Source organism: Tripterygium wilfordii, chromosome 8 (assembly GCF_013401445.1).
Source record: "Tripterygium wilfordii isolate XIE 37 chromosome 8, ASM1340144v1, whole genome shotgun sequence".
NCBI lineage: Eukaryota > Viridiplantae > Streptophyta > Magnoliopsida > Celastrales > Celastraceae > Tripterygium > Tripterygium wilfordii.
Genome location: NC_052239.1, coordinates 11,440,049 through 11,567,066, shown reverse-complemented (window position 1 = coordinate 11,567,066; position 127,018 = coordinate 11,440,049). Strand labels below are relative to the sequence as shown.

Sequence of the window (127,018 nt, the reverse complement as noted above, 5' to 3'; positions counted from 1 at the left end):
TGACTTTACATTATTTTAATCAAAAAAAAAATTAAAGATTCGAAATCAACAAAAGAAAAAGTAAGTGAACCTAACCCATTGAATTATTATTATATCCACTATCCTGATATTAAAATTCGATATAAAATTCGATATAGATGAAATCGGAACAGTGGGTCTCTCTTTTCATTTTCATATTTCTTTGGGCTCTGCGGAAATCCGTCGATATTTCCGATTAAATCTTTTTACTCCTAGATGCTCTATAGGAATAAATAACTATTCCTTTCTTTCCCATAAAAAAAGTTTCATAACATAAGAGACATAGCAAAGACCTTTTCTATATCCTTCTTTGATTCCAGAACACAGGATAGCTTTTTTTTATATCTCCATTTCTCCTTATTTCTTTATCTTTTTTTTTTTTAGATTATATATTTCGAATTTAGATACTATAGAGAATCAATATAGAATATTAGGTAGAATTAGATAGAATAAGATTTCTAGATATCTATTAGATCATGGCTTCATGTATCAAAAATTTCCCTATTGTACAGACGAGATTTGTGTTATAATATTCATTACAATGCAACGTGAAGAATACTTCTTATTATTTTTTTTTATAATTGTAGCTTAAAATTAAACAATCAAATACGTAAGCAAACACACCTATCATCCGAGTGACTATATTGGAAAGATGTCAAACATTCATTAGATTAACAAGTTTGAATATTATTCCTCCGTCATAAGTGAGGATTTTAATAAAATCTTGAGGTACCTTCCTCTTTATCAAAAAAAAAAAAAAGGGCCAAATCTTGCATTTATTATAAAATTTTATTAACCCCCACTCAAATAAAAAAAAAAATTTGTTAAAAGTTCATGGGGTTGGGCAAAGTTGACTGGGCTTAAGCCTGACGTTGGTCTAAGTTATTCTATTATGTGTTTTGACTAATCCCATATTATTTGTCGCGGATTCTTTCTTGAACAAAAGGGAAGAGACTATTCCACACGAAAACGACACCGTCAAAGGGACAACATGACGAGCGCCATGACACATGTTGTAGAACTGTCGAAGAACGTTCAGGGTATAAGTAGTAGACACCACAATGGATCTGTTCATTCATTCCACAACTCCCAATTAAGAGTACGTTTGATCATCTTCCTGTCGCTTTGCATTTGCAAGTTCTGAAACAATGGCGGACCAGGTGATTCTGCTAGACGAAAATGTTAGTATGTTCGGGAGTAGGGTTAGGATAGCCTTGGCCGAGAAGGGGATCAAGTACGAGTACAAGGAGCAAGATTTGGTCAATAAAAGCCCTCTTCTTCTTCAGATGAACCCTGTTCACAAGAAGATCCCTGTTCTCATCCACAATGGCAAGCCAATCTGCGAGTCTCTCGTCATTGTTGAGTACATCGATGAGGTCTGGAACAACGACAAGTCGCCTCTGCTTCCCTCCGATGCTTATGAGAGAGCTCATGCTAGGTTTTGGGCCAATTATGTCGACCAGAAGGTAACTATTTCCATTTCATTTAATTGGATAGCTCACTTGGTATAAGCTTAAGATATTTTTTATAACATGGAATCCACTTAGTTGCTCACCGAATAATTGGTTGGTAAACCCTGAGTCACCTGAAAGACCACACAATCCCCATTATAAATTGTGATAATGGAAATACTAATGAGATTTGAATTCATGACCTCCAGTTTGCGTTAAGAGTTACCATGGTCAAATTCACCATCTCAGCCAACAACCCGTTGTTTCTAGAAGTGGGTAACCATTCATTGATTTCAAATTACCGTGTAAACACAATTGCCATTCCTAGAGCAAATACAGTCTGTTGTAATGATTTATTAAATGCAGATATATGATGCTATAGTGAAGATATTGACCACAAAAGGAGAAGAGCTGGAGGCAGCCAAGGAGGTGTTCATAGGAATCCTGAAGGTCTTGGAGGATGAGCTTGGTGATAAGCCCTACTTTGGAGGCGAAAAATTTAGCTTTGCTGATATTGCTTTGGTTTGCTTCTCTACCTGGTTTTACGCCGTTGAGAACTTCGGCGATTTCAGTATAGAGAGTAGGTTGCCCAAGCTTGTTTCATGGGCCAAGAGGTGCATGCAGAAGGAGACTGTGTCCAAGTCCCTTTCCGATGAGAAGGCTGTCTACGACTTTGTTGTTACGTATAGGAAGGAGTTGGGAATTGAGTAGGGTGTTTGATTTTGATGTACTCTTGCTTGGAATTTGTATTGTCACTGCTCTTGGAGTTTGCCTTTTATTGTGTTCTTTCTTATGTGTGGAATAAACGACACTTGATAAAAATTTATTATTCTTTCTGTGACGTAATTACAAATACTCATATATTTCAGTGACCTATTTGAACTTAACCTATTAAAAGTTTATTTATTTATAATCGTCCACATCAAACCATGCGTTGAACGTTCATCCAATTCGTTGAACCTTTACGCTTCAAGCACGATACAGAATTGTGTGGGGAGCATGTTGCCAATGCCGAAAAGGCAAATTGAGGTACACAATCGATCTCCTCATAACTTGGCTTCCTTCTTACCGGGGTTGGCCTAACAATGTTACAACCATATAAAGAAATGCAGAGGGATTTCATTGTTCATGCTTTACAGTCTTATTGTAGTATCGAAACGGAGATGGAGGTGAAGCTTCAATCTTTAGTTAGTAATTCACACTCCTTTCTAGCGGGAATCAAAGATTCTGTCTTTTCTTATTTTCACTCTATTCTGCTTTTATATTGAACCACATGCATAGTTGATGAACAAGTAAAAAAAGTTGTATTTAATCAATAAGCAACACAACCCAAGATAAACATTGAGTAAAGTCTTATTTTGGTCACTGAAAGATGATGATCTTTTCAACGCAATCATTGCTAGAGCTTCTGTGAGATTTCTCTCTGAAACCATGAAAACGCCTCCGTTTTGGATGGTGGGGATTATTTGTACTTCCTATTTTCCCATTCACACCCCAAAACTAAGAAACCCCATTAAAATATGTTTTAATCTGAACACACCTCATTTTGATGTTTTTTCAAAAAAAAACCGAACACACCCCATATAGGTTTCTTGTCAAAAAACATAGTGTTATTAGCATCAGAGCGAGAGAGTTGTTAGCATGATTAGATCTTGAAGTTTTTGTGGCTGAAATCACTAACCAGATGATAATCTACAAAGTAAGAAGTAGTAAGAACCTAAGCTCCCATGGAATTGAAAATTAGCCAGTCACAAACCATAATATCAGTTATAACAAATTATGGAAAAGAACAAAAATAAACCTAAGGAATGGAAGTGCAGCAGCAAGATCAACCACAAAATTTGACTTGAGATACCGCTTGGAGATCTCTCTTGAATCCATAACCAGCTCTCCGCTCCCAAACACCCAAGAACTCAACGCAACAAATGTTGTCTTGATCGATGTGGTAATTGTCGTCGCCCATCAACGTCAACAAAACATAGAGGTAGAGGTGAGAGAGACAAAACAGAGAGAGAGTGAAGAAAAGAGGAAGGAGAGAATGAGTCTCAATTTGGCGCGTTGGGGTGTTTACAGCCTATGGTTTTTTGTGGATTTTGGGATGTGAATGAGAAAATTGGGAGTGCAAATAGTCCCACCGTTTTGGATTCTGAGTTGATACGGCATCTTTTAGGTTTTTTATGTTTTTCTTCATTAATGACATCGTTTTGTGACCATTACTCTTGTATTATTTTATTGTTTCTTTTTGAATCTAGATGACCGTTGCAGTCATCCCTGTTATAAGGTGCCTGTTACTGTTTTCTCTGTAACTTGCTTTTTAATGAATCAATAGATTTGCTTCTGCTTCTTGCGATCTATTCGAATTTGAATTTCTTTAAACTATTTTATGGAATCGAAGCCAAGTTATCAAAACCAATTCATGACTCACGGCAAGTTCAATGCATCTATTCCTTCTTCATCTAGAAACCCTATTTCAGAGCAACAAAATCAATTTGAAATTTTTTATTTAAAAGATTATTAGCCTAAAGGCTCATACTCCTATTTAAACAAAAAAAAGAAAGGAAATGTTAATAAAATTAAAAATATTTAAAATCCTAATAATTCTATACAAAATGGACTTCTAATGAGAAAAGAAAATAATTAAGCTTACTCTCCTAATTATGAAAGGAAATTAGGAATTCTACACTTGAAAAATAACTCGTTCTAGAGTTACGATATGACTGAAAAAAATTGTCTTCACATGATACCCACAAAAAAACTAGTACTTTAAAATCCCCGCATCTATGGATTGAATTTGTACTCTTTCCATTCAAAGAAACAAATATTTCAAATAGTGGCGGTTATTCAACACACTTATGAACTCAACGAAAAAACTAAAAAAAATAAATAAATTGATGAATATAGGAATCTGGTACCAACCACAAAAAAAAAAAAAAAATTGACACTAAAAAAGGTGGCGGAATCTCAAAATATTTGGCTAGATTTAAAATTTTTGGTAACATTTTTATGACATTTCCGTACTTTCCATCTATAGATATATATATTGCTTAATAAGGAAATTATTGACCAACGCAATGACAATGTTTTAGAAGGACCTTTTAGGTTTAAGTACACACCACACTGGAGCTGTTCATTTCGCCAACTCCCAAGTAAAAGGCGATTCGTCTTCCTCTCCCTCTGCATTTCCAAGTTCTGAAACAATGGCAGACCAGGTGATTCTGCTAGACAAAAATATCAGTATGTTCGGGATGAGGGTTAGGATAGCCTTGGCGGAGAAGGGGATCAAGTACGAGTACAAGGAGCAGGACTTGGTCAACAAAAGTCCTCTTCTTCTTCAGATGAACCCGATTCACAAGAAGATCCCTGTTCTCATCCACAACGGCAAGCCAATATGCGAGTCTCTCCTCATTGTTCAGTACATCGATGAGGTCTGGAACGACAAGTCTCCTCTGCTTCCCTCCGATCCTTACGAGAGAGCTCAAGCTAGGTTTTGGGCCGATTATATCGACAACAAGGTAACTATTTATCAGTAGATGCTTTAATTCCAGATAATTGCTAATTCCGGATATCTTTTAAAATGGTTACATTTGACGCGGTGCGGAAGAAATGATTGATTGACTCGTTCACAACTAAACCAAGATAACTTGGAATCCACCAAGGAAGTTTGGAATCCACCAAGAACGTTAAGAGAAATCTCAAAATTATTATGGTACGGGTATCCCACATCAGAAGGATGTGATTGACTGATGCGCTTTATAAGCGTGGGCAAACCTAACATTGATAAGTCGGTTTTTCAGTGCTGAGTTAGGCCCATTCCATATTATTCATTTATCAATCATCTCTTCTTTTGTCGAAACGGTACCACCCTATATATACTAAAACCATAAAACCCTAATAAAATTTAAAATACTAATTTGATTAAAATTCATATTAACTACTAAAACTCCTAATAACCTAATAATGAAATAGACTTCTAACAAGGAAAAGAAATAACTAAAATAACTCTCCTAATTACTAAATGGTTTACTTCATAAATGGGTTAATTCATATTTTTTGTTAAAAAAATTTAGACACTAACGAGTGAAAGAAAATATTTTGAAAATTTTAAATTTAAATATAACAAATATATTTGTGACATGCCAACGCTTATTAACTGTTTTACGGTGATCTCAAATGCGTCGTAAATGTTTAACTTACCAATGTCTACTTTAAAATGTCGCGATATTTTTATCGACATATGTATTGACGACGCTTGTTCAGCATTTCAAAAGTACTGTAAAATACCTTTTACGACGTTTTTTTGTTATTAACTAAAGCGTCGTTAAAGACTCCACTGTTTGTAGTGGTGATTATGAATCAAACTTTTTGGCATCTACTGTGGGTAGCCATTTATTGATTTCAAACTACCTTGTCAACATGATTGCCATTCCTAGAGCGAATGTAATCTCTTGTAGTGACTAGACTTCTAAAAATTTACGTATTGATTTATGAAATGGCAGATGATTGATGTTGTGAGGAAGATATTGACCACAAAAGGAGAAGAGCTGGAGGCAGCCAAGGAGGAGTTCATAGGAATCCTGAAGGTCTTGGAGGATGAGCTTGGTGATAAGCCATACTTTGGAGGCAACAAATTTGGGTTTGTTGATATTGCTTTGGTCTCCTTCCATGGTTTTACACCTATGAGACCTTTGGCAATTTCAGTATAGAGAGTAGGTTGCCCAAGCTTGGTTCATGGGCCAAGAGGTGCATGCAGAAGGAGACTGTGTCCAAGTCCCTTTGCAATGAGAAGGATGTCTACGACTTTGCTGTTATGTTTAGGATGAAGATGGGCATTGAGTAGGATGTTCGATTTCGATGTACTCTGGCTTGGGAATTGTATTGAGTGTTCTTGGCGTTTGCATGCCTTTTATTGTGTCTTCTTTCTAATGTATGAATTAATAACACTCGGGTGTGTCTCGAATATGTAGGATATATGTTTTTAAGAAAAAGTGTTTTTCCCCGTATTAAGAAAAGATGTCATGATGTTGGTTGTATGGTTATTGCTAGCGAGGAGAGAGTGTTTTTTTTGGGGATTACTACTGAAATGGCCATTCGAAAAGGGGTTAAACAAGCCCCTTTATTTTGTTTGAGGCTAAACAAACCCATGTACTATGAAGTTTGGTCTATGATAGTCTTTCATCCAAACTCACGTTAAATTAAGCTGATGTGTACTCTAATATGTGACATGACTTTGATTTGGAAAAAAAAAGAGAAGAAAATTAAGTGTAAAATTCTTACATTAACCCACCAACCTGAAATAAACATGTGGCACTGTTGTGATGAACAAAATATCACCTCATGCAGACATATCTCGAGAAGACTCACCTCTGTTTAACTTTGCATGTAACAAATATAAACCAAGGCTTACCTAGGACTTGGGAAGCCTATTTCAATACCGAGAAGTCTGTCTTGCATTCAGGCAGTGACTATCCCATTAATAATGAGGGACTTCTACAAGAAGACTTGATGCAGTCCACATGGCCCACGCATTCATGGAGAGATATGACAGGCGCATGAATTAAGGATGGGATCAGCTATTCCTTCAATTCAGCAGACTAAAAGGCTATTACTGCAATCATGGGATCAAGAATATTTACATCACGTCTCTTCCGTTAATTCAGCATTTTATTATTCCTTTATTATTGGCCATTATTAGCTCGTTATTATATTGTTTCCAAAAAGGTTGTTTAAACCTCATATGCTCGAGTATTTATGCATGTAGCCTCCAGAAGGCAGAGGCAGTTTTTGAATGAATTAATAAGACTTGATATACAAGTTTTCTTTTCAATTCTTGGACATTCATAGAATTCAACGAGAATTGAGGGCTTGATTTCGGTATTCATTGGATCAACGAAATTGAGTGGGTTTGACTTGGTATTCGCTTGCGGATCAACAGGTTTGAAATCACCATCACGCTATAATTGCATCAAGACTTCTACTCCAATTCAAAGAACAAAGATGAATGTCTCCTAAATCACATAGAAGACAAGACTCCGACTCTACCACGTATTAGAATTAGTGTATCACTATATAAAGACAGCCCCGGTCATGTAAATTGACGCATTTACAATTTTCTGCACTTTGAGCTTTGGTCTTTCGAGTTCTTAGCCTTTATTCTCCTACTTTTCTAAAGTAAGCATCAAAGTGTCTTTCCCAAGAAAGACACCTTGGGGAGACTCAATAGATTCCCAGTCCAGGTTCTTCATCAGCAACACTACAACCAACCTAGTTTGAATCCACTCGAGACGCCTACAAGATGAGCAAGATTTGCACGTCATCACATGTACCTTGAATCAAAGCCAAAATACATATTAAACACAGACATAATTTTGGCATCACTTTGGGATGGACCATTGACCTTTATTGGTTGATGTTGGTGATGTTAATTCACGTTTGGATATGTTGTAAACACACACCCCCATACACACCAATAATATTATCGTTTTGGGTTGTCCGATTTCCGTGGATGCATCGAGCCCGCACAGTTTTGTTTCTCCTTAGACCCAAGCAAAGCAAATGGGTTAGGTCCAACTCACTCAAGCTTAGGAAAAGACATTCTTAATGTTTGAAGGTGGGCTTGGCCTTATAAATAAGACATTAGTGCCCACAGCTTTCGATGTGGGACTTTAACAGGATATGCTACTAAGAGTTTGGAATAAAATCTGAGGATTGGGGCTTGCTAGTTTGGGTCCTCCTGTGTTCTTGCAGCTTGTTTTTCTGGGGTTTTGCAGGGTACTCATCAAATCTGTTTTTTTGGAAGACAAAATTAACATTGCCTTTTTACTCTCGGCGCTGCTCAAACCAGCACTGTTCGCTCTCACCTCTCTTTAACACACATTATTGAAAAACAAAATTAAGTGCCGTGCCTTGCCGGCCGTGTGTATCACAAAGAGAAAGAAATCCAAAGACAATTCAAACACGGTCTTTATATCAATATAAACTTTCAAGACGATTTTGTTGTAAGTTTTCCTTTACTTGGCCCCATTTGTCATTTCCTATTTTGTTCATGGCATTGCATGCATGCAGACATGAAAAACGTTTTTCATGTTATACATGGTGGGTGGTCGGGAGAACCTGATTGATCTAATCAAAGACGAGCTGTCAGATCACAACGTGTAAAATTATCTTGCCATAAGGTTGGCTTTGGTCATTTTTCGGTAGGTCCATTTTAGCCTTGCCTGCAATTTAGCATGGAATCGATAGAGCATGTACGTACCGGTTATTTGTTCTGTACAAGAAGTCGACAATCATTTTGGTCTTGTGAGCTGCATACTGCTACATCGGTGCGGAAGTATAAATCGATTGATTAGTTCACGGCTAAGTCAACATAATTTAGAATCCATCAAGAGAATTGAGAGAAATCTCAAAAATTTTATTTATGCATCAATCATCTCTATTTTGCCAAAACGGCTACATCCCTATAAATACTAAAACATAAAACCTTAATAGACATAAAAAATACTAATTTGACAAAATTCCTATTAATTACTAAAACTTGTAAAAATTATATTATATATACAATTCTAATAAGAAAAATAAATAATTAACTAACACTCCAATTATTAAAGAAAATCATAAATCTTTTCCTAAGTCATCTGTTTCGAAGAGAAGCAGTACCAGCTTGAGGTGGTGAAATTGGGCATCTTCATAGAGAAGCATATTGTTGGAATATTGTTTTGCTTTTTCTAAATTTCTGGTTTTTCTTTTTTTATTTGTTTTTATATTCCATGTAGTATTTTAATTTCTTTTAATATTCCATGAGGCATTTTTATTTTAATTTCAATATTCCACTATTGCAAATTTATGACACGTCACCAATTTTCGATAAGAAATTCACTTGAATTGGACCAGAGCGACTTAATTGTTGAAATTTAGAACATTCAATGACGTAATTTGAAACCTTTTTCCTTTCGTGACCCAATTGTAAATACCCTATCTTTTAGTGACCTATTAGTACTTAACCCCTAAAAAAGTTGTGGTGCAGTGAGAAGGGGAGTTACAATTTAGTATTTTACATGTCAATAATATTCATTGCAATGTAACGTAAAGAATACTTCTTATTTTTTTTGATTGTATCTTAAAAATTAAACAATCAAATACGGGTTAATAACACTTTTGGTCACTGAATAATTTGACCCACTTCAACTTGACCATTCATTTTTCAAACGTTTCAAATTGAGTATTGAAATTTTAAAGTTGTTTCACGCTCATCACATGGCAGATTTCTGCGTTTTCGATCAATAAAATCATTGATGTGGCAAAAATAATAATAAATTTATATTTCTAATTTATGTGGCCTGACATGTGCTTACTTGACTTTTAGGGTTTATGCCACATAAAAAAACATATAGAAAAAATAAAAAAAATAAAAACACAAAAAATAAACGAAAGGGAAAAAATCAAAACCTAAAAAATTGAAATCCTCTTCAACGGACACAACTAAATATCAAAAACCTCTGTTGTCCATTTTTCCCTCACAATAGACTGAACCTAGCTCGGAAAATCCACGGCCCCACCGTACACGCACCAGGGTCCACCGGTCGACTTCGGCGCATGGCCGTTCGATCTTGGGGCAAAGGCCGTGGAGAAGGAAGAAGACGAAGAGGAATTTATATTTTTTAGGGTTTTGATTTTTTTTGTGTTATCATATTTTTGTTTATTTTTCCTTGAGAACTGCTATACATTTGTACGGTGAAGACTTCCATCCTCAAGGAAATCAAAAATTAAAAAAATTGAATATTCAATTCCATGTCAGCAACCTTGAGGCCATGCATGCATAATTTGATTGATGTTGACTTTATTTCATCAAATAGGAAAGTTGACTATCTGAAAAGACATAAATATATCCGTGTGATGAGTTTGAAACAAATTTAAAAATTCAATACTTAATTTTAATTTGAAAAATGGATTATCAAGTTGGAGTGAGTCAAATTATTTAGTGATCAAAAATATTATTAACCCATCAAATACATAAGCAAACACCAGCTACCAGCTATCCTAATAATTGTATGGGAACAATTTCAAACATTATATTATATATATTTATTCTCCAAATGACAGGAAATTAGCGAACTAAAACACCCAGGATAATAATATATTTATTCTCGCGGATTCTTTCTCGGAAAATGCAGAAAGGGACAACATGTAGAACTGTAGAAGAACCTTTTAGGGTATAAGTAGGCACCTCTAATGGGACCTATTCATTCCCCAACTCCCAAGAAAGAGTCGTTTTGGTCATCTTCCTCTCGCTCTGCATTTGCAAGTTCTGAAACAATGGCGGACCAGGTGATTCTGCTAGACGAAAATGCTAGTATGTTCGGGATGAGGGTTAGGATATCCTTGGCCGAGAAGGGGATCAAATACGAGTACAAGGAGCAGGACTTGTTCAACAAAAGTCCTCTTCTTCTTCAGATGAACCCGGTTCACAAGAAGATCCCTGTTCTAATCCACAACGGCAAGCCAATCTGTGAGTCTCTCGTCATTGTTCAGTACATCGATGAGGTCTGGAACGACAGGTCCTCTCTGCTTCCCTCCGATGCTTATGAGAGAGCTCAAGCTAGGTTTTGGGCCGATTATGTCGACAAGAAGGTAACTATTTCTATTTCCTTTAAGGCTTTCTACATATGTATCGTCCACAAAACGATTTTTATCAGCTGTAGTAGAGAAAGAGACTTCATAGAAGCCGAAATAGGAAGAAATAAGATGCCTAGATACTTTTTCATTCTATGGATAAAGGATCTAATTGATAGAAGAAGCGCCGTAAAGAAAAATTAGCGAACGTTTTGGCCGATACAATAATAACTGCTTACTTATGTCATAATAGAAGATAAAAACTAGGAATCAATTTCTGTAATAGAGTCGATCCCCTACGGTATTGAGCAGCGGTGTAGCATCAGATCCCAAAGAGAGTAAGTCTTTCTTTCGAATCCAACTGAATAGTTCACTTCCTACAAGCTTTTGTGTTTGTTTTTGCTGTACATCTGTCGATTACGACCTAAAAATTAATATATATTTGTGGGTTTTTTTTTATGGCTCACTCAAGTATACATTTACTTTTTTTTATAACGTCGAACTCACTCAGCTACTGTCTACTGGATAACTGGCTAGTAAATCCCGAGTCACATGGAAGTCCCTGCAACCCTTATGGACCAGTTGAGAATTGGGCCAAGGCGCAATACAGGAGATAATACAGGTGACATTAACACACGTTGAGCTGAGGAATGACACATCTCGCAAATTGCGATACTGCAATCATCAATGAGACTTGAACTCACTACCTCCAGCTTGCACTAAGAGTTACCACAATCAAGTACACAATCTATGTCAACGCCCCGTTTTCTAGAATACATATAAATACGGGTGCGCGCGTGCGCACACACACATATATATGAAAATTTTAGTGTGGGTTGTTAGGAACATATTGTCCCACATCGGTTGGGACACCACTAATTGAGTAGTATATATAGGTAAAACTCACTCCCTAGATGCAACAAGACATTTTCCCAAGCTTAGAGAGTTGGGTTTTGTCCCATTAGTAGCTAGGCTTTGACCCAATGAGTTTGTGACTTCGGCCTTTAGTAGCCGGGTTTGGAAGAAATAAAATCGTGCGGGCTCGATGTATCTATGAAAACAAAACCCAAAGCAGACAATATTGTTGACATGAATGGGGGTGAGGATTTCTAATATGGTACGTATCGAAGCAGTTACTCGATTCTTACGACCTCCACAGGTGACCCAAACGCCATCGGGTGGAGGTTCTAAGAATCGAGCAATTGCTCTGATACCATGTTAAAAATTCACACTCGGGGATGTATCTACGGGAATCGGATAACCTAAAATGGACATTATTGTTGACATGTATGAGAGTGTAGATTTTTGATATGGTATCCATTGATTGATTTCAAATTACCGTGTAAACATGATTGTCATTCCTAGAGCGAATGTAATCTGTTGTAGTGATATGATTTATGAGATGCAGTTGTATGATGCTGCGAGGAAGATATTCACCACAAAAGGAGAAGACCTAGAGGCAGCCAAGGAGGAATTCACAGGAATCCTGAAGGTCTTGGAGGATGAGCTTGGTGATAAGCCCTACTTTGGAGGCGACAAATTTGGGTTTGTTGATATTGCTTTGGTCGGCTTCTATAGCTGGTTTTACGCCTTTGAGACCTTTGGCAATTTCAGTATAGAGAGTAGATTGCCCAAGATTGTTTCATGGGCCAAGAGGTGCATGCAGAAGGAGACTGTGTCCAAGTCCCTTTGCGATGAGAAGGTTGTCTACGACTTTGCTATGATGGTTAGGAATAAGTTTGGCATTGAGTAGGGTGATCGATGTATTCTTGCTTGGGATTTTTATTCAGTGCTCTTGGCGTTTGCCTTTTATTGTGTCTTCTTTGTTGTGTATGAATAAGTGACACGGTCACACGGGTGTGTCTCTCAACCGTCCACGTAAAACCCCCAAACCCCGATCCGCAATTTAGGTGTTTTTGAGTCTGAAAAAATATATGTTTTTTAAAAAAATATGTGAAAGTGTGTTCATTATCACACATGACATATTGTGATAATCCTTAACCATTAATACTTTTAGAGATTCGTTGTGAAGACCTATATTAAATAATCAATTTCATTGCTAATACACAGAGCACCCTGTGTATAAAGACATGTTGAAGGGTAAAAAAATTTAAAATTAAAGTGTTTCAAACAAGACTTCAAACCATCATCGGTTGCACCAAATAAACTATGAACTAATAATAATCACGATTTTATTGTATGAGAATACTAAGCAACCCGCGAATCTGGTGATGATGTTTTTCTTTAACGATAAAGAAATGGTTGTAAAAGATCATGGCTTGATCCTTGCACCTCATGTTTCAAAGTGAAGAACCCTATACTATCAAGTTATCTAATTGGAACAAATTTGAACTTCAGGTTACTGACTTGAAATATGTTGAAATTGTGTGACTGAGTTAGAACATAGCTCATCTTTCAGTGATGACAAATTTATTTAACCTTGATGCATTGCGAAAGTACGAATCGATTGACTAGTTCACGACTAAGCCAACATCACTTAGAATCCATCAAGAAAATTAAGAAATGCCTCAAAAATACTAATTTGACTAGAATTCCTATTAACAACTAAAATTAAAACTCTTAATAACACAATAATAAAAATTCCTAATAATTAAGTAAATAATATGAAATGTGTCATACATCAATCCCCTTGACTTGAAAAATAATTCGCCCTCGAGTTACGAATTGGATGAAAAGAAATGTCTCGAAAGCGAAACTCAAGCAGAATCCAACCTTGGAAGTCTTCAAGCCCATAGATTGAATTTGTACTCTTCCATTCCAAAGAAATAAATATTTTGAATAATGTCATTTGTTCAACATACTCATGAACTCAGTGAATTCCATGAAATTTGGATGAGCCAAATTCATAGTTCTCAACATCAACTCGTTGACAATATTCAATATTAAGAAACTAATGCTGAAATTAGAATCCTCAATCCCAATAAAATGAACATATTGTATCTCACACTCTGTTGACAAAATTACAGAATTTTTAGATTGGTCAACAATATGATCTTCAATAGAATCTGCATCTTCAATCATAACAATTTTGTCATTATGGTTTATAAGATCTTTTCTAACTTCTTCTTCAACTAGAACATGACTTGTGAATTCTTCTTTACTCTCCACAACCTCAACTTGCGATACATTCTTTGAATAATTTTCCAACTCTTTCTCTATGAAATCACTAGAACATGTATGCTTCTCGAGCTCTAGTGAGATTTGATCAGTCTCAATTCCTTCGGCTACTTGAAAATTTTCTGAATTTTCTTGACACAATCTGTCACCTTGATCAACCATTGCACTATACATAGGCAGCTCATTATAATATTCAAAGTCAGAACTTTGAACATATAAATCCATTCGTTGATCTAATTCCCACAAAATATCTTGCCTTGTCAATGATAAGGAAAAAATTCAATTAAGGGATGGGTGCTTTACATGGATAGCACAGTCTAGTTTAAGAGTTGTTGAAAAGGAAGCTTAGCTTAGGCCGGCCGATTGGGTCTGTTTCAGAATGTGTTGTATTTTGACCTACTGTAGTGAGGCGGGTTCTAAAATTGTGGTGAAGTGAGTTACAAAAAGTGTTTGACGGGTCACTAAAAAAACTATGATGCGATGAGGAGGTGAGTTACTTACAATTTAGCGTTTTACATGTCAATAATATTCATTGCAATAATGCAATGTAACGTAAAGAATACTTATGTTTTTCTGATTGTATCTTGAAAATTAAACAATCAAATATATAAGCAAACACCAGCTATTCGAGTTTCTATATTGGAACGATTTCTAACATTGTTGTAAATCCACACCCCCGTACACATCAACAATATTGTCCGTTTTGGGTTGTCCGGTTCCTGTAGATACATCGGGCCCGCATGGCTTTGTTTCTTCTTAGGCCCAAGCAAGTGAGCTAGGCCCAACTCACATGAGCCTTGGAAAAGACCTTGTTAAGTGGTTAAGGGTGGGCTTGGTCCTTATAAATAATGATATTCCACACATCTTTAACGATGTGGGATTAAAACTCCCAGCATTTGTGGGTTGGGTTATGTCAGACCCAACAAGTGAAGTAGATGTCATATCCAACTGGACCGAATTGTTCCAATATCATGTTGTAAATCCTAGGGGTGTACACCGGGTCATGAAACCCGGTCCGACCCGGACCTTATCGGGTCAGCCCGATAAGGTATTTATCGGACCCGGCCAAACCCGGCCCGGACCTTAGTTAACAGGTCCGGGTGCCGGGTTTGTATTTTGTGAGATATCGGGTTATCGGGTGACCGGATAACCAATTAAAACAGAGTTTTATTTTAAAATAAAGAATAAAAAGAAAAAAAACGTTATTTCATTAAAACGAAATTGTTCTTTAGGGTTCTTTGACGCTAAATGAAATTCTTCTACGTGACGACTGCCTCACTCTGTCTCATCATCGGGACCTCACTCTGTCCTCACCTCCGGCCTCTCCCCCTCTACGCCAGCCTTAGTCGTGGGTCTTCTACTCTGTTTGAAGAGTGTACCCCCCTGCGCCAGCCTCACTTCCTCGTCTCCGCCAGTTGAAGAAGGTGTTTTTCAGTTCAAATCTGAAATCTCAAGTAAGGTTAGTAATTATGTTCGTGTTATTCGTTCTCATTTGATTAAGGACTTTTGGTTCTTATGTTCCGATTGTTTTCTAAATTTAGTGTGCTTTCTGGGTTTTTTGAGCAAAGCCCTTCAAATGAAGCAAATATCATTCTGTACAATAATCGCATTGAAATCACCTTGTTTTATCCTGTACTAGGAGTTGGATGTGTTTTAGTAAAATTGTGTATGATTATTGATTAGAAATTTGGATGGGTTGGGTTACTTTGTTGTGCTTCTGATATGGAGTTTGATTGTATTTAGGTGCTTGCTGGGTGACGAAGAGATGATTCTGGATGACGAAGAAGCTCAAGAAGTGGAGAGGGCTGCTGAAGAAGATACACATACCATTGATTCCTTTGAATTTCTTAAGTTAATGTATCTTATAAGCTTTAGATTGTTTGTTCTTAACCAAATCTTCTGAATATTGAACCTTGTTTTAGAATTGGATGGTGGAGCTGGACAGGATGGAGGGCCTGGACCTATTGTTGTACGGAAAACTTAATTGAAGACATGGTTTATTGGTATGTGAGAATTAGAGAATTACAAATATTATGGTGTATTATGTATAGTAGTTTTTGATTGCCTGGACATGGTATATTACATGGACTTAACTGTTTTATGATTTTTCATTTATATTGAATATTGTATAGTTGCATCATGGAAAGTTGGAACACATGGATCATAAAGAAGCAAGGATGAAGAATGTTGGTGCCAAAGCTTTGTATTAAGGAAGTTTATGTTTTTTTTTTTGTTGAATGGCTGAATGTGTTAAACTTTTAATGGATTTTTTTTTGTTTTAATGGCTGAATGTTTTAAACTCCTAAGTTTTAATGGTTTGCTGCATATTGAATCATTGATATTGATATTGTACTGATGTATTCTTGAATCATCAACATGCATTCTCAGATTGGCTTGCTGCTTTGGTTTAAAACATTCAGTCCTACAGCTTTGTTGAACACTTGAATGGATTGGGATTTGAATATTTGATGTTTATTACAGATTTGCTTACATTCAGTCCTACAACTTTGTTTTGTTATCTCTCTAAATGCCTATATTAATCTCTTGAGAGGAAATACGCGAGCAATGAAGTTTTCTATATTTTTTTTCTTTTCTTTTACTCAGGATTTATAGTGCTATATAATTTTTGATGGGGTTTTGAGAAATTGTTGTATGAGCATTGGCTTGAACAACCTTTTGTGTTTTGTTATTGTTGGGGTGAGGTGCCCTTACACTTAGGTTGCATTTAATCATTTTCTTGGTGTGGAAGGATGACACAGATGGACTTGTGGTACCACTGTTAGTATTTGGCTATTTGCAATTACCATTTGGGGCTATGTGTAATTGTGTATGGAATAATTGTGATGAACTGATGAGGCTTTGAATAGATTTGAATATTTGATGCTCACTACCTTTTTATAATTATGCATTTATGAATTATATGTATGGTTGTTTACTGTCCAGGTTATTTCTATTGGCAATACTGCAGATTTGCTTTAGTGTTTGTTTCTTTGATAGCTTAAGCATTAATCAATACATCATAATATGTGTTGGGCTGGGCCTACCTCTTAAATCAATCTGGGTCACCGGGTGACCCGGTAACCCGACCCGATAACCCTGTAACCCGATGATCCGGAACCCGATAACCCGATTATTTTTAACAGGATTATCGGACCGGGTTCCTCCCCTCCAAAAAATATCGGGTCGGGTCAGACCCGGTCCGATAACCCGAAACCCGGCCCGATATTCACCTTTAGTAAATCCACACCCTCATACACACCAATAATATTATATTGTTCGTTTTGAGTTATCCGATTTCTGTGGATACATTTGGTCCGCACGATTTTGTTTCTCCTTAGGCCCAATTCACATGAGCCTAGAAAAATGTCTTTTTAGTAGTTAAGGGTGAACTTTATCCTTATATATAAGGATATTCTAAACATCTTTACCGATGTGGGATTAACAAACATTTAGTAATTAGTTGACAAGTTTGAATTTTCAGTGACCCATTTCAAACGGGTCAAATCTTGCGGTTATTAAAAATTCTACTAACCCCACTTGAATAAAAAAACAATTGTTAAAAGTTTATTGGGATAGGCAGAGTAGACTCGCAAGGAATCTAAAGCACATTCGTCTATTCTATCATGCGGTTTTTGACTAACAAATTAAAAACAGCTTGTAAGAAAGTCTTCACATTAGACTAATCTCATATTATAACTCTAAATGACAGGAAATTAGCGAATTAAAACACCCAGGATAGTATATTTATTCTCGCGGATTCTTTCTCGGAAAATTCATAAAGGGGCAACATGACGAACGCAATGACCAATGTAGAACAGTAGAAGAACCTTTTAGGGTATAAGTAGACACCTCTAGTGGGACCTATTCATTCCCCAACTGCCAAGTAAGAGTCGTTTTGATCATCTTCCTCTCCATCTGCATTTGCAAGTTCTGAAACAATGGCGGACCAGGTGATTCTGCTAGACGAAAATGTCAGTATGTTCGGGATGCGGGTTAGGATAGCCTTGGCGGATGTAGAAAATAAAGATGTAGAGACAGAAAACTTTTCTTTCTTATTATTCATGAACTCGTATTGCTTACATATATAAGCACTAGAATTATGCCATAGAATCAGTCGAAATTATTGACATAGAATCAGCTAATCTAATCAGCTGAAATTATTGACACATCAACCGAAATTATTGACATAGAATCAGCTAATCTAATCACACAATATCCTCCAATACTCCCCCTCAAGCTGGATCGAGTAGGTTGATCGAGCCAAGCTTGGAAAGTATTCGAGTAAACTGAGCCGAAGGTAGAGCCTTTGTGAATATGTCCGCAAGTTGATCTTGAGTCCGAGTGTATCTAGTAGCAATGGCTTGAACTTGAACTTATTCCCGAATGTAATGACAATCAACCTCGATATGTTTAGTTCGTTCATGAAAAACTGGATTAGAGGCTATGTGCATAGCCGCTTGATTATCACAACAAAGAGTCATAGGTTGAGAGGTAGAGATACCAAGGTCAATAAGCAACGCCTTTAACCACATAAGTTCAGAGGCACCAGAAGCCAAGCGGCATGAATCCTAGCTTGATTGCTTCCGCACTTGAATGCGCAACAACAGCCTGTTTTTTACTTTTCCATGAAACCAGGTTCCCCCCGATAAACACACAATATCCAGTTGTGGATTTCCGATCAAGAGTATTACCTGCCCAATCAGCATCGGTATATCCAAGAATTTGAGAGTGACCGTTATTCTGCACCAGGATGCCGCGACCAACAGATCCCTTTAGGTAGCGAAGAATCCTTTTGACCATGATCATATGATCAATGGTAGGAGAATGCATAAACTGACTTACGAGGCTGACTGCATGACTAATATCCGGCCATGTGATGGTAAGGTAGATAAGTTTGCCAACTAACTGTTGATAAGGTCGAGCAGAATCAAGAGGCTCACCATGCATAGAGAGCTGAAGCTTACTGTTCAGCGGTGTCTTGGCTGATTTGCAATCAACCATATTTGCTTCACGAAGTAAATCTAACACATATTTCCGTTGATTCAAGAAAAGCCCTTTTTGCGATGTGGCCATTTCTATTCCCAGGAAATATTTAAGAGCACCGAGATCCTTAATAGCAAATCTTTGATGAAGGATCTTTTTAAGGTTGTGAATAGTTGTATCATGAGTACCAGTAATAACGAGATCATCAACATAAATTAGAACAACCAACCTTTCATTGGATTTGGTGCAAACAAATAAAGAATGGTCTGCATTACTCCTTTTGAAACCAATTTCCTCAAGCACGGCACTCAACTTTGCATACCATGCACGAGGAGATTGCTTCAATCCGTAGATTGATTTATGCAACCTGCACACAAGACTAGAATTATTGCTTTGAGGATGTCCCGGTGGCAATTTCATATACACCTCTTCCTTGAGATCACCATGCAAAAATTCATTTTTAACGTCCATTTGAGACAAGGACCATCCATGATTCACAGCCACCGAAAGCAATGTACGAACTGTAGTCATCTTTGCAACGGGTGCGAAGGTCTCCTTATAATCTACTCCATAAGTTTGAGTGAAGCCTTGCGCAACTAAGCGAGCCTTATGCCTCTCAATTGATCCATCAGACTTGAATTTTATCTTGTATACCCATCGACTGTCAACTGCCTGTTTATCTGGTGGTAATGGAACAATACTCCAGGTGTGGTTTTCTTCTAGAGCCATAAGCTCTTCTTGCATTGCATGCTGCCACACTTCTTGTTTATTTGCCTCATGAAAACTTTGAGGTTCCATGTTGCTAGAAATACTGCTAAGATAGGCTGCATGTGAAGTCGACAGTTTTTTATATCCAAGAACATTAGTGATTGGGTGTCTTACCGAGTAAACCATGTAGTCTTGTAGTTTGGATGGTGGATGTCGTGTACGAATGGAGTGACGTTGTTTAGGAAGAGCCACACTATCACCCAAAATTGATGCTGGTGGTGTCACTACTTCACTTGCAGTATCTTGTTGAGCTATGTCACCATTACTTGATTCACTAGACAAAGGTACTGAATCTGGAGTAGGAGCACCCTGATCATGTACTGACAATTCAGGTGTTGTGATAGGCAAAGGAAATTGATCTAGCTCTCCCTGATTGAATATATGCTTAGTTTGAAGGAAGAAAGAAGCATTTTCCTCAAACCTGACATCCCTAGTAACAAGGAGCCGTCTAGTAGTAGGATTGTAGCATTTATACCCCTTCTTGGTTGGTGAATAGCCTAGAAAGACACACTTGATAGCTCGGGGTTCTAACTTGTCACGCTGGGAAGCTTGAATGTGTACATAGCAAGAACATCCGAACACTTTAAGATGCTCTAAAGCTGGTTTTTGACCTGTCAACAACTCATAAGGAGAGTTAAAGTGCAAAATGCGACTTGGTAGTCGATTAATGAGATAAGCTGCCGTGGACACCCCTTGAGACCAAAAAACTTTGGGAACACTCATTTGAAACATTAATGCTCGAGTTTTCTCTAATAAGTCACGGTTTTTTCTCTCGGCTATTCCATTTTGTTGTGGAGTACCAACACAACTAGTTTGATGAATAATGCCATGCATGCTCAAGTATTGTGACATAATGTGTGTCATAAATTCAGTGCCATTATCTGATCGTAGGACTTTGATTTTGGTTGAGAATTGAGTGAGAACAAGCTGATGAAAATCTTGAAATACATTGGCAACATCACTTTTTGATTTTAAAAGATACAGCCAAGTAAATCGAGAGTAGTCGTCAACAAAAGTAACAAAATATTTGTAGCCATCAAAAGATTCAAGAGTTGGACCCCAAACATCGGAATGCACTAAATCAAATATTTTATTGGAATGAGAATCAGAAGACGGAAATGATAGTCTAGTAGATTTTGACAGGTGACATACATCACAACTTATTGAAGATTTATGCAGATTTGGAAAAATTTTGGATAGAATGGGCTCCGAAGGATGAGCTAAGCGTTGATGCCACAACGATTGATTTGAAGATGAAGTAGCGTTTACATGAAAACCCCAAGACGTGGGAACATCATTGGAAAGGTAATAAAGCCCTTGATAGAAAAACCCTTCACCAATCGTCTTCTTGGTGATAAGATCCTGAAAAACAACTTTGTGAGGAGAAAAAATAGCACAACAATTTAAGGCAGTTACAAGCTTTCCAACTGAAAGAAGTTGAAAGGGAAAAGAAGGGACGTAAAGAGCTGATGATGCCACATTTTTATAGAGCAATTTTACCTTTCCTCGTCCAACCACAGTTGCATCGTTACCATTGGCTACAGATATTAGAGATGGAGGAAATAATGTTTCAAAGTCAAATAGATTGTTTGGACTATTAGTCACATGATCAGTAGCACCTGAATCTATAACCCAACAATTATGTACTTTACTAACAGTTAGAGCATTGGAAAAGGCATTCAAAATACCTGATATGTCTTTGGTAGAGACAGACTTATTCTCTGCCAAAAAACCCGCAAACTTTCCGAGCAAGGCATACGATTGTGAATTTTCAGGTTCATTCTTCTCTTGAGCACCTTGTTTAGCCTGAAGGTAAGATGCAAATTCATTTATAAGAGTAACAGGGCTAGATGTAAACCTTGACAGTTCATCTGAAGTAGACGTAGTCACATGATTGGCCTTGTATCCTGATGATTGTGAACGCCTTGGAGTACCCTTATTATCTTTTGAAAATCTTGGTTTCAATTCAGGATGTAGAACCCAACATCTATCTTTTGTGTGGCCTAAGTTGTTGCAATGAGTACACTTCAAGTCTGGTCGTCTTCCTTTGTACCCCTTCTCTTCAATTTGCCTAACATGAGCGACATATGCCCGAGTTTCAGACAAATCAGATTTGATGTTGACATTCATAACTTTTCTACGAACTTCTTCCCGCTGAATGGTAGAACACACACTTGCGAGAGATGGTAACTCATGATTCATTAGAATACGACTGCGAAGATCTTCATATTCTGGTGCTAGACTGGCCAATAATTGAAAAATCTTATCCTCCTCAGCCCTTTTCAGCAAGGTTGCTGAATCTGTAGTATGTGGTCTGTACACTGCTAGTTCATTCCACATGTTTTTTAGATTACCAAGAAATTGAACAAAAGATTTACCTTCTTGGTGAAGACAAGCTATGTCTCTTTGAAGTTGGAACACACGGGCAGCATTATTTTGGTTGCCATACATCTCTTTGATGGCTTCCCACATGTCTGCAGCAGAGTCGACATAGCTGAAGATTTCAGCTAAATGTATTTCCATCGAATTCAATAGCCAAGATCGCACCATCTGATCTGTGGCAAGCCAAGTTTCATACTCGGGTGATTTATCATTCGGAACAACAGTATCCTTATTGATAAATCCAAGCTTGGATCTCCCTCCAAGGGCCAAAGAAACAGTTCTTGACCAAGGGAGGTAATTAAATTCATTTAAAAGACTCGAACTTAGACGAAGATTTGAATTGGTCTCAAAAGGATTAGAAACAACAGCAGCAGATGATTCTGCTTTTGAAATAACAGGAGTGATTTCTGCCATTTTTAGACAAAACAAATAGAAGCAGATTTATGAGGATGAACTTCCTCTGATACCATGTAGAAAATAAAGATGCAGAGACAGAAAGCTTTTCTTTCTTATTATTCATGAACTCGTATTGCTTACATATATAAGCACTAGAATTATGCCATAGAATCAGCCGAAATTATTGACATAGAATCAACTAATCTAATCAGCCGAAATTATTGACATAGAATCAGCTAATCTAATCACACAATATCCACCAATAGCGGAGAAGGGGATCAAATACGAGTACAAGGAGCAAGACTTGTTCAACAAAAGTTCTCCTCTTCTTCAGATGAACCCAGTTCACAAGAAGATTCCTGTTCTCATCCACAACGGCAAGCCAATCTGTGAGTCTCTCGTCATTGTTCAATACATCGATGAGGTCTGGAACAACGACAAGTCCTCTCTGCTTCCCTCCGATGCTTATGAGAGAGCTCAAGCTAGGTTTTGGGCCGATTATGTCAACAAGAAGGTAACTATTTCCATTTCCTTTAAATATTGAATAGTTCACTTCCTACAAGCTTTTTTTGCGTTTGTTTCGCGGTACATCTGTTGACTACGACTTAAACTAATATATATTTGTGGGTTTTTTGATGGCCCACTCAAGAATACATTTACTTTCTTTTTTTTTTATTACCGGACAACTAGCGACTAAATCCCAAATCACATGAAGGACCTTACAACCCCCATTGATCAATTGAGAACTGGATCAAGGCCCAGTGCGAGAGATAACACTGAGTGAGTGAGTGGTACTAGCACATGTTGGGCTGATCAAGGGTTCATCTTGCATATTGTGATAATACAAACACCAATGAGACTTGAACTTACTGTGTAAACATGATTGTCATTCCCATAACGAATGTAATATGTTGAAGTTATTTATGAGATGCAGGTGTATGATGTTGCGAGGAAGGTATTGACCAAAGAAGGAGAAGAGCTGGAGGCAGCCAAGGAGGAGTTCATAGGAGTCTGGAAGGTCTTGGAGGATGAGCTTGGTGATAAGCCCTACTTTGAAGGCGAAAAATTTGGGTTTGTTGATATTGCTTTGGTCGGCTTCTGTAGCTGGTTTTACGCCTTTGAGACCATTGGCAATTTCAGCATAGAGAGTAGGTTGCCCAAGCTTGTTTCATGGGCCAAGAGGTGCATGCAGAAGGAGACTGTGTCCAAATCCCTTTGTGATGAGAAGGTTGCCTACGACTTTGCTATGATGGTTAGGAAGAAGTTGGGCATTGAGTAGGGTGTTCGTTGTATTCTCTCAACGGTCCACGTCGAACCCTAATCCACAGTTCAGACTGGAATTGCATCCCTTAAAAGATGAGTGTTCATCATCACACATGATATGTTGTGATTAATACTTAATCATTGTTCTTAGGGCACTCGTTATCAAGACCCATATATTAAATAATCAATTTCATTGCTAATACACTGAGCACCTGTGTATAATTTATATAATGTCTTGAATAAAGACATGTTGAAGGGTCAAAAAATCTAAAAATTAAAGTGATTGAAACAAGACTTCAAAACATCATCAGTAGGAGCCGCGAACCTGGTGATGATGTTTTTCTTTAACGGTAAAGACGTTTGAAATGGTTGTAAAAGACCATGACTTGAACCTTGCAGCTCATGTTTCAAAGCAAAGAATCCTATACTATAAGTGAATGCGTAGGTTGTTTGATTGACCGAAATTGATCAATCTGTCTGAGTTATCTAATTGAAACAAATTTGAACCTCAAGTTATTGATTTGAAATATTTTAAAATGGGGTGATTGAATTGGAACATAACTATCTTTCGGTGATGACAAGTTTATTTAACCCGTTGGACCTTCATGGTTGAAACATGATAGTGCAATAATTGTGTGGGGAGCATGTTGCCAATGCCGAAAAGGCAAATTGAGGTACATAATATCCTCATGACTTGGCTTATTTCCTAGTTCATACTGGGGTTGGCCTAACAATGTCACAGCCATATAAAGAAGGTTATGGGAGTGATTTCAAAAATTTGACACTCTTTCTTCTCACTTCTCTATGAACGTATCTCATGTGCAAGGTAGTCAACAAGTATAGCAAATATTTTGCAAGAAAGGAAAATGCAGAATGACTCGGTAGCATGGACAGCGTTTTGTAACCAAATTAAAGCAAGATTTTACGAAAACACCTAATCGTATCAAGAAGAAGAACTAGGGATTAAATATTATTTCAGAGATTGGGATTTTGTTTTTTGGGAACCAGGTCATGTTTCACACCTAATTTGTATTTTCACACCTAATTTGTATTTTTTGGCCAAGGCAAAACCATGTCGCATATGAAGTCTAAACCAGCTTTTTCAAGCCAGTTTAGACGAAGGGCTGACGAAGACCAATATTCAAAGTACAGAGACTTGTTTATCCCGAAACAAAATAGAAGGGGTTGACCTTTTTTTGAAAGTACATGGACCATTTAGGTATTTATCCCCATATATAGAATATGACCGTCAATGTACGAAAAGTTGTATTTAACCAATAAGCTGCAGAATCATGATAAACATCACTAAAAATTCAAAATTTTATAAGGGAAACACTTTTCTATTTGTTTTTTTCCCCCTCTTTTCTTAATAGGAATAGTTCGTTAGCTTGCCATTAATTTCTACATTCTATGCTTCATAGTTCAATTAAATACCTTGATTGAAAGGCACACCAGTTTGTGGAATCCACAAGTCCCCTTGTATAAACCCTTTAACTGTAAAAGGAATAGCCTCTTGAGGACTATTCAGCACATGATAACCAGGCCATCTCACCCTTCCCGCAGTAGAAGCACCCGCCCCTATGTTCATATACTCTGCGTAAAACAATGTCGATAGAGCAAAATTGCCACGCCATTCTCTCCACCCTTCTGGATCAATTAGCCCGTCAAGGTCAGTCTTCATAAAAACTGTCCGTGAATACTGCTTCCACGGCCTGCCTAAGTAACTCTTGAAAGAATTCTTGACCCCAACAAATTCCGGTGCAGGCCTAACGCGGGATTCTAGTATTGAAATCCCTGTATCTTCGTTAGCAGCCTGTCTTCCTTGCGCTGTGACCATGTTGGATTGGTGGCTCAATGGCCTTCTAACGAAAATGTCACAATTTTGAAACACTACTTGTGCATTGCCAAATATGAAATCAATTGTACCATATATGTGACAGTCGCGGAAGAATTGTCGTTGTGAGAGGACGTAGAGAGTGTCTTGATAGCCCTTGAAACTACATCGGTAGAACACAGCGCGGTCCGAACTCACCCTTAGAGCCACTGCTTGGTCTTTCTCTGGACCTGCTGTGTTCTCGAATGTAATGTCTCGAGCCCAAAATCCATTTCCAGATACCCCTGAACATGGCAACAACATTACCAAATTTAATTTGAAGTACCTTGTCACCCAAGTAATTACTGAAATGTTCAATTCGTACGTTCTTACCAAATGTTGCTGAGTTTGTTGTGGAATATCCATCGATATAATTCCGGTTGCCGGTGACGATTGTTCTATCAATTCCATCTCCGACCAACATTATGTTTCTGGTGTACATGTCAATTTCAACTTTCTCTTTGTACACTCCTGCTTTCACGTAGATTACTACTCTTTGCTCTCTCATTTTGCCCATCCCCACGACCGCATTCACGACGTCGTTGATTGTATTGTGAGTCCCTGAACCATCCTTTGCCACTATGAAGTTTGCCTTGGATGTGCTTGGATTCCAAGACGTTAGAAGAGGACCAGAATTTTGGTCTGGTGGCAGTGGTAATCCTAAACATGGAAGAGAATAGGAAGGTTTAACGTTTAAAAGCTAAAATATACTTTTAGGCTTTTAGCTGAAAAGGAAAAGAAAATTGAGCCCAGTAAAGTGAGCCAGCCCAACTTACGCATAGTTGTTCGGGCCATTTTCTAGACTTAGCCCAGCAACATAATATGGTTGCCAATGCCCACTTTCTATAAGGAAAATATACAACTAGACCCCTAACATTTGCTTTCCCTGCATAAACACCCCTGCATGCGTTAAAACTTAAAAGTATCTCGACATTTTGTAATTACACCAAATTTCGATGGTTTATTATCATTCCAATAATAATTAAAACAGAGTGATTGTTATGCATAATAAGAACTTTTTGACTTTGTTATTGCGGTTGCAGAAACCTGATTTTCTTTCTTTGATACATTTAAGTTCAGATATTGTGTTCTTTGGATCCTCCTTGGACTCGTGCGTATTTGTTTCAGTTTTCCCTACTCAAACTCATAACCTCTTTAGTTTAGGGTAGTGAGTATCAAAGTTGACCAGCTAGGCTGGCTCGCCACTTAAGAACCCACTCTCCCAAACTAAAGAGTTTACGAATTCGTGTGAGGGAGGCCGGATGATTTCCTGAAATAAATAAATATGGGCAGAGGATGGCTAAAGCTCACAATACTTTAACTAGACTGAAACGCCATGTAAGCTCGATTTCTACGTCCACCTATAATTCATTAGGAAGTAAACAATAATTAAATCCTAGAGGAAGCCCCTAAAAACTTGAATATTGCACGACACTCAGTATAGTTCTCTTTCCATAAATTCCCTTAATATTTTTCCAAAGAACACAATGATCAAATCAAACTTTTAATATGCTCAATTTGAACTTAAAATTTACAGATCTTTCAATTCTTACCCCTCGTTTGGGCATTATTGGCAATGGCATCAGACAGGGCTAGGGCTTCACCAAGCAACACAGTCAAGTTCTTTGCCCCTTCAAACCTTTGATCAAACCCTCTGTCATCAAGACCATCCAAGCAAGTCCTATGGTTGGTTAGCACACCACTTAGCCACGTTCGAGCATCGTCGCTCGTGTAGTCTCCTCCCCCAAGCAATGTCCCTAACATGTACTCATTTTCATCATAGAATCTAGCACAGTCACTTAGAGCCACACCCACTTGACCATTTTGGTTTGAGTCACGTAATTTAGTAGCATAAAATTGAACCCAACTCTTTGAATCTAGAGTTAGGGCTTGAATTGCCTCCAATTCTTGGAGGGCCAAGGGGGTTTTGGTGGTGGCTAGGAGGAGGAAGAGGACGGTGGTCATGGTGACACAAGTAGTGGACATTTTGGCTTAGTGATAAAGTGTGTGACGATATCAATTAAAAGTGATAAGAGAGGGTGCGAACACATGGAATATGGTTATGTACATTTGTCTTGTATGGCTCCAGCATCGTGTAGCCTCAAGAGTTGCTCTATATGCATGGAAATTAATTCTAGATCGATCGCATATTGTACTATATGTATATATATATAGACCATAAATATATGGTAATTTAAATCCTAATTAATCAATACCAAGCTAGTTAATGAAACATAAATATTCATGGAAACTGAAATTTTAAATTGCTTTATTAGAGAATAATTAATTGTCCGAACAAGAGTGTAATTAATTGTGACATCGAGTATGCATAAATACACTATAGTAACTCCTACCATTTTAATAGCTTTTAACAATTAAGTATTTTTAATAGTGGGAGAAATATTAACTGATCAACACATTTATTTTTAATAGCTTTTAAGAAATTGCTATCCTGTGTTAAGGTACTAAATTTATTTCATTAAATTTAGGAATTTGACTTCAAACCCAAAAATAAATGAGAGAGCTGACATCCATGGAAGCATGTCTCATGTATGACTTAGTTACTCTCTCTTGGTCATATTTCGTGTCACCTGCTTAGGAGATGTTTTATGTTGAGTTTGTGTTGCATTTTTTTTTAGGGTTTGAAAAAAAATTGTTGGTTGATCATATGGTTAAGTTAATTGTTTGAACCTCTTATCACATGTGCATGAGAGGTTGCAGATTCTAATACTCACTCTGAAACGATTTGACTTTATTTTTTTCACTGGGCTTATGTCGAGGACTTAATTGTCCCATGTGATTTGTAGGTATTGCATGTGGCCCACGAGTTTACTATCGGGGTGGAGTCTGATGGGCTCTGCTTTTGGTGGATTCTCTCGTCACAAAAAAAAATTAAATTGAAAATCATCTCCATCACTAACGTTGTGAAAATTGTGGACGGGGAAACTCAGGCTATCTAGTTCTTTGTTGTTGTTTTCTTATCTTAAATGCCTTCATTGGCTGTGCAATTTGTAGTTTTAGACTTGTAAGATGAATCCACTGTGGTTTCACATAAAATTAGGCATTTAGCTAGCCTCTTCACTAATTATTTATTGTGAATGAAGAATTGAAAAGGCTCCTAAACTTTGATCACTAGGTCGATTGAACCCCTTAACTTCATTTCAGATCAAACAAGCCCCTAACTTTATTCATAAAAGTTCAGGGGCTTGTTTGATTCGAAATAAAGCTCAAGGGCTCAATCAACCCAGATGTCAATGTTCAAGGGCTAAACTTTCCAACCTAAGTAGATGTGTTTTCTTGGCCAAAGGGTTCAAAAAAAACAAACCCAAAGTGGAAAATATCAACTAGGTCTATAGGGAGGGGTGGGTTGTTACAATTTGACAACAGTGGGCCGGACCTTAGGTCCATATTTTCAATATACTCTTCCATAATCAGCGAAATATGATTGCTCTTTCGTGAAGGATTTCTTGCCTGGTTAGAGTTTGATCATATGAACAAAAGAAGAAAGGTGATGAAACTCATGTAACCATAGTCTGATTAAGTTAATGTCATGTTCAAAGAAGAACGGCTTGATTGTGCGTGTGAAAATTTAGCCATTTTTCTTGGGTTACGCGCCTTCGATCGAATGTGACTGACCATCCATGTATGTCCTGTTACAGTCAAATTCGCTTGTGCGGAGATTTTCTGCTCTTTTGTTTCAATTGAACAAGTCCAAAAATGTTTACAATTGAAAGCTTCAGGTTATCGATTAGGTAGGGCTGTGAGTACATCTTGTCCTTCCTCAACTCCATGAGTATTGCGAGAGATTGAATCATTTCTAACATTTTATCCTACCCGTGATCATAGCGGAGGAACCCTTGCCTATACATATATCTCACTGTATTCAGATGTTGACGCAGTGTGTCGCTTGTGGGAGACTCCCTAGTATGCCCTTACTCATTTACCATTGCACTCGGGGTCCAATGCAACACGTCACTATTGAGGTACACCCATGTTAGCCCTTGCTCATTTATCACTTGCATCTGAGTTTTGATACAATGAGTCTCTCGCGAAGGAAACATTATTCACTTGTTTGTCAAAATTTTACGTCCAAAATCTCATTTATCTGGGTCTGGGACCAGCTGCTTTATTGAGGTCACACGTCACTATTTGTTTTAGTCATATAACTCTAACTCTAGGTTTCTCTTGAGAGACCATTCCAAAAGTTGATACTCTCTCTCTCTAACCTAAAATCTTGAGAGAAAATTCCCAACTCAATAAAGCAAATTCTGGAAACTCATTGTCCATTGCAGTAAATGGGTAGTCATCCACAATTTTTGTAAGTTAGTTGGTGCACACTTTGAAATATCTAAAGTGGTTATAATAATAAAGAAAAAAGGAAAGTGCTTTTTCGGCTGAAAATGAATTAAATTAAAGAAGAGAGGGCAGAGAGATCAATAATTAGTATTAATTACCATAAAAAGAGAGTGAGAGAGGGTGGCAGAGGTGTACAAAAACAAACAAGAGATGGATATATCTTACTTTCATGTCTTTTTGCAACGCACCTCGAGGTCACAGGCTTCCTATATTCATGTACAGCTACACAGCATAGCCCTAGATATACAAGTTATATATATCAGATCGTACCCTAGTCTCTTAATTACAGTATTTGTATGTATATATATGTATGGTGGGCCAATACACAGATGATCATGAATTCATTATCTTTCGACGAGTAATTAGAGATATATATGTATAGTTTTTTTGTCTTGCATGGAAGGTCCCCCCCCTCCGGCAGAGCTACATTCATGATGTGTCTGAATCTTATATCAATCTAATGTGTCTTGCCTTCTCGGGATGAACATTAGACTTCCATCCAATGCTAATAGCCCAATTTTAGGTCATGTAATGCGTGCTCACCCTCGATACAAATTGTCAACACGGACCTGTGAAACATATATCATCAATCCTAGCTAGCTAGTCCGAGTAATTCTGGTAGCAGTTAACAATTTCCCTAACAACCAAACGTTCAAGCTGCCAAGAAACTACACAGAACCCAGAGAGCCATGTTAGTAAAAAAAAAAAATGATCAGTGGAGTGTCTTACCTTCTAATGGAAACTTTTTTGGGGAAAAGATCCATTTTGGAATGACATAGTCGCACACGAGAGAGGTAGATGGTGATAGATAGTGTTCGACTAGCCAATGACAACCATCTTTTTCAGCAAACACAGACTTACTTTGCAACTTCCTTCAAATTTTTTTAAAATAGTAAACCTCTCTGCATGCACTCTCTCTGCAATAAACAGCAGATGATACACAGTACAAGTAGCTAGATGATCTGCAACTAAGTGACCTATAATTAAAAAATCACATACAAGGACAAAAGAAAAGTAGATTTAAAATTAAAGGGATCTGTGTCTTCTGGTGACATTGATAACTACGTATCTATCTAATGGTACATGTAATAGGAGAGAGAATTCGATTGTATGTATGAGTCGTCAAATCGGTATATATATGTGTGTGTGTATGTGTGTTTTTTTTCTTTCCTTTCTATGGAAACGGAGACAGAGGTGGGTGTGCTTGTTGTGTTTCTCTTTTTCTTGCAATGTCGTGCATGCACTGCATAGCAGTAAATCTTTACTATAAAACAGTTATAATTTGAGATAATATTTACTGTGCACATTTACTCATATTCCAGCTTCAATAGAACTGTTACAGAGGAAAATTTGATATCGCAATTGCATCTATTTGGTTTAATTTTCTATTTGGAAATTGGAACAACCAGCTAGGGTTAGCTCATCAAGTTGACTAGGGTTGAATCCTTCCTGCTTAAGTACTCTAAACCAAATTATATGTGTATGATTACATGTATTATATGATTTTTTTTTTAAAGCAATTTGTTAAGGATTAATATAACTTTTGGTCACTGAAAGACATCCAAATATCATTTTGGTCACCTTTGGTGTATTATGTTTCACAATAGTCATTTTTGGTGATCATATTGAAACATTTGAGTATTATGATAATTACTATAGTGAAATTACAACTGAGTGACCTAGTTGGGACTAACTAGTTGGGATATTTCCTTGTAGAATCCTGGTTTCGTGGTCTTGTGCCACTTCTAGGTCCCTTTCCGCATGGTTTCAACCCAGTCTTACATTTTTCTGGTATAATGCGGGGGCTATCCGAGATTTACGCCCACTTAATTATCCTAAAAATATAATGAGCTGAGTGTGGTTTATCGGTTAGAAAAAAAAATACAGATGGTGGCTTCAATTGAGAAGTACATTTACCATGTAGTTTTGATAAGAACACAACATAACCATAATGGTCCCAATTAAGAGGTGACCTAATGAAGTCTATGTGGTGTTAGAAAAACTCTACTGTGCTAGTGTTCACAAATCGTATTAACTTATGGTGGTCAATGTCAAAGTTGAAAGTTGAAACACTAATGTTTCTATGTACCCGTTTGGCATTCCGGTCGCCACTCACTGACCGCACCTCGGTGAGATCTATCGATCGTTTGATAGTACATAGTTTAGTGTTTGGCTTCCCGGTCCGTTGAGGCTACAACACTCCAAATGCCGGTAGCATCAAAAGCAGCTGAGAGATGTTTTTCTTCCTGCCACGGGTAGAGTCACCGCAAACTAAATTAAGGAACAACTTAGCAATATATATATATATATATATTATGTATTTTTTACCTCACATCACCTAGATTATGTATTTTTTTCTTGGCTTATTAACCGGTGGCTAAGAACATCGTAACATATATGATACATAAGAATATAGCGAAAGTCAATTCCTAAAAGAGATTTAAGGAACAACTTAGCAATATATATATACAGGAATTCTCCTAGGAGAATTTCTGTGTATATATATATATATATATATGCTCCACAGCCAAAGTCAAACATAAAGAAAAGCCTATATAAAACACATGAAAAGACTCATGGATTTTCTCATAATATGTGTATATGGGGATGAGGTGTCAAAATGAAATTGGCACAGAACAAGTGCTGACAAGAGCTGCAAAGGTCAAAATAAAGGGTGCAGAGGATGCATGCCCTCTATTTTTGGCATTATATTAGGCACACAGCATCCAGCCATCCCTACATACACTACACAGAAGCATCAACAAATTAACAAAAAGCTCTTGAATTAATGAGAATTGTAGAGAACCGAGAAAAAAAAAGAAGAAGAGAGAGGTGCTTTTAAATTTAAATTAAGTGTGAAAACAACAGGTGAACGACCCAAAGCCCATGCACACGTCCCTTTCCCTCTTCTTCCCCCTCACCCCCACCCACCTCTGCCGCCTCTGCTGTCTCTTTCTCTCTCCCTCTCCTCTCATCGGGAATGCCAACCATTCATTTCCTTAATCTTCCCTTTAATCTCTGCCGCTGATTACATCTATCTTCTTCTTCTTATTATTTTTATATTACTGGAGTGGAGTATTAATGGTTATTGTTTGTAATAGCACAAATGTCATATATTTATATGATAACCAAAAAGATATAACTCATGGTTATAAACCCTTTATTTTTCTTTTATTTAATCGATGTGAAATTTAACAGTAACTTGTCCATATATATAATTAATTCTAAACGACTAAAGCATTCAATAAGTAGGGTTCAGGCTGTTCAGCTTGTGCTCGAACTTGAAAGTGTTCATTTGACTAGTTTAACAAACAAGATTGAATAAGATTCTTGAACAAAAAACGAGTTGTAAATAATTAATTTAATGCATTCGTTTATTTACGAGCTTAGGAACCATCAAATAAATAATATGAATATTTGAAAAATTAACAAACTTGTTTCCCAAAGCTAATCCCAGGGAACAATGGAATTTCATAGGGTCTTTCTATCGAGGTGCAAGTAGTTCGCATTTTCATAGACATATCTATCTCATTGAGCATCTCTCCGAAATAGTACCTAGATCGTTACTATTGGGATTTAGTATGGAGCCTGTTTTGTGCACGGTGACCTAACTTGATGGCCCGAGTCGAGAAGATTGTTGCAGATCTTGTGAGTGGATTTTCGGAAGGCTTACTTAGGCCCAACTGTTAAGTAGGGTTAGGGTATATAATTGTGATTGTAACCCTGCAGTCACTATCTTGTATTCTTTCAATGGTGAAAACTCTCTTGCAACTCCGAGGATGTAGGCACAATTGACCGAACCTTGTAAATCTTGGTGCTTTGTTTTCGATTGCTTTATTTTTCAAGTATTCTTTGTTGTTGATTTCGTTCACAACAGTTACGCCTTTTTATGTGGGTCAAAACTTACCCGACAAGTAATTTCGTTACCTTAGGACCTTTATAGTTCATCAAAAGAATTGCATGATATGAAACTTGTTGAGAGCTCGAGAATAAGTTTGTTCTTGACAAATTTCTTAACAGACGAGTTCAAACTAGATTTTAAAGCTCAGTCTCGGTTTGAGTTCAGTAATTTTCTTAACAAAAAGAATTTGAATATAGTAAAACTGGCTAGGTTTTAATTTACACTGCAAAAAGCAGAGAAATCAATATATATAAGGCATTAATGACAAAAATGGAGAGAGAAAAACACAATTTTCTTGTTCTCTTATATTAAGAGCATCTGTTACTTTCTCTCTCTATCCCAATAGTAACTACAAATAAAAACCCCATTACTACTCTCTTTCTATCTCAACAATGATGGAGATCACCAGATCCAAGTAGGGTTGGGTGTGTGGGTTTCTGTCAATCTATCAAAACATCCATCCACAAAATCAAAAATAATCAGTCAGTCAATCGTATCTATCAATCAATCAAACCATCCAATCACCAAATCAGAAAAAGAGAGAACAAGATCATCATCATGTCGTCCTCATCAGCTGCCTTCTCACCGGACCACCTCTCTCCCTCCGACCAGCTCTGTTATGTCCATTGCAACTTCTGTGACACTGTCCTCGCGGTAAACATTGTTATATCTCCTCTTCATCACAATCTAATCTCTATATCATCACCACCATCATCATCTTCTTCTTCTTCTTCTTTGTATTCTTGTTTGCAGGTGAGTGTTCCGAGTGCAAGCTTGTTCAAGATGGTCACTGTCCGGTGTGGTCACTGCACAAAACTCTTGTCCGTCAATATGCATGGCTTGACTACTCTTCCTGCAACCAACCAATTTCACATTGGCCATACTTTCTTCAATCCTCAGAATCTTCTGGTAATAATTAGTCAATTACCAAAGGAAACATTTTATTTTAATTTTAGGGTTTAGATTTCCATGGTTTGTGTTGATGAATATGTACATATATATATACACACACAATAGGGGCTATGTGGGCAGGAGGAGATGAAGAGCACAACATCAAATATGAACATGGTGATAAATCAAGCAAACCCAAATGAGATGATTATTCCGATTCGAGGAGGAGGAGGAGTTGAACATTATCATCATCATCAAGAGATACCCAAACCTCCTGTTGATGTTAACAGACGTGAGATATAAATATTCTTTTCAACATTTCTTCATAATCTCAAATTTGAATTGATTGATGTTGTCACATGTCTTTCTACAACTTTGTTTCTCTTGCTAGCCTTTTGAATACAGAGTGAGTTTCTTAGCTGATAAAGAAAAGACTTTGACACTATCAAAGTTGGTCCGAGCTTTAATTACTTGTGAACAGAAACATATAGTAGAGGCACATTTTGTTTGATACCTAGCCTAGCTGCTTCCCAAAGGCTACTTCAGATCTTCAGCATTGGATTGCTTTGTCAATATAACATTAAATCTCCATAGATCCTCTTTTTTGCGCAACTGTACATGCCTTCTTTGAGGGCGCCAGAGACCTGCTGTAATTGTCCCGCTGTAATGCCCTTTATGGGTAGTAAAAAATTTTATTTTTATTTTTAAAAATCATAAATATATAGTATTTTTCATAACGAATCCAATGGTATATTTTTTGTTTGAAACAAAAATCAAATTCATCGTGATCAAAACATCGAATATTTTGAATTTATAGTCGATGATCTAAAACTATAGTGTCTTTTTCATGTTGAATTTGATTTTTGTTTCTAACAAAAAATATATCGTAGTGTTCGTTGCGATGAACACTACATATTTATAATTTTTAAAAATAAAAATAAAAATTTTTAATGGCCAAAAAGGGCATTACAGTGGGGCCTGCTGTAATTTTATTATAGCAGGTCCCGTGCTTCACTTCTTTGAGCATGTCTAGCTAGCTAGCTCTCTCCCTTTGTCTTGATTCTTCAATTAATTTGTATTTTCTGTTATATATTGATATATTATTATTGTTAGTGCTTGAAAATATGCTTTAATTTTGAGAGTGAGAAAGATTGTTTTGTGTTGAAATAATGGTGGACCAGAGAGATTTATTCTCCCCCGGAAATATAGAGATAAAGAATCCATGGATATGGATGGGTGTATAAGAGATAATGATCAGGTAATGATGGAGAAGATAGACAGACAAAGACAAAGTCAGCCCAAAAAGATGATGAGATTATAAATATATATATAAAATAAATGTGTCCGTATATATGTGTAATGTTTGTTTCATGTCCAGCTCCGGAGAAGAGACAGAGAGTCCCATCTGCCTACAACCGCTTCATCAAGTAATTTATAGAAACATTTTTATGAACTTTTTTCAGATTAATTTTGATGTGAAGCATTTGAATGATCTTGACAATATGTACAGGGACGAGATCCAACGTATCAAGGCAGGAAACCCAGATATAAGCCACAGAGAGGCATTCAGTGCAGCTGCAAAGAATGTGAGATCTCCAAGAAGCATTAATTTTTTTTCTTTTTTCTTTTTCTTGAGCCACGTTTCATCTTTTGTCTTGCTAAAAAGAGTTGTCTTACCTGTTTTTTGTTGTTTTTTTCTGATCAAGTGGGCACACTTCCCTGACATTCATTTCGGACTTATGCCTGATCATCAACCCGTGAAGAAAGCAAATGTGTGCCAGCAGGTACCCTACACTCAACAGTACATGAACCCTAATCTCCCTCCCTCTTTTTCTCTCTCTCTCTGAACCATTTCTCTCTTGTTTCTTTCAACATTGTTAATGTTAATACTTTGTGTATATCTATTTTGATGGCCTTTTTGGTATTTAATTAACAAATTGTATTTATGTGTGTAACTATTTGTGTAGGAAGGAGAGGATCATATGCTCATGAAAGATGGCTTCTTTGCTCCTACAAATGTGGGTGTCTCCCCTTACTAATATTCAAGAAGTTTATTGTACTACTGTGTTTAGGGTTTCTATGTTCTTCCATTCTTTCTTTCTATGTCACATTTGTTGTTATTAGGCCCTTGCTGGAGTACTTATATATGTTAGTAATCTATGGTGGGAGAGGATTTTGAAGTCCGGGTTATCATGTTCAGAAGGAAAAAAAAAAGTATTATATAACTATAACTAATATTACGATCCCATAAAAAAAAGCCCACCTTAATTTGAAGGGGAATTTGTATTAATTTGATGTAGATTGTTCTCAATGAAACATTGTTGTGGGTTAGTTTACTGGCAACAATAGACTTAATTGTATTAATTTACTTAGTAAATTAGGTAAATGAGGATAGTAAAGATGGAGTACAATCAAAATGACTAAAAAAAACTAAAAAAACACAAATATTAAAATGGCCATTGTCGAACACTCCTAGATGATACATATTGTCGAACACTCCTAGACGATACAGTATTAGACTAGATATCGCCGAACAATTGCCGAATGAATCCGACTCCACCGGTCTACGCCAGGTAACAAAGATTGAATAGAAAAGACACATAGATTGCAACTTAGATCTACGGTAAGATCTTGACTTTCCCTTCAACTAGAGAGGTCGAACTCCCTCAAATAGGAAAATCTCATCATTATAAAACCGGTAATACTACACATCTCTAAAATATACATTCCTAAACTTACATAACTAGGTGGCATGCCACCTAGACATGATGACAAAGCAATTTTAAAAAAATTTGAATAGTTTAACTGCAAAAGAAAAAGTAGAATAAAAGCAAAATAAAAATTTTAAAAACTATTTCTCTCTCTTACCTCTTTCCCCATCCTCCATCCATCCCCTCATTCTCTCTCTACTCTCTCCATCTCTCCCCCTCTTCCTCAAGATCCATGGCATCGACGACCTTCTACTCAAGATCCATGGCATCAACATTGTGATTCGGGTTTCCATCGATGGACTCCTCCTCAAGCTCTTCCTTTCAATTCAAGTTTCCATCTATTTTTTTCCATCCCTTGCCGTTAATGGCGTCCACCAGCAAATCTCAGCCTCCAACGGTGCTGTCTAGGGATATCTGGAGACCTACCAAGAAGAAGAAAAGGCGATGATGTTTCTTGTTCAACATCTTCATCTTCAACATCCAAGATCTACAAGATCGCTTACTAATGCTTGTTGTTTCATCCATTCATGTTGTTGTTTTGACCTTATTTTAATGATTGAAGGATACAGTGTCTTATTACATTATTCTGAAAGGGAACAATGTCTTATTACACTGTCCAATCTGGACAGTGTAAAAATGGTTTTGAGTTCATTTGTTTGCATTTTAGTTTCATAGAAAATGAATTGAAATTATTTTGGATGGAATTTTTATGGGATTTTATGCTCTGACTCATTGTTACACATTGAATTTAATTAATTACGCTATCAATATAATTAGTTACACTATCCATTGGGACAACGTAATAAAAAACTGTATCAGTTTGAGCCAAAGCATCCCAATAGGATATTGCCTTATTACATTGTCTGGTTACAAACAACGTGACTAATCATCATTTTTCAAAAGAGATATCGCACTAAGACACTTTCTTTATTTTGGACAACGCAAACAAACCTTACAGTGGCTTATTACATTGTCAAAATAATTAGTTACACTGTCAGTGTAATTAATTACAATGTCAATGTAATAAGCCACTGGTGCTTCCTCGTCATTTTCCAGATTTCAAACATAAGATCTGCGTTTTTCATGGTTACTTAGTTCTTAAAAGTTCACCTATTTTCTAAACATTCTAAAAATCATTTGTTGTGGACGCTCCAACCGGCGTATTACTACTTCTTGATCGTCAACGTCCTGGGTGTTCTCCACATGTTCACTCCATCCCGAAGACAACGTCTTTCACACTAATCACCAACACGAAACCTTAAACGAAACTCACAAAATTTAAAGAAATCGCTGCTCTATTTTTTTCTTGAAGATGCTGCGACTTGGAGAAGAAAGAAAAAAGAAAGAGGGAGAAGATGGAGAAGAGAGAGAAGAAAGAGAAAAGAAAGAGGGAGAAGATGGTGAAGAGAGAAGAAAGAGATATTAAAAAAAATCCGTAGATGAGAAGAGAGAGAGAATGGATGAATACAATAGGAGTAAACGACAAAAAAAATCCCTAGATGAGAGAGAAACGGGAATTGCAGAATTAATTATATCTTTTATTTAATTGGTAATTTGGTTATTTAATTGGATATCTATGTGGTATGCTGAGTTGTACAGCCACATAGATTAGGGAAGTTTAGGGATGGGAAAATTAGGGACACATATCATTTTCGTTATAAAACCGAATATATGTCACCAAAGCACACCAGAAACACCGATGATCGAAGATATGCGGCAGATTGAGGAGATCTATAGCCGGAGAAAAGAAACCCTGCAAAATCCTTATTCAACACAAAAATATATCTAGATTGAGAAAGGGCACATCAAACCCATGGGAGGAGGAGCAAGAGGTGGGGAGGAGCAGAAGAGTAGGATCTCTCCTCCTCCCCAATATTGTTGGTTAATTCTACCACCTATAATTAATCACTTTTTTCTTCATTGATATCTTTACTTGATTAAATGCAAGTTTTAATATTGATCATTTCAACCTTAATATTTTAGGGCTCTTGATTTAATTGTGCTCAAAATTAACACTGCATATGTATGATCAACTTTCCTTTTCCTGATTAAGCAAAAGTATGAAGTCCTTGATGATTTGATATTGTTGTAAGTTTAGGACAGCAGTCAAGTTTTTAGTTATTATTTACCATCATCAATCAATTATCAACCGAGCCCCCTCTCGTTGGTATGGAACATGGAGTATCTTAATTTCATGATATTATAAGCTTGTTAATTACCTTTTGTGAGTTTGAGCACAACTTTGTATCCGAAGACTTATGAGTTATGAGTTCATGACTATATTGACCAGCCAACTAAAGAAGTTTTTCGACTTTTAAGAATCTGCATTGAAATACGAGGTACCATATGGTCTACAAACCGATCTTGATAATTTGCATGTAGCGACAATGGTTAGAATGAGGTGTATTGTGACTTTTGATGATCCTATTAGTAATTAATAACTAGTAAGGCATTTCAAGGTTCAACATGAAGTCTAGTCAGTAAATTTGGTCAAAGCAAACTGAGGAGAACCAAAGTTGGACTGGTAGTCGCCAAAGCCTAGACTCCTCAAAGCCCCAGACCCGCTAAAGCTAGGCACAACGGGTCCAGTTTGTTGACAAAGTCCACACTCCACAAGCTATCAGGCCCATTCCTTCGGTGACCCACGGCTATGATCTATGACCCACATTAGGTATGAACGCTCAACTTAGGTTTACTTTTACTGTTCATGCACATACATACACATTAGGTACTAAAACTTGAGAGCGATGACAAAACTTGAGTACTAAAAGCCCAAACACTTCTACCCTAATTTGCCAAACCTTAGACCATCTTTCTACCGATCACCTTGCATATCACATTCTTTGCATATTACTTGAAACAACTCCGATCCCTAACTTGACTGTCGAAACTTCTTTTACAAACACCCCACCGATGTCCAAGATTTTCCTTATGTTCAATCCTTTTTGGACGTTTTTTAGGACTGTAGATGGTCTGCATCAACTCCCTTTCCAAAAGCTATTGTTGTTAACTATGTCAATAGTCTAGATGAACGGGTTATAGCTTCTCAGAGTTGCCATTCTTATCCACATGTAACATGCCACATATTGGCCGCTATCTTTGAAGATTAGTGATGTTAATTCATGCTTGGGCAGGCTTTGACATGTGTTTTCCTTTTCTTTTTCAGAAGAGATCTTCTTTAAGAGTCAAAGAGAAATATGGTTCGTGGAGTGCAACACACCACAGTCCACAGCTAGAATACTGTCTTTGATATGCTTTTTTCCCCCCGTCATGTTAAGAACTTAAGAGTAAGAACATGCTGTGTCATGTGAAGTAAGTCATATTCCCATGCACATTATATATGGAGAAAACATTTCATAGAAGCTCAAGCTAAAGCTAAAAATTAGAGAAGATTAGTCAAATGGTGCATTAAAGGAGTATGTGAATACTACTTTTCCTTTACCCTGCTCAGTGTCTGCCCTACTACTATTGCTTTCCTTTTGTTACAATGAGTGGTGATAAACATTTAAAACACTCATTGTAAAAAGGAGAGAAGAACTGAGGTAAAGGTTAAGCACAACTTTGTGATTATTTGCTCTTCTTTCATCGATAGACTAACTCGAGTGTCGGAGTGTTTGTCGGTCTATGGTACATCGATCGTTAAGTTCGTCGACTATTATAATTTTCAGGCGAAGACGGCGAATATTCAGAAGAATCATCAGCCGAACATCCGACAGACACCTACATGTGGAATTTATTACTACAACAATTATAATTAGATGAACACATTAATATTAGCTTTTATAGTACTGAGTAATTAATCTCTGGCACTTGAAAATAGGATCAGTTCATTTATTTTGACTCTTTATAGTATTTGTTGTCTTTGCATGTTCTACTTTTGATATAAAATTCTCATACGTGTACAATTTATCAGACAACCTCTCCAATTATTGTGGACAATGGTGTATAATTATGCACGTCCTAATAATTTGGAGCATCTAATAGTACTTTTGATAATTTGAGAGTAATTTGAGCAAAAAATAGTAAAATAAAAGGCCCTAATTTAGCTCTACTATATTTATATAAATTATTCTTTACTTTCCATGACTTGCAATTTACTCCATAATTCATTAAACAACAAATTCCATATTTATGAAAAATCTAAAATTTATCCATGCCAGTCTGCATACACTGCAAACTAACCCAATCCAAAATCATATAGAAATTTATTGTTCTATATAAAGTCAGTTTTAAAAACCGGATTTCCTTCTAAAAAAAGGGATTTCGAATCGTGCCAATAGGCCACCGATAATGAGTTTAACCGGTTTGATTTGATTAATTAAATTTGTGATAATTAATAATAAATTATTAAAAACCTGTAAATTTTTAGAAAAATACTATAAATTAAAATCCATCCAAATAAAGTAATAACCACAATAATAACACTCTCAATCTCAAATTAAATATAATATTACCAAATTTAATTTTCAATTAACAAACATTCTTATAAAAAAGTACAATATAACTTTATAAATTATAAAAGTTCAAGTCCAACATAACCATTTAAATCTCAATTAGGTTCAACTTCTACTCTTTTAATTTTTTTTTTTACTTATTTATTTTCATATTTTTTATTTTTTATCAAAAAAATCTCAATTTTGAATTTTTTCAAACCGGACAAGCAGTATTTATACCGGAAACCGATCGATTGAACCAGTATTTAACCAAATCGATATTTTATTAAATCATGTTGATGACCCCTCTAATTTTCGATTGAACGGATATTTTAAAACACTGTATAAAGTATACTTTCAAATTATTTATCCCTAAACAATAACCATAAAATATGCATGCATACATACATATATATATATATCTAGAGAGCGATAGGAGCCATGGAGGAGGAGGATTTTGGTGATGGCCATTGAAGATGGTGGCATTAAGTTGGGAATTACAAAAAAGTGGTTGACTTTTTGAAAACCCAGATGCCAGTTGCCTTTCCTTTTTCAATTAATGAAAGTAAAAAACAAATAAATTTTTTTTTTTTAAATATCACAGAGAAACATGTCTATGGTTAAAATCGAATTTTTACACATATATGCATAACTCAAACGATTTTTAACCAAGGCCCCTCTAGTTGATAACAAATAAATTTGTTATTATATGAGTTTCCCTGATATTTTATTTTTCAAAAATAATATTATATTATAATTATTTCCAAGTTCGTGCAATATACTAGGATGTGAACAGTAACAATATAAAACCATGAGTTCATGACGCAAGCTGGCAGTAAAGGCCCAACCTTTTCTTTTTTTTCTTCACTCTTGTCTCTTGGTTTTTTTTTTCTCTTATTGGTAACAGTAACCTGTCTCAAGTTGACAGGCGCCGTCCTCTTCCCTCTCGTTTGTCTCTCCTGCAAAGTTATGGTTCGTCCACCAACTTTTCCATAAATGATAAACCCACACACATCTCCCTCTCTGTCTCTTCTCATCTGAATTGAAAACTTGAGAAGGAAAATCATGGTGGGTTTTGTTTTCTTCGCTACTATATCATTTCAATTGATGTTGAATTAAGTATGTTTATTGTTACAGCTTGTTTCTTCACAACTCCCACGCTGGCTTGAGGGTCTTCTGACACAGAAGTTCTTCAATGCCTGTGTAATTCATGAAGAGGCAAAGAAGAATGAGAAGAACGTTTATTGCTTGGACTGTTGCTTCAGTTTATGCCCTCACTGCTTGCCCCCTCACAGCTCTCACCGTCTCTTGCAGGTCCATAAAATTTTGATTTCCTTCATGAAATCCTCAGTATTGAAGAATTCCTTTTCAGGGGTTTTTGATTTGTCTTTATGGGTCTCTGTTTTTCAGATTAGGAGGTATGTTTATCACGATGTGATAAAACTGGGTGACGCTCACAAGTTATTCGACTGTTCATTTGTTCAAGTAACTTCTTGAATTCTGTTCATAATTCTCTCTTTCACTGCTTCTATTTACTTGAAATCAAGAGAATCAAAGCATCTTTTTTTGAATTCATGTCTCTGTATCTACAGTCATACACCACCAACGGGGCAAAAGTTTTGTTTCTGAATCCAAGGCCACAGACGAGGCCGTTCAGGAACGCCGGCAGCATATGCTTCAGCTGTGACAGGAATCTTCAAGAGTCTTGCCTCTTCTGCTCCCTATTCTGCAAGGTATTTATATACGTACACATTCATTAAATTCGTCTCTCAGTTGTCACTAATTTTGATTTCTATCTCGTACCCATTTCATTATTCCAGTTTTTCTCAAATGGGTATCCATGGTTTCTTGGTTTCAGATTGACCATCTCTTAAGGACTCAATCTGAAGGTGGACTCTCAAAATTCCTTCTTGACTGCAAGTTCTTGACTTTATCGGAACCGGTTCTGGACGATGGTCTCATGACCCCTGACTCCGTTCTTGACCCGGCCAGCTCGACGAAGACATCATCCGGTTCGGGCGAGTCAAGTGGTGGTGTTGTGTGCAGAACAGAGTGGTGCACTGCTACAACAGAGATAGCAAGGAAGAAGCGGAGTAGCTTACCGAAATTCCCTCCAGTATCCGAGATTTCTGTGGGGTTCATGAACCGGAGGAAAAAGAATCCTCAACCTCATCGGTCTCCCCTCTATTGAGGGTGGTATAGTTGGTAGTTTAATTACATAGAGAAGGGTAGTTTGGGCAAAAAGAAAAACTCTCTCAATTTTGCAGAAGGAAGAAGTGTTTCTGCCCTCTGTAAGTGGTAATGGTGACAAGACGGCCATGTTTTATTGCTTTTTCTGTCCCTCAATCGTTAGGGTTTTTCTTTTTTGGTTTATAGTTCCAAATCATTTGTAATATCTATTGCTGATCTTAATCGATGAAAATTTCAGAACTGCAAAACACAAAACAGAGCATCTGTGTCTTCTGTTCTTGTTTGTTTTTAATTGCTCTTGTTGCCAAAGTAGAAAGACATGAAAGCTCAAATTACAGTCCTTCCTCAGTGTTCCAGTGTCCCAGGACTGACTACTTGATTACTGTATTAATGTTCTATTTGAGTTTCAAATTTGTTTGGAACTTCTGATGCCTCTGTTTTCTTCACTCTTGTGAAGAGAGATCATTTTTTGTTTTTATGTTATTATAAATTAGGATCGCATACACTAATCACTTCGATAATGAAGAAAGTGTTATCCAATCAAATAATGGCGCGTCCTATGACCCTATCCTCGAGTCTCACTCAAGTCATTTTGAAGCGTTGTGCATTCACTTTGGAGCAAATTGCATTATGTTTTCCTTTCTTTAATTTGTTACAATCAAAAACAATATCATACAAATATATCATTTGAATATTTGATATGATTTGAACACAAAGTCGTCAAATCCGAATGTGGAGAAGTTTCCCACTTGGTCTGCTTACTCGAGTATGTAGGTGGCCAGCTTAATACTTTATTTAGCTTTTAATTAATGCACGCATGTAGTAAATGTCAAATCAACGAGATATGGGGATTTTATGCTTGGAAGGAAAAAAAGACCAATCACAAGAAATTTTGTGAGGCACAGTTTCTTGTAAGATACAGATTTCTTGGGCTTTTTAGTAAAATAAGATTAATACATGTTATCTAAATGTATTACATTTTGTTTAACGTCATTCTAATGCTTGTATAATATTGTAGCTTAATATTTTTTTTTCCCGTATGATATATGTTTTATGTTTACGACCATCTAGAATGGCCCTTCATGTTAGGATACTCATTTTAATTCGTGACGACAATATAAGTTGAGTAAAAATCTAACGCGTAACTACAAGGGTATTGTTCATAGTAAGAATTGAACTCAATAGAGATTCACTATTAGATTATCGCTCAAGTGGTTATATTTTAATTATACCCAAAATAACATGTAACATTTAGTTCCACTTTCAGGTAAGAATTAGCTACTAGTTCTGGGAATTAGTAGTCTCAGATATTGAAACATATCTGATGAATGGACAAGAAGCATTTGGGGGGTCTATCCTTTTCTGCCATTGTTTCAGGTAAGAATTTTGCCTTTTCTTATGTACTGTATAGCTAAGGCAGGCATGATAAAGCCTTTTGTTTAACAGAAGAGCAGAAGACATATTTGTGTCATACAATTAGGACCACAATGACTATGAAAACTTGTTTCATCCCACCTACATTATCCACATCCCCATGCTCTTTGGGCGTTGCTTGTGATTACCTCAAAATATTGCAACACAAGAGAAAGGGTGTAATATTCCACCTCTCCGTATTAGTATCACTTTGCATTTGCGTCAGTTCATACTAAACCACACGGCTTTTACTTCACGAGTCCAGCACAAGTTCATGTTAGTTTGAGTTTAGGAAAAACATTTGTTACTGATTTGAAAGTTTTACGTATTATATTTTATACTTCACATCTTCTCTTGGCGCGATGTGAGACAATAGACTTAGTCCCATTATCACTGTAAAGACTCGTCACCCCGTCCATTAGAATAGAATACTACAAAAGGTACCCTTAAACAAAAGGCATTGTTACTATGTAGTACCAAGTACCCTCAAAATGACTTGACTGAATTTATGGGCCTGTTTAGGAGTGCTGTCAACTGCTGTGAGGTGCTGTGAGTTATAAAACTGTGGTGCTTTGAGGTGAGTTGGCACGCAAAAAGCTGTTTGGCGTATCACTTTTAAAACTGTGGTGTTTGTGCTGTGAGGTGCGTTTGGCGTATCTAAATTACGGTTATATTAGATGACTAATAATATTAATATAAAATCACTTAATGTTTGCATTGTACATTAATTTAAAATAAAATAATTGACTTAATTTGATTACCTAGGACAATTCAACATATATTGTAAGCGTTTGGGAGTGTTGTGAGGCGCGGTGAAGTGCTGTGAGGTAAAAAGCTATAGTGCTATGAGGTCCGGTGCAACTGAACGCAGTGCAAATGCACTGCCAAACACCAACTATATTACGGTCAGCCAGACAAGGTCAATGTTACTTTCGGGGTACCTATCAGATGGGCCCAAAAATTAGTTCGGGCCTATTTCCTGGTCCATGGGCCGATCATCACCTGCAGATTTCAAGTGTGCACGTTAATTTTAGCAAAGCATCCAAACACACCCTAGGGCTAATTTTTGTCATTATATTTTTGGTGGACCATACTTGGAAAAACTCGTCCAATAGAAAAAGAAAACCTTAAACAATGGGGAAAACGGCGAACGAGACAAGGAATTTATCGACATCCACGTCTTATCAGAGTTCGGGGCCGTCCAGTAGATTCTTTACTTACTGCTGGGCCTGCATTAGGCTATTTTGAGGCTTAAATAATTTTTAATAAATCATTAAAAAATAGTAAATGCAAAGTATTTATGTATAGATAATATTTGGTATCTCAATTATATTCTTAGTTTCACTTTCGTCCTTCAATTTTTTTCCTTGAACCATTGAAATATAGCTATTTTCGCCTCTTCAAGTGAAAGAATAATCAGAAAAATCCAACGTGACATCTAGTTGACATATCAAAGTAATTCTAATTGACAAACTTTGACAAATGTGAACGATATTATCCGTAAACTATTAATGTCTAACAATTTTAGTGTTTAAACTATACAATGAAATAGTTTAAAGATTTTGAAGAGTTATCGATTTTGGAAATTTTGTAAGATGACACGTCTAAAATTTAAGCCAAGTGCGATGACAGAGGTAAAAATTAAGTCAACTGTGATGCCAAATATAATTTTTTTGATATCGGAATCATTTGAGGGACGAACATAGTACCTTTGAATAGGTGAGGGACGATTTTAAGAGTAAAAAAAATTTAAGGACAAAAATACAATCAAATGTATAATTGAAGGATCAAATGTATATTTTTGTCCATCTCATCACACACTGCTCATTTTACGAGTCTACAACCGTTAGATCCACATGTGAGTCCCACCTAAGTTTATCGAACGGACCTCATTAATCCAAGATTTAGCGAGTTAATTCTTTTACCAAATTTTGAGAAACGTTAAGGAAAGAAAAAGAGAATTGGCTGTTTTCCTGCTATATCCAGCCAATTACATTCGTTGATCAGATCATGTTTTCTTAATTTCGAAGAAACCTTTCTTATTGATTTCTTTTAATTTTCCACCATCCTTGATCACCTTGTAATTCAACGAGTTTGAAAATTCAACAAGGAATCGAAAATCCTTGTTGATTGAGAGTCATGGCTGGAGATCTCCTCAATGTTCAACCCAGTGAGCTCAAATTCCCATGTAAGTCTCTCATCTCATGGCGTTAGGTACCCATTTTCTTGTTTGACTTTCGAGAAAATTTCACGGGAAAGAAAGAATGGAGTGAACGTTTTGGGTATCGCGTCTTTGTTGTGGTTAGCTTAATCGCCCGAGATAGAACCTGTCGCGAACAAACGGGTTTCATTTGTTTTGGTTGACTGGTTGTTCGCGAAAAGTTTTATCATTTTTTTATTTAAATTTTTGTGTTAAGTTACCGTTTGGATGCTGAGAAAAATTAGTAGGAGATGGAAAAGGCAGCGAAAATTTTAGTGCAAGTTTGTTATTGTCTTCCTTGCTGATTTGTTATCTATTTGTTTCGCCAGGAAAGTTAGCAGGTGAAGGTTTACGGAAATGGAATGTACGAATAATGTTTTATGGGTTTATTTTTGCTTGTTAACAAATTGAAGAAAGAAATACTCTTTGAGTTTGTTTGTGACAATCAGTGTCATGGGAGATTCATACCGTGTGACTCGTTCTATAGATTTCTTTTTAATTATACTTGTAGTGTCTGTTTGTTTCCTCTTGATTCTTACTTGTTTTTTTCTTTGGTGCTTGATGACATAGTTGAGCTGAGAAAGCAGAGTTCATGTTCTATGGTACTCACCAACAAAACAGATAAATATGTGGCTTTTAAGGTAGTTTTTTTGGTATTCATGAATGCATATTATGTTTCTTTTGCTTGTGAATAGCCCATTGAGTAATAATGTGTTAATAGCTGTCATTGTGATTGAGCAGGTTAAAACAACTAACCCCAAAAAGTACTGGGTCCGTCCAAACTCTGGTATTGTGTTACCGGGATCGTCAAGCAATGTTACAGGTAAATATTTTGCAACAATTTATTTGCTTAATGTTGACATATGTTGTTTGACATCTTGTACATTTTCACTCTTAAGCTGTTGAGATTTTTCCCATTTGGTGCTATTGTTTAATCTTATGTTCTTGTTCCACCATGTGGCTTTGTTAGTCACCATGCTAGCCCAAAAGGAGGCACCCCCTGATATGCAATGCAAGGACAAATTCCTCCTTCAGAGTGTTGTTACACAAGATGGGGTCACCACAAAAGACATTACACCAGAAATGGTGGGTGGATTTGTTTTACTTTTCTTTGGTCAAGGTTTTTGTTTGGACCTTACATTATGTCTTAATTGGCCTTGGGTGTACCTTCTTTTGTAGTTTAACAAGGAAGAAGGTAAGGTAGTGGAGGAGATCAGATTGCGGGTTGTTTACATTCCTGCTAATCCACCCTCGCCTGTCCCTGAAGAATCTGAGGAAGGTTCCTCTCCTAGGGCTTCTGTATATGAGAATGGGAATGAGGATGCCTCATTGCTCAGTGCTGTATGTGTTCCCTTGTTCTTATTCCTGCATATAGTCATTTTCCCTTTTTAACCATATAGTTGTTGATGAGCTGAGTTGATTTTGATGATGTATTTACTATTTATAACTTACTAAGTGGTAATTCAGGTATCAAGATCCTTAGAGGAGCCTAAGGAGAAATCTTCAGAGGTCATTGTCTTTTCCTTTCCTTTTTGTCTTAGAGATTGTAGTTTATTTTTTAGAATTCATTTTTCTTTGGTAAATTATTTGTTTTTGCCTTTCGAATGCCAATTCTTTTGATTTGTAAATTCCTTGAATTTGTAATCTTTGACTGAGCCATGTTTTTGAATGATTTTGGTGTGTTATTCTTCAATTGTTTATTTTGACTTGGATGAGTTCTTTATTCTTTATCATCATCATCCGAGCCTTTATCCCAAAAGTTTGGAGTCGGCTACATGAGTCTATAAGAACATCACCAAGAATCCATCACATGTATTTATTTGTACTTTTTTTTTATCTGAATGGAAGCATCCAAACTGCCAACTCACCAAGTATGTGGCTGTATTCAGTCTTTCAGTTAAAACCCTTCAAACCCCGGTGTTCCATTTTAAAGTTACCATTGAAATGTCTATTTATGTCTTTAGTAATTATTCTGTCATAACTGATCTGGAGTGGAGCATATGACTTGAAAGACGAGATAGAAAAAGGAGAAGGTTGTTTGTGTGACTCTTCATACAGATATACATTCCCAGGTGTTACAAAATCTAGAAGGATTATTGTTTGATGTGTGAACTTTAGCAGAGTAGGACCATGAAATGGTTGTCCTTAACACAGTTGTTTGTCGGCTTGAGTGATGTGGGATTTTGTGAATCTTTGGCTTAGTTTGGTTGATTCCTATTAGCTTTTAATCATGGAAAATGCGCCCTGTATCTGGAAGACTTGATTTGTTGATGAGATCGTTCCCATAAGAGCCCCTTACAAGAGGTGAAAATTCTGAACGGGAGCTTTAAATTTGTTTCCAGAGGTGCAGATATCGGAGATTACTAGGCTAACATGAAGCCTACATCTATCATTATAGTAGCATCTAGAAAGTATGTTTGGATGCTTGGTTGAATTTATTAGTGGATTGTTACTTTGTTTTATTATCTTTTAAGATTGCTGAAAATAGAAATTTACAACATACCCTATTTAGGAGTTTCTGCCAGTGGTTTATATTTTTGGATTTTCAGTTGTCTTCTCATGGAGTCGTGAGTTTCCTTTGCAATTGTCAGTCTTCATCTTTTCTTTTATGGACAATTTATTTCCCTTCCGTATTGTTTAAAATTATTCTAATGTGAATTTGTTCCTCAGGCGTGGACTGTCATCTCCAAGTTAACTGAGGAGAAAACTTCTGCTTTGCAACAAAATCAAAAGCTACACCAGGAATTGGTATGATCTACCTGAATTTCTATTGTTTCTTAAATCATTTCTAATATCAATGGTTGTTATTTTCTTTTTCTATGAAATTTTATGAAATTTCATTAAAGGATAGACCGATAGACCATAAGAGATACATACAATGAGGACATAAAGAAGTTATATGCTTTCCCGACTAATGAGACTATACATTGGATTAAGTTATTAAATTCTTAGTCGTTATACTTACTCTCTTGCTTATGTTATGACCTAATTCAATTGTATAATTTCATTGAACAGGAGCTGATGAGGAAAGAAATTAGCGAAAATCGTGTCAATGGCTTCTCCTTACTGTTTGTTGTACTGGTTGGTGTGTTGGGTGCCGTGGTTGGCTATTTCCTCAAGAGAACATAGAAGCTACTATCCAAGCAGTCTATCATTTGTTTGTCTGAAATGCTGGCATCAATTTGCTGTGAACCCATATTTTCTCATAAATTTTTAGGACCAACTCACCTTTTAGTGTGCAATACTTACGTGATTGATAATTATGTCTTGTTTGAACAATACCTCTGGTTTGTTTTTTGGTCAGATAGAGTTTTGTGGATGTAAACCTAGGAGTTGTGAACTATTATGATTGTCCTTCATGTTGTGAATATGATTGTCCTTTATTACAAAGCCTGTTGAGATTCTTGCCTGCAAACCCAGATATGTTGTGTATTGATTACCTGACATTTATGGCTCTTCAATTTTCTTAGGTTCTCTATTAGAATCATATTATTAATAGAAATCGAATAGATTTTGGTGTTGTGAACTATCATTTTGTTTCATAATAGAGACGTCAACTTAAATCGACACAGATATCATGAACTGTACCAGGTTAAAGAGATTTTCAGTTGGAAAAACTCAAAGTAGATTCGGATTTTCTTCCTCGAATATTTTCATTTTGCACTTTCAAGTTGAGGATCATCTAGCTAATATACAGTACAAATTTATTTCAAAATAACAAAAACAAGAAATGAGTTCGAGTGGCAAGGCAACTCATTAAGGTTTCAAAAGAATGATCACCCGGTGATGACCAATTCGTGTCTCTGCTATGCGGCCAAGGTGACGAAGGACCTACAGAAATACAGTGTTTCAGAATTACATAAAAATGTCTCTCTTTTGCAAAAGAAGCTATATTGTCACAAACATACATAAAGACAATCATATGTGCATAGCGAAAAACTCATAATAATACAGTCCAACACTTGTGACTTATCATTAGTGCACAAGTAAACCCGAGATGGGAAATCTTCGCAGAACCAGAATTCCCCCCAAGCAACCCACAAGGGGTTTGTTACTCAAGTACCATTTGCATAGACCAGATACACTGCTTGAAAGTATTGTCACTTTGACCCATCAGGCCAAACAATTTAATACTTAAAACTTAAAAGTCACCTCGTAAAGTTAAGTCTAAGCTCCTACAGTAAAATATGGAACTGTTCACCAGATATGCCATGTGGGAATAGGTCTCACAGTAGGCATTGAATCTTACTTAATTACTTAAACAAGGAAGTGAAGAATTTATTCATTTAAGAGGCAACTCAGGCAAGTATGGCAAAACCCCAGTCCTAGATCAAATATATGGTAAGCTTGCAAGCATTAGACATTTAAACTGCGTCGTTACACTTCTACAGACTCAGAATTGTACTCTCCCTCTTTTTTTCATTTTCTTTTTCCAGAATTAGAACTCCAGATGACTGCCAAATTCTAATAAAAGGAAATTTTATAAACAGGTGATGTGAAGACAAATACTGCATACTTTGCATGCCATAATCAATTTTAATCACCTAGAATAATATCATTATACCAACAGGAGGAAAATAAGGTAATGGGAAAATTAGACTTACAGTCAGTATTGCTTTTCCTGTGTTGTCAAGTTTTAGAGCTGGTCCTTTAATATCTGTTTCGAGGAAAAAGTATTTTCCCTTTACCGATTCTGTCATTGCAATATCTCTTAGTTCCTGCATGTTACAAATATTAATTGGTAGTCACATTAGGATCACTGCAATGCTCAAAAAATGAAAGTGAATCAAAACAAACTGGTGATTTACAAAATATTCAAATGGAAAGATAGAGTTCATGACTTAGAAACTTCATGTAAAATATCACTCTAGAGCAGCATAAGTTAGACAGTGTAATAGGAAAGGGTCAATGTTGTTCATTGGAAACCATCGCTCAATCAAACAAAAGCAAGAACATCTTTTAGTGGAGACTGGAGAGGTACTCCTGGTATGGATTGAGATGATTGAGTTTATTTACCAAGGCCTTTTCCCATATATTTTCAGCAAGCTTCTTCTTTGGTGCTGAAATAAGCTGTGCATTTGATTCAGCGTATGCAGCAATGTCACCAATAGCAGCATTAACCTTCTCCAATGTGAGCCTTCCTCGCATGTACCTGCAATTGGTGAGAGCAAGCAACAGAAACTGAATACACAGAATACAGAACATTCCACTAAAATAGATTACAGAAATTCCATTAAAAATTATGTTCCCCATTTCCCAGTCAATTTTGTTCTCTTCCTAAAAAGAGGAACTAATATGTCGAAAGTATCAAAAGCAAAACCCCCAATGTGATAGCAGTTTTCAAGTTAAAAAAGACCCCTTATCAGATGAAAGATATACCATAAGAATACAGTTACCACTCCCTTGATGACAATGCACAATAGATTAACTATCGTACAAGATAATGGTTGACTGACGCAACAAAGGTCAACAAGAAAATCAGAAGGATATGCATGCTTACGAGGACAGGGAGTCCAGCTCAACTTTGGTAATGTACCACAACGGTGGAGGGCCACGACCTTTTCTCTCCTGAAACATACCAAAAAGAAAATAATTCAGCATATATCCCATAGTATAGCAGAACAACTTAATCAAGATTAATTTTCTGACAATGAAATTTTCAGTATACATATAAACATAAACAGGACTGTCATTCCCGAAGTAATCCCAGCGGCATATTTTCTTTCCTTTTTCTTTGACCTTATTTGTTCCAAGGTCATATATTACAATCTCTTGTACCGATTTAAAATTATTAATCTGGATTCAAAAGAATAAACTATATAGGTAATTGATGAGGCACATGGAAATGTACACACAAATGGGAAGCTGGTGTACAATATGTATTCGCCTCAGATTTCAACCAGACAACTACCGGTCAAGTAGATGGGAACGCTTCAATGCATTCATGGTAACTCTCTGTTTCAGTATTAATGTGTGTATGAGTGTGCAGGTGCATGTATGTATTTGGCTGGTTGTTATTATGACCCATGCCTGCTAAATTAGAAACAACATAGGTTATGGATGGTGATTTAATTTAAGGAACTCACTTTAGTTAAACTTTCTGATGGTTCAGGATCTATGTAAACATATATAATATATTTTATGTCCTCAAGGAATAAAAGATTTGTAATGCTAATCCCATCCTATTACTTGTTAGAGGTACACCTTGGGTAATGCTTCAGGCTTGTCCTCATGTTTCAAGAACCCCCTATCAGGTTGTTGTCTGGACGCTTCGGGTAGCAAACTGAAAAATAGGAACCCACAGAGTATGAGACATCCATGGAGGCCAAGCATAATTCAAGAATCAACACACAGAAACACATGAAAGTAATAATATCAAGTATGGACAACAATAATTATCACCTTTTATTAGTATCCACGTTTGACATTGTCATTCTCTCTGGCAGATATGAGGGAACATATGAAGACATATTCTGCAGTTTCTTTTGCTGTTGCAATGATGCGTCAATGAGTTTCTGTAAATCAGCAAAGGAAACACAACTGAATTGAAAAAATAGGCAAGTTCCAGTATCAAAAGAAAATATGAAGGAAAAATTATTACAAAGGGGGTCAAATTAGGAGAAACCAAATATGAAAAAACTAAAATTGACATAAAGAAATCCAAATGCTTGAGCAACATCTATTGTAGGTTTTAGTTTTTGCCATCTAAATGATATAAAAATGATAAAAATTTGAAAAAAAAAATTAGATATATTTTCTAGTCCAGAACTTCCTCACATAAATCAAATTCCATGCAGTATAGAAGAAAAGCAATAGACGATGATTTTAGTTCTGTTCACAAAAATGTAGAATGAAATATCAAATGGCTAGAGAGTAGAAACTTATTAAAATACACTTTTGTAGCTAAGACCACATCTGCAAATCAGATTAATCAATCAAATATCAGAATAAACATCAAATTCACTACAATCCAACAGTTAAATTGGCGTTACAATCATATAGCAGTCAGGGTAAAAAGAAACCATAATTAAAGCAAAGAGAGCTCAGAAATTTACTTTGGCTTTTGGAATAGCCTTGGCCTCCTCGAGCAACCTGTCCTTTATGGCCTGCACCTGCAGTTCCATTGCTTTCAATGCTGCGTCCACTGCGGACAAATCGGTAACGCTGCTCGCTGGATACACTGCGCATACAAAAGGTAGACAAAATCTGACTGGGTTCTGATTCGACCTAAAATGCAAATACACTAACCGTAAATCTAACTAGTTGACTCACTGTTTCGGGCAATGACAAGTTCTTGAATCTCTGTGATGCGAGCGTTGAACGATGACATTAGAGAATCGAGCGAAGACCCAGCCTGCTTGGCGTCCATGACTCTTGTGCGCGCAGCGCAGTGATCCCCTCTCTCTCTCTATGTCCACTGTTTCTCCCCCTCTCTCTCTGCAGAAAGGGATTGGTTTTTCTTACTTTGATGTGCGATTTAGGGATTTGAATTTGACAATTTTGATTTTCTCAATTGGAAAGAGGCTAGTGGCGGGAAAGAAGTGTTGTTCCTCAAACGACAGCGTTTACCGCAAAACTGAATATTTCCCATCAAAACATGATGCACGAGAGGTTGAAGAAGATAAATACATATAATCTTAAAATTTTGGAATATTTAAAATTTAGAAATAAAAATTTAGTGTACAAAATCAAACCTACTTATTCTCCGCTCCAAACGAACCCTCTTAACAATCTTTTAAATATCAGATTTTGAATCGTATCGATGAGACCACTAGCAAACTAGCAAACGGTTTAACCGATTCAACCAGTCAACCTATTTAATTAATTTAGTTTTTAATTATACCAGGCAACCGATATATAGACCAATATACAGGCCGATCGAACCGGTATTTGACTGATCCAATATATTAGTAGTATTTAATTGAATATGACCAGTGAATCCTCGGATTTCCGGTCAACCGTTTTGATTGGCCGGTATAACCGATTTTTTAAAACATTCCCTCAGAGTTAATAATATGATTACTTACAATAACAAGCAACTTTTTATTATAATTTCCTTTCCTGTCTTCTCCTTGCAACCATATAATCACTCAAACTGATAAAAACTAAAGTTAAATCTTATCTATTACACTCCAAAACCACTCCTTCACTTGCTGAAAAATGAACACTGCAGAATTGGATCACCAGACATTAGACCAATCAAGAATCTTCGGACCCTTCTATCATTTTGCATCGACTGGCAATCTTCCGAAAATCGTCAAGATTTAACTGCAACACAGCCATTTTTTATAAATGAGCAAAAGGACTATTTTCAACTAATAAAGAAATCAACAAAGAGAACTACCTATATTAGCATGGGTGCATTTTTTCAAGGGAACTCGAAACGATTGCCATAGAAGAGAAGTCTATAATTATTAGTTAATAATACATACGTCTGTAGATTATGTGTTTTATCTGACGATAACCATTATATATAATCAATCATGAAATTTTCTCTCGTCATTGGATGCCAGCATGCTAAAAGTAAAAGACAGAGAAGGGGAAAGTGCATAAACCGGGCATATGTTAATCCAGGTAGCATCGAGGAACACCTAGACAATTGAATGTGTTCAACAATCATACAAATATGAAATCCAGTGTTCAATCCCAGAGACCAACAGCAACATGTAACAGTACAAAACCTCGAGCAGGTAACAAACGAAGGGAACAGAACTTATTAAATTTTTTTGATATGAGTGTGGATCTCCTTCATAACCAGACATTATGCCTATGATAATGTACAAGGACAACAGATTTTTAAAAATTAAATGGCACTGAAATTTCACCATGGCAGCATTACACTTTGAAAAACATGCCAGCATTTCAAAAATGTCTCTTGTTCACTGGATCATTAAAATTTGTTGTAGCCATAATTTTTAGAGTTCTGCTTATTGATTATCTAGAGACAAACTTGTGGGTATTTGATAAGGTAAATAGTACAAAAAAAGGTACTCACCTTTCCGTCTCCATCACCATCAAAGCAATTGATCATAACAGCCAACTCATCATCTGTCCATGTAAAATCATGAGCAGCTGCCACTCTTCTTAAATCTCTTATGCCTAAGCTCCCAGTTCCAACCTCTGCATGCCATCACATTCCACGTTCAATAGGAAGTCCCTCAAGAAACAACGGAACAATACAATCTCATGGGGATATATTTCATACAATCACACATGTTCAAGAATGAAAATTGAGAAACTTGATAGTGAGCGGAAATTCTTAAATTCTTACATGGTTTTTAATGACATGCAATTTAGAGCAAACATTAAATTATTTTCCTCACTTAATGTTGCTGACAGGTTCAACTCATGCTAAGGAAGAAGGATAAGAGGAGAAAGAGAACAAAAGAAACCAAATAAATGTTCTCACAATCGACTCTAATTGAATGGACACACATCATAACGAAATTTATTTCATTATAGATTTACCTTGGAATTCAGGTATATTCATTCAATCAAATCATTGACGAAGAGATATTCTCAGATGCTTTAAATCACAGAATAGATAAAACAAATCGCGTCATCCTAAAAACTATTTTTTTTAAATGATAATGCAAGACGTAACATCTCGGAGATATATCCAACCCGAAGGCGTAAGAAATAACTTTTCAAAATAAGGAGCTATAGTAAAATCATTACCACAGAAACATAAATGGAGTAATGCTAAGGCAGAAAGTACACAAAGCGAACACATGCACAACAGCAAAGTGCTGTCGCAGATTACCATCAAATTGAAAGAAGTGTATAACCAATTCATCCTCAGTCATCTTCACCCGACTACTGAACTGCTGAAAGAAACAGAGAAGACCAGATGAGTACTAAGTATATAAACCATCTCATGGTATGTAATCAATCAACTGAGCCCAAACATACCAATTTTTTTCTCCTTCTCTTTCCTGTATCTTCCTCCTTGCAAGCATTTCCCTTTCTTTTATTAGGAGTAGCATCTATAACACGGGCATCAGAGCTCCATGCAGGCCCACTATCATGCATTGCACCTGAAGCGCTCCCTGAATCTTGTAGTGAAAGAGCAATTGCCTACAAACAATCAATTAGTACATCTTCATGGAACAATGTGGTGCTAATTATTCACTTTTAGTTTATTATCTTTGATTAGCTTGACCAATAAACCGTTCAATCGAAAACTAATAAAATATACCTTCATCAAGTCATCATCATCGTCGTCATAAGCTTTGTCACTCAAATTGTTTAGAGCCTTAAATTTCTGCAGATACTTGGGGCCTTTATTCTTAACCTGTGCCAGGAGTTCAACAAATTAATGCTATATATTTAATCCAAAAACCTGTCCAGTGTCCTCTAATCAGTAATCAGAAGTTGGATAATAATATTCTTCCTGAATAAAAATTACGAAAAAAGACACAAAAGTACCCACCTTCTTTCCTCGTGAGTTAGAACGAGATTTAGACCCCTGAAACTCATCGCACTCATCGTCGCCATTATCATCATCCTCCGCACCATCTTCAACGTCATCGTAATTGGGCTTATAATCCTCGTCATCTTCAGCGACCTTGGACTTCCCTTTACGCTTGCTGGCTTTCTCCATCTTGGACGCGCTCGACCCCATCAAAGAAGACGCAATTTTGGGGAGGCCCAGAGCCTGCAATTTGGCTCTGTTGGCAGCGATTCTCTCAAGCCTCTGCTTCTCATAGTCCGATATCCCATGCTTCGCTTGTGCATTGCTGCTGATACCTTTCCCATTCTCCGTCTCCTCCTCCTCTTCTGAACATGAATTCTCCGGGGTTTCAGGGTCCGAATCCGACGACGTGTCGCGTTTCGCCATTCCAGCATGAGGGTTTCCGCCTCAATCGACCGATTGGAAGGTTTTCGTGGCTGTTTTGGGCTTTTGGCCTCGACTCTGTTAAATATTCTATTGCTATGACGATTTTGCCCACTCCGTTAAACGGTTCAGCTGACATGTACCCACGCGAAAAGAAAAGCGCGTGGCCGGCACATAGATGCCCATCCCTCAAATCCAATCGATTCTACTCAGACCAGCATAGACATCGCTCACTGATTTCTCCGTCAAGTTATCATCTAACATTCAAACCCCGCTCGCAGTCTTCTTGAATCCGGAAACCCTATTCGATAATTCGAAAATGCCCTTGAAGTCTCCTTAATTAGTTTTTCGGAGTTCATCTCAATCAATCCAATGGCGTCTTTGATTGAAATTGATCGGTATAACTGGATTCCGCTCTCTGTGACCAGTCTATCTGCTTGCCCTTGCCGTCCCTTGTGGAAAAAAACTTTACGTCTTACCCGGCGATGCTCTAAGGTCAGTCTTGGGATTGTCTTCGATGGATCCAATGGCATATATCGGGTTCGCTCCAATGGCTTTCTGGCGAACCGTCGATTAATCACGGCTGTGGCCAGAGCTGAATCAGACCGGCTTGGCGAGGACAACGCCAAAGAGGTGCTTTAAACTGTTACTTTTTTTTAGATGCAAAAAACTGGTACTTAACGTCCAATTTCGCTTTAAACATGCTGATTGAGATTCGTTAATGTACATAGCATAATTTCTCTTGAATTGTGTGACATGCATCTATATTTCGATGTTGTGACTGGAGGAACTTCATTATGGTAGAGTGAAGTGTGGTGTTGGTGAATTGAAGGGTAATTCAGAGCAAGAAATAACTAGCTTTAATTTGGGTGCCTGTGGGGTTTCTGGAATAAAAATGGAGAACTGAAGCGGGACGCAGTGCAATATAGCCACATCTATTAACTTGGTGTCTCTGAAAAATTTCTTTCGTTTTGTCAATTTGTAAGAACCGTGACCTAAAGTGGTATTTTTTGGTAATTCCTGGCAAACGGAATAAGCAAAAATGTCACGCAGTTGTGTTTTTTAGTTAGTTTGAAATTCATGTTACAGTTTTGATTTGGTACAATATAAAGATCTTTACCCGTTTGAAAATATATGGGATTTTGGTTGATGAATTGGTATTAGCACTTCGGTAATTCATGGAGAAGGTTTACAGATTTGTTAGTTAAAGTGAATTCGATTTCATTTCTTTTTGAGGAACAAGAAAGGAATTTGTTAGGTTTACATATTGATATTTTTAGATTCGCAGTGTGATGGACTGTATTTTTTTTGTTTCTTCATTTCTTTTATTTTTAAGAGCATGAGTGGATTGTTAAATGGCATAACAATAGGGTGTTGTTGCAGGATGTCTTCATGGGACATACATTACCTATGAAGGAAGATTCAGCTCAAGAACATCGGCAGAAAGTGAGTCAGTTGAGGAAGAGAGTTGTTTTTGGACTTGGCATTGGAATATTTGTTGGGGGTGTAGTATTGGCTGGAGGATGGGTTTTCACAGTTTTCCTGGCAGCAGCTGTTTTTGTTGGTTCACGAGAATATTTTGAGTTGGTTAGAAGTGGTGGAATCACTAAAGGAATGACACCACCTCCTAGATATTTGTCACGCGTTTGCTCTGTTATCTGCGCTCTAATGCCCATACTTACTTTGTAAGATTGGTAAACATGCCTTAATTTTTTATGGGAATCATTTTGGAAAATTTTCTTTCATTTGTTCTGTTGATTTTTACCTTATCCAGCCATTTTCATAGACCTTTTCCCCCCCTCTTTTTGCTGATGCAAATCTGACAATTTTAAGCTGGAGATACTCGTATCATTAATTGACTTCCATTTCTACTTGGACAAGAGAATTGACTTAGTTGCCAATTGTATTGGATGAGAATATGTGAAATGTTGTGTATTTTTGTGATTTCTTCCCCAATTGTTTTACCTTAAACCTTATAATGATATGCACTATTTCTTGACACTTTATATAATGAGCGTATTTTTCACAAGCTTCCCTTGTCCTGCAGGCAGTCATAACTCATAATACTTACTAATAATCTAATGTAGACGGGTTTAATTTGTTTTAACTTGTATCATTTCTCTCCTCTCTAATGATAGTAAATCATGGCTCCTTTTATGCGTGTCAGCATGCGTACTTATATGTGAGTTTCCTGAAAAACACCAAAAGCACATTCTAGCTGGATTTTATCCGTGGCTTAGGCTTACAATCAAATCTTATTCAAGTTTTCATGCATAATTTGATTTTGAATTTTGAATTGTCTCAATAATGAAGTGCTTGAAACATCGATGATATCCTTTATGTGCCCTGCCAATTTATTCTGCAGCATAATTTTCTATTTATTTGTACTTCCATGAATCAGCCATGCTAATGAATATAGGACTTCAGCTAAGTACAGTGACAGATGTTGGTTGCTGATTGGTGTGCCTATTGCATGAACAGATATTTTGGTCAAATAGATGTTTCGGTGACGTCTGCCGCTTTTGTTGTTGCAATGGCGCTGCTTCTGCAGAGAGGAAATCCAAGATTCGCCCAGCTCAGCAGTACCATGTTTGGACTATTTTATTGTGGCTATCTTCCTTGTTTCTGGGTTAAGCTTCGATGTGGTTTAGCAGCTCCGGCTTTAAACACTAGTAAGATGTTGGCTCTCATTGATTCTTATCTGATGCTAAATTGGATTTTTTAAAGTCTTTTCTAAATTGATACTGATACTTTATGGCTTCTACAACCTTAATAACTTCCACTGCATTAAAAGTAGTTTTTGTTGGCGTCTTGGTTTTTAATAATTTGGGTCCTCTAAACAGGTGAGAGGAAAACTTGGAAATGGTGTTTTCAAACCATTATATGGTTACTGTTTATGGACTCCACCACAAGTGGGTTGGTTCTTCTAGTTTATGTTCTTTTCCCACTCTTTCTCGTCTGTCCCATGATTAATTCTCTGGGGGTTTCTAAGATGCTCTCAAAATATGAGTGGATAGTTGCGGGTGCGAGATGTGTGAGAGCAAGGAGATGAAAGAAGATTATGGTTTTACACTTCTAAATAAATATAAACTAGAGAAATAATTAGATAAGCATTTTCCTGTGAAAATCCACTTCTTTTCCTGTAATTTTTTTGTGCAACTATTCTTGTGTGCGCATTTGTTAAGCCTGATTTTGTTGATTTTTCATCCTGTTTCCTATCAGTTTCACGTTTCACTTATTTATCCATGTTGGCAGGAATAGGAGGAGCATGGCCCATCCTTCTTGGTGGCCAAACACATTGGACTGTGGGTCTTGTGGCTACCTTGATCTCTATCAGCAACATAATTGCAGCAGATACGTGTGCTTTTATAGGTGGAAAGGTACAACTTTTTGAATCAGTTGGCAGGACCTTTTAACTTTTTCTTCAAATTATTTTCTATTTTAAACTAAATATTATTTTCATGACTTTTGTAACTCCTATTGAGACGTAAATGTCTGTCTTCTTTAAATGCTCCTTTAATGTCTAACATATGTATATGAAATGAAACTGATTAAATGGCCACCATTGTAGCTACAAATGCCTTTGCAACATCAAAAATAATAGTGAAGTGCGAAAAAAATTTATTATGTGAGCTGCTTCAACTGGGATGTGGTGGAATCCCCATGCCCTGTTGAACAATCGAAAAAAAAAAAAACCACAACTTCTGAGGTTTGGTCGTGGCTAAACTTTCTCCCAATGTTGTAACTATTTCTTTGTATAACTGGATATTAATTGAGGAACTGTAGTTTAGTTGTATCCATAAGGTACTATGTTGCCGATAAAGTCCATAGTTGCATATTGTTGTTAATAATATTGTCTTAATTGATGAGAATGCATCATGATTTAATTTAAATTTAGAAAAGTGGAGGTTTACTATACATTTTCGGGGTGGTCGTAGACTAAACCGGATTTCAGTTAAAAAATGCAGGTATTTGAAGGTACAGGTAGCTTCCATTGAAAATAAGGTGGCAGAAAATCATCTAAGATAGTCTTTACATGTACAATGTAGAGATGTGATTAAAACATGGATAGAAGTAATTAGGAGAGATATGAAAGCTAAAGGTTTGATGGACACTGTAACCTTTTCCAGGATTAAGGGACGAAATAGTTCAGGGTACGAAGACTTGATTGGCTGTATTTTGCGGATTGCTGGCTTTCCAATCTTTATTTTTTTGGCTACTTTAAATTTTCTCTTCTTGCGTGTGATTATTAGAATAAATTATTTATGATAGTTTTCATTACTTAATATTTGCTGAGCTTTCATTACTTAATATTTGCAGGGATCTAATTTGTAGAAAAAAAAATATGAGATAGTTTCTCTGTTCAAATGCAGGCATTTGGTAGAACTCCACTTACTAGTATCAGTCCAAAGAAGACATGGGAAGGGACTATTGTTGGCTTGGGTGGCTGTATAGCTACTTCTGTCATCCTGTCAAAGGTTTTTAGCTGGCCAGCATCATTGCTGAGGTATATAATCTTCCTCTAATTTATTATGGAGTAAAGCAAAATAATTTGGACATTAGATAAGTAATACTCTCTCTCTCTCACATGTGGTGGGCTGAAATTTAAGTTAGAAAAGTAATGGAAAGCATCATTTTATGAATAAGATGGCCATTTCAATACTCTTGTTTCTTTTTTGGTGGTTCTTAGCCTGCCAATTAAATGTGGCGAATAACATAGTATGCTTGCATCATGTTATTAACGTGTATGGAATAACCTGGAATGATGGGATGCTTTGATCATTGAGGATGTGAAATGTGCTTTTGTTTATGTTTACTAGTAAGGGTAGTATAGCCAATATACTATTCTATGTTTATGTACTTTAGGGCTTTTGAGTCTGTATGTAATATGCAAGTCTGCGTCTCTCTCAATCTACTCTACAATTATCTGATTCTCTTACAGAGGAAAAGATGTAGCTATTGTCTTATTTCTTCTTTCTTCTCAAAGTTAATTAAAATTTTGAGTCTTATTGCCTTAATGTACCAGAATTATCTACAAAGAGACAGGTACAAAGACCCAAATTTATGTGTACATCTACATGCTGTGTACCTATTTGCTATACTTGAATAAATGTATCATGTGTTGTCGTAGGCTTAGGTGTGATTCAGGGGCCCATGACGATATATTTTACAATTTCCAATTTTCCTTTTTTTTAATTCACGAGTAAAATGAAGATGCTTACCATTAGCTGGCATGCTTGGTCACTTGCATGATGCATGCGGTCTTACCCCTGCATTAAAGCAAAAAAGTTGTTTCTAGGATTTGAACCCTTGACCTCTAAGTTGCTGTGGGACAACCTAGAGGTGACATCTATGCACATGAGCGAGTACACCCTTGCATGTGTGTGGGTGGGTGGGTGTCTCTGTGTGTGTCTGTGTGTGTGTGTGTGTGTGTGTGAGAGAGAGAGAGAGAGAGAGAGAGAGATGATGCGAAGCTCGTGTGTGCTTTTGTTAGCTGGAGTGTTTCCATGTTATGCTTTGTGGACAACTGCTTATTATATTCTGCAGTGGAACTGCCATAAGTCCGTGAACTCTCCTAATTGAACAATCCACTCAAATGAATGTAACATGATACTTTACAATTAGGCCTTGTTCCTTCAGCTGATACTGAGATCAGAACTTGATTGATGCTTCAAAGTAAGTTGCTGGGGGGTAGATTATGAAAATTTCAAATCTTGAATTTGCATTTAAGGATGGGAAGAATCTGTGTATTGCTTTTTATTCTTCACGTATGCCATTAGTTAAGAGCTTTGTGTATGTTGTTTCAGAATTTGTATGGATGTGCATCTAACATACTCTCTGATGGTTGCCAGTGCAATAGCTTTTGGATTTCTCAATTTCTTTGGGTCAATTTTTGGTGATCTTACGGAGTCGATGATCAAGCGTGATGCAGGTGTCAAGGATTCTGGCTCTCTAATACCTGGGCATGGTAAATTACTTTTTTCTCATGGTTTAATTTCTTGATTTTTTTTAATTCCATCTCTGGACTTCTTTGTGCTGGTTAACATCCAGTTAGTAGCAATTCACTGTACAAAATATTCAATCAGATGTAGGTTACTCGTATGGATGCTTTATCTTGTATTAAAATGTAAAACTTTCTGAAGTTGATTGCTTACAGTTGACCGATTCCTTACCCATGTATCTACTTGGCCTTGGTTATGTTCATTTTATTTTATTTACTGTTACAACCTGTTGTCTGGTTTTGCCTCGTGCTCATAATCCGTCTTTTTGTGTTAAACATTTATTGTGTTTCATAGTTGAAACTGGATTGACTTGTTAAATATTGACAATGATGCAGTGGATTGTGATTTCTGTAACTTCCACAACTTGATTTTTGCTACGAATTAGAGAGTTTTTAGTGACTACCTTCCTGAAAAGATTTTTGAAAACTTTCAAATGAGTCATTAGTGACCTATCTCTATTGGTTTGTGGATGATTGCTAGTAATGTGGACCATGTGGTCCTACTTTGTGGAGGTTCTGCATTCTTGAAATGTGACCTATTGTCTATTGTACAAGAAACTATGTTGGTTGCCCACCACTTCTCTTGTGATAATTTGTTGAATGCTGAGATGCTTGCATGCAGGTGGAATATTGGATAGAGTAGATAGTTACATATTCACTGGTGCGCTTGCATACTCCTTTGTTAAGATCATCCTACCTCTCTATGGAGTTTGACGCAAACTATTATCAATGGAAGTGAAAATACCAGATGGAGAACATTGCAATGTCGGGGATACAAATGGGTTCTTGCTATCTCATAGAACAGGACCTAAGATTGCACTTGCAGCTTTGGAAGGCCTCCACAAAATTATCGCAGGTATGCAAGTCTGCAGTTGGGGTGATGCACTTTCTTATACTGTTCTTTTGCAATTTACATGTTTCTTTCACTGCCAAATCAAACATCACCGAGTTCAGAGATTCTGTGTCTTTCTGCAAGACTAGGTTGTTGTCAGCTTTTCAACATCATGTACACTATTTGTCGAAAATAATTATAATAATGATAATTATAGCACAATGCAAGTGCTGTTTTGAGTCTTATCCTGGGCTGTTGAATTTGTAAAGATGTAGAAGAATTACAGTATTGTTTTCCTTAAGAGACCACCCAATGTTGTTGGCACGAATGTGGTAGTTACTAGTTCATTTGGGGAATTTTGGTTTATCAAAGTTCCTTTTCCATGAAAATTTTTATAAAGCAAGAGCTGATGACAAAGTTTAATTGGCTTCAGTTTCTTACTCTGTAAGAAGCCATGTAATGCTTGTCGTTCAAGAAGTGTACTTGCGTTGTGACCGTGGCTGTGCTAGGGATGGTAAGTTTGAGTTGACACCAAGTCTCCAAGATTTTCTGTAGAGGTGTAAAGTAGGTCGGCTCGATCCAAGAGATTTGTGGGACAGGCCGGCTTGCGAATATGTAAGATAATGCCCGGCCTGCTAAGTGTCCAAAGGCTGGGCCTAGCATGCACTCAACAAAACTTTCCTAATCCTTGGCCCACTTCACACTAAGATTTTATGTAGGGAAAACTTTAGTCACACCCCACCTTTTACTAAAGACACCCCAATTTGAGTTGACCATCCCTTGTAAAACTGAGTTGACGGGGTGTCTTTAGTAAAAAGTGGGGTGTGACTAAAGTTTTACTTTATGTAGAGATGTAAAATGAGTAGGCCCGATCCATGGCGGAATGGCCCACAGGCGGCCCATGAGATTTGTGGGACGGGTTGGCCTGCGAATATGTAATATGAGGCCTGGTCGCTAAGTGTCCAAGGGTCGGGCCTAGCATGCACTCAACAAAACTTTCCTAATCACTTGGCCCACTTCACAAACACATCCAACAAACTCCTTTTCTTTTTGAAACAGGGGAGGGGGGAGTCGAATCCTAATAACCAAGGTGATACACATCATCCTTACCACTTCAACTAATTACTCGGGTGTACATCCAACAAACTCTAAGCTTCTCTCTTGCCGACTATTGATTGATCTCCATCATCAACTCTGCAATCCTGAAGAAATTAATAATCAATGTCAGGATTGTGTTTAGGATTTTCTAGTAGTGGACAAAGAGGAAGGATTAGTGTAACACTGGAGTCTGTATTAGGGGTGACAAAAAAATCGGTTTCAAGTTGGACGAGTACATATTTACGAAATATTTACATTTTCGGATCCTAATCCATATTGGATTTCGGACGTACATAATTAATCAAACCCATATTGGTCTAAATATGGATAGTAACCTAATCCGAGTTAGGGTTCGGACAAGATTTCTATGTTTAGACCTGAACTCGGTTTTAAACCGGACAAAAATTTTGTGTTTGGATCCGTATTTCGAACGTATAACTTATATCATCCAGGTCGAACAAATTCGATTATCCAGACTGGATAGATTTTTATCACCCCTAATCAATATTGTGTAGAGAGGGAAAAGGAAGTTGGGAGAGAAGAGACAAGAGAGTGATTAAGTTTTTTTATTTTATTAATGTGCCGTGCTAAGCCGAAAACCCTGGCCCAGTCCGCATAGAGGTGTTGGCTTGGGATGTTCTGCGCCAACCTCTAGTTTTATGATCTATGTAGATCAAAACCATTGATACTCTGATACGTTGTCAATGGGGGTAGGGGGCTCCAATTATCCCCAAAACTATTATTTTTTTAAGTCGTCCAAAATTATATTAATTCATGAATTAAAATGTGTCATTCAGTATTTTAGTGTTCATAATGTTAGAATATAATAGATTTTGAAAAAGAAATCTAAATACTAAATTCTAAACTCTAAACACTAAAACTTAAACCCTAAATCCTAAATTTTAAATACTAATTCTTAACAACTAAACTCTATGTCATTTAAAAAAAAAAATTCATGATTCAACATAACTTTTGAAGAGAATTGTAGTTAAAAATTAGAACCCCTCCTAGCTAGCTTGTTGTTAATGTTTCTCTCTCTTGAACTCTTCCTATTTTATTGGTCCTTCATGGAGAGTCAAAGGAACAACTCGTGAATAAATGTCTTTGTAGCATGTGGCAGCATTAATCATTTAAAGCAAGACCTCTAATTTTTAAATGATTATTGTCACTACAAGTAGACTAAAATGCATGAACCTTTTTTTGACCGTGAAGTAGTAAAGTAAACAATGACCGTTGACAACTTAATTGCATTGGTAGTAAGTGCAATCATTCCAACGACATCTTTTGTTTGTGTTAAATTCAATATTAGGTGCTCTCTCTCTCTCTCTCTCTCTCTCTCTCTCTCTCTCTCTCTCTCTCTATATATATACATATATATACCTACCTTTTAATTCTTGATATATGTGATTAGTTATATGGAGTTTGACACCCACTTGAGCTTGAAAATCTCCTTCTGATTTCATATTCACAAAGTTCAAAAAGGATTGTGGTATTAATTAATGCAACTCCAATAAGGAGTTTGGATTTAAAGAATAGTTTGTCATAGTCATAACGTTAATAATTATAATGATACAATACCACTCGATGATTATGATTATGTCACTCATCTACAACTTGTTAACCAATAAACATTTTTGTGGAATTTCTTATTGAGAAAAAAAAATAATGTACCTTAAAACATGCATGTCAACCTTAGGTTTCATCACCATTAATGTTGGTCAACCTTCTCTTTGTCTTCTAATTATTACATAAAGATGTGTGAGTCACATCTCGATGATCATTCCATGTAATTACATAAAGAAGTAGATAACATAATAAATCAAAAAAGATGTCACCAAATATTATTTCTCAAAGGCAACAAGAAGACAACCCCCCCCACAAACTAGAATTGCTTGTAATTTCACGTGGTTTTCTTTGTTTTTATCTTCTTTTCTTGGACTTATTTAACTTGTCTTGTTATATAAGTCCAATAATGATGGGTGCATGCACTTTCAAGCCCTTTTAGTGGAAGATTTATATATATATAGCCCACGGTATGTGTACATGCATGTTGCTTTTGGTTTTGTTTTGTTTCTATAACTTTATTTATTAATTTATTCATCATTAGTTATTCTTTAATTCTGGCCTCTAATTTCAACAATCCCTAGGGTTATTTAGTGATCTTAATTTCCTTTTTTTGGGTTATTTTATTTCTTGTAATCTCTATAAATTATCTTCATTTTTCTATATTTTTTGTATGTATGTATATTATTGAGTGATGCAAACACACACACACATAGATTATCATAGACCAAAAGAAGATGAAAACTTGATCTTTGTCCTACAAGAGGAATGAGATGACAAAAAAGTGTAAAGATAAAAAAAACACATACACTTAATGAAACAACAACAAAATTAAAGCATGAAAGAGACATGACACCAATAGTGGATGGTTTGTGGTTGACCTTGATGAGATAATCATAACACAACAAAAAGATAGAGATAAGCTAGCAATATATATATATAGGGTTGAGAGAGAGAGAGATGGGATAAAACTGAAAGAGAAATAAATATATGTACATTCCATGCAAAGTGATTGTGGAAATGTGGAGCCAGAGAGAGAGAGAGAGAGACTTGAGAGTGAAGAGTGGGAGACCAATGAGAGTTTATGTTGTTGTGGAGTCTGGAGGAGTAGAGTGCGGGGGGACCTGCAAGAAGTAGCTTTTGACAAGCATGAGTTCTTACTCTTTTTTTTCCTTTCTGAATGATTGAATGAAAAGAAAATGTGTGGGATGCAAAGAACGCGTTGTTTCTAAGCTAAAATGTAAAGAGATGGAAAATGATATAAAGACTACTACTATTACTATTCATCATATCAAGAAATAAACAAAACAAATAGATATTGAAGCGAAAGAAGAAGTGATGGAGAAGGAGAAGGAGAAGATATTGATATGGTGGTGGGCAAGCAAGCATCCACAAAAGTTGAAAAGACAGGGTTTTTTTGCATGAAATGTAACTTTTCTTGCATGTATCTCATCATCCTCCACCTCACACAGTCTTCTTCTTTTTTTTTTGTAAATAAAACTTTCCTTTTTATTACTTTTGTTATAAGCCTTTTTGCCTTGGATACTCTCTCAATGTTTTTGGCTTTCCTTTGGGCCTCCTTATATTATGTTATTATTTTTATTTCATTTTTTCTTGGGGTTTACTTTTTAACTTGTCTATATATGAGTTAATTATCGATAAATAATATATATATATAATATGTGTGTAGATCTTTTAATATATTTACGCACTTATTAGCCAATACTTCATTGCTTAGGCTAATTTTTCGAATTTACAATTATAAAAGGTACCACTTAGGCTAATTTAAAATCATCACAAAGGATTTACAAGACACAAATTTTCAACGTTCTGTTTGTTTAAGCACATGGCAAACTTTATTTATTTATCCTGAAAAATGGGCTGACATTATTGTTTCCCCCCTCAAATGGGTTGGCAAGGATGTATAGATATACATATACTACATGTATAAGCATCAAGAGCTTCCTTTGTTACTAAGGAAACATATATAAGAAAAAATAATAATAATAATAAACCAAGGAAACGTGTATATTCTTGCAACTTTTTTGGAACCTATGGATACGCTCCCTCGACTAAATTGCTATACCAATTACTTATGGGAAAATTTCTGATGTGTGTGTGTGTGTGGGGTTAGAAAAGAAGATTTGATTTTGGAGGATTAAACATGATTTAAGTAACAAAACCCCATAATTATATAAACATTTTAACAAGAAAACAAGTTTTAAGTGAGATTAAATAATATATTAATTATACCAAAGTGTTTTGGATAAACAACTTCTCGCATAGCAATGTGGGATTCTGGTTGGTAATCCACACCTACTCCTACTATGCACATCCCAAAGAATCATATTTTTTTCTATGATTGTTCAAATAATTAGGTTAAACATAGAGTTTTTGAAGTATTTCAAAAGAACTACAAAAGTTGACAAAATGCGTTAGAGTTTTGTGTGGGATGTGAAAGCTTTGTTTGCAATTCGTTTAAAATTATAAAATTTATAATTTGAATCAAATAGTTTGGGATGTGTACTATATTACATCATATTTTTGTTTTTTCATTTTAAAAACATTTATAACTTTTCTCACCGTTAGATATGAATTTTAAATTCTAAAGAATTACGAAACCCCAAATCCTTATGTGTCGTATCAGCAAGAAGAAGGCTTCACCAAGACAATAGTTGGTTACCTCAAATTCCTCGATGAAAAGTTGAGTACGATTCTTGGAGATGCTTAAAATTTCCCTTGGAATCTGCTTTGAGCTACACTAGTTAGATGACTAAAGGCACACCACCACTATTGACACACCAGCTCCATCCAACAACAAAGGCTTTTGAATTTGATTTTGATTTTGGTTTGTGTCTACATACATAAGAGATCGCTTTTATATCAATTTGTTGTGCTAAAATCAAATCAACAGACAAAGCACACAAGGATTGACTAAATCAATAACAAAATCTAAGTCAGAACATGATAAAGGGAAATGAAATTAATTAAAACTTCTTAACTTTGGAGTTTATATATATATATATATATATATATAAATTCTCCTATATGAACCAAAAGTGTGGACAAACTTTGTCGACTTGTTTTTCAATCGTAGATGTGGTGGGTCCCATAATAAATGTGTGACCCCCACTTATGTTGTGTTTTATTACAACCATTGGATTTGGGTCCACAAAATTGATTCACATTTTTTGATCTACATAGGAGAATTCCTATATACATAGATATATATGTGGTGTACAAAGTCTCACATTGGCTAAGTAAGAGTATATGATCAAGTGGTTATATGTTCCAAAGCAGAGGAGCAATATAAGCAAGTTACTCAAGACGTCAAAGGAGCATTAGCATCGAGAACTATGAATATCTCAAATGACACTCATATATATGATATCCCATAAAAATCTCGATTTTGAGACTTTCCATTTCATTTCCCTCTAATAAAAAACAAAAAAGTGAGGATTAGCATCCATATTTTGTGGACATCAAATAAACAGCAAGGATCTCTGTTTGATTTTGAGACATTTCACCAACAATGTTGTTCCCCATGAATCAACCATCAAATTTACTGACTTTTACTCTCCAGAGGACCCCACCAATAGATATTTAGGATTTTTGTATCGTATATGATGCAGTACATGCATTAACCTTGTCCAGTCTCGATCGTGTCCGTTCATCAGCCGTGGACGTGGCCTGAACTAGGATTATGACCATTCATTCTGTCTGTGGGTCCCAAGGTGCATTAATATTGGGGTCTTATTTGTCACTTTCTGTGACAGTTCAAATCGTTTCCGTGTGTGTGTTGTTACGTACGCGCTTCCTTCGCGGGAGTTTTATTATTTCACTGGGAATTGTGGGTCCCAAGTCCCAACTGTATTTTTCAATGCCACGTTGCCTTTGTGAATGTTATAGGAGGGAATTATCGAGTATTCGTATTACATGCTAGTCTTTTATTTTATTTTTATTTTCTTAAATGTGGAGGGAGGATTCGAATCGTGAACAATAGGGTGATACATATAATCCTTATCACTTTAACTAGTGGCTCGAGTGTATTACATGCTAATAATAATTATTAAACAAATATTTCCCATCGGGGGAATTTAGTATAATTTCATAAAATTATTTAAAAAAAAACAATTGTGTAAATGAATATGTAAAAGCATGATAAATAGGGGATTGGCCTCTTGTAGGTTAAAATAGTTTAATCCTTTGTGCACTTAAAAAGTGGGATAAAAATAATCCTTTATTTTATTCAATTGTCCAATTTAAGTACAAAAATAATCCCACCTTTAAGGGTGGTAACCATATGGTATTACCATTGTTATGATATATATCCTTAATGTTCAACCCTTTTTTTGATTTAATAATTTCTTTTTATTTTTCATTATTTGAAAATTAATGTCCAATATTTACAATATCTCATAAGCCACTCACATAAAGTCGAATCAATTAAACCATTTCAATTTCTTAGACAAAAAAAGGGAAAGAAAAAAACAGAGTCAAAAGTTCTTAGAGAAATGACATGGAATACTAAAAACCAAAAGAGAGTCAACTTTTTTTGTGCAAAATGTACAAAAACTCTTCTACAAATATTATTAAGATGGGTGATGCGGCCCCCACCCCCCAATTGGACCATCTATTAATTTTTTTAATATAAAAAATTGGTTTATTTATTATTTTAGTGTATATTGCCTATTCAACTTAGGACCACCGAATTAATTTAAAACTGTCTATATATCAAGTTGGACACTAAAATACTACTAACATTTGACAAAATACTAAGTGTAGTTCATAAAAATAATATTTAATAAAAAAAATTAATCATCTTGCCGGGCAATCATTCATGTCTTACAATAATAATGACTTTAATAATAATAAAGCCTAAAAAGCCCGCCTCGTCCTCCCTTCCCCTAAGACTCTCTCTTTGAATTGAAAAATGAAGAGTTAAATACGATTAAAGAAGGGAGACTTAAGTGGGGAAGAATTATTTGTGGGTGACCAACCTTATTCCTCATTATTTGGATGGAAGTCAGAGTCAATGAGGAGAGGGGATAAAAAAAAAAAAAAAAACAAGTCACTTACTTATATACCGTCATCCCCAACGGATAGGGATGGAATGATATCCTACCCGAACCCCAATCCGTTGTCATTCCTATATCTCACTATTTATAGACATTATGGAGGATACTATATACTAATATGCATATGGAAATGATTCAAGTACTGAGATGCATTTACTACAGAGAAAATTTACTCCAACATCCAAATCCTTGAGACCTTATGCCCACAATCTATGATGATATGATCAAAGCAAGATTATCATTCTACAGACTCAATCTCCTGCACAACCCAATGTGTCAAACCTAAATTTCAATGACTTTAGAACTCCACATATGGCCCCAGCTCAGAAGAAGTGAGAGAAAAAAAATATGAATGCATGCAAATATGAGCTATAGATAATGATATAAAGGCATTAATGTTTTCATATTTTTGGTAAAGAAAACATGATTACTGTTACACTTATTTAAGCAAGAACAAGATATGATACATACAGTTAAGACAAGAAACGGGACCATAACTGCAAATCAAGAGTGCACATATTGGTTGTGTCATAGAACCCACCTAAGTTAATACCCAGAGAGTATAAGAAAGATAATAGTTATACCCCAACAGTCAAAAGAGATGGAAAATCAGATAGATGCACAAGGCCAGTGACAGTTACTAAAATGTCTGGTTTCTTGAGAGGAAACAACAATAGACCTAAATTAAGTAGCATAGACAATTAGCAATTCTTCTTAGCATAAGAGAACCACAGGACCAACAAGAAATAATCCAAGAACGACGAGAAATTAAAGCATAAAGACATATGGGGCACCAGAGCAATGGTGAAGATTAATGTGCAGAAATACTCCCATCCACTGCTAAAAGCAATCATCAGCCTCTCCAAGCTGCAGCCGCGATGAGCTCCTTTCGCTGCCAGCATAAAACAAGTGAAGACTGTATCTTCTCAACGTGGAATCCTCTAACTGGTGTCCGCTGCACCAAGCACTCAGCTTGAGACTCTGTGAAGTTACTGAATGTCAATGGAGTAAACCCAGATTGCAAAAACAGATTCCTCCAAGGAGGAGTTCTATCAGGGGATCGATGACGACCCAATACAATCCTTTCAATGCCCGGATGGAGCAAGAACCTCTCAATCTTCTGCAGGGTATCTAGATTAACATTAACGGCATCCAGAGATTCTAGCAGGCTTGAATAGGATTGAAGGGCATGAATCATATGATGGGGAAATGGAACATCTGTTCTGTCACAACCTCTGTCCAAAGTAACCACAATTTTGGGCGAAAGCTGCTTGACAAAGCGGAGAACCAAAGGCAGGCAAGAAGGGCTATTTGAGAAGGAACCAATTGGGAGGTTCACTGCAACTGCTTCACTCTCCGAGGCACGAAGAGGGAGCGGCCATGAAGCAGAATTCAAGGACTCCAGGGTTAGAATTTCGAGCTGAAAGTCCATGTTGATATCACTAGCGAATTGCTTCAGATTCTCTTGAGTGAAACGGAGCTCCAACTCCTCATGCGTTGAAGGTGATGTAAAAGCAGTGATTTTGAGCGATGGGGCACCACCATTTCTCAAGACAAGCTCTTGCATCAGTGACGCCCACTGCCCACCGTATCCAATGTCAAAATCTATAATGTGGATTCGGTCGTAACCTTCAAAAGCTTCAAGAAGGGCCTGATTGCAAGTAAAATTAGCAAACTGAAGGATTGGGGAAATCTCAGAGAAGGACTTGTAAGCACCAATCTTGAAGACGAGACTGTAAGAGGACAAAGAGGAGTTGGTGCCATTCACATGGAGGAGAAACTGCAAGGCCTCCTTGAAGTAGAAAGCAGCCCTCTGAAAAGGCCTACCAATGGGTGATAGCTGTTGATTGAGCCGCGCCAATATCCCTTGCGCGAGTTGCGGGTTCCCTGCTTCGATCAGCTCTGCAGTTTTGAATAGCTGGTCAACAATCGCCTGCTGAAGCTGCTGGTTCGCCAATTCTTCGCCAACCAGTTTTTGCTTTGTTGCTGCTGCTGCTGCCATAGCCATAGTAGCTGGTCTCTGTTGAAGCAGCTGAAGCTGATGTTGTTGCTGCTGCCTACGAAGAAACAACTCCTGCCCAGAATCCAAAAACGGGACCTTTGGGGCCTGATGAAAATTGGGTACAATTGGCCCTGAATTCAACCGCTTCGGCGGTGGAGGAGACAGTAGATTATGCTCTTGTACCTGCGCATACGAGAATGGCAAGAACATCGCCGGGTTCTGGGTAAATTGAACCTGATTTTGGTTCATAATCAAAGGTGGATTGAAAATCTGTGGCTTCTCATCCATGCCTTCACTCCCTTGAAACATTCCCGGCAAGAAATTGGCAGCCGAAGCAGTTGAAAGCACCGGATTCGAAATCGGGTCCGAACCAATCCTTCCATTGTTAAGAGAAGGAAAATCAGAGGGAGCAAAAGGGTCAATGTTGGTCACCAAATTTGCACTGCTCATGGGTGCTTCAAACCCGAAGCCGTGATCTACAAAACCAAAACCTGCATTGAATCCAATATCTTGAGACGCAGTCCCGCTTTGCAAAAGCTTGTTAAGACACACATAAGGATCCTCAATATCGCCCATAATTAGCTTAAGAATGGTCTGTTCTTGACTAGGAGAACCAGCCAACACACTCTCCCAATCCTCCATTCCTAGCCCACATCTTTCCCCGCCAGTTTCAACAGAGGGGTTGCCGCCGGAGGCAGCCGTAGTAGCCACGCCAGTGGTGTCGGTGGAGGCCCCTCCTCCGCCACCGCCACAACCACCGCTATTTCCGCCGCCGAGAGAGGAAGACAGTGTTGAGGAGGATATGGGAGGGCTTGGACTTCTTCTTGCGTCGAGCACGGAAGTGGGCTCACTGCCCACAGAACAATTGCCTCCTCCTCCTCCTCCCTTGTTGTTGATGATGATGTTATCGAGGTTCTCCCACTTAAATTTGTTATGCTGTGGACGATGCTGCAATAATGGATCTGAAGAACAAGGAGAAAAATCCAACACCCCCTTCTCTTGAAACTCCTCAAAGGGTAAGGGCAAGGGCATGGCCTTAATCCGAGAAAACCCAGCAGAAGATGAGCAAGAACAAACACCACAACCTCCCCAACAGCCACAAATAACTGCCCATCCAAAGATCAAGAAAAAAAAAAAAAAAAAAAGCACCCAACAAATAGGGCGTGTCACAAAAGCAAAATTAAACCAAAGCAACACTAGAAAACAAGATATTTGAGCTAAAGACAAACCTTTTTTTTTCCAAATGACCAAAATCAAATCAGATTTTCTTGGAGAGAAGTAGACAGTTTGAGCTCAACAAGCCCATTTCAGATACAAAGACACAAGCTTTAAAGCTTCTCTAATCTCTAGTCGAGGTACAAACACTTTTCTTACAGATAGAGGGAGAGCTTTTAATCTTCGCAGAGAACCACAAAACCCATTTCTGGCATCATCTTTTCTCTTCTTCTTCTTGGTTCTGTAGATGGGTTTTCTTTCATTTCTTTCTTTTGTAGGTTTCTTTCTCTCCTTCCTACTTCTTGTTGCTGTGGTCTTGTACTACACTACTATACTACTCTGTCTTCCTTCTGTTTTCCGCTATGGATGCGTGCAACATATAAAAGTGGTAAAGTGCTCTCCCTATCTCTCTCCCTCTCCCTCTCTGTCTCTCTCTCTCACCTCCTCACTCTCTTATCTTCTCTCTCTAGCTTTTCCTTCTTCTTCTTTTCCTCTTCAAATTTTTCTTTCCATTTGTAATATATTATTTTACGTAGAACGTAGTTATCACACTGCTAGGGTTTCAGCGCTCCACCTATCACACGACCACTATAGCGCGTGCAATTACTGACCATATTCCTTTCAAGGCATTCAATGACACGCGCTTGAGAAACGCTTGACCAAGTCCTCCTTTTGTTAATTTAATTTCGTTAAAAGAGACCAACGATACAGAGCAAAAAGGTCAAATGGCTCAGACGTTTTTTTGTAATTTCTCGGTAGTACCCATAATACCCCTGAATCTTTCCCTTTATTGCGACTGAACCTTATCGAAGAACGAGCGATGCGGGGTAATTTTGTGATTTGGTTGAAACATGTTCTGCTGGGCCTGGTTTTCGAAACTGAATCTGACGACACGAGATAATGAGAGAGAGGCTTTATAGGGGGTATTGAAAATATCGAGACAGAATTAACGGTCCTGATTTTTTGTTGGTAGTAAAAATGTGTGGCTGAGATTCAAGAGTTCTTGATTTTGTCTAGCAGAGAAAAGATGAAAGGTAAAAATGGGTTTCTTTAGTGGACTATCCTTTTCGGTTTGACGGTAAAAAGGTTAAAGTGGAAGCGGTGAAAAGCAGTGCCATTGAGGTGGCCCCAAATGATTAGTTATTTTTTGGGAAGGATGGAGAGTTCTTGACCAATATAGCACTGCTGGTAGAAATATATACCCATATGGCCATATAACACTCACTCAAAAATTATTATCGATATAGCATTCTATGCCATTTTGAATGGAGAAATTAGTTTTGGATTCTTACAATCATGTCATTCAGCATATGAGGTGATTAGACTCACATCGACAACTCCATTACTCAATCTCTATACAGATCTAAAGCTGTTCTCATGGCTTCAATACAGATATAAACAAAATCAATAAAAGAAAACCTAAAACCCAATATTCAATTAGAGTGTTCATGAAAGAAAGAAAGAGAACTCATGTCTTCAAATGGCGTGACTGATGTTATAAGCCTAGTCACACCATTTAAGATGATATGACTGTGTAAAAAATATTCACGCTATTTAAAATAATAAACTAATCACGCCGTCATTGAGGATGGTAGAGTGATATTGTGATAAATATTTTTCAACGAGAGTTAGGTTGGTTTCTGTTTAAGGATATTCTTGTTATTTGGCGTGGAAGATGAGGGTATGTTGGTCCAAATGCTGAGGCTCTAGGGGTCTTGTGAATGGTCATAATCAGGTGGTTCGCGAGAACATGTGGTCTCCACTTGATATCAATTTGATTTTTGAGTGTGGTTACTCCTGTGTTGGGTTTAAAAAAGAGTATACGAGGGTATTTTTGGTAAATCAATGAAAATAGTATGGTCCTAAAATTGTCCTCAAAATCACCATTTCAAGATGTTGGTTGAAATAGTTCTTAAATTGTTATTTTATGCTACTTTAGGTATTTGGCGACAAACATACATGCAACTCAAAATTGTCCGTTAAACACACCCGTAGTATCTAGCTCGGGTGGGCAAGTGGCGAGAGGGCTTAGTATTAACTAGTAACAAGGAGAAGAAAATGAAGTGCAAAATATAATAAGTCAAACTTATTAATTAGTAACAAATGTTTTTTTTGGGTTCAAATTAGTATGGGATGGTGATAGGTCTGGAAAGAAAAAGTCGTGTGGAACGGTATGAACTGGTCCGGAATGGACAAAGTGTTACTAATGTGAAGGAATAGACTGTTACAATCTAATAATTAGTTTTGTCGGCCTTCTAATAGCTTTCTTTTAAATCCGTACGATCTTATTGTAGCACATGAAAAATTCCAGATATGATTCAAGTTCAATCATATATTTGACTAACTCATTCAAGTTATGCAAAATTTCTCTCTCAATGATACATTATATATGAAAATACAGTGCCTGTCAATGTTTCATAATAAAGTAGCTACTTAAGCTAATTATTGATTCGTAGCCCGAAAGTGCGGTGGCGTGTTCACGTCACGAGTGAAAGCACCTCCCATCAATTTCAACTTTGAATTCACTGATACCTAAATGCTTTGCACACCCAAATAGACTTCCTTCCGAACACAATCTCTTTGGTAGTGCGAAACAAACTATCAAACGCAGCCATGTAAAGGCAACGTTGGAATTTTGATCCATAGACAAGATTAGTATGCAAGAAATTAAAAAGTAAAAAAGAAAGAAGGAGGCGGGTAAAATGAAACTTTAGATATGAAATCACAAATTCATAATATATAAAGAAATTAATTTATCCAATACTACATGGCTTCATTCATTACACTCAACAACATAAATACATGTTATTCATATGTATAATTTATGGGAACACACACACATATATATTGGATTCATAAATTTCAATTACCTGTCAGAATCAGAAGAAAGAAGAAAGGACTAATATTAATATATTGTCTTACCCTTGAAGACTTGATTCCCTGTTCTTACACGTGGAAAACACAATATATAATGCCCCCACTATTTGTATATAAGTTCGACATTAATAAAAATAAGAAGAGGAAGAATACGACTCCAAAATTAATCTAACAAGAAGTTCCCAATCGGCCTAATTAACCAAAACCGTGGGTGTATATAGGGCCTACAAGAAATTAGTCTTATTTTCAATCAAATCATATAATGAAGAAAACAAGCCCTGTATGGAGTGGGACATAATTGTAGGTCTCTACTAGCTAGGCTACACATTGTTTCTATACTATTTTTGATGCAAACCCTTCATCATACATATTTCTAGGACCTTCATTGACATATATATACATGGGAAGAATTCTCACACATGTACCAATTTTACGCACTCAAAATTCAATAACCATAAAACCCAATAAAAATGAGGATCACACATTTACTGTGAGACCCGTTACATCTATGATTGAAAAACAAGTGCATAAAATTAGTGTATATAATTGGTGAGCATAAAAGAATTCCTTTATATACATATTTGTAGTTTTGTACTTCAAACTCTAGTATCTCTGTGCCATGTTTTTGTGATTGACCAAACATGTTTTTAATTTTTAGTGTCCACAATTTTCAAAGCCCTAAGCCCTAAGGTCTTGCTTGGATTAGATTTTTTGAGGGTTAAATAAAGAGGGGTAACAATTCTATGCTTGGATTGGAGGGGAGGGTTAAGGAGAGTATAATGAAGAGAGGAATTTTATTTGTCCACTTTTGAAAGCCCCAAATTGAAAGTTTGTGGGGCAGAAAGTTTTATTTATGTATTTACTCCTTTCAAATTTTGTAGAGTCTCCACAATTTCAAGGGATATATATATAAGTAAATGACTCATTTTTCGATGATCTCATCCCATCTTATTAACTCTACCTTCTATGTCCAAGCAAGCGAGAGTGAGTAAAGATGATCCGCCACTCCACCTCATTTTAACTCCAAGCGGAGCTGACATCGGATTATAGCAAGATTGTTCAATTGATTGTGGCGAGATTACAAATCCCACTACAACGAACAAGAGTTCCAATTGTGGCGAGGTTAAAAACCCCACTATGAAGAGTGATAATGACCAATTCACCATCCTGGTTGTCACACCAAGGATATAGACTCAATTCCTTAGAAGAAGTCATTCAAGGAAGAGGATAACACAAAGTTAAACTTTGTATGGAAAGTAAACTAATATTTCTGAATACCATAATAATTACACGAAGAATTCTCAACTAACTAGGAATATAACTAAGCAATTTGACTTGGAATAGAACTAACCAAATAACTTCTAAACAAAATAAAAGTGAAACTAAAATAGTAATCCAGATCAACCTAGAAGTCTAGGACAAGCACTCCGTGTCAAGAGCCTAGGTGCGTATATGGGAATTTGAAGAGATTATGGGTTTTTTTTTAATAGACAAGATTGAAACATTGGGTGTTATTGGGACAACGGTGATGATTTGGTTCTAAGGACAATAACTATGGCTCAAACTGAATATTTCAGAGTGAGTTGGTACATTTATGGTCACGTCCAGGAAGGGTTGCTATGCTGGTGGCCCCTGTCCATCCTTGCGACCTCTGCATAATTTTTAACAAATCACTAATTAGGCTAAAATTAATAAACCAGATGCCATTGTGCTTAGGGTCTTCTCCAACAGTGGGTTTTGTTGGGACAACGATGACGGGTTGGTCCTAAGGAAAGTAATTGACTCAAACTGAATATTCAGCAATGAGTTAGTACACTTATGGCCACGCACAGAAATTGTTGCCATACTAGTCGCCCCTGTCCACCCTTTTGTCAAAAAACAGAAAGATGGCATAGAGATGAGAAACTTTTTTTTTTCACCGTAGCTTTAATTACAACTTTACAAGCCACAAAAACTTGGATTGGATCTGAGGATATATAGATTTTGGGAAATTCTATACAAAGATTGGGCTGGGCCCAAGCAAGTTGATGGGTAAAACTACAAAAGGCTGGATTAGATTTGAAGTACCTTGGGCCAAACATAGAAGTGCTTTTTAGTCAAGCTGGGGTGTTATGTATTTGGGAGATTTGTGCCAGTACACAAGAGTCTATTTATTTGTAAAAATGTGCAACCATTAAAATATTCTTTTAAAAAAGTATATTGAGATCACTTTTTATCAAAATAACCTCAAATTTGATTTTTTTTCTCCATGAACTGCGATACAATAGTGATACTTTTAAACAGAATGTCTAATTTAGTGTTCAATTCATATCTTTTCCTCATAAAATGATGATACAAATGTTGGAATGTAAATTTGATTGCATTACATGTCTTTCTGGTTCAATTGTATCATTTTAGTGGATTTTTAATAACCTCAAATTTCATTTTCTCTCTCTAAGAACTGCAATACAATATGATACTTTTAAATAGAATGTCCAATTTAGTGTTCAATTTATATTTTTTCTTCATAAAATGATGATACAAATGTTGGAATGTAAATTTGATTGCATTACTTGACTTTCTGATTCAATTGTATCATTTTAGTGGATTTTTAATAACCTCAAATTTGATTTTCTCTCTGCACAAACTGTGATACAATAGTGATTCTTTTAAACAGAAGGTCCAATTTAGTGTTCAATTTATATATATTCCTCATAAAATAATAATACAAATGTTGGAATGTAAATTTGATTGCATGTCTTTCTGGTTCAATTGTATCATTTTAATGGATTTTTGGTGTTGGTGATACTATAGTAATACATCTCTGCAGCTGTAAATGTTTTTTCAGAACAAGCAAGAGAGGTACAAACCAGGAAAAGAAAATCAAGAAAGAAAAAGTAATTAGGAAGATGAAGTGTATGCATACTGGTTCAATTGTATGTTTTAGTGGATTTTTGATGTTGGTGATACTATAGTGATACATCTCTGTAGTTGTACAATATCAATTTCCCTAAATTTTCTTCTGCTTATTATACGAGAAGAAAAAAAACAAAAAATAGAAAACAAGATTAAACAAGAGTCATTTCGATCAATTTGATGAGGATTACCTCATCAGTTCTCACTCTCTGTATTTTATAGTGCTGAGAAAATTTTCTATGAATCATACCGCAATATTTATCGATGTGCTCCTCATACTTGCTATACAAAGCAGGAATTGTGATGGATAAGATGGTTCCTGTAACAGTATCAATGACTAAGTTTCATAAAAAGCCAAATGGAATTTGAGAGGAGAGAAGAATAAGGGCATTATAGGTATAAACCAAAAAAGGTTTTAAGCCAGATGACTAAATTACCCTTAAATGACATTTTTTTACAATTTTAAAAAGCCTTATGATCCTTTTACAATTAAGTTGTCCAAAGTGCTTTTAGTGTCAATTGTCTATATGTATTTCTGACTTGTCATTGTTAACAAAAAAAAAATAAATTTGTCAACATTTATCATCCACATTGGATTAATATAACCTAATAAAAAGATATATAAACAAAGACCAAATAAATTTCACGCAACTTTTTTTTTGTACCTAAGTATTATGAAGACGATCAGATCATAAATTCATGTGGGTTCATCACCCCAGACGAACAATATTTATTAATGTGTTTGGGTTGGACTTCTGACATTATGGGAAGTGACACTATATATCAAACATTACAATAAAGCATGCAAGCAATTATGGTCAACTTCCTATAGCTTCGTCTACAAAAGTTGGCTGATTTGCATTACAAGAACCAAGCCATGTGTCATGCTCTAGCTTATTGTTTCATAAATGAAAGCAAGCATGCCACATGTTTGGATAAAATCACCATAAACGGTGCAACCCCAACACGTAAGTAAGCTTATTCAAAAGTGAAGATTTAGGTAGGCCAGTGAGTCTGAAATCAGGCTACTTATTCCGTTCAAGGTTTGCGCTTTACCATACTCCACCAAACGTAACCGTAACGTAGATAGGGGCCTCAAAAATTTGGTTTCGAGTAGGGTCTAGATCGGAGATTATTACGTATTTACGAAATATTTTATATTTTTAAACCTTAACTCGGATTGGATTTTGGACGTGCTTAATTGATCAAATTCGAATTGATTTAAATCTGGACAAGTAAACCGGATAATACCTAACACGAGTTAGGGTCTAAACAAATAAACCGAACAATATTTCTAGGGGTAACAAAAATTTGGTTCCGAGTTAGTTCCAGGTCGAACAACAACATATATTTACGAAATATTTACATGTCCGAACCCTATTTTGGATTGGATTTCATACATACTTAATTGATCAAACTTAGATTGATTTAAATCCGAACAACTAAATCGAACAATTATCTAATCCGGATTAGGGTCCAAATAAATAAATCTAACAAAATTTTTATGTTGGAACCTTAACCTTGTTTTAAACCGAACATAATTTCGGATTGATAAAGTTTTGCCATCCCTAAATATTTCTATGTTTGGACTTGGACCCAAAATCTATATTAAATATTGTGGCAAAAAGCGATCAAAGCTCCAAGAATCGTTCTTTTCATTTTATCAAGGAACCCTCTAGTTTCTGTAAGTTCTTATCGACTTTCGAATTTCGATTCTTCTCAATCTCCATACTTTGTGTGTATATTTGTTCTTACTTGTTTGGTTGCTGAGGAAATTAGGTATTTTATCGATTGATTGAATTCCTTTTTTGCGTCGAAAATGACTTAAATCATTCTTGTCTTGATTCAAGAATTTCTCGTTCTCGTCGTTGACAAGGATTCAATCCTTGTTCTTGTCTTGATCGAAGAATTTCTTGTTTATGTAATTGGATTTAGGGTTTAGGGTGCTGATTTGGGCTAACTTTCCTCTAGTTGTTCTGTGCAGTAATTTTCTAGGAGAATGAGTAAAAGCTGCTTCAAGCAAGAGCATGACTTCGGTATGTTATTGTTTATTGATGATCACCTGTTTCTTAATCCGTATCTATATCTTGGCTCGCTTTATCTTTAGCCAAATAGGACGTTATCTTGTGCGGTTGTGTAAGTAATTTTCTGGTTTATCTGTATTTGTAGAGAAGAGGCAAGCCGAGGCTGCAAGAATTAGGGATAAATACCCTGATAGAATTCCGGTGAGAATTAGCCTTTTGCATTTATGAATATGCTCGATGCTTTATCCATCTATCTGTCCAGCATCACAAGAGGCCAATCTTTATTTGATTGCTGTTAGGACGGGGAAAAGAGTATCTGGGCAGTTTGTTTTCTTCTCCTTTAACTACTACATTCAATGGCACTACCTGTCTTTGCTACCTGATATTTTCTCTCACAGGACTTGCTAATTCTCATACAATTATCTATATGATTAATCGTTAATTTGATATGCACTAGTATATTTGTAAATTACTAAATTTAGAAGTCTAATGTCAAGTTTCTGAATGCATGCACATCTTGCCCATATGACAACTGCAAAGCACGTCGCTTTCTCCTCGACAATGTCTTCTATGTTTGTTGAACTGCTTTTTGCCACTGACCAGAAAGCTTGACAGTTTTAATTAATGTTTCATTGCCAGTAAACATGGGCAAGGCTGTTTTCCAATGCTAAAAAAAGGTCCTTTTTTCGGTTCCCATATGTGCATGAGACACACTTTTTTCATGTCGATCTCTGAGATTTCCTGCCATGGTACACGTTTAGATTGATGAGATAATAAGATTGCAAGTCATTTTCAATAAACAATATTGTACTTATAAGAAGTACACTATAGTCTATAAAGGGGATTCATGATCTTTGTCATTGAATGCTCAAGTCAGCTTATGACCGACAAAATTGTATCACCTTACTGCCAAGAATCAGGCTGTTTAGCTTTCATCTCCCTGTTGTTTATAGATATAAAAATTCAAGGCAATGAACCCTCTGGATAGTCATGATCTTCTCATTCAAGAGGCAACAGGACACTTTTCATTTTGTAGCTGTTGAAACTATAAATTTTGAAAGATACACAGGTTTTCAGTATTTTCTAAAATAGGATTCTTTGAAAGCACATCATCTGGTTCTTACTTGTGTTATTTGTTTAAATCAAGATGTTTTTATCAGAAGCAATTTACAAACTATCCTTTAATTCTGCACTTATGTCATCAGGAATAAAGTGTAATTATATATAGAAGTTTGGACTGCCTCGCTATGAAGCGGAGAGCTGTGCCATGTAATGTAAAGGGGTTTTACTTGGTTGACTATTTCTATATGTGCCACTTAAATTCCTGTCGGTGCATATATTTTTAGAGCATGGATTATGATTTGTGTGTATCCCTATAAAATTTAACTGCATTTCCTTGTTCATGGTTTGTACTTTGCAACATGTCATAAAGTGCTTCCTTTGTTGCTGACTGTCAATTGCCTATTTTAGATGTGAAAGCCTTATGCTTATTCTTGAATCTTGATTGCTTATGTTGTCTCCCATCTTATTTATTTTTTGTTTTAAGATGTCGACTATCAACCTATGGCAAGTTGGCCATTTTTGGAGCTTGTGATTGGCTGTGTTACAATGGGATTGGCTAATGTTTGGGGTGAAAGCTTTGAGGATGATGATGACATATATGTTTGCTCTTGCAATGATAAGTTAGAACTGTTGATCTAGGACCTCACTGTAAAAGTTCATGTGGTTTATTATGTTTCTTTGGTCATTTTGAAGCTTTCATGGGATAAAATGTCATTCTTAATGCAAGGATATCAGTAGGCTGCACTGTAGCTGCTGCTTCGAGGCCATTAGCCTTAGCTTCGTATTTTCTGTTGTGCCCCCGTAGAGCATTGTTAAATCTTTTTTTTTTCCACTTAAGCTGAGTTTTTCGTTGATTAGCCAATCTTAGCTCAAGTTTGGTTGCATGGAGTAGTTTACTTACTAATTTGAGTATTAGTTAGGATTTCCTACGCTTAACACTATTTTGTTAGAATAACTAGCTTATGGGTAGTCGACCCCAAACTTTTCGGATAAAGGCTTTGATGATGATGATCTAGCTTATGGTTTACTTGCTGGCTACTGTGGACCACTGTTTAAAGGAAAAGAGAGTGATAATAATTTTAGTAACCTTTCGAATCGTAGCCCATGTTTCGTGTGCTGATTGTGAAGAGGGCTATTTAGATGTTAAATCACTCTGAAATGGACTTGAGTGATGAGCCTGTGCAACTGATTGGCACTCTCGTGGTGTCAATTTTTTGAATAGTGTATTCTTACATTGGAAAAAGGGGAAAAGTGTCGAGAAAACAAGTAAGTTTGAGGAACAACTCTTGTTTGTTAAAAGCTCATGCCTCTGAGTTTGCTAGTAACTCGATCATCAATGGATATATGACTAACAATTTGGGCTAAATGTTTTGTGGGCTGTAGTTGACGTAAACGATTGGGCCTTCTGATCACTATTTTAGTCTCTGTTGGCTTTCAAATACATGTACTTAACAACTCAATAGAGCCTTAGTTGGGGTTGGCCTTAGTTGGGTAACTTTGGTTGACTTAATTCATAGAATATGGTTGGATGATATAAGATTTATATGTATAGTCAGAATGTAGTATCATGATAAGTTGCCTGTTTATGATGGTGATCATTTCGTATTGAGAAAATTGGAGTACATGCATATATTTTTATTCTCTATTAGCTAGCTCAGATGTTAGGTTTTTAGGATCACCTTTCACGCATATAGGACCAATCAGTTACGGGTCGCTGTTTTGTTATTTTGCTCACAAGTTGACCATGCCCCAGCACCAAGTAATTGTATTAAAAGGTTCTCTAAATGATCTATCTATGCTCTATAGCGTTACGATTAGAATTATATTAGATGTTCAAGTGGTGGGGTTTAGTCATATTGTGGCCTGCCTGACTCTGACATATTTATGATGGCACTTTTTCAGTGCTATATGAACTCTGTATTTGGCTATTTGGCATGCTTCCTTTTGATACAATATTTATGTAGCAGCTAATTAGCGCAAACATAAAACAACTGTTTATGCCTTCTAAATGTGCAAATTGCACATAGTGAGCCCTTTTGATGAATTTTGCTCTACATTTATATGCGGTCCAATGGTAGAGTTGTAGGGGTGCAACTTGGAGATCACATGTTCAATTACTTAGAACAGTTTCTGCACATATTTTGTGGGGATAAGTAAGGTCTGCTACATCTTGCATGTCCTCAACCCTGCCCACTATGGGAGCCTTGTGTAGGAGTTTTGTTTACCTTACCATTTAAATGTGTCATTGAATTACTAAGCTTAAATTTCTGTAAGCTTCCAAGCTGAAGGTTTTGGTTTTATAGGGCATTATAGATTTGTTACTGGGCTTCAGGAGCTGCAACTGATTTATGGTCTAATGTTGTCCAATGTGCATCACTTTTCAACCTCGATATTTATTTGCTTTTGACTGGTGTGCTTTTGTACTGGTTTAGGTGATTGTGGAGAAGGCCGAGAGAAGTGACATCCCTAACATTGACAAGAAAAAGTAAGCTTCCAGTTTATTCGTGCAGGTTCTTACGCTCTGGTTTCTTGTCTGGCATATAGTTTGCGTAGTGGTGTATCAGGAAGTATCATCAGTATAAGCAACGCGTGCCATTTTAGTTTGGTGAAACCTGTACCTGTCTCTGCGTACCAATGTGTATGATTTATGGTTTACCACATCTGTTTGCATTACTTAAGAACTAGATCTTCCTTTGTGGTTGATTTTTTGTTTTCCTATCATCTTATATCCTTTGTTTATTCCTTTTGAGGGCGATAAAATGATTGCTAAACATAAACAATACCTTTATATCGACTTGGTCATAATTTTGCAGATACCTTGTCCCTGCTGATCTGACCGTGGGTCAATTTGTCTATGTAATTCGGAAGAGAATTAAACTGAGTGCAGAAAAAGCAATATTCATTTTTGTGGACAGCGTTCTTCCACCCACTGGTATTGCTCATAAGTTTCTTCCTCCCACCCTCTGGCATACATAAACGCTTTATGTTGAGATTTAAAGCTGAAAACGGAATCAGTAATTAATCACATGTAATGTAATGTTGCAGGAGCGGTAATGTCTACCATTTATGATGAAAAGAAGGATGAAGATGGGTTTCTTTATGTAACTTACAGTGGAGAAAACACATTCGGGTAGACGTTCATGGCATATAGCAAATTCATCCATCATATCTCATCTTGCATTCATCTATCTGATGATCAATCTTCCTTCCTACCAAAAAGAGATGGCAATGTGCTTGTTATTATATAAATCTTACTGTCTTTACATGTGCAGTTCCACGTTATGTATAGGCTTCTCTACAGACTTTATGATGACAGACTTCCAAACGTTCTGAAATGCATTAATGAAGTTTGATTTCTTTCCCCCATTATGGGCATTTCTGAGCTCTGGGTTTTATCTTCAAAAAACTGCATTGAAGCATAGAAGGAAGCTCTCAAGTTTAGGATGAGGTAACATGGTTAACGGGGGATGTCAAAGGCCAAAATTTGCGGTATGGGTCATTTGCAATTCGTTTCAGATTGTAGTGTTTATAATTTGAATATGATGGTTTGAGAGACGTGTTACGTAACATTTGTTCGATTTTTCTATAGAATTATAGACTTTAAAAGATTACAGAAATCCCGGATCCCAAAATGTTAGTACATGGGTCGAAGTTGAAAGCTACTTTTGTGAATGTTGAATCCTTTTGTTGAATTTAAAATCCCTTTGGTGAATCACCGTACGTATTAGTGACTGGTGCTGCTCGATAACGTCAACGGGTGGTGCGCAAATTAAGCGAGGTTTGCCGTTAGGACAACGGGGACCGAGCTGGCCGAGGCTGCTTTACTTTTACAAGACACCACCGACTCGATAACCATTGTCAACGCATGCACGGCCCGAATCCCCAATTACTTTGGAAACCGAGCCTGTCCCGACGTCGCTCAAACCCAACACTACAGGAACACCTCCACGAGATCTTGTACACGTGACAAATGGAATGCTACAAAACAAACGTAACATTGCCAAAATTAAGCAGCTCGACGTCCATAACAAACAAGGGAGAGAAAATAGGGTGTGCTGGTCTCTGGTCTCTTCCATGGATGAAGATATTAAACTAATTAATTAGTATCGAGTCACCATTTCCTCTGTATTAGTGACATTTTGTCTGCTTTGGGTCATACCATATTAGTCCATATGGTTTTGTCTTCCCAGACCCAGCACCAACCATACTAATTTGAACCACGAAAAAATGCTTGTTACTATTTAGGATTTTTGGCCTATTATATGTTGTATTTCACGTCTTTCCTTGGACGATGTATGACAAGAGATTTAACACTTTTCACCATTCGGTAGCTTGTCAAGCACAACCAAACTTACAATACAGAGATTTGTGGCCCCGCACACTCAAGTCGGGTGTTATAGTATAAACGCTCTCCGACTTATGATCAAGTTGTTTGGAGAACAAAAGAAACCTTTTCTTTTGTAACTTAGAATTCGCTCAACTGTCCATCGAACAACTAATTAGTAAACTCCGAATTACATAGAAGATCTTGTAACCCCGTAAACTAGTTGGGCCCGAAACTTGAGAAGATATTTGAAGAACATAGGAATGATCGATTCAAATATATTGTTGTCTGTAATAGAAATCATGGTTTTATATGAGTTATAGGCTTAAAGGAGCAGTACAGGGACCAGCAAGGGGGAGAGGCAAAGAACATGCATGGGGTTTTGGCGGCCACATGAGAGAGTACTGGTGTATGCCGACGTCCACGTGGCAAATGAAGTGAATCACATGGGTGCATGACACGTGTCAAATGGGCCGGTCTTGACGGTTAAGCTGAGTCGCTAGTGTTCCTTGGGAAAGGTACAAGGAGGGGCTGGCCATGCACCCTTGTCTCTTCTCCTCTTCCCCATGTGTCCCCACTATTTGTAAACCGTAGGCCCCACGTATTATATATGATCATAAAATGGAGCTAGCTCGAACGGTTTTCCTTGTTGTTTATTGTTCATACCCTATTTTGTGTTGCTCTTTTTTTTTTCTTTCCCTAGGGTCTAATTAATAATATATATATATTATACCCACCAAAGATTTATAATATGTTTTGAGTTTTAGATTAAAAAAATGATCGAATATATTGTTAAGTTGACTTGGATTAATATAACTCTTGTAATTTGGAGATTCGAGTAGTAATTCAATTAGTCATACTCCCTAGATTCAGCTAATGTTAGAAGAGTTGATATTTCATGTAAGCACAAGAAAATCTCCCTGAGCCAAAAAGGTTAATTATATTTGGTTTAAAATTTATAGAAATTAGTCGGGAACTCATGCAACGCACGAAAAGTATCAACAAAAATATAAAAAATTTAAGTTTTTTACAAGTATTATACATGTATAACATAGTATATTATAGGAATATAAATATAATCAAGTTAGTATTATCATATTTATGTTTATATATTCTAAATAAAATTATTATACATATTACATAGATTTTTTTAAAGTAAAAAATTCTTTTAAATCACGTGACGCGACTTATAAAGTCTAAATATTTTGGCTTTCCACTTTTATATATCGTATTGTATATAGATGTACTCATTTTATAGCATTGATTTAAAGAATTGTGAATAGTGCTAGTATCAAATTTTCAGTTGTGAGGCCCCTTTCAATGAAAACAATATGTAATTATTACTACAAATTTAATGGGAAAGCCTACTTAATTTTGTGAAAGACTAATTATCTATTGTCAATTCCAAATTGATGATGGTAGATTTATTATTTTTATTAAACATTATATTAATTTGTCAATTTGAAATTGCAACAAATATTATAGTTTATATATACATATTTTTTAAGAAAACTGATTAAGCTTCTCAGCATAAAGGAACCAATTTAATAATTTGTATTTCTTAAACCAAATTAATAAAAGGTCTGAATTAGTCCTTTTAGAGAGTGCTCACAGGGAGAACCTCTATTGTGGACTATTAAATCTTAAAACCATTCACTTGATGAAGAAAACTAACACAATTCAATCATCAAAGGGACAATCTTTTCACTAAACAACACTACCAATAAATTAAATTAAGGTTGATCTAAAAAGGCGTTATACCTTTTTATATGTAGAATAAAGAATTAATTAAATATTTTAATGTTTTTTTTTCTTTTTAAAAAAGCATAAAACAAGGAGGTATAGACCATGCAAATACTAAACAAATGTTTGTATAACACACATATAAGACAACTAGACAAGGAATGGAGTTCTTTCTTGGTAAAGATAACATCTAGGGCATCCCACACACTAGCTAGATTTCTTGAATTTGTTTATTCTTTTATAGTATCCTTAATTCCCTCTATATGAACATGTTAGTTCATAGAAGCAAAAATCTTCTCTTTTGGACTAGCAAGCTATTACCCATTCATCTCCACTTGTCTCTTCTCTTCAATAAATTTTATAACCAGAGAAGCACTAGAGTTTTGCTTCTCTTCCATGGTGTGGGGCTGCATTGTCTTGGGACCCAATATGTGAAAAGAGTCTTCTCTACCTATACATTTGCATGTTCTACAACAAGTTTGTGTCTTTTATCTACCCATGATACATAGCATTTAATGCAAGCTCTCACTACAAATACCCACCTCCTCTACAACTGTCATAACCCACCACTACAAACTAACTAACTTCCAACTTTCCTTAATATGTCAATCAAATGTTGTCTTCTACTTGTTCTCCTTCTATCCCTTTCTTTGCATGTATGTTGCGCTAGAAAACTTGGTCCACTCAACAACAAGAAGCTTGAGAAGAAATCATATGCATCAAGTAATATTAATAAGGTTTGTGCCAAACATATATGTATATGTACAAATATTATGTTGATTTTGATTTCCTTGTTGAAGATTTGGTTGAGGCCCATCTAATTATTATTATTTTTTGTGGGTTTTGTGTAGAATGAAGATGTTGAGAAGGGTTTTGATTACAAGATTTCACCAACTTCAAAGATGGAAACTTTCTCATCAAATGATTATGATGATGAAGTTAAAGCAACAAAACTAAGTGACAATCATGAAGAAATCATGAAGGAACCATATTCAAAGTTATTGAAAGATCAAGATGATGAGAAGAGAAGTAGTTCAAGTAGTTGGCGTGTGCCTCACCAAAGAAGTAGAGACAAACTTCCTGGTTTCAACGTGGATTACTCACCACCAAAGACACACCCTCCTTCCCACAACTAATTAATTGTTATTAATTAACTTTTTTGGTTCTTGCTCTCTCTATATATATATAGTCCAGAAATCTTTCAGAGGCAATTAGGTATGTAACCAAGACTCTTAAGAGTAATTAGTTGTAGGGTGGCCTTCTTTTAATTAATGTTGAGGCACCCATGATCACTCTTGCTAGCATATCATGTTATATATATTCAAGCCTTTGTTTTTTGGATGTTATAGATATATAGATATGTTGATCATGATAGCATCAATATGCTCTTCATTCTCTTCCTTCTCGAGATATCATCATCATCATCACGAATGTTATTACTGGTGTTTGTCATATTAAGTTTTTGTTTTTTTTGGGTGTAATATGTTGATGATAGTTAGTATCTTTATATGACACCATCTACAGGAACTTCAACACACCGGCGCTAGCTCAGCTGGCTAACTATTCTTGTATTTATGTTCATGGTGCAGGGTTCAAATTATGCGGACAACATATTTGTGAGTGTGTGTTGTTGGATGTGTGTGATTAGTATGTATCATAAACCAAAAAAAAGAAAAACTACAGGAACTTCAATTAGGTGATTTTTAGTGTTGCTAATTTCGCTGTTGAAAATTCATGAAGATTTAGGACAGTGAAGGAAGCAAGTACATGCACCCAAAATGAGTTAAGTTTGACGATGGTTGCATTATGTGTGGATGGAATGTATGGCATCATAATGCATGCATGCATGCAACTGCATATTAATTAACAAGAGAAACACAAACACACACAAATCTGTGTGTTTATATACATATATACACACATATAGTTTCATTTCTTCTGTCTATATGTACACACACACACACACACACATATGTAGAGGGTGTTTATGTGTGAAATAATGGGTTTTAATGATATACTTTTTGCTATCTTTTCTGGTTTTACAATTTCTTTCTTCAAGTGTTATGACAGGACATGGCAGTTGATCCAATAAATGAGGTCGGCTGTTAATGATAAGTCGGTTTTCCACAGACCACAGTCGCAATTTTGCATTTAATTTGATGCTTTTTAAAATTCTCTCCGACATTGTCATCTGTTCCAATACTTTTTTGCAATAAATTGATTCTTTGTCCACAAAGAAAGATAAAAGAAATTGAGGAGAAAAGGAGTTCAAATACGAGGGGCATACTTTAAGAATAACTGAATAAGTCAAGAGACTACACAAGCTAAACGATTAGAAAAATAAATAAATAATAAAAAATGCTATATACCACATCAAGTCCAATAAAATAAAATCACACGAGCAGCCAAGCAAACAAATTATTTTTAAAAAAAAAACCAACAAAAACGGATGCACTAATGGGTCACCCGGGCACGGCCCAGTGACCCAATAATATTTTTATTAACAGACAATTGGCACTAAGAGCACTTTGGACAACTTAATTGTAAAAAGATCATGAGTCTTTTTAAAATTGTAAAAAAGTGCAATTTAAGGGTAATTTGATCATCTAACTTAAAATATTTCTTGGTTTATACCTACAATACCCTCCTTCTTCTTTTTCTCTACTAAAAGCTATCTCCTTCTTTCTCTCCTCCTCCTCCTCCTTCGTCTTCTCCTACTCCTCCTCCTCCTCCTCCTCCTCCTTCTTCTTCTTCTGGTTCTTGATATGAATTGTTCTTCGTTGCCTTCTTCTCCGTTTTTGGCCGAGCTTCTCCTCTCTCATCCCCTTCTTCTTCGTTTCTAGATCTAGACTACATCGAGTTGTTCTTGTCTCCGTTTTTTACAGATCTTGACTATGCTTTATTGCTTAATTTGGGTTATGCTTCGTTCTCTCTTCTCTCCTTCCTTGCTATGTCTGGTTTGTACCTCTCTTGCCCATTCCGGAAAAATATTTACAGTTGCAGAGATGTATCACTATAGTATCACCAATACCAAAAATCCACTAAAATGAAACAATTGAACCAGTATGCATACTTCCTCTTCCTAATTATTTCTCCTTTCTTGATTTTCTTTTCTTGGTTACCTCTCTTGCTATTTCTGGAAAACATTTACAGGTGCAGAGATGTATCACTATAGTATCACCAACACAAAAAATCCACTAAAATGATACCCTTGAACCATGAAGACATGTAATGCAATCAAATTTACATTCAAACATTTGTATTATCATTTTATGAGGAAAATATATAAATTGAACACTAAATTGGATCCTCTGTTTAAAGTATCACTATTGTATCAGTTCAACAGAATACCAAAGAAAAATGTCATATCTACACTAAAATTCACCAGTAAACAAATCAAAAATCCCTCAACCACTTACATTCCCACAAATTGATTGTTGATATCAATTTAATGAAATACACATTTAGTATCACTATAGTATCAATCATTTGCTGCAATTACAAAAGTTTCACTATAGTATCAGTTTACCAAAATTTCAAAAAAAAAGTAGCTTCTGCACCAGAAACAACATTATGCAAACCAAAATTCGAAAATGTTGAAGGAAAATACATGAAAATTAACCACATGAAAACTTCAAATGAACAAAAATACCAGTATTGTATCAAAAGCCCTAACAGATTTCAACTAACCCTAACTAGCAAATGCACCAGAAATTAACCAAAATTTTCAAAAATCAAGACATATAAACATGATTTGAAAACGAACAAAGGTTTTCGGTGCACAAATTTCAGATAATATCACCAAAGTATCCATTAATCGAAAAAAGCTTTGGGTATATAATATGCTAACCATTTTCCAGAAAATCAGTATAGTATCACTCAAGATTGAGAAAGAAGCGTCATTATGGATGTGAAATCTCTGAAAATGGAAGTTTTAAGGTCTGAAAATCAGTTTTTTTTACAGTTCGTGGAGAGAGAAAATCGTTGTGTGATGGAGAGAGAAAATCACAGTGTGAGGGGGAGGTTTCGTGGGAGAGATGATAAAATATGAGGTTATTTTGGTAAAAGTAAGTCTCCATTAGACTTTTTTAAAAGGATGTTTTAATGATTGTATTTTTTTACAAATAAATACAATCTATTGTACCGGCCCCCAATTTTCCCTTTTATTAATCCTAATAGGAGTTGATATAGAGGCCCCAACCAAAGAAAAAAGAGGCCCTCAATGGCACTGGCCCAATTCGCCAAATTATTATACTTCTAATCCACAAGTCCACACAGACTCAACCCACTTCTAAATTCTAATACATCTTTTTCTGTGCTAAACAATCAAACTCAGCCCACATCAGTTAAATGCAATAGGACATTTTTGCTAGACCAATAAAAATCTCACATCTATTACACAAAAAGTCAAGTCACATAGTTATCTTAATACAGTCACATCAATAAAACACATCTCCCAATACAACCACATCAGCAAAACACAAATTCCTGTGCATTATCAAACACAATTCCATGTCTCCATGTTGCCCCCAACAAAACTACACTAAAACACAAAATCTCAATACAATCATATTAGCAAAACACGTCTCCCAAGACAATCACATCAGCAAAACACGTTTTCCAATACAACCACATCAACAAAACATAAAATCCAATACATTTTTATTGGCCCAACAAAATTTTACCATTGTGGTTGATCTTAATGTGGGAGTTCCATTCATTTACTAAGAGATGTCCAATTTCATAACACTTGAGGACCATTTTAAAGACAAAACCCATATGTGCATTTGACCCAATGTAAGACAATACCTCTCAAGTGTTTGTTAAACCAACCTTTATTCTCTCTACCCAATACCCATTCTTCAAATTATTACAATTCTTCCATTGATCAGTGATTTCTTTTCCTCAATCACCAGATATTGTTATATATTGTCAATAGTTTAGGTCGATCTTGTGAGTTCTTACAACTACATGTCATGTCGTTTTCGTTGGGATCATAATGCTTCATACAGTATTATGTACCGTGTGAGATCGATTGGTTTCAATCATCCGACTAATATATATGGTTGTAACATATGACAATAATTAATACATTGTCTTCAACCATGCATGAGGGAAGGTCATGCACAATAAGGGTCAAAATCAATTCAAAAAATCCATGATCTTTCATGTCTAAGACCATGTTCCAATGTATTCCCCCACCAGTTCCCAGTTCCCCTCTACTATTACTACTCTACTCATCGAAGTTTGGTCTAAAGCTTTAATCAATCATTTTCTTCGTAGATGAAAGACTCGACAAACACAAAACCAATTAGAGAATAAAATTAGGTTTCCATGGTCCGAGCAGTCGCAATTAAGATGTTCAACTAGATTGAATACAGACCAATAACAAATTCAAAAGAAGAAGAGATAATTAGCAACACAATTGCTGTGTTGATTTTTACATTTAAATTTTCTCCTGCAAGGGAAATTAGACAAGTAATTTAAGGCAACTCCGCTGGTCATGTCTTCTTCAAGAGGTAACCCAGGATGATGCCAATCAACCCTACAATAACAACATACATAATTGGGATACCGCCACGGCTTTTGCTTGCTTCATGCCTCAGGAGCTCCTGCACATAAAATAAACTACAAGTGATGCAGTCTGCTTAGATTGAACTCACAACTCACAAGAACTAGGATTAGGAATTTAGGATGAGAGATTTTAAAAATTACTGCTTTTAAACAGCGAAGCCAAGCAACAATCTCTGCCAGAAACCATATATTTCATTCTAACTTGATCACCCCCCCTCTAAGCTTATTTCAAAGTGCAAGTATCAAGCTTGTTGCTTTCAATTATAAGAGAGAAACAAAGGGACCATTTAGACCAAAAATATTTAATAGACATCGATTATAGGCCCAGGTGACGAACTGTCAAGGCTATGGCAACTGCATGATCACGCATTCATTTACAAAGGATAAGTTTCTGGCTTTCTTCCATTCCTAGCATTACTTGCAGCAAGGACAGTAGAGTACACTGTTTCAAAAGCTTTTCAGTGATAAGGAACTAGAAATATAGCATAGCTTTCCTTAGGAGAACCATCGGGAGAAAAAAAATTCAGCAAAGGCAGCTCACTGATTTGGAGGCTTCTTGGAAATATCTTGTAAGAATTGGTTGATGTATTTTTGTAAGATGAAGGAGCAAACCGTTTACCATCTCTCTCTCGAACTATGAATATTTCCTCTTTACTGTATTCTTTAGCTCCTCTAGTTCCTTCATGTGCATTTTCAATGAAATACAATTTCCAATTAAGAAAGAAAGTGGGAAGATCTATAATATTCAAAATAACTTACCAACTCTTGTTGAAGTTTACTGTTTTGCTGGATCGCAGAATTTTTCTCCTCGGTCAGTTTTGAAATAAGAACCTTTGCCTGGAATTACAAGTGTTCAATAAATCATCCCAGTCTCACTATCAATATCAGTGCAACAATTCATCAAATTGTATCAAAAATTAGCCAGCCAATATTTGTAGAACATAAGCATTATATAAATTGTATTCCATACGAAATGATGATTGCCAAAAGAATTGACAAGAAACAAAGACATCAAATATCATAAACAAGTTCCCTGATGGAGGCAGGTAGGGAAAGAATAAGATGTACGCAACCTTACCCTCACATAGCAGAGAGGCTCTATGCAGGAACTGAGCCCACATGACCTCCAAGTAGAGCAGTGAATAACTATACAGCTAGGTCTAGGGTTCTCCCTTAAGTATCACTCTCTCTCTCTCTCTCTCTGTGTGTGTAGATACATAGACTGTAATTTGCAAGACGGTAAACAGCATGTTTGGAGAACTGCATATACATGTTGAAAACACAAGCTCGGCCTTTCCACAGAGGTGTACTTACCACAATAATTCTGCTGAAGTATAAATCAACTCAAGATTGAAACAGCATATGAATATTTCACTTAGATTGACTGAAAAAAATATATATGAGACAGCCTGCTGAAGAAAAAGAAGTACACGGCAAGTTACTCCACCAACAACTCCATCCAGAGAAAGAATGCTGACATTCTTAACCCTCTTCTAAATGCTTAGAAGCTTCTTGATTTCTCAAGCTATCAGTTCAGAAAAATCAACAATTTCTCCACACTATATGAACAACCATGACACTTAATTCCCACAGAGAATATTGAAAAAAAAGACCCTTAACATTGCCGTTTGAATGATAAATGTACGAGTATATTAGATAAGGGAAGATGCAGTTCAAAATTTCATAGATAGCTCACTTCTTTGCATCATCTTCCAAGTTCCAAGAGTATCTTTGTCATCTCAAAACAACATGTGCATAATGAGCATCATAGGAAAAAGAAACCAATGCTGGAACAAAAATATTCAATTGCCTAATTGGAAATGAGACGGTCTCTCGGAAATGTTGGCTGAGCGTAGACTAGACATGCAGTCACAGGCTCGCTAAAGCTAAAAACAGAACTTAGCTTCCCTCAGGAAACTTTCGCATAAGGGAAAAGCTCGAAATCCTCAACTTCCCACCCCCCTTCCCGGCATCTTTCCTTCGCTTGTGCGATAAGGGGAGTTCTATAGCTGACAGATAAATACTTTGACAAAGAAAATAGTAAGCTAAACAGAACAATGTCCATTTAAGCAGATATAGTGGCTTGTAAACAACTGATAAACTAATTAATGACTTTCACTTTGCATGATTCCCTGAATTGCGATCATCGAACTTCTCAAACAAAAAGGTTAAGTCTTACAAAATCACACATACTTGGTTCTGCTTCCTACTTCAGGATTCGCATCATCCCATATTATCCCCAGAATGCAATAAAGGGCTAGGCTAGTTGCAGACTTGCCGATTGTGGCCAAGTTGTAGTTATATAACTTATATTATTATTATTTGAGCAGAATTATTGCCAAACAGTTGCAAATGAATGAAGACTCCAATTTGTTTTCAAGATTCTTCTGGCTGTGAACAACTATTGCCCAAATGTTTCAATCTCTAAATATCAACTGCACCAGATTGGTAGAAGTGATTCACATGGTACACAACAAAGAAAACAAATGGCCCAGGAAACACAGTATTATAGCAAATAAATGAAACAGGATGACCTAAGGAAGGAAAAGCAAAAGAGAAGGAAACGCAAAAGACCGGGAGGACAATTATTGGATCATGTAAACAGAAGACGTGCAAGAATAGGCCTAAAAATAGATATTCATTAAAATAAATCATTATCAAAGCCACATAGCATCTCTCTATAATATTGAAACCACTAATAAATCCATGCAAAGACATTATAAGTACTATGTAATGGAGATATTGCCCAATTAGAGGACTCATATTGCACCAAAATGACCACAGAACGGTATATGATAGCAGATAAAGAGACTGCTACAAAACCCTTCTTTTTTTCTTTCATAAATTATGGCATGTGCTATATTTTTTATTTTTCAGGCAATCCATTTAGAGGTAGGGTGATTACAACCCATGAGGTCTTGTTTGCTGCAAGTTATCTATTTACTTGACTTAGAATTTGAAATATACGCAGTTCTTTCTCTTCTTTTATAAGGATGATAGAATAGCATGTTCATCACATGATGCCTGGCATCCGCTGCCAAGTTGCAGTTAGAATCTAAGATGTGTGAAGACTAAAATTATGGCTAGTGTTGCAGGGAATAAGATAATAGTGGGGAACGTTTATAATACCATGTGAACTATCTCATATTTTCAAGCTGTAACTTCAAATTTCACGTTACAACACATCAGTATCTTTAGCACACTACCTTCGTCTGTCAATGGGTAAGCAAGTTCAGTATGGTGTAGGAAGAAGAACACAAATAGCTTTAAGCCTTTAACAACAGTAAAAACTAAAAACAAACACTTCCAACAAATCTAAAAAGCACCTAACTACCAATATTGAATATAAAAAATGAGATAGAATAACCCATTCAAAACAGAAAAGATGAATGTGATCATTAAACAACTAAGATGTACCTCTGATGAATTATCTTGTGGCTCGAGTCTCTCAGCATGAGAATGTGAAACCTAAGGCAAAAATACATACACAATCACCACATAATTTAGTGAAGGGGGGACGCATATGGAAATTTCTACCATACCCCACTTAATATTAAGAAGCCAGTGCAATAATACTCACAGCTGTATATTCGGAAGCATTCAAATTCCCATTGTCCGACACTGAAGCCCAAGGAGAAGAGTCTTCTTCAGATCCTTCTCGTACAGGTGATGGTGGTCGAGGTGGAGCAACATAAAGAACCCTCAACTTGGACTCTTCAACCTGATTCCCTGTCTCCTTATTGAACTGAAATCAAAGTGCAAAGCAATTCTTATCTTGGAAGTCAGACATCAAAAAGTTACAAACCCCCACAACATAATCAATATCCAATCACCATTTCTGGAGTGATATCCTTCAAAGTGGTTCCAGGACTTGCGACTGCACTCTGAAGCAGGAATTTGTCCTTGCATTGCATATCAGATGGCGCCTCCTTTTGTGCTTGCATTGTAACTGATTAACAGATGAACAGACAATTTGCCACTAAATGATGAGATAAGTAATCCGTTAAGAAGATAATTAATCACAGAAATAATAATTACGACAGCGCAATGAAGAAACAAAACATAATTAAGAAAACAACTAGTGATAAAGTGTAACAAAAAAGCACTAGATTTATACCTACAACATCACTTGTAGACCTGGGCAATACAATTCCAGTGTTCGGTCTAACACAATACTTCTTTGGATTGGTCGTTTTGACCTGAAAACCCAACAATTCCAAAAATATGCCACCCAAAATTAGAAGTCTCTGTGACACAATAAGCCCTAAAAAGTCAGAAATTTGAAATTCAAAACTATTCAATTATGATCTTAAATACCTTGAAAGCCACATAATTGTCGGTCTTATTCAACAGCTGTAGAGAACAAGAAATTTGCTTCCTCAATTCAACTTCTCGAAATAGAAAGGCAAAAAAATACATCAAACTTAAGAACACCTTGAGATTCTAAACGAATGCACGGATCTGAAACAAAAGCAAAAACAATTTCGCAAAGAAAATTAGAGAAACAAAAAAATGTCGCAGATGCTAACATGGGAATTGGAGCTCTTTAGGCTCGATATTCAGAAGCTCTCCAGTACTCATCACGATTCGAACCGCGAGAGAACTGCCACCGACGTCAACGATTACGAATTCAAACGAGGGTCGCGATTCTCCGGCACCGGAGTGAGCGTTCAGTCCAGTTCAACAGCAACGGAGAGATCGAAGATTCTGGAAAGAGTAATTCCAGAATTTAGATCCAAAGAGACAAAACGAGGGACCCTACCGTTCGTCTTTTGCTGATATCGGGTGTTGGGAAAACAACTTCCGAAAGTGAGAAAATGAAGTTCTTTTTCATTTCTGAAATCTTAAATCTGAGTTGGATAAATAAAATTTTCAGTTGACGATTTTTTATTTTTATTTCCAACAAGAAAGATCTACATACGCGTACATATACATACGGCACCCCACATGTGCAAATGACATGGCAATTTCAAATATAACTAAGAGTAGAAAAAAAAATGGGTGTGTAATTTTCTCTCATATTGTTTTATTTTTGTTATTTAACCAAAATTTTAAAATGTTTTATCTCTCAAAATATATTTTTGATTTCCATAAAAATTAAATATTCGAAATCGACATATAAAACTCTTTTCAACAAGATTCATTATCGATATGTTTCATCTGGTCGTTCCTAATTATAGTGTTTTCATGAACCGTGTAATAAGATCTGGAACAATTATTACATTGTTCAGCTTTAAACATTTTATTATATTGTTTCAGTTTCATATTACATTGTTTTTCTCACTCTTATATTATATTGTTTCAACCTCTTATTACATTATTTCAACTTCTTATTACCTTGTTTAAATATTTATTAAAATTTTCCAGTCCTTTATTACATTGTTTTCTCAATGAATCAGGCTTCTATTACATTGTTTTTATAGGAGGGTCCAAATTGTCTGTTGAAAGCTAAACTCGTCGGAAACGAGCTCGGGTAGTGAGACAAATCGGAATCTTCACTCATGGTAATAAAAATTCAGTGAAGAATAATGCAAGTTTAGATCAACAGTAGTGCTCTTCTCCTAGTCGGTCTCTTTCGCCTATAATATACTCTCATGGTTGTCGAAAAACAAAAAATTAGTAAGATCAAAGTCGGTTAAAAAATACCCATTCGGGTCAAGAACTTCCCGCTGTTGTTATCGTCGAAAAATGGTTGGGAAATGTTGTCCTCAAGGGACCATTGAACATTTTGGTAATTTCACGTTGAGTTCAATTTTTAGTTCGAACAAAACATATGTCGTTAGATTCATCAGGCTAAATACTGTCCAAGAAGGGAGCATTAGGGAAGGGAATATGTTGGTGACTTCAGGTTGAATTTGATTTTTGTTTTGAACGAAAATGTACCGTTAGATTCGTCAAGGTAAATATTATATATACATTTATTATTGTGACCAATAAGGGAACATAAGGGAAGAGAACACTTTGGTGACCAAAACGGGCACATTTTCACGTTAGAATTTAATTTTTGTTTTGAATAAAAAATAGATCGGTAGATTTGTCATGGTAAATAATACACATTTATGATTTTTTTGAAATTTTAATTTTTTTTTTTTTCATTTTAGTGACCATAACGAGCACACACATTTTGATGACTAATATTAGTTGCAATCAGCATGGGTTTGTGTACATAGAGGGTTCGCGTTTCTCCTTCCTCTTCTGCTTGTCGCAGTGCTTGCACTGCACATTCAGGCCACAAGTCGGTCGCCATTTGACACACACCCAGGAAGCATGTGGACATTCGAGGTGTCCGTCATCACCTACTGCTGTGCAACCAACTTGCAACCTCAACGCCACCGCAAGTGGACGAGCCTGCGTGACTATGCTGCTGTCGCCTTCGGTTCTCTTGCTGCTATCTGTTTGCTGTCACCGCTTCGATCTCCCGGAATTGCTTGGTCGCCTAGTTTTTGTCCTTTGGGGCTTAATTGTTTCCATATCCATCGGATTCAAGTATAGGGCACTACTAATTCTAAAAGCATGGCAGATTTGGAATCGAACACTCTCGAGTCTCAACATGAGGAGGGCAGCCAACAATAACATGCATGAGGTTCGTCCGATGAAGTGTAATAATAAGAAAATAGAGATTTATATATACTTGAACATCAATAGCTCTAGAGCTATATTATATTGATGAATTAAAAAACCAAGTGTTTAGAATTTTATTGTACTCTTGTTCTCTGTGTTGTGCTTTTGTGTACTGTGAATGAATTATCTGACGTCTTTCCTATTCCTATTCCTTTTTAGAAAACAAACATATCATATCATATAACATATCTATTTACATCACATAATAATAAATTAAAACTTGACTACTCCAAGTTTCTCTATCCTTATATCCCACAAATGGTTTAGTACCAAATCCTTTCATTCCGAGCTGAGTCAAGAAAAAAAGAAGTCGTCCTAGGCAGAGATGTAGCAGGACCAAGAGGAGGAAGTGTGAACAGATGGATTGATCATCAATCGATTTCCAAATCCAAGTGTCTTAAGTTGGACCTTTCTCTAGAAGTCTCTCTACCAAGAAGGAGGAAAATTTTCATTTTAAAAAAGCATAAACAAAAATTCAATTATATATGAATCAATTTATTTCGATTTAAGCACTAAAATCTTCTAGCAAAATAGTTATTCAATGACTTTTTAAATTTTCTTTCAATTTATATATGTACAATTTCTGTTGATGATCAATTGTTATGCAATGAAAAAGAAGAAATTAAAGCTGGTTGATGGCACATGCAAAATTGCAAATGGCTCGACAAGCTAACGGGCCCACTAACATGATCGCTCTCTCAGGTACGTGACAAATATTGTCGTCAGCTTCTTCTTTTGCGGGAAAAAAATTTCGCATTAGGACAAAAAGAGTGGCAAATAATGAGATTTTTTGCTTTTTTCCTATTGCGAAACATTTCTTTTCCTTCATTATATAGGCATATTCTCCTATTGTTCTGGGAGAGAATCTTGAGACTAGGGATGGTAACGGAGCGGGGCGGGGGCGGATCATGGTCGCCCCGCCCCCGCCACCAGTTGAGACGACAAGAGAGAGCAAAATTTTGAGACGACAAGGGATTGTTTCATATTACATTGTTTTGCTCACTCTTATTATATTGTTTCAACCTCTTATTGCATTATTTCAACTTCTTATTACCTTGTTTAAATATTTATTAAAATTTTTCAGTCATTTATTACATTGTTTTCTCAATGAATCAGACTTCTATTACATTGTTTTTATAGGAGGGTCCAAATTGTCTGTTGGAAGCTAAACTCGTCGAAAATGAGCTCGGGTAGTGAGACAAGTTGGAATCTGCACTGATGGTAATAAAAATTTAGTGAAGAATAATGGAAGTTTAGATCAACAGTAGTGCTCTTCTCCTAGTCGGTCTCTTTCACCTAGAATATACTCTCATGGTTGTCGAAAAACCAAAAATCAATACGATCCAAGTCGATTAAAAAAATACTCGTTCGGGTCAAGAACTAAGTCAGGAACTTCCTGCGATTGTTATCGTAGAAAAATGCTTGGGAAATGTTGTCCTCAAGGGATTCATTTTAGTGTCCAAGAAGAGAGCATTAGGGAAGTGAACATTTTGGTGACTTCAGGTTGAATTTAATTTTTGTTTTGAACGAAAATATAAGTTAGATTTGGAATCGAACACTCTCAAGTCTCAACATGAGGAGGGCAGCCAATAATAACATGCATGAGGTTCGTCCCATGAAGTGTAATAATAAGAAAATAGAGATTTATATATACTTGAACATCAATAGCTCTAGTGCTATATATATTGTACTCTTGTTCTCTGTGTTGTGCTTTTGTGTACTGTGAATGAATTATCTGATGTCTTTCCTTTTCCTATTCCCATTCCTTTTTAGAAAACAAATTAACATATCATATAACATATCTATTTACATCACATAATAATAAATTAAAACTTGAACTGCTCCAAGTTTCTCTATCCTTATATGCCACAAATGGTTTAGTACCAAATCCTTTCATTCTGAGCTGAGTCAAGAAAAAAACAAGTCGTCCTAGGCACTAGGTAGAGATGTAGCAGGGCCAGGAGGAGGAAGTGCGAACAGATGGATTGATCATCAATCACTTTTCAAATCCAAGCGTAAGTCTTAAGCTGGGCCTTTCTTCACAAGTCTCTTTGGCAAGAAGAAGGAAAATTTTAGCAAACGATTTATCATTTTAAAAAAGAATAAAAAAAAATTCAATTATATTTGAATCAATTTATTTCGATTTAAGTACTAAAATCTTCAAGCAAATTAGTTATTGAATGAGTTTTTATAATTTTCTTTCAATTTATATATATGTACAATTTCTGTTGATAAAATGTTATGCAATGAAAAGGAATAAATTATAGCTGGTAGATGGCACATGCAAATTATACGTACGGCTCCACAAGTATGCATTTTGTACTATTTCTATTTTGCATAAATAATGTGGACTGAGTTACTTATCAATTCGGAAAACAAAAACCAAAAAAGAGGAATAAAATTTTACCTTAGAAGTATCAATTATCAACATTAATTACAGCATGAATTTTGATTATTTCGGTTTATTCAATTGAAGCTTGGGTTCAAAAAAAAAGTATTATCGGGGTTGATGTGCTAAAAACGCAGCTATTGATGTTTGAGAATTTTCTTTTATCTCACAAACCCTCAAATTAGGGGGTCACAAAATGTTAACTTAGAGAGTTAAGTGAAAAGAGATTTTCCTCTCCTTCATCCCACACAACTCTCTCTTCTATAATCCAAGTAAGGTGAAGTTACTCCCATCTTTAACCCTCCTCAATTTACTCTCTAAAATATCGATCCAAACAAATCCTAAGTGTGCGTGAATAAATAAAACATTTTTACGAATTGAGTATTTTTATGATAATTTAATAAATTGGCATATAAATACTTTGGCTTATTTTGTAAAATGAAAAAGGCTTACCTTTCTTTTCTAAAATAAATAAAGATAGCAACAAATCATGAGTCGGCATTTTGGACTACACTCCCATATTCACACACTTCAAGAGCTCGGAAGCAACATAGCGTAAGAGGACAGGTTTTCAACTATCTTCTGATATTTTTTTTCCTTATTATATATATATATATATTTTTATCTAGTTTTCCTTATTATATATACACACATGATGATACCCCTTATGGGAGAGCATTTTTTGGATGCCGAGAGAGAGAATATTCTTGAGTGGCCCAGAAAATACATTATTTCCAATTAAGAACAAGAGATTGATTACTCGAAAGGGGCCAATGAGAAGGAGGAACACCAACAATCTCCATCCACGAAAGCCAGAAACCAGGTAATTTGGTCCTTTTTTTCCTTCCAATTTTAATCAAGCCATTTTTCACTTCACAATTTTTTTTAAAAAAATTCCTGAAAAAATCATAAATGATTTTTGTTTTGAACAAAAAAAATATATAGTTAGATTGCTCAAGCTAAATATACACATTTGTGATTTGTTTTAGAATTTTAGTGACCAAGAACAAGTTTGGTAACTTCATGTTGAGTTTTATATATTTTAATTTCGAACAAAATATATACCGATACATTCGTCATGCTAAATACTATTTTATTTGTGATTTTTTTGGAAACTTTAATTTTTTTCTTCATTTTAGTGATACACACTATGGGATTTTCATTTTAGGTACTAATATTAACTGATATAACTGTTATCATCATGTGTTTGTGTACATAGAGGGTTCGCCTTTCTCCTTCCTCTGCTTTTCGCAATGCTTGCACTGCACATGCAGGCCACAAGTCGGTCGCCATTACACACAAACCCAGGAAGCATGTGGACATTCCTCGTGTCCGTGATCATCTACTGCTGTGCATCTTCATTTGAAACCTACTTGCAATCTCAACGCAGCCGCAATTGGATGAGTCTGCAGCCGTACTGTTTTCTTGAGAAGCTCTCTGTGAATGTTGCTGTCGCCTTCGGTTCTCTTGCTGCTACCTGTTTGCTGTCACCGCTTCTCCCGAACTTGCTTGGTCGCCTTGTTTTTGTCCTTTGAGGCTTAATTGTTTCCATATCCATCGGATTCCAGCATAGGAGACTACTCATTCCAAAAGCAGTGCAGTGCAGATATGGAATCGAACACTCTCAAGTCTCAACAGGAGGAGGGCAGCCAACGCAGCTACTCCCCCTGTTTAGGATATATACGTACTGCTCCACAAGTATACATTTTGTACAATTTCTATTTTGCGTAAATAATGTGGACATGGTAAGTTTCAATATTTGCTCTCTCTCGAACTATGAATATTTCCTCTTGACTGTATTCCTTTATTAGTTCCTTCACATGCATTTTTGAGGAAATATACTTTTCCCATTAAAAAGAAGAAAGAAAGTGGGAAGATGCATGAGAGACAAGATAACTTACCAACTCTTGCTGAAGTTTGCTGCTTTGCTGGATCGCAGAATTTTTCTCCTTGGCCAGTTTTGAAATCATCCCAGTCTCACGATCAATATCAGTGCAACAATTCATCAAATTGTATCCGAAATTATCCAGCCAATATTTGTATACACAAACATTATATAAATTGTACTCCAGTCTCCATATTAAATGAAACAACAGGACGACCTAAGGGAGGAAAAACAAAAGAAAAGAAATCGCCAACGATCAGCTTAAAGAGAGAGGAGACAGGGAGGACAATTATCGGATCAGGTAATCAGAACTCAGAAGACATGTAAGAATAGGCCTAAAAATAGACATTCATCAAAATAAATCATTATCAAAGCCACAAAGGATGTCTCTATAATATTGATAACATGAAAAAAAAAACCCATGTAAAGACAATATAATTACTATGTAATGAAGATATTGCCCAATTAGAGAACTCATATTGCACCAAAATGACCACAGAACAGTATATGATAGCAGATAAAGAGACCCCCAACAAAAACTCTTCTTTTTTTCTTTGATAAGTTATGGCATGTGCTATATTTTGTATATTTTAGTTTTAGGCAATCCATTTAGAGGTAGGGGGATTTCAACCCATGAGGTCTTGTTTGCGGCAAGTTATATATTTATTTGACTTAGAATTGAAATATATGCAGTTCTGCTGACTTTTTCTTCACAGCATGATGCCTGGCATCCGCTGCCAAGATGCAGTTAGAATCTACGATGTGTGAAGACTAAAATTAGGGCTAGCGTTGCGGGGAATAAGATAATAGTGGGGAGCTAACTTCTATTATACATAATTGAAACTTTAATCTCAAATTTCACATTACAACACATCAGTCACTTTAGCACACACTACGTTTGTCTATCAATAGGTAAGAAAGTTTAGTATGGTGTAGGGAGAGCCGGAGAGGAACACAAATAGCTTTAACAACAGTCAAAAGAAACATTTCCAACAAATCTAAAAAACATCTAAATACCAATACTGGATATAAAAAATGAGATAGAATAACCCATTCAAAACCAGAAAAGATGAATGTGATCGAAGAACAACTAAGAAGTACCTCCGACGAGTTATCTTGCGGCTTGAGTCTCTTATCATGAGATCGTGAAACTGTTGTGAAATTATTCGCAAGCGGACAAATCGCACAAGTAATAAAGAATGAGTAGAGTATCGTTCACACGAGGATATTTTGGCAATTTCAATTTAAAGTCGATTCAAATAATTATTACACTAATTGGCAATGCGAATTGTTGATTATAGTTTATGCAATGCTAACAAGTAATTAAAAGATGACTAAGTAAGTAACAATTTTAACAATCAACCAACCACAAATAACAATTTAGTTTCCAAGAAAGTTAAGCACTAGGGTTCCTAATTTTACCACCTCTCATCCAATTGAACTCCATTGATTCATTAACTCTCAATTCTCAAATTAGTTGTTGACAATCAATTTCCCACTCTATTCAAAGTTCTATTCCTAGATACATCGAATGTGTTTTCAATATAAATCCGGGTTATTCCTAACACTCGGATTAGTACATTGTAAACCCATTAAGATCAATGGAAATCACTTAACAATTGCATAAGTCATAAACCTATATTTCTATGGTTCATTCAACTTATGTTTTCTATGGATTCTTGCAACCTTAGGCCTATCCTTCCGGTCTCAACCCAAGCTAAAAATCATTCAAATGGTGATCAAGCATTTGAAAGCAATAAGTATATCCATAGAAAATCAACAATAATAAGAGAGATTAAAGACTAACAATCAAGTTCATTCAACATTCAAAGAGGGGTTCCATTAGGACCCCTAGTTAGAGGATTAGTTCCTCATAATCACGAAATACAACTTGAAATCCATATTAGCAGTCATTTAATACAAGAAATGAGAAGAAATTAGATGAAACCCCTGAAATTCCAGCTTGAGCTCCCAAGGGCTGCCGTCCAAGCTTGAGAGAATTTCTCCAAAGTTCCAACCCCCTCAAAACCTAGCAACTTATCCCTTTTATACTCCCCACAACCCAGAGTCGTTTATCTCACACTTCTATATCGTTTTGAGCTGGCCTTCCTTGACTTTAGGTTAATTTCGGACAATTAAATGCCTCAAAAATCGCGAGATTGCTCTGGCCGATCGATCGGATTTTCTCACTGTCTCATTTCTGATTCGGTGGATTCCGATCGATCGGGCATAAATCCGATCGATCGGATTTCTTCAATGTCTCCACTTCTTGGTCCTTTCTCCCCAATTTGCTCATTTTCTTCCAAGATTGCCCTTACACCTGAATTACAAAATTAAACACTTTTTAGGTAGAATTAATCCAAAACAACTCTAAAACAATGCAAGATTTCATGTAAATTGATGCACAATTATATGCATATAATTGGCATATCAGAAACCTAGGGAAAAATATATACACAATCACAACATAGTTTAGCGAAGGGGGGATGCATATGGAAATTTCTACCATACCCCAATTAAAATTAAGATGCCAGTGCAATAATACTCACAGCTGTATATTCAGAAGCATTCAAATTTCCATTGTCTGACACTGAAGCCCAAGGAGAAGAGTCTTCCTCAGATCCTTCTAGTACGGGTGATAGCGGTCGAGGTGGAGCAACATAAAGAACCCTCAACTTGGACTCTTCAACCTGATTCCCTGTCTCCTTATTGAACTGAAATCAAAGTGCAAAGCAATTTTTATCTTGCTAGTCAGACATCAAAAAGTTACAAACTCCCACAACCTAATCATTATATAATCACCATTTCTGGAGTGATATCCTTCACGGTGGCTCCAGGACTTGCCACCTCGCTCTGAAGCAGGAATTTGTCCTTGCATTGCATATCAGAAGGCGCCTCCTTTTGGGCTTGCATTGTAGCTGATTAACAGAAGAACAGACAATTTGCCACTAAATGATGAGATAAGTAACCCATTAAGCACATAATAAGTGACAAAAATAATAATTACGACAGCACAATAAAGAAAACAAAACAGAACTAAGAAAACAACTAGTGATAAAATGTTACAAAAAAAGCACTAGATTTATACCCAAACATCACTTGTAGACCTCGACAATACAATTCCAGTGTTCGGTCTAACACAATTATGATCTTAAATACCTTTAAAGCCACATAATTGTCGGTCTTATTCAACAGCTGTAGAGAACAAGAGATCCGCTTCCTCAATTCAACTTCTCGAAATAGAATGGCAAAAAAATACATCAAAATTCAGAACACCTTGAGATTCTAAACGAATGCAGGGATCTGAAACAAAAGAAAAAACAATTTCGCAAAGAAAATTAGAGAAACAAAAAAAATGTCGCAGATGCTGACATGGGAATTGGAGCTCTTTAGGCTCGATATTCAGAAGCTCGCCAGTACTCATCACGATTCGAACCGCGAGAGAACTGCCACCGACGTCAACGATTACGAATTCAAACGAGGGTCGCGATTCTCCGGCACCGTAGTGAGCGTTCAGTCCGGTTCAACAGCAACGGAGAGATCGAAGATTCTGAAAAGAGTAATTCCAGAATTTAGATCCAAAGAGACAAAACGAGGGACCCTACCGTTCGTCTTTTGTTGATATCGGCTTTTGGGAAAACAACTTCCGACGGTGAAGGAGGAAAATTTTCATTTTAAAAAAGCATAAAAAAATTCAATTATATATGAATCAATTTATTTCGATTTAAGTACTAAACCTTCTAGCAAAATAGTAATTGAATGACTTCTTAAATTTTCGATTTAAGTACAATTTCTGTTGATGATCAATTGTTATGCAATGAAAAAGGAAGAAATTAAAGCTGGTGGATGGCACATGCAAAATGCAAATGGCTTGACAAGGTAATTATAGAACCACACACTAGCAGAACATGATCGTTCTCTCAGGTACATGACAAATATTGTGGTCAGTCGCTCTCTCAGGTACGTGGCGAATATTGTCGTCAGCTTCTTCCTTTGGGAAAAGGAAGTTTCACATTAGGAAAAAAGAGTGACAACGAATGCGATTTTTTTGCTTTTTTCCTAATGCGAAACCTTTCTTTTCCTTCATTAGATAGGCATGTTCTCCTATATATTGTTATGGGAGAGAATTTTAAGACGACAAGAGAGAGCAAAATTTTGAGACGACAAGGGATTGATTACTCGAAAGAAGGCAATGAGAAGGATCTATTGCATCAACCATGTTCATCCACGCAACCCAGGAAAGAGGTTTGGTCTGGTCTTTTTTACTTTCCAATCTCCAGCTCTTGTTCACTAATATTAATTGCGATCATCATGGGCTTAATTTGTGGCAGTGTACATAGGGTGTTTACTTTTTTAGTTCCTCTGCTTGCCGCACTACTTGCACTGCACATGCAGGGCATAAGTCAGACGCCATTTCACACAAACCCAGGAAGCATGTGGACATTCATCGCTGCCGTCATCATTTACTGTTTTGCATTATCATTCCCAGCCATCTTGCAATCTCGCCCGCAGCAGTACTTTGAGAAGCTCTCTGTGAATGTTGCTGTCGTTTTCGGTGCTCTTGCTGCTATCTGTTTGCTGTTACCACTTCTCCCGGTCTTGCTTGGTCGCTTTGTTTTTGTTCTTTGGGGCCTAACTGTCCCCATATATATCGGATTCCAGCATCGGAAAATATTTATTCCAAAAGCAGTGCAGATATGGAAGCGAACACTCTCGAGTCTCAACAGGAGGATGGCAGCTACAGAGCTACTCCCCGTGTAGCTGTCCAACCGTGATCATACTACTACTACAACAACAACATGAGGTGCACGCATGGAGTGTAATTAATAATAAGAAAAATAAAGATTTATGCCGAACATCAAAAGCTCTACTAGTGCTGGTTCATGAATTAAATAACCAAGTGTTCAGGATTTATTGTACCGTGTTGCGCTTTTGTGTTTAGGTGAGGAGTCCAAATACACAATCACCGGAAGTGAAAACACTATCACCTCTGTCTCACGACCGCAAATAGAACCTGTAGCTTCATGCCCTGACCTGAACTGAACTACTAGGGACTAGGGGCTTAGCTGCCTAGCTACAAACTCAAAGGCTGGGTTTGACTCAAAGGACCTATTATTTACATTATCCTATTAGTCCCTATTTTTTCTTATTCGGGAGTCCCATTTGAGCTCCTTTTCCCGACGACAACAGATCGGAGATCTTCGTCGCAGACCTCGGAGTCATTGTCCAGGGGAGATGAGAGAGAAAGGACTAAGGAGAAAATCAGAAAAGAAAAACCCTAACTTGATTTTTAATTTAATAAGTCATGATTAAATCTCATCCATTAGATACAACGGATGGTCAAGATTTAAAACTTTCATATAATTTCAGGAAAGACAATTTCAGCTCCCCCATCCCGTTACTTACCAATGCAGAAACCAAAATCCAAAAAAGTGGAATAAAATTTTACCATATATAGAAGTATCAATTAACAAAATTAATTACAGCATTAATTTTTTTTATTTTGGTTTATTCAATTGAAGCTTAGGTTTAAAAAAAAAAAAACTATTAAAAAGGTTACATAAACCCAGATCACCATATTCAAAAGGTTCAAGAGAACTTATTTATTTAAAAATCATGTTTATAAATGCCAAATTAAATAAACCCAGATCACCATATCCAAATATCCAATACAAATGGTTCATTCAACGCCAGAATAATACTCTCTGTATGTGTTATTTAATAAGAGCATAAATCGAAGGGGAAAAAAAAAACATTTCAAAATAATCCCATGGAGATTGGAGATTGTATGGAGATTCTAAGTAGTTTCCTCATAATCAAAAATTGATGACATCATATGATATGATGTCAGTATATACGTAAGAAACGAAATTAGACCAAGTGGATTTGTCATATAGCTTCCCGACAAGTCATTTTTCCACTGCTTTGCTCTTAATTAAACCGAATATGCTGCTACGTGAATTCGGTTGCTTATTTATTTCAACGTCCCTTTATCGATAAGGGGTATGTTTGATAGAGCGGTTGGATTGATTTTCAATGTTAGTAAAAAAGTTATGGGAGAAAAAAAAAAGAATTGAGCTTAAAGCTATGATGTTTAGCGAACTAAAAACTGACATTAGTGGATAAATTATTAAATAAATGTATTATCTTAAATTTTTAAGGCTATGTAATATGTTATGAGGTGCTTGACGAAATAAAACCTGATGCTAGGTGCTAGCAGATAAGTTGTTGAATAAATGTATTATCATAAATTTTATAAAATTAAATTTTATGATTTTTATAACTTAATTCAATAAATATAATTTATTATTAAAATTAAATTAAGTATAAATTATAAATATTTTAACAATTATAAATATTTTAGAAATAAATTTTTTATGTAAAACTATTTAAAATAATTTTAAAACGTTAAAATTAATTAAAAAACATTAAAAATGTTAAAAGGTTAACTGAATAATCTTAAACAAAATTAATTGAAAATTTGTTAAAACATGGGTCCATATTCTTTTAATAAAAAAAGTAACTATTAAGTAAAGGTGTGATACCTGCGCTCAAAAAGACCCACTATTAAGTGTAGCTTCTTGGCGTGTGCGACAACTTTTTTCGCGTGACCGAACCCATGCCAAACACTACAACCGCTCCTAGAACTCCGACATGAAAACAGAACGATAAGACCCACATTTTTTTCCCGCCTGTTTGGTAATGTGTTGGACTCAAAAACAAGGGCCATACTTTGGTCTCCTCCTCCTATTAATGCATGAAATGTTTTTATTTGATACTTTTAATTTATTGACACATATAAAATATTTTTATTTTAATCATTTTTTTGAAAGGAAAGATTGTATTTTATTACTAATTATTAGACAGTAAATCTGTTATTACAACTTTCTGAAACCACAAAGGCTCATGTGTTGCACTCCAAACACAAGAATTAGAATAACTTAATGCAAAATTAACAATGTGATGAGCAACCATATTGCAACTTCGCCGGCCTATACTGAATTATGAGAGAACCAATAGCCTCAATGGAGCTCCGAATTTCCCCAATCACACTAGCATCTTCATTCAGGCCAATCTCTCTAGCCTTTCTGTTTCAAAAAAAAAAATCGACACATGTGACATGTCAAATCTACCTAACATACCAATATTTTTCTTTTCTCAAATAAAATTCCAACAAACAATTATATTTAAAAAAAAAAAGGAATTCTAAAAAAACTTAAAAGATTCAATTTATTGGTCAAACAATATGTAAGAATCTATCTATACCAATTTAGTACCGCACACCTACTAGCTCAGAGAACAACCAAGTGGATCCCTTCGCTTGGAAGACCTACTGAACTCCTACTTTCCTTGGAAGGGCTACCCGAGAAAGGTGCGATTCAGTCCCGTCCCGTTACTTAGGAAGAAAGCTCGAATGCAGTTTTGGGTATTATTTTATTGGATAAAGGAAATCTTTCTTCGTTCTTTGGAAAAGTGTTCCACTCATTTAGGCTATCCACTTGGGCATCCATGCCTTTTCTTTTCCCTTAGGACAGCGAAGAGGTAACCCTTTAGCGCATGCCAAGCCCTAGCTTTCAAAGAATATCCATCCCTGCTCTCAGTCAGTCCATAATGCCTGCTAAGTAAGATGCCCACCTTTCTATGCTGTGACTCCTCTTGACTTTGATCGCGAACTTTGGGACACGATGGATGGTAACTACCGTTAACTCCTCTCATATGTATAAAAGTCAGAAGATAACACTGTGCAAAAGGTCCGCGACCACAACACACTGTTGTCCCTTTTACCTTTTCTTCGCACTAGGAGTAGTTTGTAACTTAATTTAGGAGTAGCTGTAACTTAGCAATTCGATTGTACTCAGATCGAACATGGCAATGAATGGTTGTGTGCTCTCTGGGCCTTACTATTGTTGTCTTTCAATTTATTTGTCCTCTGATTTGTTTACAGAAGCAAGCGAGCTCTTTGGGCCTTGCTTTTACTTTTATTTGTTTAAGGCATAAAATGAGTTATATTTCCTGCGCTAGCAAGAAGCAATTAGGAGGAAAATCCTTTCATTCCGAGCTGAGTCAAGAAAAAAAATGTCGTCCTAGGCACTAGGCAGAGATGTAGCAGGACCAGGAGGAGGAAGTGCGAACAGATGGATTGATCATCAATCACTTTTCAAATCCAATGGAAAACCCTAAATCATCAAACCCTAAGTCATCACTCTCATTACCCCCTTCTTTATCTGTGGTATGGAAAATGATAGGGAATTAGACTCAATTGACTTTAATTACCCTTTTCTTTATCTCTACAAATTATTGAAAACCCTACAATCCAAAATTGACTCTCATTTCTTGTCACAACCCACGGCAGCCACACAAACCGTCCTTTACGGACATGCTACGTTTGCGAATATTCGAACCATGAATTTCATACAGACAAAAAAGAAAAAAGAAACTCGTACGTGTCTACCCTGTTAGAGATATGAATACCATTTGTAGACCCGAATCAATGTGTAATGTCGAAGGAGACATTCAATAGTCCTGCAAGATCACAAGAAAGTCGACCGTGAAGCTTAGACACCGTCGAGGAAGTTTCGACGGTCAAGTCAACGACGGGAAGGTAATTTGTAGTGAGAGAAGTGAATGACTATTTTACAGAGAGGGGGAGAGAGATACCAAGTAGTTGACAGAGTAAATGAAGAGGGGTTCTCCACTATTTATAGTGCTCTGGATCACGTGACGATCGTACGAATGGGCCCTGGCCCATGATTGGGCCCAAGACTTGTAGGGAGGTTCATGAATTTATGGGCTCAGAGCCTTTCAAGATGCAAATGGGCCTCTGTGGGCCTTGCTGCAATCTAGTTATTAAGGACCATATGACTTGGACCCTTGTGGGCCTAATGCCGAACGGGTGTGAGCCTTGGGGCCTATCTGGCTTAGACTTCTCATGATCAAATACCTGATTATGATGGGAATATTCGACTATCTGGCTTAGATTTCCCATTATCAAATACCTGATTATCAAAAAGCAACATAATTCATAAACAAAAAAATTATGGTGGGAATATTTGACTATTTTAGCCAAAAATATTTGTAAAAACCATATATATTAAACATGCAATGTCGTTCTATCAAGTTGTACGTACATAAAATTTTTCATCTTATCAAACAATACTAAATATGAAATAACAAAAAGCTAGGTCCATGACTTACATGTATAACTTAATGTAGTTGTAATAACTTAATATACGCATAATATTTTATTAATTTAACTTCTTAATTTTGAGTATGTGGATTCCCACGTTAGGTCCATCTTGTGTGTTAGGTAGCCAATGACTCAATTGAGATTACTTGACTTACATAATTGGATAAAATTCAAAAATATAGCTAACTCTAGAAGGTTTAGGTTTTTAGTAGATGACAATCATGACTACGAGTCCGTTTGGTAGAACGGTTGGATTGATTTTCAATACTAACAGGAAAATCACACTGTACGAACTTGGTACGTTGGTCTCCTTTTATTTTGTAATTCTTATCGTTTTATTTATATATTTTTATTTTGATATGAGTTTGAGAGTTTTTAATCACACTACTAATTTTTTTTAATAAATACATATATTCTAATTGAGATATTTCGAGGGATTCACATTCGCACTGCAATGATTCATTAGTAAAAAGCCCAAGAGGATCGTTTATTTGAGATTATATTGGAAGTAATGGATAGGAACCACAATTGGAAATTAAAGTTCATTTTCATGAAAATTCCACAATAATTTACACAAGAATTTAATTTACAAATGCTAATGTTGTTTTTCTCCCTTTTAATAGTATTGTTAGGAATGTAAACGAGCTTTTAGGCTTTGTTTGGATTAAAAAATGAAGAGTTAAAGCAAAGTCAAGGGTGGGGATTACCTTTACTTGATATAAGGTAGATCAGTTAAGGAGCGTCAAGAGATGTGAATTACAAAAATACCCTTATTAGAGTTGAAATGAGTAAGAGAGTTTCATGGATGATTTAGGAAATAAAAATAAACTTTTTTCTCACCTCACAAACCCCCAAATTGATGGTTAAGAAATGTTGAGTTGAAGAGTTAAGCGAGAAAGAACTTCCCCTCTCCTTCACCCCACTTAACTCCCTTTTCTCCAATCTAAGCAAGGTGAAATTGATCATCCATCACTTAACTCTGTAAAATATCAATCCAAGCAAGCCCTTAGGGGTGTTTGAGCTATGTTCGTTTAGATTTTAATGAGTTCGAACATTAGCCGAGCTCTTAACGAGTTTCAATAAAATCTTGTTTGAGCTATGTTGGTTAAGATAACCAACATTTGCGAATTTGTTCACAAACCATATAGGAGTCTTTTTCATGATTTTTAATAGACAACATAACAAACTACTTACATATATACCATAAAATGAGATCTTAATAAGCTCATTTACAAAAACGAGTTTAGAGTGTTTGTTTTCATTAAACTTATCAAATGAGTTCGAATGAGCTCTTAACGAGTCGAGCTTGACGAATGCTCGATCTATTTATAACCCTAAATATTGTCCATAAACAACAATGTGATGTGATGTGATGTGATGTGAATATTCGATTATTTTAGCCCAAAATATTAGGGAAAACCATAAATTAAACATGCAATATCCTTCTTTTATATATACATAAAAGGCTAATCAAACAATACTAACATATGAAATAACAAATTAAAAACATCATAAAACAACAAAATGTGATGCGAATATTCGACGGTGAATTTCATCCAGACAAAAAGAAAAAGAAACTCATGTACCTACCCTTAATCACATTTGTCCTCGTGATTGCCTCCACCATTAACCAAAAATCTTAAACAAACATAACAACGACAAAAGCTAAATACTTGGTTGCATTGTAATGTAATTAATTATTTAAAAATCATGTTTAAAAATGCCAAATTTAATAAACTTCGATCCAAACATCCAGTACAGATGGTTACAGTATAATACCAGAATAATTCTCTCCGTATTTTATTTAATATTTTCAAGCGGGACCCATTTCATCAACCCTCTACACACACACACGTCATCTCTTGGTGCACTCAAAATCCGACATACCTTGTGTAACATTAGAGTCTCCCACAATACTTCTCTAGCACTGTAAGTCATTTTTTCACTGCTTTGTGTTTGGTCTTCATTAAAGCGAATATGCTGGTAAATTCGATTGCTTACTTCAACGTTTCTTTATCACGCCAAGCATATGCTCTCTAATATTCTCAACCAGTGGCCTCTTGCTATTAAATACCCTCTCTCTTCATCGCTCTTCCTCTACTTCTGCTCCCCAAAAAACAGACAGAGATCGATCGATTGCCAATGAAATTCGGTAAGAGATTGAAGCAGCAAATTCAGGAGACCTTGCCGGAATGGCGAGACAAGTTCTTGTCCTACAAGGACCTCAAGAAGCTCGTGAAATTGATCTCTTCGGCTCCGCCATTGTTGAGTGGATCGCTCGAGTACGGGAAATCAGAGGCGGAGTTCGTCTACTCGTTGGATAATGAGATCGACAAGTTCAATGCGTTTTTCATGGAACAAGAAGAGGATTTCATTATCCGGCATAAGGTAATTACTAATTACTAATTACTAATTAATCCATCAACCTTGCTCTTCTTTTCTTTTTCTTTGTAAATTTGAATTTTAAGTGGGTCCCGTATGTATCTTCTGTTTGGTTATGTGGATTGGGTGGTGGGGACTTGGAATTAACCAATCCTAGCTAGGAAAGAGTTTTAGGATTTGGAATTCTCTTTGGCTACTTTTTGAAATTCAATAAAACTTCAGAATCATATGGAGTTGTTAGTAATGTTTTTGATAGAACTTTTCTTTTTTAATTAGAAGAAATTTTTTTGGAAATTTATTTTAGTTAATTCAAACTGTTAAAATTGAGCGGGAAAATAGACTTGGAATCTTGTCGCCGCTCCGCATAACGATTAGGACAAATTGAGTATATGAGAATATTTATAAAACGTCCTAGTTAGTAATGTTTTTGATAGAACTTTTCTTTTTTAATTAGAAGAAATTTTTTTGGAAATTTTTTTTAGTTAATTCAAAGTGGTAAAATTGAGCGGGAGAATAGACTTGGAATCTTGTCTCCGCATAACGACCAGGACAAATTGAGTATCTGAGAATATTTATAAAACGTCGTAATGTCTTGATGTTATCGAAATTATTCACAAATATGTTAATTCTCCTGATTCGTGTCGAGATAGATTACGTGGATAAAATATTCAGTTGTCTTGGTACGTCACACACAAACGTAGTGTACCAGAATCATCAGTATTATGACAATTTATGGGTGGTTGGTATCAATTCATGTGTGATTGTTAATTATTTGAAATTTGTTAATAATTTTGACTAATTCTTAGCAAACTAACTAACTAACAACAACAATAATAACACATTAATATAAGTATCAATGGATGCAGGAATTGCAACATAGGATCCAGAGTGTGATTGATACTTGGGGGCCAAATGGAAACCAGCCTTCAGAAGCAGATCATAAAGAAGAAATGGAAAAAATTAGAAAAGACATTGTCAATTTCCATGGTGAAATGGTTCTCTTAGAGAACTACAGCAACATCAATTACACAGGTACTCCATATGATACCTAAACATAACCTGCAAACCAAGTTATCTAAATGTCATGAAATCCAACTCAATAGTTGAAGCTGAAATCTTGACTACTTTTACAGGACTGGCTAAGATTTTGAAGAAGTACGACAAGCGAACGGGCGGTCTATTGCGGTTGCCGTTCATTCAGAAAGTTGTGCAGCAGCCATTTTTCATTACTGATCTTGTGTCAAGACTTGTCAAGGAATGTGAGAACACCATTGATGCAGTTTTTCCAGCTGAGCAAGAAGAGGGGAGTAAAGAAAGAAAAGAAGCAATAACAGTTGGTGGAGATGGGATTTTTAGGAACACAGTTGCAGCTCTAATGACAATGCAAGAGATCAGAAGAGGCAGCTCTACTTACAGTCACTTCTCTCTGCCTCCTCTGAATTTACCAGACTCTGATCTCATTCTGTCATTACAACTCAACTCTCCCATACCAATTCTCTGAGGGATTTGCTGATCATCCCACGATGACACACAACATAGCAGTCAATTAGTACTGAAATACTGATACATTAAGCAATCAAATATGGCTAAGGAATCTTTAGAGTTTTCTTTTGAGTTTTGTAATACAATGTTCATTGGATAGAACTTGCAAGTTGCAATTTCCATTAGACAGTAATCAATAATTGTCTCCAGCTTCTTGTACTTTTAATCACCTTTTTATCTTCTCTCTTCCCTTTCAAATGAAAATTTCAATAATCGCGGGGCATACATATAAACCAGGATGATTTACCATAAGTTCATCAACAATCCAGAAAAAAGAAAAAAAAAGAACGACAACTATCAACAATGTAATTATTCTAGAACAAAATCTATGTCCTTGGGAGGACCCTTCCGAAGTTTCTCAAGTAGATCCACATGCTTGGGGTTGGGGAGTACCAGTTCAGTTTCCATACCGGATGTTGAAAAATATCTCTCTAATACAATCTGCAACCAAGAGAAAGCTTGGTGATGAGAATAACAAAGAGATAAATGCAATAGAAGTCTAGAACACCATCTCTGCATTTCCTGGCACCAGAAACAAGACTTAGTTACATACCTTAGCAGCGTAGGCGTCACCTTTTCTTTGCCGAGCCAACTTACTGAGGCCCCTGAGAGAATTATAAGCAGGTTATTGCAATCTTTGGTTTACTCCATTAAACTAATTTCATGTCATTGACTGGCAAGTTTCATCTGAAGACATTTCAGAATAATCCTGTGATTAAAGGTATTTGCCACCATTTCTACTATGCAAGACTAAATATTCCACAAACGCAATCATAACAGGAATGCAACAAAAACTGAAGAACAGAAAAACTGGACAAAAAAAAGTGCCTAGGAGTAAGAATGCTAAATGACTACACAGTCTCTGGCGTATAAAAATGACAAGACCAAAAAAATTTGTTTCTTAAAGAGTTTCGCCAAAATCAAGTGTAGCATAAAGAATCCTATACTAAGCAATGCCTCTTTAACTCTCATATTTGAGAAGATTTCCAAATCCTTTGAACATTGGGCTGACCAAAAGTTCAACATGGTGTTTGAATCCTCCCCCGTTTTTGTGTTTCAACTAATTAAAAAATGAGTCTATTATCTTCCCCGTTGAGTTTCACAATGTAAATTTCATTATGATGTGCATTCCAGCAACTGACACCAACCAATACGTGCTCAAACAATATGGAAACTATGGTGAAAACAAAGAACAGATATACTGGAAGATAATAAAATTGATTCCCATGAAGAACGAGAGACGAGCATGCATAAATGGAGATAGAAGGAGTACAATGACCCATTTCTAATCTATTCAAGAAAATACCCAGTAATTACATGTCAATCATAAGGCCTGTGGCATCCGACGTCGTCCCGTGTTCATCCTGCAGGTATACTCTCCAACCCCTGAATGTTAAAGTAGAATTAGGAGTAAAAAATTTGAAGCAAAACAGAAGGTGAAAAACATAAAGTTGTTAATAAGGAAATGAGGAGCTCCTTTATTAGGTGAAAACAAAACAAATCCAGATTAATTTCACCTTATTTCTTAAAGCTAGATTGATTTAAACTAGATGACAACGATCTGAATCTTTCAGAACATCTACATATGGGATAGACTAACAACATATCCGCACAAAGTTGTTATCAATGTATTTTATTAAATAATGTCAAAAAATAATTCCCCATATACATAAGCTAAACTAGCATGAAACACAAACTCATATTCATATTCAATTTCATATATTCTCAGAAACACAATCAAAAGAATGAACCTTTCAGCAGCTCAAACAGGCTGAAAGATAAACATACCTATGAATTCTTCAATTTGCATTTCAACAGCATGATCATATGTAAGATAAACTACCAACATCACCAAACTCAGATTCATATTCAAACACATTCTCAAATATAGAATTAACCTTTCAGCAGCTCGAATAGCAAGCCTTCCAGCAACACTACGGACTTTGTTGGACTGTGGCGTTTCTTGGCCGTCCCGAGATATTGGCAACCCAACTATAAACTCATCTGCCTCCTATATTTCTTGCTTAGTTTTTTCACACTTTAGAACAAATAAACCACTGAAAAACAGATTTTGTACCTTATTTCCTGCAATCTCTAGAATTCGAAGTTCCAGTTTTTGTCCTCGTAATTCTAAAACCTAACAAACAATAGCTCGATTTTTCCATTTATTAGAAATCTGAAATTTTGGAGAAGAGAAATAAAGAGAAACAGAGGATAATTACTGTGAGGGGGCGAACAGAGAAGCCTTTGCTAAGAGCCAGGCCGGTGCGTGACATTCCCAAATCTACTCCTAAACTGAACCCTCCTCTCCACTGTGGATCCTGCTTCCGGCGAAGCGCATTTGGAGGGAATTCTTCGGAGGACGACAATGCCCTTGTTTTTGGCACGTAATTACGGCGTGGACTTGGAAATATTGGCAGAGAAAGATGGGCATGATTGACCTTCGCGCAAATGCTCGGAGAAATTGAAATTGGTTCCGGCAACTGAAGAAAAGGACTCTACAATGAACTTTTCCAATAATCAGGAAACATATTCATGGAAGTTCAAACTTTCAAGGAATATGCGGAGTGGGATTGATTACCATAGAAAGCGAGTCGGCTGGGGCTCTATTCGAGAGGACGCCGCCTTCGTCTTCTCAACGAGCTCCACTAAACAGCGACCAAAACGGTACGGAGATAGGCTTAGCTTCTACCAGACTACGACTGCCTTCCAAGTTTCCAGCCGTTACATAGCGAAAAGGTTGCAGCCTGCAGGTGAACAACTGTGTCGATTTACTGTTGCGTGGGCCGTGACGGGGTTTGCGGCAGAGTGGAGCCAAAATAAGTAGTTCGGCCCAGCCTAGATTTGCAACGGTGAGGCCCATCTCTCTCTCTCTGTTTTTTTTTGAAGACGAGAAACCTGTAAACTTAAATCGACCAACTCCTTAAATATTTTATTATTGAGATGATACCCCAATGACAATGCTTTGGTGCTACAGGAGATACATACTTACATCCATGGACTATATTTTTCAGAAAAGTCAATGGTGATGAATGTAGACCCGAAGATTTGAAATCAATATAAAATCTATCAAGACATTCGATAACCCTACAAGATTACACTAGATGTAGATCATGAAGCTTGGACACCAGTGTGATGCCAGTTGAGAAAGCTCTAACGGTCAAGTCAGTTACGAGTAGGGTAGTTTGTAGCGAGATAAGTGAAAAGTTTTTAGAAAGAGGAACATCAAGATACTTCAAGTAGTTGAGAGCCTTAATGAATTTGAGACCTCATATATTTATAGTAGTCTGATCACGTGATTAGTACGTGTCGACCGGACTGATGGGCCTTGGGCTTTAGTTGGGCCCAAAGACCTTTGAAGGAGCTTCTTGGCCCGGTGGGCTTTGAACCTTTGTGGAGTAGCTGAGCCCTTTCTGTAGGTATGTTGGAGTTGCCTCTCATGGGCCTCATTGTAGACTGCTTAGACTCTCATGAGCCTTTTGAGCATGGTTCAATATTCTCATGGGTCTTGTTGAGCTGAGTTTAGACTCTCATGGGTTTAGTTTTCAATTTACTTGGGCCATGAGCCTATCAAGTTCGACTTAAACTTTCGTGGGTCTAACAGTGTCAGCTAGATTTTAAGCCGTGGGCCTACACGACTTAGACTCTCGTGAGTCTTGTAGTGTCGATTTGTAGCTTATGGATTTTAGAGTGTGCATTTATACGGGGACGATTTTTGACCCATACAATGAAATGCGTCCTTTGACTGAAAAACTGAAAAAATGGCCACCATTAGTCTGTCTTAAATTTTCTTTGTTTGTTATCTTTCTAATAGTCTCTCTCTCTCTTAAAATCGTGGCGTCCGTGGTCTTAGTCAAGTCAATCAAAGTATAGTTGGACTTGGTCCACTTGGACATTTGGGTCGATATTTAGTTTGTGGTTGAACAAATTTGATCATATTTGTTGACCAACTTCTCTTATGTATTTATGGTTTTATCATGTGTTTTACTTTTTCCCGAGCATTGCGGTATAACCAAGTATGTCTTTTATAGAGAATGAGAGGTAGCTTGGTTGGTCAGGTTGTCTATCTAGAATCTTGAGGTTCAGGGTTCCATTCTCATCAGGGGATTGGGATTTGGGTAATTTTTATCCGCTGTGGTGGCCTTCATGCCCCTCGGGCATGGCTTAACGTGTCAGGCATGGCTTAACGTGTGTGTGATATATGAGTCTTTCAAAAAAAACGAAAAAAAGTATGTCTTTTATAGTATATTTTCCAAGTCTAAAAGTTTTTTTAGAACAAAACAACCAAATTGAACAAACACTACCTTGGTCTAAATTAGAGGCAATAATTTGTTAATCATAGGTGTGAAAAACAAATACAACTCTAGACTGCCTAAGAAAATAATCTCAAATCTCAATATTTGTTAATTATAGATTATATATATTATATATCTATATTGACCCGCTAGAAATGAGAAGAGTTAGAATCTTTGGTGGATTTGTTGAAATTTCAACCCAAAACACATTGAAGATATTGTCTATTATGGGACACGGCCTCACACAGATTTGTTGATCATGGGTCGTCTCTAATAATTCTTAGGTTCAGAAAATGCTTTTTCAATATGAGAGAAGTTGGGCGTTGCTTATAAACCACTTGACTGTATTATGCTAGATCGACGAGTTTTATGAGGGAAATATGTGAAGTAGAAACTAAAGAAGAATACAAGCTATGTAAGTAGATAATTTTCTTGCTTTGTGCATATATGATATATAGTCTCACATGTATTGATGGTGGCCACAAGAAGACAATTACATCATATTATCAAATATCTTGCACTGCCAAAATATTTGTTCATTATTATTGCTGCATATCCTACCAAAGAATCAACCAAAACCTACTTTTCTTCTCAAAGATTGCGGGGACACAACTTATTAAAATAACATAAATAAAAAAAAATATTGACGATGACTTTACAATACCAAAATTAAGGGTTCACATGCATGCATGCATGCATGCTCAAGCATTCAAGCTCATTTCTTCACCTTCAATTACTTATTTCTTCCTTCAAAGTTAAAACCATAATAATAATAATAATTTTTATTATTAATTTAAAAATCTAGGTACAGGAGCTGATGGTTTAATACTAAAAGTAGCATAACCCATTTGATAATTGAGAGATTCTGGCCCTCCAGGGTACTGTAAATCCATTGCCCAATTTGTTTAGTGAAAGGCCAATGAACATATACACTAATACAAGGTACATGATATTAGCAGTTCATGCTTCATAGAGAGCGACCCATTTAAAGAATGGTAGCTCTACGTATCCCTAATGAAATTATCCGTAAGATGACATGCTATTTTTTTACTATGTGGCATGCTTACCCAGTAAGATAACATCATAATTTTTTTACTTTTTCTTATTTTAAACAAAACTTCAAAATGTTTTGTCTCTCATACTACATGTTAGATTTCAAAAAAAATTAATTTACATATTCGGATTTTGCATGTAAAATTGTTTCCATAAAAACCCATTGTTGATAGGTTTAACCTAGGCGGCTAGGCGTTCTTAATTAGATTATTTTTGAAATTGTGTATAAAAATCTGTAACACTTAAACAATGTAATTACGTTCAAAAAAGTGTAATAAGAGATTGTGTTAGTTAGAAACAATGTAATAAGAAATTGTATTAATCAGAAATACTGTAATAAAACTGTGTTAAAATAATATAATTGTCACATGATTATGGATGGTTAAAGCATTTGATGTGAAAGCCTCCAAATTACACTAAATCAAAACAATTCTATCCTGGGAATTATCAAATGAAGGGAGCTGTAGTGACTAGACTCTGCAGGGCATAGCATACCTTTCAATTTGGATTATGTTGATTAAAATTTTGAATTCCCCGGATAATGTTAAATCAAATGATCATGGATT

The 127,018-nt window shown here is 36.2% G+C and overlaps 16 protein-coding genes and 1 pseudogene across 26 annotated transcripts; 10 read left to right on the top strand and 7 right to left on the bottom strand.

The window, feature by feature from the left end:
• Nucleotides 1-1,116: 1,116 nt before the first annotated feature.
• Nucleotides 1,117-2,299, top strand: LOC120004384 (probable glutathione S-transferase). Its single transcript, XM_038853727.1, has 2 exons — nt 1,117-1,484; nt 1,836-2,299. Exons 1-2 carry the CDS (start codon nt 1,167-1,169, stop codon nt 2,178-2,180), a joined length of 663 nt encoding a protein of 220 aa, XP_038709655.1. The 5' UTR covers nt 1,117-1,166; the 3' UTR covers nt 2,181-2,299.
• A 2,324-nt stretch (nt 2,300-4,623) lies between these two features.
• LOC120004451 lies at nt 4,624-6,306 on the top strand (annotated as a pseudogene).
• A 4,429-nt stretch (nt 6,307-10,735) lies between these two features.
• LOC120003491 (probable glutathione S-transferase) lies at nt 10,736-13,044 on the top strand. The gene is made up of 2 exons (XM_038852496.1): nt 10,736-11,093; nt 12,484-13,044. The coding sequence occupies exons 1-2, from the start codon at nt 10,779-10,781 to the stop codon at nt 12,826-12,828; spliced, it is 660 nt and encodes a 219-aa protein (XP_038708424.1). The 5' UTR covers nt 10,736-10,778; the 3' UTR covers nt 12,829-13,044.
• Nucleotides 13,045-18,013: 4,969 nt separating this feature from the next.
• Nucleotides 18,014-24,207, top strand: LOC120003490 (probable glutathione S-transferase). The gene is made up of 3 exons (XM_038852495.1): nt 18,014-18,226; nt 23,014-23,256; nt 23,677-24,207. Exons 1-3 carry the CDS (start codon nt 18,152-18,154, stop codon nt 24,019-24,021), a joined length of 663 nt encoding a protein of 220 aa, XP_038708423.1. The 5' UTR covers nt 18,014-18,151; the 3' UTR covers nt 24,022-24,207.
• A 1,224-nt stretch (nt 24,208-25,431) lies between these two features.
• Nucleotides 25,432-27,843, bottom strand: LOC120003657 (probable pectinesterase/pectinesterase inhibitor 36). Its single transcript, XM_038852672.1, has 3 exons — nt 27,432-27,843; nt 26,212-26,538; nt 25,432-26,123 (listed from the first exon to the last, which is right to left on the bottom strand). The coding sequence occupies exons 1-3, from the start codon at nt 27,841-27,843 to the stop codon at nt 25,432-25,434; spliced, it is 1,431 nt and encodes a 476-aa protein (XP_038708600.1).
• A 6,623-nt stretch (nt 27,844-34,466) lies between these two features.
• LOC120004477 (axial regulator YABBY 1-like) lies at nt 34,467-37,206 on the top strand. Its single transcript, XM_038853834.1, has 7 exons — nt 34,467-34,789; nt 34,889-35,044; nt 35,153-35,318; nt 36,405-36,453; nt 36,537-36,612; nt 36,733-36,810; nt 36,994-37,206. The coding sequence occupies exons 1-7, from the start codon at nt 34,694-34,696 to the stop codon at nt 37,063-37,065; spliced, it is 693 nt and encodes a 230-aa protein (XP_038709762.1). The 5' UTR covers nt 34,467-34,693; the 3' UTR covers nt 37,066-37,206.
• Nucleotides 37,207-43,012: 5,806 nt separating this feature from the next.
• Nucleotides 43,013-44,708, top strand: LOC120004372. Of its 2 annotated transcripts, none has more exons than XM_038853708.1 (5): nt 43,013-43,142; nt 43,308-43,484; nt 43,581-43,655; nt 43,763-43,903; nt 44,029-44,708. In XM_038853708.1, exons 1-5 carry the CDS (start codon nt 43,140-43,142, stop codon nt 44,359-44,361), a joined length of 729 nt encoding a protein of 242 aa, XP_038709636.1. In that variant the 5' UTR covers nt 43,013-43,139; the 3' UTR covers nt 44,362-44,708. The 2 variants fall into 2 exon arrangements, with proteins under 2 accessions (XP_038709636.1, XP_038709635.1); XM_038853707.1 differs by having other exon boundaries at nt 43,097-43,238.
• A 3,016-nt stretch (nt 44,709-47,724) lies between these two features.
• On the top strand, nt 47,725-51,419 carry LOC120003760 (vesicle-associated protein 1-3-like). 2 transcript variants are annotated; one of them, XM_038852833.1, is made up of 8 exons: nt 47,725-47,961; nt 48,544-48,614; nt 48,715-48,796; nt 48,944-49,059; nt 49,153-49,314; nt 49,441-49,482; nt 50,644-50,721; nt 50,989-51,419. In XM_038852833.1, the coding sequence occupies exons 1-8, from the start codon at nt 47,913-47,915 to the stop codon at nt 51,100-51,102; spliced, it is 714 nt and encodes a 237-aa protein (XP_038708761.1). In that variant the 5' UTR covers nt 47,725-47,912; the 3' UTR covers nt 51,103-51,419. The 2 variants fall into 2 exon arrangements, with proteins under 2 accessions (XP_038708761.1, XP_038708762.1); XM_038852834.1 differs by lacking the exon at nt 47,725-47,961 and adding an exon at nt 48,021-48,337.
• A 179-nt stretch (nt 51,420-51,598) lies between these two features.
• Nucleotides 51,599-55,551, bottom strand: LOC120003759 (spindle and kinetochore-associated protein 1 homolog). Of its 2 annotated transcripts, none has more exons than XM_038852832.1 (8): nt 55,246-55,551; nt 55,029-55,153; nt 54,376-54,461; nt 54,178-54,256; nt 53,474-53,541; nt 52,990-53,125; nt 52,578-52,691; nt 51,599-51,804 (listed from the first exon to the last, which is right to left on the bottom strand). In XM_038852832.1, exons 1-8 carry the CDS (start codon nt 55,340-55,342, stop codon nt 51,730-51,732), a joined length of 780 nt encoding a protein of 259 aa, XP_038708760.1. In that variant the 5' UTR covers nt 55,343-55,551; the 3' UTR covers nt 51,599-51,729. The 2 variants fall into 2 exon arrangements, with proteins under 2 accessions (XP_038708760.1, XP_038708759.1); XM_038852831.1 differs by having other exon boundaries at nt 54,376-54,488; nt 55,246-55,544.
• A 436-nt stretch (nt 55,552-55,987) lies between these two features.
• LOC120003758 lies at nt 55,988-58,888 on the bottom strand. Of its 2 annotated transcripts, none has more exons than XM_038852830.1 (6): nt 58,406-58,888; nt 58,172-58,267; nt 57,886-58,050; nt 57,737-57,797; nt 56,969-57,093; nt 55,988-56,241 (listed from the first exon to the last, which is right to left on the bottom strand). In XM_038852830.1, exons 1-6 carry the CDS (start codon nt 58,811-58,813, stop codon nt 56,173-56,175), a joined length of 924 nt encoding a protein of 307 aa, XP_038708758.1. In that variant the 5' UTR covers nt 58,814-58,888; the 3' UTR covers nt 55,988-56,172. The 2 variants fall into 2 exon arrangements, with proteins under 2 accessions (XP_038708758.1, XP_038708757.1); XM_038852829.1 differs by having other exon boundaries at nt 57,737-57,800; nt 58,406-58,886.
• Nucleotides 58,889-59,024: 136 nt separating this feature from the next.
• Nucleotides 59,025-65,888, top strand: LOC120003756 (phosphatidate cytidylyltransferase 4, chloroplastic-like). Its single transcript, XM_038852828.1, has 7 exons — nt 59,025-59,443; nt 60,194-60,495; nt 61,292-61,482; nt 62,066-62,190; nt 63,184-63,317; nt 64,663-64,778; nt 65,434-65,888. Exons 1-7 carry the CDS (start codon nt 59,183-59,185, stop codon nt 65,523-65,525), a joined length of 1,221 nt encoding a protein of 406 aa, XP_038708756.1. The 5' UTR covers nt 59,025-59,182; the 3' UTR covers nt 65,526-65,888.
• Nucleotides 65,889-73,943: 8,055 nt separating this feature from the next.
• Nucleotides 73,944-82,821, bottom strand: LOC120003656 (scarecrow-like protein 22). The gene is made up of 3 exons (XM_038852671.1): nt 82,809-82,821; nt 82,622-82,690; nt 73,944-76,490 (listed from the first exon to the last, which is right to left on the bottom strand). Exons 1-3 carry the CDS (start codon nt 82,819-82,821, stop codon nt 74,236-74,238), a joined length of 2,337 nt encoding a protein of 778 aa, XP_038708599.1. The 3' UTR covers nt 73,944-74,235.
• Nucleotides 82,822-83,939: 1,118 nt separating this feature from the next.
• Nucleotides 83,940-88,836, top strand: LOC120004616 (autophagy-related protein 8f-like). 4 transcript variants are annotated; one of them, XM_038853986.1, is made up of 6 exons: nt 83,940-84,055; nt 84,356-84,407; nt 84,541-84,596; nt 87,890-87,942; nt 88,271-88,389; nt 88,503-88,836. In XM_038853986.1, exons 2-6 carry the CDS (start codon nt 84,371-84,373, stop codon nt 88,589-88,591), a joined length of 354 nt encoding a protein of 117 aa, XP_038709914.1. In that variant the 5' UTR covers nt 83,940-84,055; nt 84,356-84,370; the 3' UTR covers nt 88,592-88,836. The 4 variants fall into 4 exon arrangements, with proteins under 4 accessions (XP_038709914.1, XP_038709916.1, XP_038709918.1 ...); XM_038853988.1 differs by having other exon boundaries at nt 83,961-84,055; nt 84,343-84,407; XM_038853990.1 differs by lacking the exon at nt 83,940-84,055 and adding an exon at nt 84,107-84,150.
• Nucleotides 88,837-96,816: 7,980 nt separating this feature from the next.
• Nucleotides 96,817-101,949, bottom strand: LOC120004594 (vesicle-associated protein 1-2-like). Of its 2 annotated transcripts, none has more exons than XM_038853959.1 (8): nt 101,628-101,944; nt 101,416-101,486; nt 101,216-101,297; nt 100,932-101,047; nt 100,679-100,843; nt 100,516-100,566; nt 97,858-97,935; nt 96,817-97,136 (listed from the first exon to the last, which is right to left on the bottom strand). In XM_038853959.1, exons 1-8 carry the CDS (start codon nt 101,677-101,679, stop codon nt 97,026-97,028), a joined length of 726 nt encoding a protein of 241 aa, XP_038709887.1. In that variant the 5' UTR covers nt 101,680-101,944; the 3' UTR covers nt 96,817-97,025. The 2 variants fall into 2 exon arrangements, with proteins under 2 accessions (XP_038709887.1, XP_038709888.1); XM_038853960.1 differs by lacking the exon at nt 96,817-97,136 and adding an exon at nt 97,143-97,777 and having other exon boundaries at nt 101,628-101,949.
• Nucleotides 101,950-107,826: 5,877 nt separating this feature from the next.
• On the bottom strand, nt 107,827-111,635 carry LOC120003655 (vesicle-associated protein 1-2-like). Its single transcript, XM_038852670.1, has 5 exons — nt 111,366-111,635; nt 110,796-111,223; nt 110,543-110,707; nt 108,010-108,210; nt 107,827-107,922 (listed from the first exon to the last, which is right to left on the bottom strand). Exons 2-5 carry the CDS (start codon nt 110,904-110,906, stop codon nt 107,827-107,829), a joined length of 573 nt encoding a protein of 190 aa, XP_038708598.1. The 5' UTR covers nt 110,907-111,223; nt 111,366-111,635.
• Nucleotides 111,636-119,222: 7,587 nt separating this feature from the next.
• Nucleotides 119,223-121,386, top strand: LOC120003338 (SPX domain-containing protein 3-like). Its single transcript, XM_038852290.1, has 3 exons — nt 119,223-119,568; nt 120,429-120,594; nt 120,696-121,386. The coding sequence occupies exons 1-3, from the start codon at nt 119,323-119,325 to the stop codon at nt 121,061-121,063; spliced, it is 780 nt and encodes a 259-aa protein (XP_038708218.1). The 5' UTR covers nt 119,223-119,322; the 3' UTR covers nt 121,064-121,386.
• LOC120003340 (putative pre-16S rRNA nuclease) lies at nt 121,291-123,957 on the bottom strand. Of its 3 annotated transcripts, none has more exons than XM_038852292.1 (7): nt 123,686-123,957; nt 123,327-123,587; nt 123,182-123,241; nt 123,003-123,115; nt 122,422-122,490; nt 121,658-121,709; nt 121,291-121,545 (listed from the first exon to the last, which is right to left on the bottom strand). In XM_038852292.1, the coding sequence occupies exons 1-7, from the start codon at nt 123,686-123,688 to the stop codon at nt 121,414-121,416; spliced, it is 690 nt and encodes a 229-aa protein (XP_038708220.1). In that variant the 5' UTR covers nt 123,689-123,957; the 3' UTR covers nt 121,291-121,413. The 3 variants fall into 3 exon arrangements, with proteins under 3 accessions (XP_038708220.1, XP_038708221.1, XP_038708219.1); XM_038852293.1 differs by having other exon boundaries at nt 123,327-123,612; nt 123,686-123,955; XM_038852291.1 differs by having other exon boundaries at nt 123,327-123,602; nt 123,686-123,952.
• Nucleotides 123,958-127,018: the final 3,061 nt, after the last annotated feature.

Excerpts from the sequence above, each read along its gene's own strand:
- LOC120003758 (XM_038852829.1), bottom strand. The coding sequence starts at position 58,813 with ATGGCGAAACGCGACACGTCGTCGGATTCGGACCCTGAAACCCCGGAG. Across the intron at positions 58,268-58,405 it reads CTAACTCACGAGGAAAGAAG|GTTAAGAATAAAGGCCCCAA; the intron begins GTGGGTACTTTT and ends CTCCTGGCACAG. Across the intron at positions 57,094-57,736 it reads ACACTTCTTTCAATTTGATG|AGGTTGGAACTGGGAGCTTA; the intron begins GTAATCTGCGAC and ends GATGGCATGCAG.
- LOC120003490 (XM_038852495.1), top strand. The coding sequence starts at position 18,152 with ATGGCGGACCAGGTGATTCTGCTAGACGAAAATGTCAGTATGTTCGGG. Across the intron at positions 18,227-23,013 it reads TTAGGATAGCCTTGGCGGAT|AAGGGGATCAAATACGAGTA; the intron begins GTAGAAAATAAA and ends CCAATAGCGGAG. Across the intron at positions 23,257-23,676 it reads CCGATTATGTCAACAAGAAG|GTGTATGATGTTGCGAGGAA; the intron begins GTAACTATTTCC and ends TATGAGATGCAG.
- LOC120003760 (XM_038852833.1), top strand. The coding sequence starts at position 47,913 with ATGGCTGGAGATCTCCTCAATGTTCAACCCAGTGAGCTCAAATTCCCA. Across the intron at positions 47,962-48,543 it reads CAGTGAGCTCAAATTCCCAT|TTGAGCTGAGAAAGCAGAGT; the intron begins GTAAGTCTCTCA and ends TTGATGACATAG. Across the intron at positions 49,483-50,643 it reads CTAAGGAGAAATCTTCAGAG|GCGTGGACTGTCATCTCCAA; the intron begins GTCATTGTCTTT and ends TTTGTTCCTCAG.
- LOC120004372 (XM_038853708.1), top strand. Across the intron at positions 43,656-43,762 it reads TCGACTGTTCATTTGTTCAA|TCATACACCACCAACGGGGC; the intron begins GTAACTTCTTGA and ends CTGTATCTACAG. Across the intron at positions 43,904-44,028 it reads TCTGCTCCCTATTCTGCAAG|ATTGACCATCTCTTAAGGAC; the intron begins GTATTTATATAC and ends TCTTGGTTTCAG.
- LOC120004384 (XM_038853727.1), top strand. The coding sequence starts at position 1,167 with ATGGCGGACCAGGTGATTCTGCTAGACGAAAATGTTAGTATGTTCGGG. Across the intron at positions 1,485-1,835 it reads CCAATTATGTCGACCAGAAG|ATATATGATGCTATAGTGAA; the intron begins GTAACTATTTCC and ends TATTAAATGCAG.
- LOC120004616 (XM_038853986.1), top strand. The coding sequence starts at position 84,371 with ATGAGTAAAAGCTGCTTCAAGCAAGAGCATGACTTCG. Across the intron at positions 87,943-88,270 it reads CCTAACATTGACAAGAAAAA|ATACCTTGTCCCTGCTGATC; the intron begins GTAAGCTTCCAG and ends ATAATTTTGCAG. Across the intron at positions 88,390-88,502 it reads CAGCGTTCTTCCACCCACTG|GAGCGGTAATGTCTACCATT; the intron begins GTATTGCTCATA and ends GTAATGTTGCAG.
- LOC120003759 (XM_038852831.1), bottom strand. The coding sequence starts at position 55,342 with ATGGACGCCAAGCAGGCTGGGTCTTCGCTCGATTCTCTAATGTCATCG. Across the intron at positions 55,154-55,245 it reads ACTTGTCATTGCCCGAAACA|TGTATCCAGCGAGCAGCGTT; the intron begins GTGAGTCAACTA and ends TTGTATGCGCAG. Across the intron at positions 54,257-54,375 it reads AACGTGGATACTAATAAAAG|TTTGCTACCCGAAGCGTCCA; the intron begins GTGATAATTATT and ends CCTATTTTTCAG.
- LOC120003340 (XM_038852291.1), bottom strand. Across the intron at positions 121,710-122,421 it reads ACAGGCCTTATGATTGACAT|GGGCCTCAGTAAGTTGGCTC; the intron begins GTAATTACTGGG and ends TAATTCTCTCAG. Across the intron at positions 121,546-121,657 it reads GTGACGCCTACGCTGCTAAG|ATTGTATTAGAGAGATATTT; the intron begins GTATGTAACTAA and ends TCTTGGTTGCAG.
- LOC120003338 (XM_038852290.1), top strand. The coding sequence starts at position 119,323 with ATGAAATTCGGTAAGAGATTGAAGCAGCAAATTCAGGAGACCTTGCCG. Across the intron at positions 119,569-120,428 it reads ATTTCATTATCCGGCATAAG|GAATTGCAACATAGGATCCA; the intron begins GTAATTACTAAT and ends CAATGGATGCAG. Across the intron at positions 120,595-120,695 it reads CAGCAACATCAATTACACAG|GACTGGCTAAGATTTTGAAG; the intron begins GTACTCCATATG and ends CTACTTTTACAG.
- LOC120003656 (XM_038852671.1), bottom strand. Across the intron at positions 76,491-82,621 it reads GCACATCGATAAATATTGCG|TTATTTGTGGCTGTTGGGGA; the intron begins GTATGATTCATA and ends TTGGATGGGCAG.
- LOC120003491 (XM_038852496.1), top strand. The coding sequence starts at position 10,779 with ATGGCGGACCAGGTGATTCTGCTAGACGAAAATGCTAGTATGTTCGGG. Across the intron at positions 11,094-12,483 it reads CCGATTATGTCGACAAGAAG|TTGTATGATGCTGCGAGGAA; the intron begins GTAACTATTTCT and ends TATGAGATGCAG.
- LOC120003657 (XM_038852672.1), bottom strand. The coding sequence starts at position 27,843 with ATGACCACCGTCCTCTTCCTCCTCCTAGCCACCACCAAAACCCCCTTG. Across the intron at positions 26,539-27,431 it reads CAATAATGCCCAAACGAGGG|GATTACCACTGCCACCAGAC; the intron begins GTAAGAATTGAA and ends TTCCATGTTTAG. Across the intron at positions 26,124-26,211 it reads AACAAACTCAGCAACATTTG|GGGTATCTGGAAATGGATTT; the intron begins GTAAGAACGTAC and ends TGCCATGTTCAG.
- LOC120003655 (XM_038852670.1), bottom strand. The coding sequence starts at position 110,906 with ATGCAAGCCCAAAAGGAGGCGCCTTCTGATATGCAATGCAAGGACAAA. Across the intron at positions 110,708-110,795 it reads AGGATATCACTCCAGAAATG|TTCAATAAGGAGACAGGGAA; the intron begins GTGATTATATAA and ends CTTTGATTTCAG. Across the intron at positions 108,211-110,542 it reads ATGCTTCTGAATATACAGCT|GTCGTCCTGTTGTTTCATTT; the intron begins GTGAGTATTATT and ends TTCCTCCCTTAG.
- LOC120003756 (XM_038852828.1), top strand. The coding sequence starts at position 59,183 with ATGGCGTCTTTGATTGAAATTGATCGGTATAACTGGATTCCGCTCTCT. Across the intron at positions 59,444-60,193 it reads GCGAGGACAACGCCAAAGAG|GATGTCTTCATGGGACATAC; the intron begins GTGCTTTAAACT and ends GTGTTGTTGCAG. Across the intron at positions 61,483-62,065 it reads AGCTCCGGCTTTAAACACTA|GAATAGGAGGAGCATGGCCC; the intron begins GTAAGATGTTGG and ends CCATGTTGGCAG.
- LOC120004477 (XM_038853834.1), top strand. The coding sequence starts at position 34,694 with ATGTCGTCCTCATCAGCTGCCTTCTCACCGGACCACCTCTCTCCCTCC. Across the intron at positions 35,045-35,152 it reads TCAATCCTCAGAATCTTCTG|GGGCTATGTGGGCAGGAGGA; the intron begins GTAATAATTAGT and ends CACACACAATAG. Across the intron at positions 36,454-36,536 it reads GCCTACAACCGCTTCATCAA|GGACGAGATCCAACGTATCA; the intron begins GTAATTTATAGA and ends CAATATGTACAG.
- LOC120004594 (XM_038853959.1), bottom strand. The coding sequence starts at position 101,679 with ATGAGTACTGGAGAGCTTCTGAATATCGAGCCTAAAGAGCTCCAATTC. Across the intron at positions 100,844-100,931 it reads AGGATATCACTCCAGAAATG|TTCAATAAGGAGACAGGGAA; the intron begins GTGATTGGATAT and ends CTTTGATTTCAG. Across the intron at positions 97,137-97,857 it reads GTAAACTTCAACAAGAGTTG|GAGCTCCTGAGGCATGAAGC; the intron begins GTAAGTTATTTT and ends TTTTATGTGCAG.